This window comes from Parathielavia appendiculata, assembly GCF_033297405.1.
Source record: "Parathielavia appendiculata strain CBS 731.68 unplaced genomic scaffold N657scaffold_30, whole genome shotgun sequence".
In the NCBI taxonomy this organism is placed as follows: domain Eukaryota; kingdom Fungi; phylum Ascomycota; class Sordariomycetes; order Sordariales; family Chaetomiaceae; genus Parathielavia; species Parathielavia appendiculata.
Window position 1 is genome coordinate 1 of NW_026944249.1, and position 128471 is coordinate 128471.

At 55.2% G+C, this 128471-nt stretch overlaps 44 protein-coding genes and 1 non-coding gene across 45 annotated transcripts; 21 read left to right on the forward strand and 24 right to left on the reverse strand.

The window, feature by feature from the left end:
* Nucleotides 1-852: 852 nt before the first annotated feature.
* On the forward strand, nt 853-1391 carry N657DRAFT_684613 (ribonuclease-domain-containing protein; the record flags this gene model as incomplete). The annotated part of the gene is made up of 3 exons (XM_062796696.1): nt 853-861; nt 929-1115; nt 1177-1391. 3 exons carry the CDS (start codon nt 853-855, stop codon nt 1389-1391), a joined length of 411 nt encoding a protein of 136 aa, XP_062642930.1.
* A 1678-nt stretch (nt 1392-3069) lies between these two features.
* On the forward strand, nt 3070-3809 carry N657DRAFT_650420 (uncharacterized protein). The gene has a single exon (XM_062793937.1). It carries the CDS (start codon nt 3106-3108, stop codon nt 3355-3357), a length of 252 nt encoding a protein of 83 aa, XP_062642931.1. The 5' UTR covers nt 3070-3105; the 3' UTR covers nt 3358-3809.
* On the reverse strand, nt 3554-5304 carry N657DRAFT_582133 (PH domain-like protein; the record flags this gene model as incomplete). The annotated part of the gene is made up of 5 exons (XM_062789588.1): nt 3554-3719; nt 3777-3862; nt 3917-3946; nt 4017-4461; nt 4574-5304. 5 exons carry the CDS (start codon nt 5302-5304, stop codon nt 3554-3556), a joined length of 1458 nt encoding a protein of 485 aa, XP_062642932.1.
* A 2817-nt stretch (nt 5305-8121) lies between these two features.
* N657DRAFT_582263 (uncharacterized protein) lies at nt 8122-8484 on the reverse strand (the record flags this gene model as incomplete). Its single annotated transcript, XM_062789599.1, has 1 exon — nt 8122-8484. A coding segment is annotated over one exon (363 nt), but the record flags the coding sequence as incomplete, so codon positions are not given.
* Nucleotides 8485-13084: 4600 nt separating this feature from the next.
* Nucleotides 13085-13843, forward strand: N657DRAFT_637460 (uncharacterized protein; the record flags this gene model as incomplete). The annotated part of the gene is made up of 3 exons (XM_062791509.1): nt 13085-13329; nt 13539-13620; nt 13685-13843. 3 exons carry the CDS (start codon nt 13085-13087, stop codon nt 13841-13843), a joined length of 486 nt encoding a protein of 161 aa, XP_062642934.1.
* A 763-nt stretch (nt 13844-14606) lies between these two features.
* N657DRAFT_547000 (uncharacterized protein) lies at nt 14607-15298 on the forward strand (the record flags this gene model as incomplete). Its single annotated transcript, XM_062787861.1, has 3 exons — nt 14607-14672; nt 14728-14976; nt 15050-15298. Coding segments are annotated over 3 exons (564 nt in total), but the record flags the coding sequence as incomplete, so codon positions are not given.
* A 2749-nt stretch (nt 15299-18047) lies between these two features.
* Nucleotides 18048-20088, reverse strand: N657DRAFT_684620 (MFS general substrate transporter; the record flags this gene model as incomplete). The annotated part of the gene is made up of 3 exons (XM_062796697.1): nt 18048-18947; nt 19002-19952; nt 20014-20088. The coding sequence occupies 3 exons, from the start codon at nt 20086-20088 to the stop codon at nt 18048-18050; spliced, it is 1926 nt and encodes a 641-aa protein (XP_062642936.1).
* A 686-nt stretch (nt 20089-20774) lies between these two features.
* Nucleotides 20775-22600, forward strand: N657DRAFT_637463 (uncharacterized protein; the record flags this gene model as incomplete). Its single annotated transcript, XM_062791510.1, has 6 exons — nt 20775-21133; nt 21206-21381; nt 21464-21521; nt 21587-21732; nt 21786-22247; nt 22302-22600. The coding sequence occupies 6 exons, from the start codon at nt 20775-20777 to the stop codon at nt 22598-22600; spliced, it is 1500 nt and encodes a 499-aa protein (XP_062642937.1).
* Nucleotides 22601-25080: 2480 nt separating this feature from the next.
* Nucleotides 25081-27917, reverse strand: N657DRAFT_693882 (pyridine nucleotide-disulfide oxidoreductase-like protein). The gene is made up of 3 exons (XM_062797251.1): nt 26500-27917; nt 26123-26437; nt 25081-26058 (listed from the first exon to the last, which is right to left on the reverse strand). The coding sequence occupies exons 1-3, from the start codon at nt 27459-27461 to the stop codon at nt 25353-25355; spliced, it is 1983 nt and encodes a 660-aa protein (XP_062642938.1). The 5' UTR covers nt 27462-27917; the 3' UTR covers nt 25081-25352.
* Nucleotides 27918-28114: 197 nt separating this feature from the next.
* N657DRAFT_604898 (uncharacterized protein) lies at nt 28115-29748 on the forward strand. The gene is made up of 3 exons (XM_062790178.1): nt 28115-28669; nt 28736-29382; nt 29441-29748. Exons 1-3 carry the CDS (start codon nt 28482-28484, stop codon nt 29614-29616), a joined length of 1011 nt encoding a protein of 336 aa, XP_062642939.1. The 5' UTR covers nt 28115-28481; the 3' UTR covers nt 29617-29748.
* A 645-nt stretch (nt 29749-30393) lies between these two features.
* On the forward strand, nt 30394-31297 carry N657DRAFT_316321 (uncharacterized protein). Its single transcript, XM_062786768.1, has one exon. The coding sequence runs from the start codon at nt 30620-30622 to the stop codon at nt 30938-30940; it is 321 nt and encodes a 106-aa protein (XP_062642940.1). The 5' UTR covers nt 30394-30619; the 3' UTR covers nt 30941-31297.
* An 846-nt stretch (nt 31298-32143) lies between these two features.
* N657DRAFT_582260 (RNI-like protein) lies at nt 32144-34655 on the reverse strand (the record flags this gene model as incomplete). Its single annotated transcript, XM_062789598.1, has 4 exons — nt 32144-32859; nt 32917-33028; nt 33092-33820; nt 33882-34655. The coding sequence occupies 4 exons, from the start codon at nt 34653-34655 to the stop codon at nt 32144-32146; spliced, it is 2331 nt and encodes a 776-aa protein (XP_062642941.1).
* Nucleotides 34656-36759: 2104 nt separating this feature from the next.
* On the forward strand, nt 36760-38819 carry N657DRAFT_650432 (chalcone isomerase). The gene has a single exon (XM_062793938.1). The coding sequence runs from the start codon at nt 37154-37156 to the stop codon at nt 38360-38362; it is 1209 nt and encodes a 402-aa protein (XP_062642942.1). The 5' UTR covers nt 36760-37153; the 3' UTR covers nt 38363-38819.
* On the reverse strand, nt 38575-38968 carry N657DRAFT_684628 (glutaredoxin; the record flags this gene model as incomplete). Its single annotated transcript, XM_062796698.1, has 2 exons — nt 38575-38849; nt 38917-38968. The coding sequence occupies 2 exons, from the start codon at nt 38966-38968 to the stop codon at nt 38575-38577; spliced, it is 327 nt and encodes a 108-aa protein (XP_062642943.1).
* Nucleotides 38969-40844: 1876 nt separating this feature from the next.
* N657DRAFT_684629 (uncharacterized protein) lies at nt 40845-41888 on the forward strand (the record flags this gene model as incomplete). Its single annotated transcript, XM_062796699.1, has 1 exon — nt 40845-41888. One exon carries the CDS (start codon nt 40845-40847, stop codon nt 41886-41888), a length of 1044 nt encoding a protein of 347 aa, XP_062642944.1.
* A 771-nt stretch (nt 41889-42659) lies between these two features.
* On the forward strand, nt 42660-43732 carry N657DRAFT_637470 (ribosomal protein L13; the record flags this gene model as incomplete). The annotated part of the gene is made up of 5 exons (XM_062791511.1): nt 42660-42680; nt 42862-42997; nt 43143-43196; nt 43255-43513; nt 43594-43732. The coding sequence occupies 5 exons, from the start codon at nt 42660-42662 to the stop codon at nt 43730-43732; spliced, it is 609 nt and encodes a 202-aa protein (XP_062642945.1).
* A 2842-nt stretch (nt 43733-46574) lies between these two features.
* On the forward strand, nt 46575-46678 carry N657DRAFT_t156. Its single transcript has one exon. It is a non-coding gene; the product is annotated as a tRNA-Met (tRNA).
* A 233-nt stretch (nt 46679-46911) lies between these two features.
* N657DRAFT_650439 (26S proteasome subunit P45) lies at nt 46912-48923 on the reverse strand. Its single transcript, XM_062793939.1, has 4 exons — nt 48561-48923; nt 48446-48505; nt 47535-48344; nt 46912-47484 (listed from the first exon to the last, which is right to left on the reverse strand). Exons 1-4 carry the CDS (start codon nt 48561-48563, stop codon nt 46978-46980), a joined length of 1380 nt encoding a protein of 459 aa, XP_062642946.1. The 5' UTR covers nt 48564-48923; the 3' UTR covers nt 46912-46977.
* A 568-nt stretch (nt 48924-49491) lies between these two features.
* Nucleotides 49492-50389, forward strand: N657DRAFT_659150 (uncharacterized protein; the record flags this gene model as incomplete). The annotated part of the gene is made up of 3 exons (XM_062794960.1): nt 49492-49752; nt 49852-50123; nt 50215-50389. The coding sequence occupies 3 exons, from the start codon at nt 49492-49494 to the stop codon at nt 50387-50389; spliced, it is 708 nt and encodes a 235-aa protein (XP_062642947.1).
* Nucleotides 50390-50717: 328 nt separating this feature from the next.
* N657DRAFT_650441 (alpha subunit of succinyl-CoA ligase) lies at nt 50718-52669 on the reverse strand. The gene is made up of 5 exons (XM_062793940.1): nt 52362-52669; nt 52201-52229; nt 51995-52121; nt 51845-51933; nt 50718-51779 (listed from the first exon to the last, which is right to left on the reverse strand). The coding sequence occupies exons 1-5, from the start codon at nt 52529-52531 to the stop codon at nt 51190-51192; spliced, it is 1005 nt and encodes a 334-aa protein (XP_062642948.1). The 5' UTR covers nt 52532-52669; the 3' UTR covers nt 50718-51189.
* A 299-nt stretch (nt 52670-52968) lies between these two features.
* Nucleotides 52969-55090, forward strand: N657DRAFT_627196 (histone acetyltransferase ELP3-like protein). Its single transcript, XM_062790809.1, has 2 exons — nt 52969-53390; nt 53444-55090. The coding sequence occupies exons 1-2, from the start codon at nt 53099-53101 to the stop codon at nt 54868-54870; spliced, it is 1719 nt and encodes a 572-aa protein (XP_062642949.1). The 5' UTR covers nt 52969-53098; the 3' UTR covers nt 54871-55090.
* Nucleotides 55091-58242: 3152 nt separating this feature from the next.
* On the reverse strand, nt 58243-59061 carry N657DRAFT_650447 (uncharacterized protein). The gene has a single exon (XM_062793941.1). The coding sequence runs from the start codon at nt 58622-58624 to the stop codon at nt 58391-58393; it is 234 nt and encodes a 77-aa protein (XP_062642950.1). The 5' UTR covers nt 58625-59061; the 3' UTR covers nt 58243-58390.
* Nucleotides 59062-61969: 2908 nt separating this feature from the next.
* On the reverse strand, nt 61970-62853 carry N657DRAFT_650450 (uncharacterized protein; the record flags this gene model as incomplete). Its single annotated transcript, XM_062793942.1, has 2 exons — nt 61970-62210; nt 62306-62853. A coding segment is annotated over one exon (412 nt), but the record flags the coding sequence as incomplete, so codon positions are not given.
* A 970-nt stretch (nt 62854-63823) lies between these two features.
* On the reverse strand, nt 63824-64733 carry N657DRAFT_316760 (uncharacterized protein). The gene has a single exon (XM_062786769.1). The coding sequence runs from the start codon at nt 64497-64499 to the stop codon at nt 64008-64010; it is 492 nt and encodes a 163-aa protein (XP_062642952.1). The 5' UTR covers nt 64500-64733; the 3' UTR covers nt 63824-64007.
* A 3695-nt stretch (nt 64734-68428) lies between these two features.
* Nucleotides 68429-69759, reverse strand: N657DRAFT_582243 (uncharacterized protein; the record flags this gene model as incomplete). The annotated part of the gene is made up of 2 exons (XM_062789596.1): nt 68429-69382; nt 69433-69759. The coding sequence occupies 2 exons, from the start codon at nt 69757-69759 to the stop codon at nt 68429-68431; spliced, it is 1281 nt and encodes a 426-aa protein (XP_062642953.1).
* Nucleotides 69760-70436: 677 nt separating this feature from the next.
* On the forward strand, nt 70437-71016 carry N657DRAFT_650455 (uncharacterized protein). Its single transcript, XM_062793943.1, has one exon. It carries the CDS (start codon nt 70602-70604, stop codon nt 70932-70934), a length of 333 nt encoding a protein of 110 aa, XP_062642954.1. The 5' UTR covers nt 70437-70601; the 3' UTR covers nt 70935-71016.
* N657DRAFT_316835 (uncharacterized protein) lies at nt 70848-71746 on the forward strand. Its single transcript, XM_062786770.1, has 3 exons — nt 70848-70884; nt 70975-71352; nt 71426-71746. Exons 2-3 carry the CDS (start codon nt 71058-71060, stop codon nt 71662-71664), a joined length of 534 nt encoding a protein of 177 aa, XP_062642955.1. The 5' UTR covers nt 70848-70884; nt 70975-71057; the 3' UTR covers nt 71665-71746.
* N657DRAFT_650456 (carbohydrate-binding module family 43 protein) lies at nt 71628-73675 on the reverse strand. Its single transcript, XM_062793944.1, has 2 exons — nt 73381-73675; nt 71628-73327 (listed from the first exon to the last, which is right to left on the reverse strand). Exons 1-2 carry the CDS (start codon nt 73462-73464, stop codon nt 71828-71830), a joined length of 1584 nt encoding a protein of 527 aa, XP_062642956.1. The 5' UTR covers nt 73465-73675; the 3' UTR covers nt 71628-71827.
* Nucleotides 73676-79265: 5590 nt separating this feature from the next.
* On the reverse strand, nt 79266-80111 carry N657DRAFT_637480 (uncharacterized protein; the record flags this gene model as incomplete). Its single annotated transcript, XM_062791512.1, has 5 exons — nt 79266-79380; nt 79424-79503; nt 79546-79617; nt 79667-79821; nt 79988-80111. The coding sequence occupies 5 exons, from the start codon at nt 80109-80111 to the stop codon at nt 79266-79268; spliced, it is 546 nt and encodes a 181-aa protein (XP_062642957.1).
* Nucleotides 80112-81815: 1704 nt separating this feature from the next.
* On the forward strand, nt 81816-83566 carry N657DRAFT_627205 (NAD(P)-binding protein). The gene is made up of 2 exons (XM_062790810.1): nt 81816-82215; nt 82273-83566. Exons 1-2 carry the CDS (start codon nt 82172-82174, stop codon nt 83342-83344), a joined length of 1116 nt encoding a protein of 371 aa, XP_062642958.1. The 5' UTR covers nt 81816-82171; the 3' UTR covers nt 83345-83566.
* Nucleotides 83567-87833: 4267 nt separating this feature from the next.
* On the forward strand, nt 87834-88504 carry N657DRAFT_582174 (uncharacterized protein; the record flags this gene model as incomplete). Its single annotated transcript, XM_062789592.1, has 2 exons — nt 87834-87968; nt 88040-88504. 2 exons carry the CDS (start codon nt 87834-87836, stop codon nt 88502-88504), a joined length of 600 nt encoding a protein of 199 aa, XP_062642959.1.
* A 1242-nt stretch (nt 88505-89746) lies between these two features.
* N657DRAFT_684641 (INO80-like protein) lies at nt 89747-95600 on the reverse strand (the record flags this gene model as incomplete). The annotated part of the gene is made up of 4 exons (XM_062796700.1): nt 89747-89901; nt 90022-94375; nt 94430-94714; nt 95019-95600. The coding sequence occupies 4 exons, from the start codon at nt 95598-95600 to the stop codon at nt 89747-89749; spliced, it is 5376 nt and encodes a 1791-aa protein (XP_062642960.1).
* A 1390-nt stretch (nt 95601-96990) lies between these two features.
* Nucleotides 96991-99821, reverse strand: N657DRAFT_650461 (uncharacterized protein). Its single transcript, XM_062793945.1, has 3 exons — nt 98804-99821; nt 97598-98739; nt 96991-97550 (listed from the first exon to the last, which is right to left on the reverse strand). The coding sequence occupies exons 1-3, from the start codon at nt 99434-99436 to the stop codon at nt 97424-97426; spliced, it is 1902 nt and encodes a 633-aa protein (XP_062642961.1). The 5' UTR covers nt 99437-99821; the 3' UTR covers nt 96991-97423.
* A 1597-nt stretch (nt 99822-101418) lies between these two features.
* N657DRAFT_582198 (uncharacterized protein) lies at nt 101419-102705 on the forward strand (the record flags this gene model as incomplete). The annotated part of the gene is made up of 3 exons (XM_062789595.1): nt 101419-101718; nt 101782-102014; nt 102075-102705. 3 exons carry the CDS (start codon nt 101419-101421, stop codon nt 102703-102705), a joined length of 1164 nt encoding a protein of 387 aa, XP_062642962.1.
* A 690-nt stretch (nt 102706-103395) lies between these two features.
* On the reverse strand, nt 103396-104875 carry N657DRAFT_666784 (uncharacterized protein; the record flags this gene model as incomplete). The annotated part of the gene is made up of 3 exons (XM_062795354.1): nt 103839-104875; nt 103541-103769; nt 103396-103460 (listed from the first exon to the last, which is right to left on the reverse strand). Exons 1-3 carry the CDS (start codon nt 104670-104672, stop codon nt 103396-103398), a joined length of 1128 nt encoding a protein of 375 aa, XP_062642963.1. The 5' UTR covers nt 104673-104875.
* A 1318-nt stretch (nt 104876-106193) lies between these two features.
* On the forward strand, nt 106194-107359 carry N657DRAFT_650464 (CNVH-domain-containing protein). Its single transcript, XM_062793946.1, has 3 exons — nt 106194-106862; nt 106940-107091; nt 107151-107359. The coding sequence occupies exons 1-3, from the start codon at nt 106639-106641 to the stop codon at nt 107213-107215; spliced, it is 441 nt and encodes a 146-aa protein (XP_062642964.1). The 5' UTR covers nt 106194-106638; the 3' UTR covers nt 107216-107359.
* On the reverse strand, nt 107220-108497 carry N657DRAFT_650465 (uncharacterized protein). Its single transcript, XM_062793947.1, has one exon. The coding sequence runs from the start codon at nt 108282-108284 to the stop codon at nt 107334-107336; it is 951 nt and encodes a 316-aa protein (XP_062642965.1). The 5' UTR covers nt 108285-108497; the 3' UTR covers nt 107220-107333.
* A 903-nt stretch (nt 108498-109400) lies between these two features.
* Nucleotides 109401-110310, reverse strand: N657DRAFT_317225 (uncharacterized protein). The gene has a single exon (XM_062786771.1). The coding sequence runs from the start codon at nt 110253-110255 to the stop codon at nt 109554-109556; it is 702 nt and encodes a 233-aa protein (XP_062642966.1). The 5' UTR covers nt 110256-110310; the 3' UTR covers nt 109401-109553.
* Nucleotides 110311-111509: 1199 nt separating this feature from the next.
* On the reverse strand, nt 111510-112460 carry N657DRAFT_650466 (manganese and iron superoxide dismutase). Its single transcript, XM_062793948.1, has 2 exons — nt 111765-112460; nt 111510-111706 (listed from the first exon to the last, which is right to left on the reverse strand). The coding sequence occupies exons 1-2, from the start codon at nt 112386-112388 to the stop codon at nt 111599-111601; spliced, it is 732 nt and encodes a 243-aa protein (XP_062642967.1). The 5' UTR covers nt 112389-112460; the 3' UTR covers nt 111510-111598.
* Nucleotides 112461-112756: 296 nt separating this feature from the next.
* Nucleotides 112757-113673, forward strand: N657DRAFT_650467 (uncharacterized protein). The gene is made up of 2 exons (XM_062793949.1): nt 112757-113123; nt 113197-113673. The coding sequence occupies exons 1-2, from the start codon at nt 112921-112923 to the stop codon at nt 113432-113434; spliced, it is 441 nt and encodes a 146-aa protein (XP_062642968.1). The 5' UTR covers nt 112757-112920; the 3' UTR covers nt 113435-113673.
* On the reverse strand, nt 113528-115415 carry N657DRAFT_650469 (DUF1766-domain-containing protein). The gene is made up of 2 exons (XM_062793950.1): nt 113653-115415; nt 113528-113579 (listed from the first exon to the last, which is right to left on the reverse strand). Exon 1 carries the CDS (start codon nt 115200-115202, stop codon nt 113844-113846), a length of 1359 nt encoding a protein of 452 aa, XP_062642969.1. The 5' UTR covers nt 115203-115415; the 3' UTR covers nt 113528-113579; nt 113653-113843.
* Nucleotides 115416-116881: 1466 nt separating this feature from the next.
* Nucleotides 116882-119391, forward strand: N657DRAFT_317263 (alpha/beta-hydrolase). Its single transcript, XM_062786772.1, has 3 exons — nt 116882-117458; nt 117539-118461; nt 118529-119391. Exons 1-3 carry the CDS (start codon nt 117057-117059, stop codon nt 118974-118976), a joined length of 1773 nt encoding a protein of 590 aa, XP_062642970.1. The 5' UTR covers nt 116882-117056; the 3' UTR covers nt 118977-119391.
* N657DRAFT_582267 (uncharacterized protein) lies at nt 119323-119740 on the reverse strand (the record flags this gene model as incomplete). The annotated part of the gene is made up of 2 exons (XM_062789600.1): nt 119323-119369; nt 119470-119740. 2 exons carry the CDS (start codon nt 119738-119740, stop codon nt 119323-119325), a joined length of 318 nt encoding a protein of 105 aa, XP_062642971.1.
* An 840-nt stretch (nt 119741-120580) lies between these two features.
* N657DRAFT_582150 (uncharacterized protein) lies at nt 120581-121731 on the reverse strand (the record flags this gene model as incomplete). The annotated part of the gene is made up of 2 exons (XM_062789590.1): nt 120581-121109; nt 121160-121731. 2 exons carry the CDS (start codon nt 121729-121731, stop codon nt 120581-120583), a joined length of 1101 nt encoding a protein of 366 aa, XP_062642972.1.
* A 1733-nt stretch (nt 121732-123464) lies between these two features.
* N657DRAFT_693912 (uncharacterized protein) lies at nt 123465-125180 on the reverse strand. Its single transcript, XM_062797252.1, has one exon. It carries the CDS (start codon nt 124853-124855, stop codon nt 123605-123607), a length of 1251 nt encoding a protein of 416 aa, XP_062642973.1. The 5' UTR covers nt 124856-125180; the 3' UTR covers nt 123465-123604.
* Between the last annotated feature and the right edge of the window lie 3291 nt (nt 125181-128471).

Below are 128471 nucleotides of genomic sequence, written 5' to 3' on the forward strand. Positions count from 1 at the left end.
AAGAAGGGGAGGAGGGGGGTATTGTAACGGGCTGGGCCCGGTGCGAGCCTCGGCGACTCTCGGCCAATACCAAGACCCCTGATGAGGCTATTCCCACTCGCCCCACAGCACACCGAACCTTCTAGCAACGCGCTCAGACCAGCGCGCCGACGAGGATAAGTATGCTTGCGAGCTACCAGAGTCTGTCGTCTCTCCTTTTCTTCTCCAAGTTCAGTGTACTCGTAGAGTCGTCATCAGCTAGTTGCAAGATACTACCTGAGACCGTTACATTCGGAACCCAACTTTAGCTTCCCGGTTGGGAAAGCGGCTCCGTAAGGGGCAGCTCTCGGCCCCCACCAGCTTGTCGGCGGTGATTCGCCGACTGAGCGACACTCTTTTACCGATCGGCAAGTACTCCGCTGGGGAGAGCGTCACGTCTTGGCCCAATCAATGCCAGAGAACTCACTCGTGGTAGAAGGCGCTTCGATGATTGAAATGGCTTTTTGTGTTTCGAACCTCAAGGGCAGGCACAGCTCACTCGGCGCGACCGGTCAGAGGACGCTAGCGGAGCTCACGGTAAGATGAAGGAGAAAAAGATGTCCGACCTTGCGAGGAACGTTCGGCATGAAAGTTCGCACGGATAAGCTTCCTACAAGGCCACCGAGGTATCATCGGTGATAGAGCGCTCGATGACACTCACCGGAGCGTGGGAGATCGGCGTCCCAAGAACCTTCCATTCTTGGACAGTCTCCAGCAACCACATCCTTCCGTTCCAATTCAAAGTCATGGTCATATAAACGGGGAGCACCTCACAAGTTGTAGCAGCCTCAAACCTGTGCTCCCTTTTTCTACCGGTCTACCCTGTCAACCAAAATGGTCAAGGTGAGACTGCCTCCTTCATGTTTCCACGCCCAAGCAAACATCGGAAATCCGCACTAACAACTCCCAGCTCATTCCAGCTCTGTTCGCCCTGCTCTCGGTATCGGCTGCACCTCTGCCCGCCGAACCCGAAGCTGAAGGCCAAGTCGAAGCCCGCGCCTGCGCCTGGACATGCGGCAGCGTCTGCTACCAAACCACTCACGTCCAAGCAGCCTTGAGCAAGGGTTATTCGCTGCAGCAGAGCGGCGACGACATCAGTTAGCCTTCTTTCTGCTCCTCACCCATGCTTACCGCATGAATGTTGACCAACTAGAGCAGACAACTACCCCCATCGCTACAATAACTACGAGGGCTTCGACTTCCCCACCTCCGGGCTGTGGTATGAGTTCCCCATCATGTCGAGTTACAGGGTCTATACCGGGGGCTCGCCGGGACCAGACCGTATCATTTTCGATTCGCGCGGGGCGTTGGATGCCCTCATCACGCACACCGGGACGAGCTCGGGTGACTTCGTTGCCTGCAGGACGGGTTAGACAAGCAGAGTGGATCTGCTTGTCGAGTTAGAGGGTAGGGCGAGGTTATGATGAACGCGCAATGACCTAGGTATGGACTGGAGGGCCTTGAGGTTGGTAATGGATGTGTTGCTGTGTGTCTTTACGTCACGAATACGTTGCACAGGGTCAGGCCATGCAGCCCTCGGACGTTCATTACAAGTTAGCAAAGTTGTCCGCTTCTCAGCACCAGGTCCTTTTCGGTTCATTGCAGCTGCCCCTTGACTCATTCAAGCTGGTCGTTCGTGCGCCGCTCCACTCCGCAAATGAATCCGACCCAGACCGACTGGTCCCCAACGTCTGAACAAAAGTCAGCATTTGATTGGCCGAACTCATGTCTCCCGCTTCCTTCCATGGCTTACAAGACGACGTCACAAAGAAGAGGCCTGTATCTTGGCACAACTCCGAACAGGAATGGCGAGGCTGAACGGCTTTCTAAGCCGAATCGGAGCGGTCGAGTCAGACCTTTGTCCTTGCAACCGAGCGAGGGAAACCGTGGAACATTTTCTATTGCGATGCGTGAGATGGGAAGCTCTGAGGGAGGACATGTTGCAATGCACAGTGGCAAGACGAGGGAGCCTCTCATTCTACCTGGGAGGGAAAGCACCATCGGATCCAAAGATGTGGTCGCCAGACATGAAAGCAGTCCGGGCAACGATCAAGTACGCAATGGCGACAGGGAGATTGGATCTTGACGAGGAACGACGAAGATTGGGACAATCACAGTAGCGGAGCTCCACTAACACTACACAGCCTCAGCCAGCAGATCCCGCTTTAGCTGCTGAAGATAGGACGCTGAACACTTGGAGAACGCAGCCTCCAAGTCGATCTGCTAAACTAAGTCAAGAGGCAACAGGTGGCGTGAGAAAAGGGGAGAGAGTAGAGGGCTTGTACGAGTTGATGGTTGAACGTCAACGAATCGGATGTAGTTAGCGTGCCAAGGCCCTTTAGGCTTCGCGCCTCCGGGCGAAATAAATTCCATCCATCCATCCATCACAACGAAGCCAGGCCATCGCCCTTCGGGCGCACTACCACTTGACATCCTCCTCGACCTCTGTGAAAGCCACTTACAGCCGGTCTCAGCCGTGGCGCTCTACCTGACATGCAAAAGCCTGCACAACCTCGTGTTACCCATCGCGGTAGTGAGGCTTGACAAGACAGGACGCATGGCTTTGCAGCTTCTCCTGGAGAAAGATCTGGGGTACCCACGGTGGTATCGTTAGGTCTGCTCCATCCTGCACCGCTTGGAGTTCCTGCCGAGAGGTGCCAGCCACGACCGCTGCCCCAGCCAGGTGGATTTGCACGGACGCTGGGTGTCGGTGAGCTACTCGCACCTCCATCTCGCCATGAACCGCCACTTTCACGGTCCGTGGCACGGCCTGTCCCTGGACAAATTCCAGTTCAAGACGACCTCAGCAGACCCCGTCCGCTGGAAGGAGCAGTGGTCGGCACGGATACTCGGCGACGAGCTGTATCTCTCCGTCAGGCGCACTCTCACCGACTGGGCCATGAGGAAGGCCGTCGACACGTACCGCTACGGGCTCTGGCCCCATGTCGGGACGGGAGGCTTTAGAGCGACCTCTGGGCCCCTGCCGCAGCCCTCCGCCGCGGCCGAGCTCCTCCATCGAAGGAAGCCTTCGTGCCATGCCGAGACACGGTTGAGTCGTGCACGCACTGCCTCACCGACTAGGTCACCATGGTGGAGCGGAAATGCTTATCAAGAGTAACGAAACGGCTCATCGACACTCGGAGGGAGATTTCATACTGTGTCATCACTATCGTCTCGCATTACCGGCTCGGGAGCGGCCGCACCTCGTTCAAGCCTCAGTGGCGAGCGTTTGTGCGCCCCTATGTGTTCCCTCCATGGATCGTTTCGCGGGACTTGAAGACATGCCCCAGTGGGGCGATGAAGGCTGCCTGGGAGGAGGGAGATCTAAGGGAGCGCTAAAGGAAATGGTATAGTACCGACCTAAGGTAGCTCGCATGCACAAGCGAGGCGTGTCGGCTCATAAGCAATGCCCCAAAATACACCCAACCTGGGCTTTGCCCGAGACTGGTTCGGTCTTCCCAGCAGTTGTGCACCTTGCTCGATGAGGTAATGAAGCCAACACCTTTCAGATACTGCACTGGTATCAAGACCCCTCCTACCTCGGCATACCAACGCCGTATTCCCCGTTCTCGTACAGCGTCCGTACAGGAATCCCTCGATTTTCAGCGACGAGGCCGATGAGCTGTTCACCGATATCCTTGATATCGTTGTATTTTTGGAGACGGCGGATGTATGTATTGACTGTAACCTCAGGTGGTTGGCTTGTTCAGATTATTAGCCAACAAACTTGCAATACTGCTGGACGGGAGGCTTCGTACCTGAGCAGCAATCTTTCCTGCTCCACCTCGTTTGCCGTCCGAAGCAGCGATTGCATGGTGCCTTGGGCTTTGGCAAATGCGTGGCACTGGGTTGAGCGAGTTAGTTCACTGCTGCGCGGAATCTAATAATGGCTGCGTACGATCTTGATCATGTAGCCCAGGAAACCGTCCTGTTTGAAAAGCACAACTGATCAGCGGGTGTAACAAGCATGCTTCTCATTGTCAAAAGTCGCTACGTACATTAATGAGATACTCAAGCTCTTTCTCGTCCTTGGGCGCCACCTCAATTGGCTCATCGGCGCCTGGTCCGGTGACGACGATGACTGGCGCACCATCGCTCTCACGCCGGACGCGCGCATTCATGGCCCAGAGGTCGGTATTCTCTGACACATTCTCTTGTGCCTTCTGAGCTTCAAGAAGCCACCGTTTGTAGCTGTTCAGCCGTTCTTGCACCTTGGCAATAATGCTGTTGTGCTTAGCATTGGCTTCCGTTCTCTGGGCTAGCCATTTTTCGAATGACGACACGAGAGAGATTTGGTTCTCCAAAGCCGGGCCAACAACGTTGTCGCTGGCGGTCGAGTGATTTGCGTCTCGTGTGGCGTCGCCTCCTGTAGCCATAGCGGGAGTCATCTTCGAGCATGAAAAGGGCGAGGATCTGAGACGGTTGATGAGTGACCAAAGCAAGCTTGAATCGCGAGCACAGTGCAAACGTCGAACAACGGACACTGTGGCGGGCAGAGGAAGACTCGGTTTGCTGCCCCCAAATCTCGGTCACTGTTCTTCCCGCCGCCCATCACGCGCCGTTCTTCTTCCCAAACAGCTCCGTCATGCTGAGTCGCTTCCCTGCCGCGGAATCGGCCCCGGCCTCCTCGGGCGCAAACGCGCCGCTGTCCAATTGCCCTGCCGTCGCCGCCTGAGCACACACCTCCAAGGTCTGCCGACTCTGCTGCCAGGCACCCAGAATCAAGCTGGCGTGGACTTCCCGCGTGTTGCTCTCGTCCGCATGGATCCAAAGGCCCAAAACCTTTTTCCCAGCTCCCGCCTCCTCGCCCTGGTGATTATTCCCGGCGACGTCATCCTCTAGTCGAAAGACAATAAGCTCCCCGACCACCTCACAATCCGTGACGCGCAGCAGATCCACTTCGAGGTTCTCCATGCTCCGGCGGTTGAGCACAAACACGCACACGCGCGGTAGCACCTGGCCAGTGGGCGCGACGATGGGCTCCTGCTCGCAGACGAACAGGGTACCCTCTGCGCCGTGCTTTTCCCACCCTTGTGTTGACTCGAGAAAGGTGTAGGCGACAGCGTTGGCGGCGATGGCCAGGATGGAGCGGATGCTGGGCTGGTAGCGGCGAAGCACGCGCAGGCTGAGCTCGGTGTTATCGCGCGCAGGCTGCGGGTTCGTCGCCTCGCGACTCTCGAGGTGCTGGGCGGCGTCGGAGTCGTAGTCGGAGGCGGCCGCCTGGCGCGCTCCGCTGTTGCTAGCCTGGTGCCGGTGTCGCGACCGGCGAGGGGTTACTCGGCTCATTGTGGGTGGAGGAACTGTCGACTGCTGGGATTGATTGCCCTGATTTAGAAAGCTGGGGTTCGCCCAATGAAGTGTCAGTGCACTATTCAATGCAGCTAAAAAAGGATGAATGCTGTGATTTCTTGGGTTAATGAGCAGCGATTGCAGAAATGTTTCCAGCTCACACCTCTCAGATAGCTCCCTCGTTGAGGTGGCCCAAGCTCCAACGCTGCGGGTGCTTTCCAGGACAGCCCCGCTTCTACCTTTGGACGCCCCTCGGCAGGCATTTTGACATCCGCCAGGCGATCCTACAGATGGAACTCCAGTGTTGCACTCTAGGAGCGCTACGAATGCCTCGAGTGAATTACAGTAGTTCCACGCCGCCTAGCCTAGGAGAAATACACATTGCCCCGGTTATCGGCCAGAAGACCTTGGGGCTGAGCGATAATACGTCGCGCGACAGTTTGTCGCTCTTGACTGTCAACGAGCCACTTGGCCAACCGATTGCCTCGAATTCACAATGTCGGCCTCGAGCTGCTCCAAGTGTAACACCTTCTGCCTCACAAATGCCTCCACTTCCTTCACATCAACGACCTACAGCTTCTTTCAATGACCAACTTCGACATTCCGACGGCGCCGAGGCATCTGGAACGTTGGCGTCATCATCTTGCGGCTCTTGACAAGGCCACGTGCAACCCAAGATCTTGGGATACCTGACAGGTTGGGAAGACCCAGAATATCAAAATTTGAGCCCTTCGGATCATCGTACACTAAATTCAGACAAGTTTAGACCCTCGCCTCACCGCCCCGCAAGTCGCCAGGGACGGCTCGCAGATCTATCAAACCCATCCGAGTCTCTTGGAACAAGTGGATATCCCACATCGCAGCGACCGACGCGCACAGCATCTTTTCCCTTGGGCTTGCAGTTCCAAGTCTCAAACATTCTTCTAGCCAATCGTCATTACAGTTCCCGTCGGCTGCCCGGGGAATGCGCCTCATTCCTAGTCCAAAGCTTCTCCCAGACGCGGATCATGGTCCAGCCAGCTGTCGATATTCAGTCGCTGGCCACCATTGGGGCGGTAGGCGATTAGATCTGTGGCTTGGGATGCCATTTGACTTGGATTTCGATGCCGTCTCCAAACCCGACGATTCTTTTTAGCATGTCTCTCTCATGCACCTTCACGATTGACAATGTGAATATAAGCGCGAGATCTGGGACACCATTTTCGGGTGTATCCTCTGGCGTTGGTATCCAGGCCTAGTCGACACGCAAAGAACTACTGCGGTTGAGCGGATCTAAGTAAGAGGCTCGCCAGGTGCGGCGGGAATCTCCTTCCAAGCGGCGGCATGGGTTAGAAACGTAACGAGGCTCGCTGCGGCAGCGAGTCAGGAACTGGGCTGTGCTCCGAGTGCCTAAATCGGATGTTCGAGGGTCAGAAACAATCCATATTCATCTGGAGAAGTCGTAAGGCGAGACCGTGGAAGTCGACTTCGCGAGGGCCTATTCCAAAGTCGATGATCGTCTCCCTGCGTGGCCAGAAATATTATTATTATTCCTACACCGCTGTGCCCTTGGGCTTGCCGGACCTTCAACAACTTACTATACAGGAAAACCGCGCCCTCGTGGGCCGGGTGAAAAACCCATATCGACAATCAAGGAAACGATCAGTGTGCGATCCTGCAAATACAAAGTGGGAAGGCCTCTTGGCCTTCGAAGGAAAGGGTATTAGACTGCGAGCTCCAGCTCCAGCCTCCTGGCCAGACTGTACATCGGCAGTTTCCCCGAGTCCATCAGCCAGTCCAGGATCCTCCCCGTTAGCCGTGCAGCTTTGGGACTGATTCCCTGTAGGACAGAATAAAAGTCCCTTCGCGTTCTGATCTCGGCTCTCTCCCATCTTCGAGTCAACGGTGGGGCCAAGCACCACATCACAAGGTGTTCGACAGTCTCTCGCCCCTCTCCACACTCGCATATAGGCGTCAGTACCTCTGGGACTCTCCTTTCGAATAAGAAAGCCCGAAGGCCTATGGCCCCGGTTCGAATCTGAATCAACAGTGAACTCTTCGCTCTGTTGAGGCCGTCGTGTCTCCTTAGGGTTTTGTCTTGGAACAGAGTCTCGTGCTGGTGGTCAAGGTCGTCTGCGGGCCTCGTTGCTGTCCGGCCGTCTGGCCAGAAATAAATCAGCCGCTTTCAGTGTCGGAAGATTGGTACAGAATCGAAAATGCATGGTTCGAGATGCATATTGGGGTAACGTCCACTCCGTGCTGGATCCCCCAGCGTGATAGCGAGGGAATTGCAATATGAGCCCCGGGCTAATCCAAACCTCGCGTCCAGAATAACAATGAGTTGTCTAGCGGTTCAGCGTGTTGGTGAAACGAATAGAGAGCCCAAGAACTAGCGACGGAGTAGGGAGACGGTCTCTCCAAACCATGTACATGGAGGCGGGAGACAGTTCCCATCCGAAGCCTTGACGAACAGGCCAAGCACACAGTAGGCCATATGCTCGATACGCGTGGTTTGCCGGCGGGGCATCCACGACATGCGCTAGGCAACACTTCGATTCAATACCGTGATTCTGTTTGTCTGGACGGACTGGGATGTGAAAATGTAGGCTAGGATACCTGTTGAACTTAAGATGGCCTCGGCGTAATCAAGTTTCGTGCCGGGGCGTCGTTATTGTCGATCGTAAATGTCGGAACGAAGCCGCCTTGATGGCTGCATTCAACGGACCTCGGTGGTTGATTGGTGCCAGCACCGCAACCCCTCTTCCTTACATACTTAGTCCTCTCCCATGCCCATCAACAGCATGGTCAATCAATCACTTTTATCACCTTAGAGATTCAATCCACTGCTTTGACTGGGAATAGCTTCTTCCAGCGCATATCACAGCGGTCGTCGCCCTGCAGGTTCCAACAGTAAAATGTCAGGTTGATGGGTGCCAAAAGCTCTTGCAGAGTCCAGCCGCGCGTGAACCAGCGCGAGCCAGTAATTTCAGGCCGTCCTGGGCACAGAGTCTCTTCGTCGACCAGGTGCTCGACACCAGAGAGATAGACCAGACACTCGACAGAATCACGGCACCAGGCGTGCATGGAGTTGATGGCCTCGGAGTGCTCAGCCGAGCTCGTCTTGTCGATGCATGCCGTGTCGGCCCAGAGCCACTCGTGGCCCAGGGCTGGAGCGATTGCGCAAGCATTCCGCACTTTGATGTAGCCGGCCTTGATGGCAGGTGGTATTCACGGCCCCGCTGAGTGCCAGTCAGCGGCTCGCTGATGCGTGCGCTGCGCCGAACCCTAACCCCCACACCCCTCTGCCGCCGAGATGCACGGATATCTACGCAATGCCGATACCTGGCTCCGTAGTTGTTTTGGAATATCTACGGATTTGTACGTTTTTCGCTGACTCCCCCGCTGATTCGCGGCAAGCCCCCCGTAATACCCATCGGCTTACAGGGCATTACGGCACTATTACCGCTAGCCATGCGGCATCTTCAGCGCCTTGCGCGCGCCCAGCCTTTTCCGCCACAGCGGCCAACCAACCTTCTTCCGCGACCTTTCATTCTTCCCGGCACGGTAGCGAAGAAAGGCTGCTGGCACTCTCCTCCTTTGTCCCCGTCATGGCTCCCCGAAAGCGACGAGCGCCGGCGCCGGTGCCGGCTACGGCCGACGACCGCTTGATCACCGTGGCCTTGCCTCCCGTTGTGGAACAACTCTTGGCCAGCCAAAAGGAGCCGCTCACGGCGCCGGCGCCGCCCTCAGCCGCTGCACGCAGCCAACACGTGGACCGCGCCATTGTCAACAACGCTGAGCTACGCGCCAACTCGCAGAATGTCCTCTCAATGATCCGGGCGGCCCGCCCGAAGAATACAACGTCCGCTTACGAGCCGAAGCAGAGAGAATTCCGACGGTTTTGCCAGCGGAAGCAGTACCAAGACGGCGAGACGGTAACAGAGGATAAGCTCCTTCTTTTCCTTGTCGAGGAAGTCGTCGATCGGCCGCTGCGGTTGCGAAGCCGGAAGGCCGCTGAAGACGCCCCCCTTTCGGAGACTCGGCTTTCGTGGCGATCAGTCCGGTCGTATATAACGGCGGTTACCGACCTGTACCGCTCACAGAAGGCTCTCGGTAAGAACAGCCACCCCTCGTCGCGGGAGGACAACGCGCGGGAGTACATCAAATCCTTGCAGCGCCGGGATGCGGAACGGCAGAAAGCCCTCTACGCCGACAAGGGCCGAGACACGCTTCTTGACGGGTATTCCGAGGAGGATTTGAAGCGGATTGCCGGCGAACTATGGGGCCACACGGCACAATCGGCTGAGTGCCACCTTCGGACCTTGGTCGACTTGCTTCTGGGCCACTATATGCTTACCCGCGGAGGCGACCGCCGAGCCCTTGAGATCTCAGACCTTTTCACATTCGAGTTCGCCGGGGAGGGTCCCAGTCGGTGCATGCCGCTTATCATAACCACGCGGGCCGGGAAGCAAACCCAGCATGGCCGCTTGGAAACTGCCGGCGCACTTCGGAACCGTGACCCGCTTATTTGCTTACTCGGTGCCGTGGCCTTTTACCTGCTTCTTCGCTGGGACCTCGGCGACGAGCCGTTCCCGGACTTCCAGAACCGGGCCCAATGGTACGACATTCGGCTGTTGAAGAGCACCGACGCTAGTCCCACTTCGGAGTTCGCATACAACAGCCAACGGGACTGGGTTATCAAGGCATTCACGTACGCCGGCATCCAGTCGAACAAGAAGACCCACGTCGGCCGAAGCTCCGGAGCCAAGACAGCCGAGTTGAAGGGCATAAGCGAAGCACAGATTCGGCGCGCAGGCCGGTGGAACCAGGAGCAAATGATCGGCTGTTACCTGAATTCGCTGCCCCGGAAATTCATGCGGACCATGGCCGGTCACCCGGCGCAGATGGGTTGCTTTGAGATACGCCGGGCGCGGATATCACCTCCGGATTCACTGTTGCAGCTGATCTGGCCGGACCTGAACAAGTGGGCCGGCAAGTTCGGTCCAGAACCGGGGCAGGTAAACGATTTAGCGGCGGCCGGCTTCACAGCCTTGTTGTTCTACCTCCGGGAGGTTATCCTACAGGACTCGGTATTCCTGATGCGCCGATTCCCGGAATGTGTGGTATGGAGTCACCCGGTATTTCAGCATGAAGATTACACGCCGTATGCAAGCCGGGTGATGGCGTTGATGGAGGAAGACGAACAGCCCAGTCAGTTGGCCATCTTGACGCAAGCTTTGCCGGTCCTCACGGACTACCTCAAAACAGCCGATGCCCGGCGCGAGGCGCAGATAACTGAGCTTTCGGCGGCTCTGACGGCCGAGATCCGTACGGCAAAAGAACAGCTCGCCGGTGCTTATCAGTCTTCCTTCCAGACCTTCCTTGCCGAGAGCGTCTTTCAGCTCAAACCGGCCTCGACACCGACGCCAGCGCCAGCTCCGGTCCCGGCCTATACCCCTCTCATTCCGTTGCCCCGAAGGCTCGGCGAGTTAGTTGTGGAGGGGAGTCTTCGTCGTTCAGCACCGTTGTCAGCAAGCCGCTCCGTAAGCCCGGGGATAGCCGGTTCGGCGGAGGACCACGGCCTTGAGGCAGAGGCAGAAGCAGAGGCAGGGGCAGATCCGCCAAGACATCGCATGAGCCGGGACGTCAAGACCGTGAGGGACCTATGGCGTGAGTGGACCGTTGGCCTCCGGGGCGGACCTTCGATCATGGCACTAGACCGCCGGTGGGGGTGTCGGTGGCGGGCCGGCCGCCAGGCCGAAGTGCAGTGGTATTCCTTACGGCTCGAAGTTATCCGGGAGATCCGGCGAGTTGCCCGGGCACGGCGGATAAGCGAGGAATCCGCGATGCACTTTGTCGGCGCCGAACAACGGCAGTCTAACTGCTCTTTGGACCTTTATTGCAAGCGGCTCCGAGCCAACAGGAAGACTCGGGAAGCTCTCAGAGCCGATAGTTAGGAGGGACGGCATGCGGCGCGGTGGCCGATAATCACGAGCTCCTGGCACAGACAGATAGATAGATAGACAGATAGCCAAGGCCGCATCACAGCTCACTTTTTATTCATTTAGATCGCTAGATTGCCCGTGTGCAAGTGCCTACTGTCGGCCTGCAGTCACAATGCCCTGACGATACGATACGTGGATAGGGGTGCATATTTCCGGTCGCTGAGGGCACGGCCCTGTTTTTATCGCTCACCCCAATGGGCATGCGAACACTGGGACAGAATCACCTCATCATTCTCATGTCACACGACGGTGGCAAATGCGGACCAATGTCCCTTATAAGTTACCTACCTAAGATCCCTTATCCAGCAGCCTGTTTGGCCACACTAGGGGTGCGAGGCGGAAGGAAAGTTGCAGTAGGACACTGCATGATTCAGGGCCTCAGCCTCAGTCTGGGTATCCAGATCCCCTGATACAGTCACGTCCGTACGAACTTGATTGATTAAGACTTCCAATTCGCTCGTGGCACTGCGCATTCTGTAACACGGACCAAAAGCAACAGGTTTGTATGTTCCTTGCAAGGCTTCCACCCTTAAACTTCGTTCATAGTTCCTCACCTGAAATCGACTCGACTTGGGTGTACAGCCTCCCACCTTCCATGTCGTCCAGGTGCATTACAAGGGACATTGTTGGGAACACTCAAGGAGGGCATTAATTACTGTCTTGGTTCTTGGCGACGACGTTGAGGGAGCTTCCAGTAATCGAAAGAAAGTCTAAACGTCACAGTACCGGTAACTTCTAGCCTCTAGCACTGACCAACAATCTCAACAAGTAGGTGGTCGCGGACTAAACCGGTGAAGACTGCTGGTTCAGATCTGTGTTCAGACGCCGACCTTTTCAAATTTCTAGCCCTCAGGTACCTTCACTTTAGTCAATTGGGCCCTGCCTTGTCCGCTCCTCGTGCCTCCCGTGGCCGATTCACTCTCTCCCGTCCAACCATCGGGACGCGAAGCGCAACACTATCACATCCCTCAAAACTTTCTACACCCGGGTCCCAGGCCCCATCCACATCTTCGAAACCAAGGAAACTTGGAAACCTGGAAACCTGGCCGACTTCCTCACCACCAAACCCGGCTCCGCGTTGCTTTGGGCTCTCTGCTCCCATTGCTTAGTCGCAGAAAACTGGAAAGGCGGAAATCCTCCGACGGCCTGCCCGCTTGTCAATCTTCGTAGTTTGTACCACCCCACCGGCAAAAAGGGGCGCCTGTGTTCACGCTAACTGATGCTCGCCATGACCGTATGCTTGGAAGCCATCGCGGGAGCGCCCGCAGCGGCGGCGACCGTGGTGGAGTAGGAGTTGCATTTTGGTCGTACAATCATTCTGATGTCTGAAAGAACGGACCTCCGAGCTCGCCATCAGTCAACGATTGTGGATAGGTTGTGTACCTGGGTGGTTCAGCGAGCGTTTACTCAGTTCAGCAACCCTCAATTTTTCACCTCCTCCATGCCTTGGTGTCGTTGTTCACAACTTCTCAATCAGTGCGATGGGTTTGACGGAAGGGGAGTTGGCTAATCATGACAACGACGTCTCTAAGCGAGAACTGAGAGCTTTACACTTTACAGTGGATCAGGTATCAAGGTGTATAAGTAGATGTGGATTCGTCTCTCTGGTCCCATGAGGCTGGTGGATGGCTGTTGGGAACTTGAAAGTTGAAACTTGAATCTCAGAATCTTTGCGTATAAATATCATCAAGGCCGCCGAGCTTTCCTGGGCTGGTCTTCATCCGCATCAATTACACCAACAATCCCCTTAGTCATATTCCCTCTCGGACCAATTTTGCATCACTCCGGCCAAAATGCGCATTCTCGCTTCCATCCCCACCCTCCTTGCCCTCGGCAGCACCGTGGCCGCTGCGCCCGCGCCCGTGAATGCAAGCGAGGCCCAGAACTGGAACCAGACGGAGCCGATTCCCGCCTCGGCGATCCTCGCGCCGGGCGTCGACGACCTCGTCTTCACCCGGACGTCGCCCTGTGACGGCAACAGCCCGCTGCTGGCCAAGCGCGACTCCGACGAGGGCGGCTACTTCGATTGGAATTACTGGTCACCGCCAACGAGCGCCAGGGCTACTACAACGACTTCGCCTACGCCCAGAGCATCTTCCAGGGCTACGACCGCTTGGGATTGAACTGGATCGGCTGCGAGTTCTCTCCTTCGCTCCGTCCCTACGTCTGTGCCTAAAGGAATGTGGATCTCCGGGGACACTATAATTACATGTACAGAAGTAGCTGACGCTTGCTTTTCCACAATAGCCATGCAGCAGGTCAACTGGTCGTGGTACTCGTTCCGGCTCACGATCCGCAACCAGGACACGTGCTCCCGGGGTTTCTGACCGTGGGACGACATCCTCGACATGATGGATTACATGGTGAAGTGGGACTGCGCGGCCACCAAGCAGGGCTGGGGATATGTGGGCTACGCCCCCACGATCGTGGCCATGGTCTACTACGACGGGTTCGGCATGCCCGGCTTCCAGTCCGGATGCAATCACACCGGTTCGAAGAAGCTGCTCAAGGCTAAGAGCGAGGCGCCGGACGCCAGAGAGGCGGCGAAGTAGAGTTTTGCTCTCAGAATAACAGTACCGGACCAGTACCAAGTGAGCAGTGGCAGAGTGAAATGGAGGGCAGTTGAAGTGGCTGGACCGAACGCGTCATTGAGGGATCGAGCAGTCACTGTCGAGACGGAAATAGAATTTGGGCGTCGTTGAGCAGGGACCGTTAAAATCATGGTACATGTCGTGCTTTCGAGGAATCTATCAAGTTCCCGTCGGTATGATGCCATCAGTTTTTTGTGCGAGCGCGATCTTCAGCCCCAGTGAATGTTTGCGCCGCGTCTTTGAGCTCCTGACTTGCTTGTCGTGTCAGCCAGTAGTATTTTGGTGCTATCAGACAGGTTTTGTTCTGCAGGTTTCTTTGATAGTCGGCAGATGGGCAAACAAATTCCAAATTTACCTGTTCTGCTTTCTTTCCAACTTTTTTGCGCGATACACACTTACAAGCCCTGTCACTGTGCAGAAACATCTGATATTTTCCTTCAAGATGATGGAGCAACTCCGCTGGAAGTCAGCGCTGTCTGTGTCCAGTCGAGTTCGATTCTCCGGGCAACCGCTCTTCTCGTCAGTGGCCTCTTTTCTTGATCAATTCATCGTTCTCGGATTCGAATTATTAGGATGGCCTTCAGCCCTTTTGTAGCTCGGCTACTTGCCGCTGCTGCGACGCTCCGAGTGAGACCCTTCTCTGCATCTTCCGTCACAAACCTCAGGTACCTAACTCGGTCAGGCTGCATCTGCCGCAGCGGTCGCCACACGGGATGGTTCCCTACTTCGCTGGAAGGGTCCGGTATGGTCTGATAAGCCGGACGTGATCATTGATGTCAAGGATGTTGATGTAGGTCCCAGGTTTTCTCAGTATTGTCGACGTATCATTGACTTCTTAACTGCAGGAGCTCTGGGATAGAGTTCTGGCCATGAATCCGGGATGGGTCATGCAAATTGCCAACCTCGGACAGGGGACGAGCCTTGACAATGGCTTCAGACTGTGCGGAGCCGACAGCGGTATTGCCACTGGCAACTCGGACGAGGTCAGCAGAATCCTGACCAGGCTCGGCGCTCTCAAAGGCACCTGGAGAATTGAGGGTGGGCGGTGTCACCGGATCGGCTGCGGCGAGAACACGGGCGTGTATTGGTGCAATGTGAGAAACTCCCTTTCCAATCCCGATGGAGAACTCGAGGAGGTGACATGCTGATGCAGTTTGTCTGCAACAGGACAATGCTTGGTCCATCCGCACATCAGCCAGGGCTCTGTACATCAGAGGCTGCCATATCCGGGACGGCTGTTGCCACCGCCCAGATGGCAGCCTGGATGGAGGCGACCCCCTGTCCGGAGTTGAGGCCTTCACGGACAACCACCCCGATGCTGCCAACTCCCGAGTTGCGGTGGGATATGGCAGCTGCTCCGACAACATCAATACCGTCCCTCTGATCTACGGATTTCCGGGCGAGCTGGGAATCTGCCGTACGCACAATGCTTTGGAAAGGGACAGCGGCAGCGACAGCGGCAATAGCGAGGCACTTTCTCTTCGTGGGCGGAGCACTGAGTCCCTGGTTGTGGTGCCGATTTCCAGTACGTCTACACGCGCCTCGCTGGTTGTCATACCCATCACCGGCACCTCGGTGAGTACCTCGGCAACGACCTCCTCCACTCCGTCGTCTGATGTTCGCTACGTAGATATCCCCTATCCCGAACACCACATCGGGCGCCGGCTCCGGCCTCGGTCCGTCCGGCAGCCAGCCCTGCTCGCCCGACGGCGCCGTCGTCTGCTTCAGCCCAACCTCCTTCGGCCTTTGCAATCACGGTGCGGCAATCCCGCAACCTGTAGGCCCCGGCACAACCTGCAACAATGGCAAGATTATCCGCCGGAGTGCCAAGTTCGCTGCGTTCTAATGTGCAGATGTCAGTAGAGGCGACATAGTTTGAGACGAAAGTGTGGGATTAGACTGCGCGAACACACTGAGTTACTCAGGTACTGGTATGAGGTATCTCTGGAGCCGTGTGAGACTGCACAATGATCCAGGGGTTGTCATCTTCAAGTTGTCTTTGGATAATGTTCTCTGTGTGTTCTTTTCCTATCCAAATATATCTGGAATTCAGCGGTGACGAAGTCAGCTGCGAGCAAGAGCCAAGTAATATACCTGGTCTCCAACTGCCATACTCCAGAGCCTGAGTGCTGTCAGCCCGCGTATTCAACACAGCTTGGACCACACTGGCTGCCTTTTCACTGGCGGCATGAACGACTGTGCCTGCTGCCCTGCCGACAGTCTTGAGGGTGCCTTGGGGTATGTCGTCCGCTCCTCCCACTATCTCAAGAGAGACAGCTTCACGTGCCGGGTATCCTATGACAAGATGCCTTGTGCCCCTTCCAGTCCTCAATCTGGATGTTCTTTCCCGCAATATTCTGCAGTTTCACACCTGCCACACTTCAGAAAGCTTTTCCTTTTTCCCACACACTCTACAACCTGCCGGCAATCCTGGTTGCAAAGGTAGTTTGATTGAGCATTTATCATCTTTCTATTCAGAAGGTAAGTCTTCATGAAGGAGAGCCAAAGATTTTATAGACGGTATATTACTGTAGAAAGCTTACCCAAGTAGGGAAAAATGTGAAAGTGTAAAGCTTTCGGTTGAAAATCAACTTCCCCTCATAACTGTGGAGCCTCACGAGGTCACTGACGGTATACACCAAGTAATCTCTTGCTGTAGGGTAACACGTCATTTTATCTATTATGTGTCTTAGGCCATGGACGTCGAGCAACTGTTTCAAAAGAACCAGAAGCTCTAGCTAGGAGGTGAGGAACTCCTGATGTACAACCAGAGACAGCAGAAGATGGGGATCATCAATGGAGGTTATTTCATACCGTGGTGTTGCTGGATGTGTGATGGCTCTGGTGGGCAGGGCTGAAACCCCTGCTCCAGACGTGGGGCAATCCGGTCTGCCAAGGATGTGGGGCACCACCCACAACTCCTTGTCACGGGCCGTACGAGCATCAATATCCGTACTTATCGAGCGTTTGGCCCACCCCGTCCTGGCACATCTCGTCAACGTGCCCCGCAAACGTCCTGATATCTTCGGTTCGCAGGAACGGGCTGCCGGAGCAGGTAAGGCTGTATTCTGCGATCTCGTACAAGATCTACAGGCGTGGTTCAAACGGCGGATGATACTAGATGAATCCGCAGTTCCGAATGACGGCTGGAGTGGTTGGTAGCCCGCGTAGGAAGTATGCCTCTTCGGTCTCAGTTCCGCGGAAGCTGGGGTAGGCATGTTCAATCGACCCGAATGTATGACCATTCTTGTGGCTCGAGCTCTCTCCGGAAACGGCGAAGATACTCGCCCCCCGGATCCGGTTCCTCCTGGGTGCGCCAGAAGCGTGGCTGACGAAGAAGCATTTGCTCCTTGTGACGAATCCCGAAAGAGCCGGCAACAGGATGTAACCGTCCAGATGACGCGGGTTCCACTTGGCCATGGTCCTCTGTCTCAGAAATGCCTCCCTTCGCTGGAAAAACCAAAACATGAGTGTCTCTGATGCTCGGCGCAGAAAGTCATCCAGATATCTGCAGGTCTCTAGGAAGGACTTTGCCCGCTCGTACGTTCTTAGATTACCGGGCCAGGCCTCCAAGATCCGATGTAGAAGCGAGCTCCAGCCTGAGCCATCGTGGCTTGCAACATTGCTCTAAGAGGTCTCAGTAGGTCCGCGGAGAGGCCATCGTGTAAGTCTAGTTCCTCTCTCTGCTTCGAGAGGAACCAGGAAATTGGTATTTTGCCCTTGAAAGATGAGAGGGACGTTGGTCATATCCCTTCAAATTTCCAAACAGCGCCTAGCCCGAGGCAGTGCAGAGTCTGCATGATGATTTGGAGGCAATTCAAACCAATTCGCAGGCAGCATCGGGAGTGTTGGTACGGCATATACCCAACCTTGGCCCCGCACACATAGCCGCGGCATGTGTGTTGGCCCTGCCTCATTCAAGGCTGTAAGACCCATGGAAGAAATTCTGGATCCTGTTCGGTATACCGTAACAGATCGAGGTCCATGTCCGCCCCCTGACAGATATATGTAAACCTACCTTAGGTACATATCATGTATGCCGGAGGGTCTCGCCTCGCATAATAATCATTCACCGTCTGCTATCATTGACGCAGGTGAGGTATGAAACGATGCAGACAATAATGAAGTAGTTACCCGAACTGACAAATACGGTAAACAGCCACCACTAACGAATCTCGTTCTCGCTGCCCCAAGACGGCTCAGGCAGCCGGAAAACAGGCGCCGAATCCCCATTCCCGAGTGTCCCCGCCGACACGCCCGCGCCGCCCTTTTCCAGGCCGCCATTGACGTGCTGTTGGCCATCCCCCTCATGTCCAATGTGATCACTCTCCGAGTCGTCCATCAAAGGCCAAGGCGCCGCCTCTTCCAAGCTGAGATTGGCCAACCGCGCAGGGAACGGGCCTGCCGCCGCGGCCTTGTCCCTCTCCTCCTGCACACGCGGGAAGCCGATGCCGCACGGCTCAAGCCAGGCGAGCAGGGTCATCAGGGCCAGGACGGCCGAGAAGGCTGACAGCATGCCGACGAGGCCTTCCTGGCTCTTGCCGACCCTCTCGGTGATGGGGCGCACAATGATGGCGCCGACCTTGCCGGCCGCGGCGGCGATGCCGTAGCACGTGCCGCGGAACTCGGTCGGGAAAGACTCGGCCGCCAGGATGAAGGTCAGCGTGTTGGGGCCGAGGTTGAACATGAACTGGCCCAGCGCGTAAAAGACCATGCTGGTGAGGTGGGCGCTGGTTCCGTACGTCTGCGAGACGGACACGGCCGTCACGGCGAAGAGGATGGTCAGCGCCGCCGTGGTCCACACGTAGTGCGTCTTGCGGCTGACGTAGTTGACAAGGAAGATGACGGCGATGCTGCCGACGACGGCGGCGATAGACGAGAGCTGCAGGGTCCGGACCAGGTTGTTCTCGAGCGTCTCGACGATGGTAGCGTTTGGGTAGCGGTAGTCCTCCTTCCAGACATGAAACCCCTCGATGGTGTCGTAGGCCTTGTTGGGCGCTTCGTTCAGCCACAGGGCGGCCAGCGTGCCGGGGCTGTCGAGACCAGTGCCGTAGAAAACGATATCCTACCCGTCAATGTCAGCCGAGTATTGCATTAACAAGAGAAATCGTTGGCTTACGAGCAACAGCCATTGCAGCGAGACGGCCAGGAGCGGCTTCCACCCCTGTGTCTTGCCGAAGAAGTAGGCGTAGGCCCTGCGCCGCCACGGCTCCTGTTCGCTTGCCTCGCCCCCGTCCATATCGGAACTCAGCGACTCCATGTCCGGTGCCGCCAGACTCGGCGACCGCGACCCGACCTTGAGTACTGCCTCCTTAGCCTTGACCAGGTCCCGCTGAACAGCCGAGTAGAAACGGGGCGTCTCGGGGATGAAGAGGCGGAGGACGATGGCGAAGATGGCCGGGATTCCGGCAAGGCCGAGCACGAGACGCCAGAACTTATCCATGATGAGCATGTAATTCTGGTCTGAGTGTTCCGGGACGATGACGGCGTCCTGCATCCCGTGAAGGATGCCGAGCCCCAGGCCGTAGGCGAGCAGGCGGCCGATGGGCTGTGCCAGAAACACGGCGGCCAGGAGAGATCCGCGCCCGGCCGTCGACGAGAACTCGGCCGCGATGACTGCAGACATGGGGTACTCGGCGCCGATGCCAAAGCCAAGAGTAAACCGCCACCAGGTCAGGGATGCATATATGTCCATGGAGCTGTGGTAGCTCGGGTCCTTGACCATGTAACCCTCGGAGGAAAAGGCAGCACCGCCGATGGCGGCCAAGACGATCAGCAGCTCAAAGCCGTAGAGGGCTTTGCGGCCAAAGAGGTCGGCGAGCTGGCCAAACATGATCATGCCCAAGACGGTGGCCGTGAGGGTGACAAGGTCGAGGACTTGCACAACGTCTGTCGATCCCATGCGGCCCGTGGGTGGGTAGACGAAGTAGAGGGCGGGCGAGACAATTCCGGTGGCGATCAAGCTCCAGCTGGACGCAAGGAATCCCAGGAAGGCAACCGAGTAGACGCGCCAACTGAAGCCAATGCGGTCGAGCAGGCGGAGAACCCTCTGCTCTCGCCGTTGTCGGCCCTGTATGCCATTCTATCAGAAAGAGCTCATGAGGTGGAGGCCGAGAGACGACTGAACTCACCCGAACATGCTGAATATCGCGCCCAATGTCAACGGGGGCCCAGAAATTTCGAATCTTCCGGACAAAGGTGTCCATGATGATGGAGCGAAAGCTTGGTGTTGAGCGGCTCGGAGTGACAGCCCCTGACTTGGAGGCCTGGAGGAGCCATGACTTTTTTAGCTTTCCATTGCATCGGCAAGGCTACGCGACACGGGTCGCGGACGATGACTGCAGCGGCGGCTTCGCCCTTATGGTTTTCCCAGGCACAGCCATCCATGGGGTGTGAATGCGCCCTCCCCCCTGTGCCCGAGCTGAACAAGGTGGTAGTCGGCTAGGGTGGCAGGGGTAGCCACGGGCTCAAAGGGGCCTCCATCATTGGCTCAATACCTCCACAAGCTAAATATGCCCGGTCTTCCTCCGCAAGAGGCTCAACTCCAAAACGGGGCAATATTGGGGCCGTGCTGCGCATCTTTGGTCCTGGCCCTCCTGGAACCACCCCCACGGTGTCCTTCCGAAATGATCAGCGAGCGTGGCCATGCTGGATCCACGTGGCATGCCAATCTGGAATCAAGGCAGGGTGTCAGGCTGACTTGGGAGAGACACACGAGTCACTGTTCTGCGGCTCTGCGCTCTGCTTTTCCCCCAGATCGTCCTCCCTGGGCGTTGCCCATCCCATCCCCAGTTCCCCACACCCTGCCGTCGTGATCTGCTTCCATCTGTTCAACCGCCCGAGACACGGCCCGGCGGCCATCGCCCACCCCTAAGGGGCACCAGCGTTCAACATGTCGGGCTTTGAAATCGTTGGCGTCATTGTGAGCGCCGTCCCCATCGTGGCCAAGGTCATCAAGCATTTTGGGTCACAGCGAAATGCGCCCCGCCAGGTCGAACGCCTGTCGCGGATCCTCGCCGAGCTCCAAGATGAGCGGCTTCAGAGGTTTGCGAAACCTGAAGAGCAGAAGAACATTCACGACATGGTGAACCGGTGCACCGACATTCTTGAGAGGGAGACAACGAGCCAGAAGGGCCGCGTCTGGAAGTTCTTCTGGTCGGCCGACGCAGAGAAGCAGCTCAAGGAGCACAACGACGAGCTCGAGAACGAGCTGGACCGAATCCTGCGCCGCGTGCACTTGTGGGCAGGCCTGTAAGTGACAAACCCAGCGGCCATTTACCTTCATTCACATCAGGCGTGTTTCTCATTTCGGTAACGTGAAAGTCCAACAACGCCGCCTGCGACAGGCTCGTCTTCTGCCGGCGCTCCTGAAATACGAACACCGCCACCGTATTCGTCGCCGGTGTTGGAAGCACAAGCGTTTGTACCACCGCCGTCCTCGTCGCCGTATCTAGAAGCAAAAGCGGTCGTACGGCCGCCTAGTACCCTGTCTGCCCCAGGTAGGCATGGCTGTCCGGCCTTTATGCCGTTCAACGTTTAGAGGTTGATGGATTACAGGCTCTCCCCCTATTCCTTTCCTAGGTTCCCGACGAAATTCCAGAAGAGGATCCGTCGAAGCACTGGAGCTCCCTACCACACTGTAAGACAGCACGCGGGTTCACCCCCCGGCCCCTCGTTCTCGCGTCACTCGGCTGACGGATCCAGGTGCCTGCAAAACCCTTACGGACAACGCATCGGCGAGAGACTCAAGCTCAAGACACTTACCATCCTCGAGCGGGACGATACCTGGCGGAGGATCCAGTACGTCGGCCACGGACTAGGGGGTGTCGAAATCCGCATCACGCATAGAAGTAGGTTCCGTCGTCCCTTACATGAAGAGCGGTGCTGAGACGGCACCCGGCAGTTCCCCGCGGCAACATCTGGTTCGAAGATGAAGACATGGAAGACCGGTCCGTTTCGTTCCTCGAACCCCACGACATCACGGTGCAAAACGCCGAGGGATACAAGGTCTACCGGGCCTACTCGCTCTACGAATTCGGCACTGTCGAGCACCGCGAGCTGTTTCTGGTCAACGTGCGCGAGCGCGAGCTCCTGGGCCGCTACTTCGCCGAGAAGATCTGGGAAAGGGGCGAACTGATTGCCCAGCAAAAGGTTGTGCGGCTATGGAAAAAGAAGGTATCGGACATTTTCCAGAAGACAACCCTCTCCTTCATCGGACGGGACCAGAAGCCATATGAACGGCCACTCACCGACTTCCACCGGAGCCCGACGCTGCAAGGGGACCGAGTCGAGTTGGTGGACGGGGCGCGTGGCGTGAAAACCACCCTTGAGTTCCGTCCACAGCCAAGGGTGAAGCCTGCGAGAGGTAAGTGGAAGTTTGGATCAAAGTCTAAGGTCCCGACACCACCCGCGACTCCAGACGCCGGCGCCATCGAATCGGACGCAGCACGCTTCAAGGCAGCCTTTGAAGCCAGCCATCCCTCCACGTCCACGTGGAACCCCCAGGCCTTGCCCCTGAGCCCAATCGGCTTCGAGCCATTGGACACCAAGGAATTTACCCCAAGGGCCTCCACGCCTTCTCCCTGCTTACCAGAGTTGGTCCTGAGTACCTCGCGCGCCCCGACTTTATCCACCATTAGCGTCCCATCTGCCTACCTTTCTATTTTCCCAGACGAGACAGACCGGCCTGCTTCCCCCACGGAAAAGGACATCAGATGAGACCTCTACCTTGCGCCATCATCCTCCACCCGTCACGGTTTCCGTGGTCAACACCAGTCTAGCCTTCCTAACCCTGGGTTATCATACCTATCGGTAGCCTTAGACGCCCAATGACAGAAGTCATTGATTCGACGTCATGAAAGAAGACGCCGGTGATTTCGGCCCCCTATACCGGGACAAGCGCAGCCCGACTACAACTCATATTCACCGAACCTTCGAACTTTGGAAGAGACCAGTTAGTCCCCTTCTTGGCCGTGATGTTCCGTCGACCTTGAGAAGCGGTAGCTGACATTGGCCTATGAATTTACCAGCTGTACTCCCATGTATACTACCTGTACTATCCCGCGGCCAGCATACCTCCTTGTCCTGATTCGCTGCTCGGCCGGAGCCATACTTCTGGTTTAGAGCGGCACTCCTAATCCTAAATTCGAACCAAAGTGGAAAAAGCAGAGAGCTGGGAGGAAATAGAGAGCCCTTTAGAGTTGCCAGGGTGAATTCATGTAAGGTATCCCGTCAAATCCGGCAGTCAGATGTACGAATATCGAACATGGGAGAGCAGAAGGATTTACCGATACATAAATTGCAGCCACACCCGTTCTTGGGGAGCCACGTGCAGGCTACGACGGCGATACGGTCTGCCGTGCTCCGGCAGTCCCTATTGTTGTTACCAACGGTGTTTTGATCCCTCATGCAAGATTCTCTCGTATGGGGTGCAACCTGGTCGCGGGAGTGTTAGCCGTCCATGATCGTATCGATTGTCCGTGTAGCGTTGTAAGGGGCACACTCGGCATAAGTATGAAGATTATACTGATACCTATTGTTATCCGTGAGTCGTCTCCAATTCAGCAACCCACAAGCCCTACATACCTAAGTAGCTAAGGTAGTATGACCTCGTAGTCGCAGCTTATGCAAACCACCCCAATCCCCCCCTCTGTTCCATCTCAACATGCGTCCCATCAAACCCACTTCTATTTGATGAGGTTTTGCCCAACCAGCTAGCACATAATAGCTTACCATGATCATCGCTATTACTACAACTACTGAATCATACCCATCCCCGAGAGGGCGACCACCCCCGACCGCAGCCCTCTCCTCGCCCAAAGGCGCGACATCCTCCTCTCCCTCTTCATCGCCCCCGACTAGTTCCAATACAGCCACGAACCTCGCGACACTCGCCTGCTCCCAGTCCATGCCGGGCTTTCTGGAAGTGGAAAAGGACATGAGCTAGTACGGGGTGAGACGGACTTGTAACGCATTACAGAACAAGTGGCTGAGTTCGCTTGCTGAAACACATCGTTCCCCAGTAATTTCTGGGTGACGGAATCCTTCTGTGATGTTGTATGCACACACACACACAATGTTTGGAGTATAGCCGAGTAGTACTAAAAGACGCAGAACAGCCAGAATCCTTAGTTACCTTAGTTCGTCCCCTCATGAGAGCTCGTATCGTTCGCTACCTGCACAAGGCGCCTCAAAAGCCGGCTACTTGGCATTAAGATGGGGCGCAGCGGGTCATCCGCTGTAGTAGTATGTCTCCGGCAGCTCGGCTGGTGGCGTCGCGTTCTCAACGATATCCGAATCCATGGACTGCCGCCTCTTGCCCCGGCAGCGAGCGTAGTACCATCCCACACCGACGAGGAGTACCACGCCGAAGGCGGCTCCGATGCCCACACCGGCGGCCGCCCCCGTTGACAGGCCTACGGCAGCAGTCTGACTGACGTCAGAAGCTGGAGCGGTGATCGTGGTGCTTGGCGCGGTGGATGACAGTGGCGACGCGGATGTGGATGTCGATGCGGACGAGGATGAGGTGGCTGATGATGCGGCCGCCGATGTAGAGGTAGACGTCGTCTCGGCCACGGCCCGCGCGATGTTCAAGACGTTGGTTGCTGAGTCAGTCACCGCCGCGCCCTCCTCCCAGGCGGCGATCGATGGCAAACATGGACGAAGCGCCGAGGTCTTTGGTCGTCCCCGCAATCCAGGAGAAGTCCGTGGCGCCTACTGGATCATCTGCGGAGAGAGAGATCCATCAGCCGCGCTACGCTCTCCTCTTCCCTCCCAGATGGTCTCTCTCTTACGGTGCTGAACTCAAAGGGGCCCTCGGTGAAGTGAGATTGGCCTTCAAAGTGCGCGGCCCTGGTAGCATTGGGCTGGTAGAGAACCACCGACAGCTTCTTGCCGTCCTGTGCGGGCGCCCACTCAAAGTCGACCGTCATGCCGATGAGGAGGACGGCGTTTCCTGCTGGCATCTACCGAGCCAGAGAATGCTGGAGGCTTGAGAAACTCCATGAACGAGAGAGCCGTCGGGAGGCAACAAGGGCCGCGGCGGCGGCGTAGAACAGGCGCATTGCAAACGCGGTCGCTAGATCAACACCTCAGTCACCTCCAAGTTGTCGTCTGGTTGTAAAGTTTTTGTTTAGGGAAAAGAACCAATTCGAGCGGCACAGCCATGTTCAGATCGTGTATTTGGGCCCCATCTGACAGACAAGGATGTACAAGCTAACAGGCTAGCATGTTAGCAGCTCAGCCCGCACCGGCTCACCCCTGTTGGCAGTGTGAGGGAAGCGGTCGCCCCGGGTACCACGTTTCAGGACCTCATCCACGGATACGGAGTATGGAGTAGACTGGCGAGTACCTCAAACTGCCAAGCTGAGCTTCGCGGTTGCATCAAGGTTCGGTGAATAACAAGTCGGTTGCTCACTTTCCAATAGAGTGTTGGCATCGAGAAGAACCTAACTCAAGCCCAGTAATACATCTAAGCAGCCCTCGACGTCACTTCAATCCCCCGAAGCGACCCGTCAGCCCGATAGTCCTGGAGGACCTTCAAGAACGCCGCCATCCCTTTACTCCAGTTGCCGCTTCGTGCCTTCTTAGCCATCTCCATCGGGTCCTGAGACTGCCTCAACGCCTCGCCCTCCGACGTGATGTAGCCCGGGGTGCAGCCCATGACGCTCGCGAACCAGCCGGCGTGCTGCATGATCTGAAGCGACCAGCCCTCCTCGGCCTCGCTCGACACCTCGATGACGGCGCCGCTCGGCTCCGCCCGGGCTTCGGCCTGCGCGATGATGTGCGCAATGTGCTCGGCGCCGATGTCGAGCGTAAAGACGTTGTTGGCGGCCTGCGCCGACTGCGACAGCGGCGCGAAGAAGAGGTTGGGGAACCCGTTGGTACATACCCCGTGGAGAGTCGCCGCGCCCTGGTTCTGCCATTTGTCGTCCAGCGACTGGCCTCCCCGACCGTAAATGGAGATGCCGGTGCGTACCGCCGGGCTGCCACCGCCAATAGCCGGGGTCACGTACCCCGTGCTGAGAATGAGGACGTCGAGGGGGTACTCCTTGCCGGCGACGACTAGGCCGGCTGATGTTGCCGAGTCGACGCCCTTGCCATCCGTGTCGACGAGGTGCACGTTCGGCAGGTTGAAGGCTTGAAGGTACTCGTCGCTGAAGGTGGGACGCTTGCACCTGATCACTCCAGTCAGACATGATTCTCAAGCCCCAGCGCTGAACGAGCTCGAATAACACATACCAGGTCGGGTACCACGCCTTCAGCTTTTCCGCTGTCTCGCGGTCTTTAACGATGCTCTCGGTCCGCGCGCGGACCTGCTCGCTATGGGGAACATCGAGTTTGTGCAACCTCGCGACGTGCTGGGCAATCTTCTCGGGAGTCGGCTCAACGATGCCGTACCTGGGAGAGCCGAGGACAGCAGAGAAAGCGGGCATCTCGGTCCATCCGTCGGCGACCAGGTCCTCTTGGCCCTCCTCAACGGCGTCGGTCAGGTACGAGTCAAGGTTCAACATGCGCTCGCGCTGCCAACCCTTCTTGTTGGCAATCTTTGATTTCCTGTGTCTTGACGTCAGGAGACGCGCGACACAAAGTTAGGACTTGCGAGTACGAAGACTCACCATTCCTCAGAGTCCGTCGGACGCTGGCCGCGCCACGACACGGCCGACGGTGTCCGCTGGAACACAAACAGCTCCTTTGCATACTTGGCGACCTTGGGCACCACCTGAATGGCGGTCGCGCCGGTGCCGAGAATGCCTACCCGTTTACCCTCAAGCCCCGTAAGCGTGGCATCTTCGGGACTACCGCCCGTGACCTTATAGTCCCAGCGAGCTGTGTGAAACAGCGGTCCGGCGAAGGTCTCGAGCCCAAGGATCTTGGGAATATGGGGGTTGGTAAGGATGCCGGATGCGATCAAGACATATTGAGCCCGCAACTTGAGCTCGCGGCGGGGCTCCCCGGGACCTCGACCCTCGGCAAGCTCGACATTCCACAATTGCGCGCCGTCGTCCCAGCTGGTTCTCTTCACATTCGCCCGGAAGAGAGCTCTGTCCTGCAGTTTCCACTGCGACGCAATGCGCTCGGCATGCTCCAGCAGTTCGGGCCCCGGGGCATACTTGCTCTTGGGCATGTAGCCGGTCTCCTCGAGCAGGGGCATGTACGTGTAGCTCTCGATGTCGCAGTGTAAGCCCGGGTACCGGTTCCACCACCAGGTGCCGCCGAACCCGCCCGCGGCGTCGACGAGCAGAATGTCATCGGATCCGCTAGCGAGGCCGGCCTCAAGCAGGCGGACGGCAAAGAGGAGGCCGCCGTATCCGGCGCCGAGAATCAGGAACTTGTGCTTGGCTCCGTCTTTGACTGGTTCTTTGGCGTTTAGTGCAGCATGGTCCGCCCACGGGTCCTCGGCGAGAGACCGGAATCGCTCGCTGCCGGCCTCCTTGAGTCGGACAAACTGGCCCAGTCCGTCGGCACGTAGACGTTTGGCTGCTTCGGTGCTGTACTTGTGGGAGAGCTCAAACAGCTTGAGGTTCTCTTCACTGGGAGCGGCGCTGTTGCCGTTGGTGGCTTCAGTCGATCCGGTCATTTTGGTCGGAATGGTTGAGGGGGAAAGGGTGAGATTGTTTCAGCGCCGTATGGAACATGACAATGAGACGACTTATATCATATCGGGCTCGACTCTGGTTGCGGCTGGATTTGGCTCTTGACTTGCTGAATTCGCATGAGGATCCCGGCCGGGAAAGAAGATCGACACGGAATGGGTCCAGGCTTCAAAAGCGAAAGCGATTCATCTTGTCGTATTCGTTCCCGCATCGCCAGAGCACCGGCGTAGAATTGCATTAACACTGGATCCCAATAGGCGGGACGAGCTGTGGCACTACACAATCCTGCACCGCAAAGTATGCAGGAGGCAAGCGGGGGACAAGGAGTTCGGTTTGAATGTAACCGAGGGGCAAACGGCGGCCGATCGATGGCAACTGTGTTCCCGGCTCCCCCCAAGCCGTACCAAGTTAATTGAGCTCACTGGGGACATGCCGACGACTCCATTGTTGTTGAAGCTTGTTGATGTCAGAAGGGATTCTCTTAGGAAGCCGGTACCCTTTGCAAGTGTCAACGGGAGCTGCCTTGAGTGCTTGCGGGTGATCAATCGACATCGTAAGGATCCACTTCGGCTCCACCCCATCCGACCAATCTCCGCACACTAGGTCAGATCGGGAACCTGACGAAGTTCCCTGCATGCGCACTCCTCTGTTGTAAACTTTCTGGGACTTTAATCGCGGCAGTACGGATGTATGACTGCCACGCATTCGGCATTACCGACACGTCTCCGCTCTATCGGCACCGGTATCCTTGTTGCACGAGCGGATGATGGTAGCATCCGACTATCATGCCACAAACAGCAGTTCATCGAAGAACTACTCCCCACCCGCAATGCAGCTGGCATTGAAATACAGCTGGACTCGGATGTCTGCCCCGGGATGTTTCCATGTCTTTGACTTAGGCTTCTCTATCTGAACATGAGTGGGACAACCTAAAGGCTCAACTTACTTTTTCAAGATCACGCTCTTGATCGACATTAAGGCTCTCAAGCACCCACCCACCAACGATGGATCCCAGTTCAGTCCCAGACTTTGACGACTTGCCTAAGGTCGATGGGCAGCCTCAAGGTTGTGCCTGGGGCGTCTTTGATAAAGACGGCAAGAAGGATGTCTTTGGCACCTTGAACTTCCTCACACCCCAGATCGTCGCCGCAGCTGCTGCGGAGGTCAAGGACGGCGTTTCCATTTCTCTCAAGTAGGTAGTTCCAAGAGAGTGCCCACGTGGTAAATAAGGACAACAATAGCTCACGCGCAAACCCAGCTGGCCGCTGAATGGCATCAAATTTCCCCTGCCGGGCCGCAAGCCTCCGGTCCACCGGCCCCAGCCGCTGAGGGACATGGGCATGGACTGCGAAGGCTGGGATGACGAGCTCGACTTCAACACGCAGTTCAGCAGCCAGTGGGACAGCCTCTGCCACTTCACCACTGACGGTACCACCTACAACGGCCTGAGGCCGACCAAGGAGGGTCTCTCGGTGCAGTCGACGGCCGAGAACGAGCTGCCGACCATCGAGCACTGGCACTCACGGGGCGCCCTAGTCGGCCGGGGTGTCCTGATCGACTGGAAGCGGTACCACGAGGAGACGACGGGCACGCCGTACCACCCGCTCGACGGGTATCGGATCATGCCCGAAGAAATTGAGAAAGTGGCCAAGCACCAGGGCGTCGAGTTCAAGCACGGCGACATTCTGATCATCCGCACGGGCTACACCGAGATGCTCGAGGCCCCGACACCCGAGGACTTTGCCAAGCTTCAGGCTCTCACGCTGTCCGGTGTGCACGGAAGCGTGGACACAGCGCGGTGGGTGTGGAACCATCGGTTTGCCGCCGTGGCCGGCGACGCTCATGGTTTTGAGGCGCTCCCCGCGCACAAGCCTGATGGCACTCCCGGTGCAATTTCAGATCTGGGTGAGCCCTTGAATCGATAGAACAAATACTCAGCGGGGTGGACTACTAACAATTACAGTCCTGCACCCCTGGTTTCTCAACCAGTTCGGCATGCCCATCGGCGAGCTCTGGGATCTCAAAGCCCTCAGCGAGTACTCCAAGAAGACTGGCAGATACAGTTTCCTTCTTACGTCGGTGCCCCTGAACCACCCTGGCCTTGTGGCCTCGCCGCCCAACGCTGTGGCCCTGTTCTAATTAAACAGAAGCAACCATTCATACCGTTGAGTATAATATCAAAATCACTACAGTATATCTTCGAGCACAAGTTGTCTATGTTGACCAGCTGCGCTCTGCAAGATTCGTCGGCTTGGCCGTAGGGCATGCCCTTCCGAGTTCCAGCCCTTCAATCCGTAGCAGGGCGTGATGTGCCCTACCCTTGATCTCATCCATCCCATGATGGAAAAAAAAGGAAGACCGTGAGTGATTCAATAGAGGCAGGAAGAGGACAAGCAACGGGACAAACACCGTATCTCTGGTATAAACAGCCACGAAGTGAAAAGAGACCGGGCACCAAGTCGTCGGGAGATTGGCTTTTTGCTGCCCTAAGCACGCGTTGCACAAGAATAAGAAGCTTGAAAAGGGAATGCGCAGCTGAGGTACGGCCAACATGAGGTTCCACGTCACACGAGGGCTCTTTTCTTATCTTCAGCCTCCCGAAGATAGAAGACGACAAGGGACGTCCAAAACCAGGGAGCAAGTCCGAGCCAATGGGTCTGAGGACCACTTGCCAAAAGCAGCAACACATTACAGTACATATCCGGGGTAATTGGACACCGCCAGATGACTGAGGTGCAAAATCAGTCCTACGGAGTACTGTGGGTGGTTACGAGCCGGTTGAGATGCCTACAGGATATTAACGTATCCAAAGTGCGTGCCGTACTTACGACCGTCTGAATCACACTTGCGATTGAAACTGGAAGGACGAAACCGAACCAGGACGAGATGCCTCAGGTAGATTCCTTCTTACTCTAGCCAGTAGGCCTCTCACCTTCTGGTCCTTCTTCCCAATCCAGTCAATCGAGTCTCAGAAGGTCTACCGTGCCAGACATTGCCCAACACACCGGTCCCCCCTAGTAACTCTCGACATTCGATCTTCACCTGCATCACTTATCCGGCCTTGAACCCACACGCAATAACAAGTAACAATACCGGCGGACACACAAGCCCACCATGGGCGGCCGCAGGCTACCCCCTGCCCATGCCATCAGTATCTTCCGCGGCTTCCCTGTTGAGGCAAGCTACACCCCTTCGCCCTTTGTCAACAAGCTTGAACTCCGTCTCCGCATCGGCAGCGTTCACTACCACGTCGAGGAAGGGCATGTTCTCAAAGGATCGAGAAAGAAGATACCCTACGTCAAGCTTGAGATCACCGACGGCCGGGCTGGCAATGCCACCTCGCAGGCACGCTTTTACTGGCCGACTCAACGCTGATCACTCGCAAGTTCATCGAGTACAGTTTCCTGGAGGATCTGAACGCGGACTTTGTCGCCGACAGATTGGGCATAGGATCTGGTTGTGAGGGCCCTGTTGGAGGAAAAGCTGTACTTCTACATCGTGGGCATTTGTCATGGATCCACGCATGGCAGACGTCACTAACCGCCGGTTCCAAGTTCGCGAGCTATGAATCAACAACTACACCGCGACTCGTGACACGATGTTTAGAATTCCATTCCCCATCCGCTGGTTCCTGGGCAAGTACCTCTATCGCGACACTAGGAGCAGGTCAACGGCCAGGGCACGCTCCGCTTCAAGGACGACGAAGTCGCCGCGTTTCGGTTGGACGTCTTGGAGGCCATCAACGAGATGCTCGTCGACTCGCGATATGGATGACAGGAGCCTGGTGGGAGCGGCCCCTTTTGGATTCTCGGGGAAACCAGTACTTTCCTGAGCACAACCGCTGGCACGATTCAGAGGCGGCGATGATATAAGGCTCTGGTGGGCTCTTGTTGAATGTATCTGCTAGGGGGTATCGTAGAATCAAGGGACCGTTGGCGAGGATGTTCTATCTGATCAACAGTGAGGTCATTAACTGTCCCAACAGGTGCGTTCCAGCTGAATTGATCTCTCAACCATGAACTAAATATCTTGGGCATCATGATACGGTGGATGAAAATAAGGGAGGCATGCCAACAAAACTGTTCCATTCCCAATCCCAAGGCATCCATGTCATCCTACCACGAGCCTTCAACCGGTGCGCCCCTATTGCCCCTTCACATGCACCAGTGGCAGCGATCATGATTCCTTTCCCAGCGAAATGCGAATCCATGTCACATACATCAAGGCAACATGGAGCGCACTGTGCGGGTGGCAGATATTACCAGCAATTCTCGGGACACCAGACCCCAATAATAAAAGAGATAAGGTTTTAAGAGACAACGGAATAATGCATCTTATGATCCCAGCCTTAACATCTTCCAGACAGAGCCAGGCGGTGTGAACCGCAACCGAGAACTCCGACCCATATCGAACTTGTCCGCAAAAAACCGGGGCCATCACCATCATCATCTTGGAAAACACTGCAGCTCTAAACCATGGTATAATCAAGCCGGATTAGGAAATAGCAGGCAATTACAGCCTCCATCCACTTTGTGCCAATGAAGCGTGGCTTGATGCCGGGGTATCCATATTCCTTGTCCAGTTCCCATTCCCGATTTGCCTTCCCTAGACGGCAAAATAGAAAGCCATGCCGACAAACTCGTCGTGCAGTAAGGTGATATTCCCCTCAAACCCCGCCAGAACCGCCAGCAGCAGGCGGCTCGTGTGCCTGATCATGCTGAAGCTCGCCATTCGGGGCAACTTGGCCCATACCGCCCATCAGAGAGTGAGCGATCGACGGATCGTTCTGGTTGTTTGGAATATCAACCCGCGCCGTTGTGTTTGACGAGGTCCCGCTCGAAATGGTGGCGTTAGCGGGTGGCTGACTGGCGCTCCCATTACCGACGCTTCCTACTTGGCCTGTCGGCGGAATGTAAAGCGGTACGGGCGTGATGTGCGTTCCAGGTATAGTGCGGGGTAAGAAGGTTACTGGGGCATATGGTGAATGACCAGCCACATAGGCAAACGGGCTGTTTGGGCTCGCGGGTCGGCCAGGGTGCTGTGGTAGATTTGCCAGTGTTGCCGGGTCAAAGGGAAGTCCTGTGTTCGGGTGGTTGAGCAGCGGTTGCGTGTCAATAACCATCTCGGAGCCATCGTCGAGAATGTCTTCGTCATCTATTGCGTCGGGCTCTCCATCGTCGAACCCGGCGTCAATGGTTTGCAGGGCTGGCAACGGCTGAGATGGTCCAGCTGTCGCAGCGAAAATCGGGGTCTCCGACACGGGGATAGGAGCCCGGCGCCGCGCTTCCTCTGCCGCGATGAGGCGGTTGAAGTGCTTTCGCAAGTTGACAACCCCTTGACCAGAAAAGACGCAGAAGACCGACCGTTGGTGTTCCGTGAATTCTGCAAAGCCATGGTTAGTGGACTCTACTCTTGGAGTAGCAGGGGAGCAATCCTTACCGTTGGGCGCGGGTCGGGAGAAACTCTCCAGATCGTCTCTCAGAAAGGCTTGGACTCCAGTTAAGCTAAGGTGTGTCAGGCGAGGGCAGCAGTTGAGAAGCCGAATGATGCTCTTGGCCAAGGGGTCAGTAAGGGACGAGAGACTGGAATTCGATAAAGCTACGATGGTTCATACCGTCTGGGTGAGATTGGTGCAGTAACTCAGGTGCACTCTCTCCAAGCAGCTCTGGCTGGTGCTATATTCACCCGGTATCAGATTGCCATGGGCATCCCTGCGCATCCTAGGCCGGCGGTTCGCGTTTGCCAGGGCGATGACACTAGCATCTGTAATGCTTGCACACTTCACAAGCCCAATTCTCTTGAGCTTGGGAAGGTTGGCAAGCTTCGTCACTGAGTCGTCCGTCAGGTTTACGCAGCAGCCAAGGTCAATGTAGCGGATGCGGTTGCACATCGAGACGAGGCGCTTGACGCCATCATCCGTGATGTGGTTGCAGTGGCCCAGGTGAAGATAGTGCAAATTCTTTCCGAGACGGGAGATGGCGTAGACAGCCGCGTCTGTCAGGTTGCGGCATTTTTGCAGCACGAGGTTCCGAAGCCGTGGCGCGACGTCAATAATCTTCTCGATAGCGCGGTCTGTGATGCCCGGGCAACAGCTGAGGTCGAGAATGCGCAAATGCTCATACACCCTGTGAGGCGGAAGCGAAAGGAAAGCGGAGTCGTCAATCATTTCGCAGTTAGTAAGGCGAAGTTCACGCAACGCGTGGCCTTGTGTGAAGAGCGCAGTAACCGGTTCATTGCCGATGAGCCGACACTGCTGCAGGTCGATCTCGAGAATATTCGGGCAATGTTCGGCGAAAGCGAGAACAGCACTGTCCTGAAGCTGGACACAGTCATTCAACTTGAGCTGTATCAAAGCGTTAGCATCTCTTCCTCCACACCAGGTAAGCTGAGAAACGGCAACCTACCCTCTTGATGTACCTGCATCGTTGGGCAAGCCGAACCAGGCTCTCGTTGGAGATGCGCTGGCAACCGGAGATGTTCAGTCCTTGCAGTCGCGGACAATTGTCTGTGATGGCGTTGATGGACGCGTCGGTAATGTGGTCAACAGCCGGGTTTTCGGTTGATGGCGGGGGTAGAGAAACGTCGAGCGAATACAGATGGCTGTTGTTAGAGACGAGGGCGATAAGTCCGGAATCCGTCAGATTGGTGCACCCAGTGAGGGTCAGTCGCTCGATCCGTTTGCATTCAGCCAAGGGCATGACGCTTCCATCGTTGACCTTAGCAGCGAGGGCAGCCAAGTTCAAGCGTCTGACGAAGTCTCGGTAGGAGAAGTAGGGATTCTCGAGGGCGAGGGTTTTGCAGATAGATTGATGTTTTTCCCATGTTGAGCACGAAGGGCGGTGCCACATGATATCAACCGCATTGCGTGCCCACCGCTTGCACGTCAACATAACATGTAGGAGATCTGATGAGCTGCTGAGCTTGGCGAAGACGGCGATCAAGATCTCGTTCGGCAGGCGCTGTATAGGAGGCAGGCACTCGTCGTCGTTGACTTGCATGTCTTGAATATTCGGTACCCCCAGCGAAGTCTGTGAGTCGTTGGCGGCGAGGAAGAAGTCGGACTCTTCGTTGTCGGGTGGGACGGGTGAGCTCGACGATGATGTTGAGCGAGAGTCTTCGACAACCGGTCGGGCGAGCGGCAGGCTCTCGAACTGGGCATCATCGATCACACCGGCCATGATACCGATAGAATGTGCTTGCCTCGCCATCTTTGCTGTGTCAGTCCCGCAGCGCAGCACGCGGGCTGTTGGAGTGTTGTGGGAACGGTGTTGATGAGGGCAGATCGAAAGGATGGTGGTTTGAGGTGGGATGTGGAGCGTTCGTTGGTGCGACAAGGGGCCGTCGATTGTGAGTCTGACCAAGCGGCAGGTGAGCAGAGTGGGTTGCCCTGGCCCAGAATAGTCTGGCTGCTGACAGCGGCTGGCTCGGCTGGCAGGAGGCACAGGACAGCGTCCAGAACCGGCAAGTCACAAGGGGAGCTTCGGTGCACGTTCAGGGTGATCGGAATTATCTCAAGCGCGGTCATGAAACAGACGCCAGCTCAATGCAAGGAGAGCAAGGGGAAACAAGTAGCACTTCGGGGAAGGTATGTGCGTCGCTGCAAGCGCCCAACTTGTATGAACTAACGAAGCCAAGGTGTGCTAGGTAGGGTGCGCTGGTAGGTTTATTGTGGTAGGGAAACACAGCTTGGCAAAACGACGGGAGAGGAATTGGCTGGCTGCGCAAGGCGTGCACTGGGGACGAGGCGAGCGGGGCGCTGTTGAGCAGCCCTCCTGCCGGTCACTGCACCCTCTGCAATCATGAAGCGATCCAATGGAACCTTCACAGCTCGCTGTTCCTCGAATTGAAGGCTGATGCGCAGTGCTGTATTCCCCTTTCCAAGTGGTTGTCTATGCCTTAGGTTGCCATGATGTGGCAAACTGTTAAAGGAATAAATCTCAATTACTGAGGAACCTAAAGTATAAGCAAGTACCCCACGAGGGACTAGGGTTTCTGAGAGAAGCTACTGGCAAGCGTTACAGGTGTGGAACAGGCTGTCAGTGGGAACAGGTTTGCCCCAACCACTTGAGCGTAACGTTGAGTAGATACGCAAGATGAAAATGTTATAACAGAGTGTCTTCGCAACATAGTATACAACGCTGTTCTAAAAATAAGCTGTTCGCCTGAAAAAATATTGTTGGTAAGGCTGTATTTTGAGGGCAGAAATCAGGGCTAGGGTTATGTCCTACAATTCCTAGGAGGTATTTGTTACCCCCTCTTTTCTTTCCTTACGTTTTAGAATTGTAAAGAGAAGAACAATTAGGAATTAAACTAGACACCTCACGAAAGTCAACAAAAGAAGCGCATTACGCTAGAATCACGGAAGACGATGCGTGAAGGTGAGGTTGGAAGTCGCTGTCTATATACCTACCTACGCTCAGGGTGTAGCAGTTGTTGAGGCCCAGATACTCTATCATTTACGAAATAGATTGTTAGCCTTGGCAAGTCTGAACCTGCCGAAAAACACCTGTTCTCGTATTAAAGTACTATCAGTTGAACAGTCTGGGAACGCAGTTTTGGAATGTTGGTAAAACATCTTGTTTTCAGTCTGTTAGGCCCATGTTCAATCACTTCCCGCTACCAGCAGTCAATTCCAACCAAAACAGTCTTGCAACAGCCCGTTCTCAGAAACCCCCTTCCCTGAAGGACGTCTGGTTTCCGAGCTCGGTTTCTGCCTTGTTGAGCACTGTTGGGGCGTGCTAAACCCGCTGGTGCTCCTATGAATCACTACCTTACTAGTACTCTGAGTGGTTTACGGATTACCAAACACAAATAGGCGGCGAAGCCGGGAGTTGCGTTCCTTCATCCACACCACGGGATACGCATATCTGACCGCCGCGCGGTGCATGTAAAGGTTGTCTGTCTCAAGAAACGTGAGCGACAAAATCTCATGGACGGACGTCGGGCGTTTGATTCTCCGATCGCTGTGTACAGCCGCTTCGGTTCAACTCGCACAAAGCTACTGAGTAGCTGCTTTGCATTCCCCCGGATGCGCTCAACTTGCTTGTTTAAAGTTGCCACAGAAGATGGTTCCAGGTTGCCAGCAAGGCAAAAGGCTGACATAAAGGAAACTTGGCCGGGCTCTGCGGTAAATAAGTGGTATTAGGATGAGACTCAAGGCCGAACCAAGGCTCGTGACCGGAGCAGCGGTAGGGCCGAGAATTTAGAAGATGACAAAAGCGGCATTGCTAGCAATGACGGCAAACTAACCGGGTTGGCCGTTCCTGCACGGAGGATCGATTTGTGTCCCCGCTACCTTACCATAGGCAACCGCCCGTACAACTTTCAAGGGGCGCGAATACAAAACCAGAACCAAGGCTAGGAAATGAAAATGGCGAATGAAGAACCGGGATCTCCAAATGGAAATGTCCATCGAACCTCGACGGCTGTTCCTTGGGCACGTGCGCTAAGTGCGCCTAAGGATGACGAACCAAAGGCTTGGCAGCAGATGTCAGTTTTGGCGGCGGCATCAACCGGAATCTGAAATCGAAGCACGAAACCTCTACAACGCCGACTGACATCCCGCGCCGCTAGCGGGCGATTCAGCAACACTACGACTAATAACATGAAGAACGGATTAAGTTGAAATAGAGAAGGACAGACGAAAAGAAGAGAGTACAGAAGAGACGAAAACACCATGTTCCGACACTCGACAGTTCGCCAGCTCGCCCGGCCTCCAACAGCGGCCAACTCCTTGCGAGTTCAAGTCCCCCGTCGGACGTTATTCTCCCGTCGGAGCGAAAGGAGCTCAGGACGGGCCGTTGAAAACCTGAATCTCCGGCGTCTGTCACAACAGTCGGAGGAGTATCACCGCAACCGGCGCATTTTCCTTTGGTCCGGGGTCGTGGCCGGCGTCATCTCCTCCATCTACACGGCCTGGAAACTTAAAGTCGCATTGTCCAACCCCGCAAAGCTCGACACCAGCCTCCCCTCTTCAGACCCGCTTCTTGCGCCTAGCGCAGCAGACCGCAAAGTAATTGTCCACGACGAGGAAGGCCGCGAGATTGTGCCGACGGGCAACAGCACAGTCCCAACCTTTCCTCGCACCCTCAACCTACCGTCCTACACGAGCCCGATAACCACCCCCTCCCCGACCTCGCCCCATGCCCTCACCACAACACAAACGATAACCACCCCATCGGGCACGACCGAATACACCCTCGTCGGCCTCGGCCTGCGCACAGTCACATTCCTCAACCTCCAAGTTTACGTCGTAGGCTACTACGTCGCGACATCGGACATCGCCGCGCTCCAGAACGCCCTCACCAAGAAGGTCAACCCGATCGCCACGACCCTCGTGCCGAGCGAGCGCGAGCAGCTGAGCGCCGCGCTGCTCGACCCGGCCGAGGGGGAGCGCACCTGGGACGAGCTGCTGGCGGCGGGCGTTCCCGCGCGGTCCGCGTTCCGCGTCGTTCCCGTGCGCGACACCGATTTCCACCACCTGCGCGACGGCTTCGTGCGCGCCGTGCAGGCGCGGGCCGGCGCCGAGACCATGGCGGACGATGCCTTTGGCGAGGCCATGCGGCAGTTCAGGGCCGTGTTCAGCCGCGGCAGCGTGCCCAAGCGGAAGGAGCTGCTGCTGGTGAGGGATGAAACGGGGCGGTTAAGTATTACATATAATGGCGGGTCGTATAAAAACGATGGCCGGTTTGGGGGCAGGCAATTGATTGGGATTGTGGAGGACGAGAGGCTGTCTAGGGCGCTGTGGCTGAACTACCTGGCCGGAAAGAAGGTCGCCAGCGAGCCGGCGAGGAAGAGTATCGTCGAAGGCATCATGGAGTTTGTGGAGCGGCCTGTCGGCACCGTTGCTTCGCAGGTCGTGCCTGTTGTGGATGCGAAAGCATAGGTCGTGGCGCCATCGATGTGCCCAGCGCCGCGTGTATTCTGGTTGTACGAATGAACATGTCAACAAACGGTAGCAGGCCGCGCATTTGGTGAAGTTGCTACGATTGACCTCTGCTCTACTGTACACACAACTGTACACCTAACCAGGCCTCGCTGCGTCTATTGCCGTCTATGATACTTCTTGGGTACCCTACTCCAAGCACGGCCCCCTGCTTAGAGGGCGCCAGCCTCCTTCAGCAGCTCCTCGATCTTCTTGCCGTTCTTGCCGTTCTTAACGACCGCTTCGAGGTCCGAGTTGCCGCCGATGTGGACGCGGTTGATGAAGATGTTGGGGACGGTGCGCTGGCCCGTCATCTTGTGCAGCGCATTCTGAATGTCGTCGCCGTCGTCCTCCTCGTTAAGCTCGACGGCTTTGTACTTGGCGTTCAGCCCGTCAAGGATGCGCTTCGTGTTGTTACAGTAAGGGCAGTATGACTTGCTGAAAACCACTGGCGGAGGAGAGCATTAGCCATGGGCCTAGCGTGCCGTCGACTGAGAGCGCAAAATTTGACTTACTGACAGCATTGTCGTCGATCAGCTGCTGGGTTTTCTTCTGGGCTGCTTCCATGGTGACTGATGGGGCTGAACCGAACAGTCTGCGAAAGATGACGGACATGGGTTTGTTGCGGGGTGGCGGCGTTCTAGAAAGAGGGCGAGATGAGGGGCAAGTGGGTTCTTATCGCCTTATTTCTCTACACTGTAACTCGTACTGCACGTCGAGACGGGTTGGTAACGACACTGCAGACGGAATGTCGACTTGCAGCGGATTTGTCAAGCGGGAATAGCCGATAACCGATCGCTCCACAAGCTACGGAGAGTTTGAGGTTTAGCAAATGCGGCAGAGTTTTGCTAGCTCCTTTTTAACACGAAGATACAGTAGGTCAACCCCCTCGGAAGCCGCTCCGAAATTTCATTACTAAACTTTCAGTCTTGACTTTTGAAGAGTCATGAAACTTGATAACCTGCCAAGCCGATGGATTTGTGATCCGCCTGGGCTTTCCCTTTGTGAGACCATGAACCCCGATGACGCAAGTGGTCCGTGCGACCAGAGGCTGATAAGTTACTATGTTCCACCGGGATCTCAAGGTGAGGCATGGCAATGGTGGACTGTGTCATGTGTGGACCTTGGGTAACCCGGAAAAGGGAGGCTATTCAGAGCTCGGTATCCCTCTCAGACTGGGTTGGCCATGTGTTGAGAAGGAGAGAGGCATGACCTCATAGGCACGTTGCTTTGATCGTCGGATGCGCCGACGCGAAGCTGAGGCGTGGAATGTCCAGAGGCAAACCCGATCGACCAGAGACTAGAGATGATTGTCCACCCCTGGCCTCGTTGGCGGGATTCCAGTCAGTCAGCCAAGATGATCAACGTCCAAGAAGACCCTGCAGTTGCGCTGAGACGAGGGCTGAACGAGCAGCACTTCAGGGCATAAACCGGCAGGTGGTCCAAAGCTCATGCAAGGTAACTTCTATGACAAGGTATTGCGAGCTAGCCGGTAGCGAGTTCACGTCCGTCGATGAGTTCGAGTCGACAAACTTCACCCCTTGAAAGCATCACGATACACTCTCCCTTATGACAGCTAGGAATACACTTATTCCAGGCCGGTCCCGTAACTGAGAAAACAATGGCACTTTGAAGACTCGACTCCAAATCCTCAAATAAGACGAAATGGCGGCTGAGCGGGGCTCTGGATGCATCAAAGCGGGGTCTTGGACCAAGGTTCGCTGAGTCGCAGCTTAGAAATTTTGGTAACTGCCCTGCAGCCCTGAATGGAACCTCTTGTCAGACCGCCACCCAACCAAACCTTATCAGCCTCTCAAGACACATCTCGGCACCTCAGCGTGACCTGCTGTTTCCAGGGCAAGCCGACGATCGTCACGAAGGCGTCTTTTCGTTGCCAATTCCGGAGCTCTGGAGTGAGCACAGCATAGCGATATCTGCCGGGCGATCTGCCCTCCAGTCAACGTGGTCTTTGGCTTGCCAGTCGTCCTCCCTCCAACTGATGCATCCGCCCAGCAAGCTTGACGATCCCGTACGCCGCCGTGTTCACCGTACCAGGCGACGAGCAGGTTGATATAATCCTGTTCTCTGGGTTCACCTTCTCCCTTCTATCTTTCTTCAGCAGGTCAACGGCATCCTGTCGTAAGACCACACACAAACCGTCAAGGTGGCTTCCGGTTCGGGGGTTTGGGCATCACCAGGTGCCTCGCTCGCAAGTCTTGTCGGCAACCTTACTTCACCACTGGCCCATTTTTCGGCATCGTTGCAGCCGTACCTGGAGATTGCCGCTGACCAGCTGACTGGTGCAACCGACTACCTCCAATCAAAGACCGGGTTCTCGCCGATCGTGCTCTACACCACCGCCGGTGCGGCATTGTTGCTTGGTGCCATTCCGGCCGTCGTAGCGCGCAACGGACAAAAACCCAACAACACGAAAGCAAGGAGTATGGGTGGCCGCTATGGTTTCTCAAATCGCTGGGCCATCTCGCCCTTCAGCTCCCAGGACGGTGTCCCGGATGTGACGGAGCAGGATTACAGCTACATTACCTCTGCCGAGCTGGAAGACCACGGCTACAACGTCCCTTCTCGGTCATACCAGAGCCATCCTCATATCAGCGGCTCCTACTCCTACTCCACTTCCGCACCTTCACCGGTGTATGGCCGACATCTGCCCGAAGATGACGTCTTGCTTATCAAGCACCAGGGCGTTACGTATCCGGAGCACTTTCCAGCATACTCCATCGGCGACGCCAAACTCCTGGTCAGCGACGTGCGCGAGCGTGTCGCCATGATCATGGATCTCTCGGACCGCCGGGCGAGGCGAATCAAGCTCTACTACAAGGGCCGCCGTCTAAAGAAGTCCGATGTGCCAATCCGCGAGTACGGGGTCAAAAACAACAGCGAGCTCCTCATGGTCCTTGGAGACCCCAATCAGGGAAGCAGTGGCGAGAGCAGCGAGGAGATTTCAGTTGTTGGAGTTGACGGGAGAGACAGGCACGAGAGGCATGAAGACTCGCCCAGTTATTCGCCCAGGGTTGGCAGGTCGGGGAGGTGGGACGATCGGAGTCCCCGGGACAGCAGCTCGCAAGTTGGCCAGGAGTCTTCGGGTGGCGACACCGTGAGAAGAACCGCATCGAGAGTCCGCCGTACACAGTCACCCGGGTCTGCCGTTTCTGCAGCCAGCGCGCCCGCCGCGGCACCTGTCGGCATTCCCGGTGGCCCCATCGAAAAGGTGAACGCCATTGCCGCCGACTTCAGGAGAGACTGGCTACCCCGGTGCCTGGAGTTCGCAGCCAACCCACCCAAGGACGCCAAGACACGGGGCGACGAGCATCGCAAGCTCTCCGAATCCGTCATGCAAAAGACATTGCTGAAGCTCGACGCGATCGAGACATCTGCAGAAGAAGGCGCACGAGCAAGAAGGAAAGAGCTGGTGGTGGAAGTTCAAAGCGTCTTGAACAAGATCGATGCAGCCATGAAGATCAAGTAGTTGGCACCAACACAATTCTACAACTTCCCATCATCCTCGGGTTCCAGCCCCTTTCTTTGTCTAGGGGGAACTTGCTTTTTCAGCTCTTCGGCCTATTATGTCATTTTTCAGCCATCGTGGACTGGGTTTGTTCTGTTTATTTCATCACTAGATGGCCAAAGTAGGTTCGGGATTTTTCACATATGGAGGCATTAGCATCAACAGGCATGTTGAGCGTGGAAAACGGGGTTCTTGGTAAATGTCTGGTATCCCATGTGGTATTCCGATGGAATCTCGTGGTGGTCGCTCATAATCTTCTCACATAACCAACACGACATGGAAACCTTATTCTTTCGCCGAGCTCATGACAAGGCGACCGAGCCGTTAACGCGACCGCACTCCATGGTGGACAACTTAAGCGGTCAACGTGCATGCAATGAGGTCGACAATAAGGTAGTGTCGTAAGGATGAAGTTGCCGGCTATTTGCCTGCCGCAAGAAGACAGCTGATGGGTCTGGGGAAGTGGAGGCTTGGGCAAGATAGGTCTAACCCTATTTTATCTGCCTCAGGCAGCAATTCAGCGCTCGGCTGAAGACTCCACCAGCTCTGAATCCGGCCTAGCGCATTTTCGCCGGACTGACTGCACAAGGCCAATTTTCAGCACACACAAAAAAGTCGAGGACCGACATCAACCATCACAAGGGTAAGGAAGCAGCCAGCTGCTACTCGATCAGCCGGAGTTGACTGATCAACCTTTTCTTTCTTTCTTTTAGCCCACGTCACCACGGCAAAATGTCTTCGTTCGAGTCTGTGGTATGTTGACAACCCCGCCCTGCGCAATTGGCGCACCTTCACAAGCTCCCTCAACGCCGGCCGCGCCCAGATCGCGTAGCTACACGAAACGAGTCACGGCGCCGGAGGCGACTGGGCGATGGAATTCTGGGAGGAGCTGTGGGGATCGGAAATGCAGTAGGCTGACAGGGCTCTGCAACAGGTCGTGATCGATGGCAAGGGCCACCTGCTTGGCCGCCTGGCCAGCATCGTCGCCAAGCAGCTGCTCAACGGTCAGAAGATCGTGGTCGTGCGTTGCGAGGCTTTGAACATCTCCGGCGAGTTCTTCCGTGCGAAGCGTATGTACCGCCTTTTCATCGCTCGGTATCGGAGAGGATATGGCAGTCACAGTTGGGGAGGCCCTGGAGCGACATACTGGAGGACTGGGATATCTGAACAACAATACTGAGGAAACGGTGACAAGATGCTGACAGTCGACCGCAGTCAAGTACCACGCCTACCTTCGCAAGATGACCCGGTACAACCCCACCCGCGGCGGTGAGTCGAACATCCGCGACGGACGGTTTCATAGACCCGCGACCCTGACAGCTTACAGGTCCCTTCCACTTCCGCGCTCCCTCCCGGATCTTCTACAAGGCCGTCCGCGGCATGATCCCCCACAAGACCGCCCGCGGTGCCGCCGCCCTTGAACGCCTCAAGGTCTTCGAGGGCGTCCCTCCCCCGTACGACAAGAAGAAGAAGATGGTTGTCCCCCAGGCTCTCCGTGTCCTCCGCCTGCAGCCCGGCCGCAAGTACTGCACTGTCGGCCGTCTCAGCCACGAGGTGGGCTGGAAGTACCAGGATGTTGTTGAGAGGTGCGTGCAACAACAAGGAATTTTCGAGGCCGCGCTACGCGTGCGGTCGCAAACGTGCCGCAATGCTGACTGGGTGACAGGCTCGAGGAGAGGCGCAAGGCGAAGGGCGCTGCCTACTACGAGCGCAAGAAGCTGGCCGCGAGGCAGCTCTCCGAGGCGAAGAAGACGGCGAAGGTCGACACGAAGACGACCGAGGCTCTCAAGGCCTACGGCTACTAGAGATAGTGGCCAACTCGCACACCTCCTTGTCCTTTATGCGATTTTACTCTAGATTGGCGCGGCGGTTCAGGGCATCGACTTCATTTGCGTGGACGGTGGGGATAGGCAAGGGCTATCTGACTCACTGTGCGTCCCAGGCATGGGACCTCATAAATACATGAGTTCAACCAATGGAGACCGAGGTTGCATGGGATGACGAAAGCACAAACCAACAAACAATACCCGGCTCTGGCGGATACGGCTTCGTGATGTTGTTGGGCAGGGGCGATGTTGAGTCACGCCTCTCGAGATGACCGCTGAGTGCCTCGGCCAGTGCCCCGCTCATGCTGAATAAATGACCAATAATCTGTACTTGCGCCAGCTAGCTGTGAATGGAAAGGATGAGCCCGGGTGGGCTGGTGAAGCCATGTCGGGTGCCTCGTGGCTGTCTTGGCCCTGGGAAGCGACGATAATCTTGACCGGGGCATTTTCTTGAGCGGCGCGGACCGGACATGAGGTACGGGTTTTGGGTCTGATCTGGCGCGTTAGTTCAGACCTGCCCGGAGACGCGTCAAGCTCAGCGTTAACAGATCGTCACATAGCCGGGAGGTGGATACGATGACGTACTGTGTCTCTTAAGACGTTGTACACGTAAGGAACTGGCCAACCGAGCAGCTTCGACGTGGACTCTCGTTCGAGAAGCGAGGTCGACAACAAACTCAATCTTGATGCGAGATCCAAAGCGCGCCATATTAGCCGCTTGGCTGATGGCTACGTGACATGTTTCACGAACTTCATTTGTTTCGTGATCCGAATTGTTGCGAGGGCTTCACGACTGGAACTCACGGGATAACCGGGTACTACTCGGACCTTCGCTACCTTGGTCGGTCGGTCCTAGTTCGTTCACTAGGGCGTACATTATGTTTGTAGGAACTCAGATGATTAGACTGCGCCCGTGAGACATAGGTTATTGGGTTTGCATTGATTGGCTCGGATCTTGGGGGCGCGGTGTTAAAGAGTCCCGTTGTCCTAAACGGTACGGAGTGAATAGCTCCCATCATCCGCGCGCACGCGAGCAGCCCCCTCTTGGCTGCCTCTTTGAGAGCTTTGCTGTACCAATCTGGGTCGTCGCCACCCTTGGAAGAATCGTCACGCTAGGTTATATCAGTGGGCTGACGTCTCGAGTGGCATGTCGAGGGATCAGGGAAACCGTACCTGCGTCTGCGTGTTGGGATTCGTACTGCCAGTTGTGGAACCGCCACTGGCGGCCTGACCGCCCTGGGACTCGAAGGGTTATAACGGACTGCGTCGTTGAGACTGGCGGAGGGGCTGCTAGCAAAATCTGTTTAGTGATAGCCAGAGACCAGTGACACGTGCCGATCAATAATGTTGGGGAGGTTGGAGTTCTGAGTGTCGGACATGACGATGGTTGTTTGATGGTGAGAATATGGTCAAAAACGGAGTCTAGCTTGTAAGCGATGGATGGCTTTTAGTAGAGGTTTAACGGTTCAGCTTGGCTAAACTAGTCTGCTTCGGTTCAAAGTTCTCAGGAGACCAAGCTTTTCTACTTGTTGTGGCTTCGAGACCGCCAAACCATTTTGCGAACGAATGGCTGTTAGGCGAGACGATTTACCTAACTACATACATGCCTTGGTTGTGTCGCTGTGATCTCCAAGCCAGAACAAGTAATGATTCAATAGGTCTTCATCACGCGATGATGCAGATCAGATCTACAACTTTTCCTCCGACGTCGACTAGGATCAACGAAAATAATGGAAACCTAGTACCTTTCTAGACGCGGACCTCTTGTGCCTTCCGAGTCCCTTACGTATATGCCCGAGATTCGGGACTGGCGTTACAAATGGCAATGCAGCCTGTCTTCCTAGTTCCAATTACTCATGTAACGTATAGTACCTAATGTAACCTGACGTGGTTGAATATCGGCTTCAACCTTCGAGCGGTGACGCCAGTGGCTGCTTCGGTGGCCAGGTGGTCTCTTCGTATCTTATAGCGCAGAATCACAAGTCAACTGTCCGGACTTGACCATACCTTATTAAGTACAGGCAGAGCGAAACGAGCCCGAATGCGACACGGAGCTGAATCTTGAGTAGAACGAAAAAATGACAGTAACTTGCAGAGACTTGCTAATTCAGAAAGCTTGCTCCATTCAGTGCTCAAAATATATCATGGCCTGGTCATCTAGACAACTTCAAGTGGCAGCCTTGCGGAGAAGGCATAGTCAGGTTCAGATTGGATTGGGAAAGACAGTTCAACCGCATCTGAAGCTGGTGGGACCTTCCTACATTCAGACAGCGACGCCTTGATAATCGCACTTCCACTCCCATCATGGCGATTGTTGGATGTGTGATAGATAGAGCTAGCAATCGTAGCGTCCATGTATATTTGTAATGACTCTTAAACCATACGGACAACTTCCAATTCACAGTCTGTTCTCGAAATCGACGCCTTGCTCAAGGGAACGGTTTTCGAGTTTTGCCCTATGTAGATTGGTCCTTCAATCCAAGAAATCATACTTGAAGGCTTTTGACTCGAATGAAGTGAATGTTGGCTGACAAGACAGCACTTAGGACCTTCTTGAGATTATGAATGATTAGTTAACGTTAGTTAGAGTTTTGCAAAAAATATATGCCCGGTCGAGCACGATATCTTTCCTTAGCTCCCCCTGAAAGCTGGCCCCCCCTTACTATTAAGGGGAAACTCCGAAATCCACCAACCATTAAGATTTGATGGAAAAATTACACCGACCTTCCTCAAGTCGGGGACTCTAACCCAATCGGCTGGCGTTGTACTCTATGTCAATCAGTTACGACAACCGGATTCGCCAGACGAATTCTACTATTACGGGAGCTTGGCTCAGTTGGAAGAGCGCAGGTCTCATACAAATTGTGTGACCCGATCAAAGATCGGGATATCCTGAGGTCGTGAGTTCGAGCCTCACAGTTCCCATTTCCTTTTATCATCCTTCGCTTCTGGAAGCGTTACAAGAATTTCGGACTTGCTTTTGCCACCTGTCAATTGTCATCTGTCAATAATTTGCGTGTATGCTTTTTGTACGGATTCTCAACACTACATGCTCTCTCTCCATTGTAGTTAGGGTGGCTGAGATGCGATCGACATGGTTCACGGCTAGGCACTGTGACAAGGCATAGATGCAACATGTCCCGATATCTTGCAATGGCCCCGCCTGCAGGCTGGTCTATTTCCATTCTGCTGGTCGCCAAGCTACTTCTCGACATACAAAGATGTTACAAGTAGAGACCCTCTGGCTCGCCCTCCTGCTTCGTACGCAGCACCCGCTCCCTGGCAGCGCGGAAATCAGCCATCTGCACACGCATGCGGCGCTCCCGGAGAGCCATGAGACCTGCCTCGGAGCAGATGGCTTTGATGTCGGCGCCGGACAGGTCATCCTTTTGAGCAATGAACTCTTCCAGATCAACATCCTCATTGAGCGACATCTTGCTGGTGTGCAGCGCGAATATCTTGCGCTTAGTATTCTGGTCCGGATTCTCAAAGAGAATTTTGCGGTCGATGCGGCCTGGTCGGATGAGGGCCGGATCCAGCGTTTCGATCTTGTTGGTGGCCATGATAACCTTGACATCACCGCGGTCGTCAAACCCGTCCAGTTGGTTGAGGAGTTCCAGCATGGTCCGCTGCACTTCACGCTCGCCGCCCGAGGTGGAATCATAGCGCTTCGTGCCAATGGCATCAATCTCGTCAATAAACACGATGGAGGGGGCGTTCTCAGCGGCGACCTGCGGAGAATTCAGTACCAGTTGACAGCGAATATTGCCGTGAAGCTTACCTGGAACAACTGTCGGACCAAGCGCGGACCGTCACCCAGATACTTCTGGATCAGCTCACTGCCGACAATGCGCAAGAAGGTTGCAGAAGTCTGGTTGGCCACGGCCTTGGCCAGCAGGGTCTTGCCGGTACCTGGTGCACCATAGAGGATAACACCCTTGGGCGGTTTGATACCCATCTCTTCGTATAGCTCGGGATGCAGCAGGGGCAGCTCGACCGACTCGCGAACCTCCTGGATTTGCTGCTCCAGACCACCGATATCCGCATACGATTCTGTAGGCGCCTTGTCGAGCTTCATGACGCTGACAAGCGGATCCGTATCGTCCGTGAGCACGCCGACAATGCTGACGGTCTTGTGGTGGAGCAGCACGCTGGCACCAGGTTCCAGCAGATCCTTGTCGACAAAACTCATGATGCTGACGTAGTACTCTGGGCCGGTAGTGCTGGAGACGATGGCATGGTCGTCATCAATCATCTCCTCGAGGGTGCCGACGCCCATGGGGCTGCCTCGCATGTCGTCGACACGGCTGCGCTCGTCGGCCATCCGGTCGGCGGCATCCAGTTCCGAGGTTGGGGCTGCGTTGTCCTTCGCAGCTTTTGCCTTCCGAAGCCGCTCCTGATTCTCGACGTACTCCTCCTCGAGCAGCAAGTGATCGTGGATGCGCTGCATGCGCAATAATCGGAGTTTGCATCGGCTCGTCGGGTAGACGGGAGGCAGCTTCGCGGCAGCGCTAGAGCCGCCGGCCTTCTTCTTCTTGCGGCCGATGCGAGTCGTAGGTCTCGGGGGCGGTTCATACTTTGGCTTCTCCTTCTGTCGCGGTGATGATGCTCGGTCAGCATTGGCTTCGGTGGCAACTCAATTCGCAATAGCGGAGTCCATCCATGGCATTCCTATTGACCGGGGAGCCAAACCTTCTTGTCCTTGTCATCCTTCCCTTCCCTTCCCCCACCCATTCCCGATTGATTCTGACCCTGCGAGGTTCATTAGGAGGAATTCGGGGTCTAAACTTTGTAGGGCAAACAGTACCATGGTGTCGGTGCCACGGCCCGGCCGATGAATTTAGGTATTGACTGCTCTGGTGTGCGAAAGTGTATCTCACACGAGAATCTTGCTGTTGAGAAGACCCGTACGAAAAACGACGGCGCGGACGATAGGCTGCGCCAGGAACTGTTTGAAGTTGTTGGCTCGATGTGATGTGATATGATGACAAGGCTTCCGAAGCTTGGGGCGAGCTTGGTCGGCAGGGAAGCCAGGCGGCAAGACGACGCGCCAACGAAGCACAGACCACAAGCAGGTGGGTCTTCGATGCTGCAAAATGTCCGGCGGTGCAAACCGTACCGTTCCCCAAAAATTCGCCCGGAGTTCTACACAGCAAACGGGCAACCGGCGTCTCCATCCAACGGCAGCAGGAGCTGTAAGCTTGCCTCCACTAATCGCCCGAGAGACGATGGTGCGCCGGCAGGCTGCATGACAAGTGTCCGTTCCAAGCTTTCTTCTTGGAACATCAGCCCGAGGAGCTGGAGACCGAAGCGCCCAGCCTGCACAAGCCGGGCTCAAGCGGCCGGCAAGGTGCGCTCCATGCCTACCCGGCACTCTCGTCGAGCAACGCGGGTCAAAGACGGAGCGAACTCAAGACAAACAGCCGCCATCCCCCCTAATTCTCAATACGGTTTCTCACTATCAACATTGTGTTTCATTTACGTAGAGTCCTACGCCCATTCGAGGCCTGCATCTTCGCAATCAAGCTCACCTTACCTAGACTTAGACTCTGCTCGCGGACACAAGTGGTGCCATTTCTGCCCCTTCTGTTCCATCCCACTTCATACCCCTCCAAGCGTTTCTGGGCCCATTCAGGCTGCACCCACCCTCCAACCCATCTTGCCTCGAACCGATAAAACACTACCACGCGCAGATAAACCACACTTCATCAGCGGCCCGACTCTTGCCTGCCTTTACCATGGCCAGCACGCGCGAGCGCCGCATTGCAAAAGAATTGGCCGACATTCACAATGACAAAGATAACTCGGGCGTGCAGGCGAACCCCGTCAACCCCGCCGACCTGACACACCTCAAGGGCACCTTTCCAGGGCCGCCCGACACGCCGTATGCGGGGGGCACTTTCCAGATCGACATTGTCATTCCAGACATGTACCCGTTCAAGTCGCCCATCATGAAGTTCGACACCAAAATCTGGCACCCAAACGTCAGCAGTGTGACGGTGAGTTGGGGTGGTGCCGCGGGGCAGACCAGGCCGGCCCTGGAACTTCCTACTACATGACCACAGTAATTCTTGAAACTAACGCTGGACTATCGGCAGGGAGCGATCTGCCTCGACACGCTCGGGTCTGGGTGGTCCCCCGTGGGCACCATCAAGATGGCGCTCCTCTCGCTGCGCATGCTCCTCGAGTCGCCGAACCCCAAGGACCCGCAAGACGCCGAGGTGGCTAAGATGATGATGGAGCGGCCCGACGAGTTTGCCCAGACAGCCCACGACTGGGCCGTGAAGTACGCCGGCGCCCCGCGGAAGGAGATGCCCACACATAACTACCAAAAGACACCCGCCCCAGTGGCTAAGAATGACCCGTCTAGGTACGATGGCTTTTGCCGGTTCCTTCATGATTGGGGAATGGGAATGAAGAGCCGAGTTGGAACGCTGACCACTGCTTTATTTTGCCTGCAGGTACAAGGGGTACAACAAGGACCTGGTGGACCGGTTCGTCAACATGGGCTTCGACGTCGACGCCGTGGTCGACGCGTTCATTTTCGTGGGCATCGACCGCAACGGGGGCGAGGACTACGAGCTCGAAGAAGCATATATGGGTGACATCACGGCTCGGCTCCTCGGCGAGCAGTAACGATGCAGGCTTTTGCTGCGCTGTTAAGGTGTCTCGAATTATAATCGGGCACGGCGCACTTTATCACTCACACATTCCCCTCCGGAGATACCATGTCGTCTGGACATGAAAATAGGAAAGCAGCGCGGTGGAGGGAGACTAGATGGGGAGAACCCACGATCCCGTGTCTCTATAAGCATCAGTACGGGAGTTTACGGTTTAGGGCTCTGGACCTGGGCGAACACTTACATGGGATTTGGCATTTGCTTTCTTTTCTTTTCTCTGAGATTCTAGACCAATCACAGAATGCGAAGCACTGGTTCGAGCATGTGACGACTAGGTGACGCAAGTGGAAAGAGCATTTTCAGCCTATCTCGTGATCTGCTGCCTCAATCTGAATTCAGTTGATGTCAAGCGGGAGGGTGCAGGCAACCTGTGCAACTGACTCGATGCCGCCCATCCATATTGGCACCCTCCCAGCCCAGGGCTGGTTGTCGATGCCAGCCCTGGCAACCCGCAACCCAGAACCACCAATGGCTCATAAGCGCTCCACGAAGAGGTCACAGTGTTTGATCAGCGAAAATTATACCTTAGCAAAATAGGGGCTCATATTGCACAACATATTAAGCCGACCACCAAGTCCCCCAGTCTATAAGCTCAAAATGCCTCGGGCTAATCCGCCCCTGAGCGGTCTGCTACGCTCACAACCTGCCCCATTCTCTACTCCCCATCCGCACCACTCGCAATAACAAATGAAAACAATCACATGTACAAGGCTAGCAGCGCCGGAAGAGTAATATTTCGCTACAGACGCCAGAAACTTAGAGCAGGTCCCTCCTGACGAACTCGTCGCGGAGGGCCTTGCCCAGGCCGGCAGGCGACCGCTCGACAATGACACCGGCCGACTCGAGTGCCTTGATCTTGGAGTCTGCCCCGCCCTTGCCGCCGGACACGATGGCGCCGGCGTGGCCCATGCGGCGGCCGGGGGGCGCCGAGATGCCGGCGATGAAGGACACGACGGGCTTGCCGCCGTTGATGGTGTTGTTCTCGCGCAAAAAGTCGGCGGCGTCCTCCTCGGCGGAGCCGCCAATCTCGCCAATCATGATGATGCCGTCCGTCTCCTCGTCCTCGAGGAAGACCTTGAGGCAGTCGATGAAGTTGGTGCCGCTGAAGGGGTCGCCGCCAATGCCGACGACGAGCGACTGGCCCAGGCCCGCGTGCGTCGTCTGGTTGACGGCCTCGTACGTCAGCGTGCCGGACCGGCTGACGATGCCGATGCGCCCGCGCTTGTGGATGAAGCCGGGCATGATGCCGATCTTGCACTGGCCGGGCGCGATGATGCCCGGGCAGTTGGGGCCCACCAGGCGAGTCTTGCTCTGCGCCTTGAGCATCGATGTGATGCGCACCATGTCTGCAACGGCCGTGTTAATGATCAATATATTGTGGCGTGCTTCACTCGGCCGGCCATGGACTCACCATGCTGGGGGATACCCTCGGTGATACACACAACGAGGGGAATCTCGGCCGCAATGGCCTCCTCGATACCGGCGGCGGCGAGTGGGGGGCTGTTTAATTCCCGGCTTGTTAGCGCGGCTTGCCTCAGTGAGATCTTCGGCGATGGCTTACGGCACGAAGATGGCAGTGGCATTCGCGCCCGTCTCCTTTACAGCCTCGCTGACGTTGGAGAAGACCGGGAGGCCGAGATGCGTTTGGCCTGCCTTCTTGGGGTTTGTGCCGCCAACAACCTTTGTGCCTGCGCAAATACCGCGTGTCAGATCCGATGCTCCCTCGGTTCCGTCCAAAACGTTGCCGCTCGCGGAAATTGGGTTTACCATAATCGATCGCCTGTTGCGCGTGGAAACTGTCATAAAACTCGCTGTTAATCCCAATACTGCCCTGGTGCTCTCGCTGAACGAGAGGAGTGTGACGGGAATCGCGATGCGCGATAAGCCGCATGGTGGAGTAGGAAGAGGGCGGGTGATCTGCCACTTACGTTCCCTGCTTGCCTGTGAAGCCCTGGAAGAGAACCTTGGTGTCGCCGTTGATGCGGAGGTTCTTGATGGTTGCGGCGTAGGGGGAGGTAGAGGACGAGCTGTAGCTCCTCTGGGCGAGCTGTCGCAGGAGAGCGCCCGCAGGCCGTGATTGCCTTGAGAACGCCTGCATCGTGCTGTGTCTGGAAGTGCCAGGAAACAATCGATCAAAAGAGTTTCCGAACAAGCCTGAGAGCAACGGAGAGGGAAGCTAATGCAAGGCGGCGATGCAGGATTGTGTGTTGTCGTTGGAAGCCGTGGCCTTCGTCATTTCTCCAAACAGCGACCTTGCCCAAATTTGTCGCTAGCTTCCACCAACGGGATCCATCTCTGACACGCAGGTGCTAGCCTGCTGCGATTGGCCAAGCTTGAGCGCCTCGGCAATGGCGGCGGTAGTGTTTTTCCGACCTGCGAGCTGGGCTTGGCATGCGGCATTCGGTGCCGGCGACTCGGCCCCACACGGGCATCGACAATCAGTTGTAGTGGGGCAATTAATACAGGCACGCCAGCCGTGCACCGGTTATCTTGAAGATGGCCCCACCAAGACTTCAGATCTTGAACCCTTGACAACTCCAGTCCAGTAACACTCGAGGGGCAAGACCGGGAAAGGAAAACAGAGGGCACGTCAGACGCCTCACGGCAGGGAACAATTGACAGACATCATCTCCCGACGTCATTCAGGCCCTTATAGTTTACCACGATGGCCACGACTACGGTAACGGCGACGATCCGGAAGAAGGACGCAAACCTGCCCCCAGAGAACGAGCGCTTCCTCCGATGCTGCGCAGACATCGCCAGCGCTTTGATTGAGGACCATGAGGCGGCCAAGGACTCTAGCCGTCCCCGCAAGGACATCAACCTCAATGCGCTGCGATCCAAGTTCGCAAAGAAGCACAGGATCAACAATGTCCCCCCATTGACGGCCATCATCGCTGCTGTGCCCGAACACTACAAGAAGTACATTCTTCCAAGGCTAATCGCCAAGCCAATTCGTTAGTTTCTCCGGTTGCTGAGACGGAGTTGGGTAGCTATTGACACTTGCTAGGCACTTCCTCTGGCATCGCGGTCGTGGCGGTCATGTGCAAGCCGCACCGATGTCCGCATATCGCATACACCGGCAACATCTGCGTCTACTGTCCCGGCGGCCCGGATTCTGACTTTGAGTATAGCACACAGTCCTACACTGGATATGAACCGACGTCCATGCGCGCCATCCGCGCGCGGTACGACCCCTTCGAGCAGGCTCGCGGGCGGGTCGACCAGCTCAAGGCGCTCGGCCACTCGGTCGACAAGGTTGAGTACATCATCATGGGCGGGACATTCATGTCGCTGCCGGAATCTTATCGGGACGAGTTTATCTCCCAGCTCCACAACGCGCTGAGCGGCTACGGGACGCTGAACGTGGATGAGGCCGTCCGGGCAGGCGAGCAGAGCAGCATCAAATGCGTGGGCATCACCATCGAGACACGACCCGACTACTGCCTCCAGCCCCACCTCTCCAGCATGCTCCGGTACGGCTGCACGCGCCTTGAAATTGGCGTCCAGTCTTTGTACGAAGACGTCGCGCGAGACACCAACCGCGGGCACACGGTGGCCGCCGTTGCCGAGACCTTCTGCCTCGCCAAGGACGCCGGCTTCAAGGTGGTCAGCCACATGATGCCCGACCTGCCCAACGTCGGCATGGAGCGCGACTTGGACCAGTTTAAGGAGTACTTCGAGAACCCGGCCTTCCGCACCGACGGCCTCAAGATCTACCCCACCCTCGTCATCCGCGGCACGGGGCTGTACGAGCTCTGGCGCACGGGGCGCTATCAAAACTATACACCCAACGGGCTGATCGACCTGGTGGCGCGCATCCTGGCGCTCGTCCCCCCCTGGACGCGCATATACCGCGTGCAGCGTGACATCCCCATGCCGCTGGTGACGTCGGGCGTCGAGAACGGCAACCTGCGCGAGCTGGCGCTGGCGCGGATGAAGGACTTTGGCACGACCTGCCGCGACGTGCGCACGAGGGAGGTCGGCGTCAACGAGGTCAAGCACAAGATTCGGCCGAACCAGATCGAGCTGGTCAGGAGGGACTACACCGCCAACGGCGGGTGGGAGACGTTCTTGGCGTATGAGGATCCGAAGCAGGATATCCTGGTTGCGCTGCTCAGGCTGAGGAAGTGCACTGAGAAGTACACGTTCCGGGAGGAGCTGGTCGGCCAGCCGACGAGTCTTGTGCGCGAGCTGCATGTGTACGGCATGGCGGTGCCGGTGCATGCGCGCGATCCCAGGAAGTTTCAGCACCAGGGTTTCGGCACGTTGCTGATGGAGGAGGCGGAGCGGATTGCCCGCGAGGAGCACGGTAGTGAGAAGATCAGTGTTATCTCAGGGGTTGGGGTGAGGAGCTACTATGCCAAATTGGGGTACTGGTTGGACGGACCGTACATGAGTAAATGGTTGGATGGAAGACCCCGGGAGGAGGAGTGAAGGGATTACTCGTGGTGGTGAGGTCTCAGGTTGCATTGTAGGGTTGTGTGGGGTGGATACTGGCATTGAGTGACACAGGCGTCAATGGGTTTGAAGGCGTTGCCGGCATTATGTCTGCGGATCTGTTACGACTGGATATGGAAATGGAAAGGTATGCCTCGATCTGACTTGCGCTCTTCTCATATTCTGTCTGAGCGGGTATCTGGCTACCAAGGATGTCGAGCTCTAGTAGTTTCCTTGCCCCGTATTTCGTATGCCATCAGGCCGGTAATTGCAGCACTCAAGGGGAAGGCCTGACCTGATGGATGGGCGGCTCGGTTCCCTGGCACCATGGGCATCACCAGGTGAGCTCCTCGTCTCATCACGGTATCGGATGACTGGCATCGTTCTGATGTACAACGATCCCCGCGGACCTATCGGCAGGTTGGTATATCTTACACTGGTGTGCAGCTGGATTTGTCGGCTTTCTGTGGTTTGCCCTTTTTTGACCCTTTGTTCTGAACCGAGAGGAGCAGAGTTCTCGGCCAGAAGGGGGTCAAGTGGAGGCTGTCTCTGAGCTGTTGTCCCTGATCATTTCGCGGGTATATTATCGAGTGACTCTGCGAGGTGGGAAGAGAATTCTCCGGCAACGGTAACGGTTCACGGTCGGTGGTCGAATATCATCCTGGGGTGACGGGATGTCGGCCGCCTCTGTTTCTTCGTTAGTTACCGACGCTCAGTGAATCGATGGGCCCATAGTGACACGGAACGCAAGAAGAGGGTTTGATGCGATCGATTATCTGGGAAAAGTTGCTGAACTCATCATGGAAGAACCACGAGTCTCACCGTAAAGGTAGTAGCTTCCTAATCAGAGGCTAGATAGGGAAGAAATAACGTCGAACGGGAGTCCAGGTGGTCCGAGACATCGCGTCAGTCGTCGTGGCACATTGTCGCGACTGTCTCATGTTGGGAAGGCAGCGCTTCATGGGCCGTGAAAGGTGGTGATGTCGAGCGTGCCAGCTACATGGGTGGGCTTTTCTCGTCAAGGCGCCTCTTCGGTCATGGTGGATCAGAGAGCAGATCGTAGATCGTTTTCTCCCAGTCTCGCCCTGTCGAGTTCGCTACGGAACGTAAGACTTGGGATTCGGGGAGCCTAGATTGCGCATGGAACGGGCAATGTCCTAGGCAACAGCACTGCTGCGGGTTGAAGCTCGGCGCTCAGGTGGTCGATGCTTTGGAGGCTGAAGCATCAAAACGGAAACTGGAATTTGCAGAGCAAGACACCCGACCCCCGTCTCCGAGCAACAGCGCTCACCTCGCGAACTCTCTCGGAAGGCGTCGGCCCTTCCTGTCCCGTCGCATCCGCTCAATCGCGGTGTGGCCCCCCGCCTAAACTCACACCAGCCCATCACACCTCTCTCAAAACAGTGCTTGGTTTTTCCAAATGTCTATGCTTGACCGATTCGGGCCACTACAGCGCTATTTGTCAAGGAGAATTCCAGGGCTCGGAGAGCATCGGTGTGCATCACGGTCATAAGGTTACTCGTCCTGGACTCTTGGCTTATCACGGCCGACCAATTTCTGACTTCCCCCTTTTTCTAAACGGGGTGAACCGCAAAGGTTCAGCCTCCAAACTGCGTTTACCGTGTCGATCGCTCGCCCGCCACACCGGCGGTGAGTCGATAACTCGGCGGCAAATGCCACGTCTGGGTTTTCACCTGGGACACATGCCGCACTCGGAAGCATGCATCTGAGGACGAGGGCCTCGACCTTGACGCGCGACGGGGCCCGGACGCAACCAAAGCATCCGGCATCCACTCCCGAAGGGCAAAAACGCCCTGGCATGACGTGTCGTCTGCCTTAACGGCACACAAATGGGAGTGGCAAGGGATTTGTTGTGGCCGGGAAGTGTATCGAAAATATACCAGGGCTGATGCTGTCATGCTGAATCCGACAGAGCGGTAGCAACGTGGTACCAGGGCAATGCAGTGCCTCGAGGCTTACACTCATGTGCTTGTACACAGTACAGATGGCCCGGTACACAGTACCAGTCAACAGTCGCTTGCGCCTCATCTTGCATCGTCTGTGTTTATCGAGAGCTTAACCGGACACCACCGCCAAGAATCGTATTGCAGAACGGTGCGTGCTTTGTAGCAGAAACGGAGAAAGGTCTACGAATCCAACAGTACTTTAAATAACGTGCTCGTGACGGGAAGGCAGACACACTGAAGACTGGCAGTACTGTGGTCCGCAAGATTGTAATTATACCTTGTCCATCTAGCTAGTTACCTGACATATCCTGTATTGCGACCTGTGCTGTAATTAGCTGGGACCTGGGCGACGTCCAGCAAGGCTTGTCAGGCCCGCTCTTCCCTGCTCTGCTAAGTAGCCCGGGTCCAGCCCCCGGCAGTCAAGCGAGCGCCAGTTTCATTCAACTTTGGACTGCTTCCATGCAAGACATGGACACTGCCCCGCCTCCCGTGTCCTCATCTCCCGCTACATCCATGTATTTCAAGCTCCAGCACGAGTCCGGCTCCTCGAACCCGTCTCCAATGCCTCCGCTGTGACGGCGCTCCAGCCCGGCCTCAATCTTACACCACTGATCAGGCCAGCCGTTCTCAAGCTGGTAAGCGCCCCGTAGTGGTGTCCAGGGTGCAGAGTATATCGAAGATTGACTGCTGGCGCTGTCATCCTTCAATTCTACCCAAGTAGGTAATAGTTAGAACATGAAGTGAAGTTGTACCTCATGGGATTAACGTCGCCCGCAAGCTTACCTGATAGCAACACGGCGTGAATCCAACTGCTTATTCCAAATATCTCGGCCGAAACCGAGTCGACCCACGCGCCAATGTCTTGAAGCAGGTCATCAACGAATCTCTCGTCACCTCCGGAAGCTGTAAACACGACAACAAAACGATCTCGTTAGCTCTGGCGTCAGCCGTAGGACTCAGCGCGGCCCAAAGCGGAACCATTGAACTTGCCCATGCTTGGTCACGCGAAGAAGGATCGGCAGTGACCAGTTCTTTCGCAGCAGCTGGTGATACTTCGTTGCGACGATCAAATAATGATGGAGAAGCAGCTTGGAGTTGAAGCTGGGAGAGAACTGATTCTGACGGCAATGTCCCATTTATAGTGGTGGATGGACAACGACCGGCCCCAAGGGCAAATCCTCGTCTGTTAACCATAGACTTGTTGGCTTCTTACCTCTCTATTGCGGCTTGAAACTCGAATTTTAACGAACGTGACCAGACGGAATTCACACCTGTACAGGCGAACCATCCAACAGGCCAATGATCTGTGTCATCTTTTGTCCACTAACCACCTGGGCCGGGATCTTCAGACTAAGCACCGGTGAGCTACAAGTACGGCGGTTCCCATTGTGTCACACCCCTCGTCCTTTGTTACCTATCTATACTCAAAACTGCTTTCAAATAAAACATCGAAATAAGTTGTACCCACTATTGATTTTATAAAGTAAAGGAAAAAAAGGTACTATGTTGCTTTCTTTTTTTATTCTATTTATATATTGGGTATGGAAGACTTAGGGTTTAATCCTCCGGTAACCTTGGCCGACTCCATTCCGCTGGAAGATTGAGCGGCGTGAAGCGAGCTGAACGACCTGCGAGTTGGGAGGGGGTGACACAGCGGGGATGTGACCGGGACTCGAGGGACTTGATGCGGGTGCGGACAGCGAAGCTCGATTTTCTGTTGCTGGCAAACCGGGTAACGGTACCGGATTTGTCTCGGAGCAGTCCACGTTACCATCGCCTCTCATTGTCATCCGGCAGAGGATTGACAGTTTGGTAAACGAGGGCGCTCACCTTAAGCGTGCTAGCCTGATGTCTCACAGCATCAGTGACAAGGCCGGCCATGGCACTGACACTTCAAGAGATCCCTGGACGCCAGGGTACGCTGCGCGTCTACCAGTAGACCGGTAGCAATGCCGCTCTACCTGCACGCCTCCTGGCCATCGGCTGCGTGCGAACGACAAAGCCCGGGAGGACCCCACGGGCCTTTCGACGTCAGGCCCGCTTGAGCGACAAGGGCCAGGAGACTTGCCCACGGCAATCTTTCGGCGGCTGCAAGAAAAGGAAGCAGGGCGGGGATTCATGAAGAAGCGACAGCAGATTCTATGACTGAAGGCGATTCCCCGACCGTCGGTCGATCACTGACCGGGAGCCTGCTCAGAGCAAGCCAAGCCAAGCCCCAGGTCGGAGCCACAGCGCAGCACAAGTAGGGAACGTTCCAGAAACAAGCCTCCCATCAAGGGTCAAGAACTCGTAACAATCGAGCTGCAGAAAACCGCCGTCGAGGCATTTCCCGACGCGTGTAACGCACCCGCCCGGCTGGCAGACGTGAATCTAAACGTGATGCGGGAAGGAGATGGATGAATTGATTGGTTAGAGCCAGGACTCGGAGTGACCGACGCAGAAGACATGAAATGAGCCACCCAGTCACTTCAGTCTTGAAACAGGGCAAACGAAACGTCTCAATCTCAATCTCTCCGAGGTGACGGCGGGCTGGAAGGAGCCGCGAAAATGACAAGGTATGGAAGTGACGTGAGCAGAGACGGGGATCGACCCCGGTTCGGCTGTCACTCAGATGACGATGTGCGTTTCGGTCCCAAGGTTTCGCGTCTGGGTTCATTTCCGTCTCTTTTCGGGAGAGGCTGGCTCGGCCCGTGCAGGCTCCTTGCATCCACGATCCGCTTGCATTTTCCGGTTCAGGTAAGCAATCCACTTGTGAGCAGAGCGGACTACGGAAAATGGCAGCTTGTACCAGCAGCCGTCTCTGTGGGCGTCAGGCCCTCGACCTTGGTCGGAAGCACGCGTGGGATTGCACATGGCAGTACATCCGTAGTGTTGAGAAACTTGAGCTTATTTTTGTCTCAGTGCTCAGACCAGCGTATGCGGCTATACTGCAATACCAGGACCCACTGAAGCTCAGTCCAACCAATCAAATATTTTCCATACACGGTCTAAGTCCTTTTTTCGGGACTTGGCCGGATTGACCCAAGCATCTGTTGGAAAGCCAACAGCCACGATTCAACGGTGACACGCTTTATGGGAGCCGTTAAAACAGTGAACTTTTCGAGTACCCGGGACCAGCCCAGAATCTGTCCATTGAGTTCTCTTCCCTTCCTCTAGTTACCTGGGTATCCGCCAGACCTTATATAACAGCCGTGTATTACCCCTGACCAGGGTACGACCCCGGCATTATTACATAGATAAGTACCTGGAGTTGAAGAACTAGCTGGACTGCATGCCTGCCCTGCCTACCTACGCCTGAACAGGCTCTTGCACCCCCAGGCTCCTAGGCTACAATCTACTAGCCGCACCACTCCAAAAATGAGTAAGGAGGACGGTGTCAACGAGGGTAAGCTCCCTGCGAATTGTCTTGTAGTTCGGAGCAAGTGGGTGGGCGTTGGAGGGGTGTCACTAAAGGATCGGAGTGCGGGGGTCATCCTATTCTCTCCGTCGGCTACTACGACGAAGCAATGTAATACAAATATCAACAAATCGGTACTATTAGATGCACCTGTTTACAAGTATCCGAATTATATATTAATCTTCTCATTATGCGATGTTGTGGTTTTGAGAAAATGAGGAATGATTCAAGTAGATCATGTCAGTTTATATGGGCATGCGCGGATTATTCACCCCCAATCTCAAAAAATGGGGTCCAGACTCTTCCAGGGCGATCTCTGTTAATATGGGTCTATCTCAATAGGGTTAGCGGGGCGGTAATGTATAGAAGCTAGTAAGGTAACACGTCCATGGCACCTTTGTATGGATGAGAACGCCAGCCGAAGGCTGGCACTACGCCTTGAAAATGGAGGTCTGAGTACCGAGATAAGGCTTACCGCGCTGGCGGCGTGAAGATTTGGGATTCGAGTCGAGATCTGCGATATGGAAGCCACAAAAAAGTCTTCGAGAAAGATGGAAGGCTCCGTTCTCTGCGTTGTGCATCTCCCGCCGGAGCAGCGACCTGGGAACGGGCTTTGCGGGAAGCGATTTGACAGCAGTCGTGGTGCTTGCGTATCATCTCGAAGAGACTTGACGACATCCTTGGCGGAAAAGCCGTTTGACGACATCCTTGGCGGAAAAGCCGTTTGACGACATCCTTGGCGGAAAAGCCGTTTGACGACACTTTCGCCGAATAATCGACCAGACGACCTGGCGACGTTTGTGCCGTCGCCTCATTGCAAACCTTGGAAACCATCCAATGGGGCCTTTGTCGGCATCATGAGTGGACCCGGGCTGTCAAGCTCTCCACGTGCGCACGGTGGAGTTACGACAAAACCAGCATACTTGGGCCCGGTTATTGGGAGACCTCCCCTACAGTCCTTGACTGTAGACTGCTTTATCCATTGGCCACAATCCTCGACTTCCCAATCTAATATCATTGCATCATAGACTTGTCTGGAAGACTTTGTGATAGAAGCAATCGCTTGATATCGACTGAGCATCTCACTACAAACCGGTCCATTGAAGTTGCCCTGTCTCGTGTAGTGTTGCCGTTAGTGTAGTTAGTTCGCCTTCGAGAAAGACCCTCTGAGATAGTTCTGAAGAAAGGTTGATCCCACAGATTACCGGGGTCTACGCAACAGGCGAGGTCTGCCAATAACCGGGCCCAGCATACTTGTTCCCAAACCGGAAGCTGTTTACATACCGTAAGGTAGGGTGGGCATACGAATCACAGGCTTAACAGCAGGATATCAATGTCAGCTTGCGGAAAGCTTTCAGCCCAAGGCATCTTGATAACGATTCACTGCGCTCAGCCATACTGATATTGGTTGGAAATTTGGGCTCAGAAGAACACGACCCGAGGACCTGAACAGCTGAACTCGTCGTCTTATCGGAGAACTCTGACCTAACGTTACACAAACGAGCCACCACCAGGGTTTTCTTCCTCTAACTGATACGCCACCAAGTCTCCGTCTACCTGCTAACCACCTTTCATTCTTCGTCAACCCCAGTTCAGATCTCCCATTTCCTCTCCGTCAACAAAACGGTACCCGTCCATTTCGACCCAGTACCATTGGTCACCGTAACCGTAACCAAGCCGGTAGTACGCACGCAGCGGTGCTCCCAGGGGTGAGTACCCCAAGAGTCGGGCCATGAGGCTCTCGCATGTGAGCGTTGCCCAGGCTGAGACCAGTCAGGATGACGGAGATATTTGAGGTTGTTCACAATTTATAGGTGTTTTAAAGTACGCTGTTTTGGTGTACTTACAGGTCGAGGGGGAAATGATAATGATCAAAACGGGACCGACCGAAAAGCCGTGACGCGTTTCCACCCAGATACTGATTCCCCGTAAGAGGTCAATGACTGGCATGTTGCCCGTCTTGTAGCCAGCAGCTACACCGTTTGCCCCAGGGTTCTATCAGCCAGATTGCACACTTCGCAGATGAATCATGAATGATCCACGTCCGATGAGCAATGAGACGACTTACACATAGTGACTTGCTGCAGCGGCGCAAAGTGCCCCCTTGGGTAATTGGGTCGGCGCTCCGTTAGTTGTTGCTTGGAGGAGGCAAGTTGATGTCGATGTTAGACCGAATCAACCCATCGCCAGGTTGCTCCAGGCCTTTATATGTCGACGAAGTGAGCATCATGCGGCTCGAAGTGGAAAACCAGTCCCGAAAACGCAGGGCAGACAGGAGAAACCCCATAGCCAAGCCGCGGGTCCGGGCGACTGATCGAAGTTCTGGGTCCATGTCCAGGAAGCGGTGTTGAGATCCACAGGTCGATGTGCAACCCTTCCCCCCTGCTTCCCTGACTCAATCCATCCCCAATAAAAGTTTCATGTGCATTTAGGGCTACTCCCTCCGGCCCTTGAGTTACGGTGTGTTTCTTCCACGTCATGGTGCCGTGGGGGGCAGCGGTCCAAGATGTGCCAAGCAGTGACGCTGGGACGACAATTCTCATCAGCCAACCGGATCGGGGACCGGTGCCGGACCCGGGGGCTCGGGGCAATGCAAATTGACTCGGGACGGGCATGGTGCCGGTGCATATGCATAGCGGAGGCTGCTTTTGCTATAATAAACGCCATATGAAGGAGTGGGGTAGGTGCATGAGGCTCTGAGCCGGGTGGGATATCAATCCTGAGCAAGCTGAGCCACAATCCAGTCAACCTCGCCGTTTCGCTTTCCCTTCTTTGGCCGCATACCCGCCACGTGCAGGGAGGCACCAGCGGCTTCCGGTTGGAAGCAGCAAGACTGAGCCACCACTGTAAGCTGCCAAACCCCCTCGTTTCCCTCAGCCGTTTCTGCTTAACCAGTTGCCCACAGTTGCTTTACCCTGCTTCTAACGACACCGGCGCAGCCGTTATCTTGCGCCCGAAACGTGCCAGGGTGTTGGGAACTTGGGATTAGTACAAAATCTCTCAGAAGAATTCCGGAAGGGTCCCGGGACGCCAACAGCCAGTGCCGGAGATCTCGCCCTGCAGCCGAGGGCCTGTTTATGCAGCCTTGTCTGCCTGTGGAGTGTAGTATGTCCCGAGCGCGAACGCTTCATGTCGGTCTGGAAGCTTTCCTCGCATCCCTTCGGCTTGCTTCGCCAAACTCCTCCAACTTGCCCCTCCATGACTGAGATCATCGGGGTTAGGCAGAGCCGCAAACCATACAAAGCCGAGCAGGGACGCCTTGGGCGAACGGAGAAGGATGGACGAATCACTTCCAAACTTTCCGTCTGGTCTCATGAGGTTCGGCCAGTTCTCATGAGCTGAACTCCCTGCAGGACTGGAGGGCCTGGGTTGGTTCCCTTTGCTTCCGCTTCCAAGCAACATACAATCCCGTGTCGCTCATCGGACACATCATGGAGGGCTTGAGGGGTTACACGCTTTTCCCGGTCTCAGATGGTGTCGAGAGACTTCGTGTCGGCAAATTATGGTCGCGGGTGAGGACCGGGAGCGAAAGAGGAGCGAAAGTTGCGCGAATTCACTTGGGGCCCTCACCGTTTGTTGCGTTCCGAATCTGGATTTTGAAATATGCCTCCAGAAACCAACCACATGGCACATGGCACAGGCCTTTGTTTTTACCCAGGGTCAGAATCGGATCACGTAACCGGATACGGACGTGGATTCAGGTACGGACACGGAGATATGGTCGGTTGACGTGTCCCACTGCATAAAAGAATACCAGGCAAATACCGTACCTAGAACCAACGCCGCGGCGCGGTTTGCCTGGGAGCTTCCGCGAAGCTACCACGCGTATTACGCCTTAGACCCCTGCAGCTCCCCAGCCACAAATCTCGTTTATTGTGCAGAATTGATTGGCACTCACTTGCTTTAATATTTCTTGACAGCCTGCCGGGCTTAAGCATGATCAGGAGATCCCAGATTTTCAATCCTTTCCTGGCGTTGGCTGAGACATTCTTGACGCGAATGAAATTGTCTTGCAGCTGTTGTGGATCATTCCTGCAGGGCACTGTCGAATAACAGCCATGATCAAGTGGCTTGGTCAAGGTCATGTGCCCAGGAGATCCTGTTTTGCAGATACCTTGTGCCAGCTCCAACTGAGAACGGCAACTCCAGCTGAAAATGGCAACTTGGTGCGACTGATCCTTCGCCCTCGAAATGAGAACCGACGACATGCCTTGAGACTGTAGACTAGTCTGCGACTCGGAGGCGACGTTTTCATCTCTCATGCTTAATATCCTGGCCCACGTTCGTGAAGAAATTCGAGGGCATCACTTTGACACACTTGTTTTTCCGCGCCGGTGATTCTTACTGCAAACTGGGGGTTACCTCCGTTAGGTGCAATACGGGTACTGCAGCCACTCGATGTAACCGCCGTTGTATGGTAGCCTCCTGCAGTGGTACTTATTGGTGTCTCTTTGACCACGCCATGCTGCCAACGGGAGAAATTGATCTTGCCGCGGTCCGAATCTTGTCATCTGCCAACCAAACCAAATCCATGCCAAGGCGCAGCGGCTGACTGCCAGCCCATCCACCGCACTAGCATTGCTTTGATCAGCAAAGCGTTTATTAGCAAGATACGTCTTTTCCTTTGAGCGAATGCTGACGGCGAAATACCTATCTTCCATTACCTTGGATAAGTCGCAACGTTACAGGGACTAACCGTGACTGACAAGGGTGAGATTCAGACTCCCACCTCAACACTCAGACCTGGAGGTCGTATAGTAGTTCAAGCTCAGTTCAGGTGGACCTGAGTCGGGCTCCTTCGGCCTATGTTGTGTTGTATGGACGATGTCATCTTGGATGCGGATTTCTTTGGCGGGGAGCGGAAATGAGAATGGCCGTAATACGGGCGTCGTCTTCATGACGGGGCGACAAGCTGCCTTACAGTTAGTTGCTAGTTAGTATTGTTATTTTGCGATTAAGGATGGCGTTTATAGAGTAGTAGAGAGTAGCCCACTCAATGATATAGCTCACTCACTGATAATGTACGTTACTATAACAAGTTATTGGCGCTTTCTTCTAAAGTGTCTAACTTCATTTCACGCCGACTTTCCGGGGGCCTTGCAGCTGCTATACGTTTGATGCCTAATATGCCATTCCTTTGTGAGTAACTTTCCTCAATCTTTTCTCCTTGTTATCTCCCGACAGTATCAACTTCTTGCGTGGCCATTCTCTTCCAACAATGGATGAACCATGCGAGCCATTAATCCTTTCTTCTCAATCTCTCCGAGTTCTGGCCTCATTCACATGCTGGTCGACTGCTGCGTGGTATGAAGTGTCATTGGAACTTACAATCTTGTTCCTCTGTGTCACTACTCGTGCCCTTCACTTTCAAGTTACGGCTTTCTCCGGCGCATTCACCTTACATCCAGCACGACTATTGGACATTGCTAGCAGATACACTTGGCTGCCGACAAACTCACCAATCACATTCTGCCTGGACAGATGCTGGTTCAGCAAATGTCCCTCGCAGCTTTATATTTGCAGTTAGCCAGGAACCTACAACAAAGCTCGAGAGGCTCTCGATGACTCTATCCGGGAAGCAAGCACAATCGGTATTTCTCTCTATCCGAAGTATTTAGATATAATCTGGAGCTAACAAGTACTATAAAGGCTTTTCGAAAGCCCCGTTGTGTTCGGAGCGCGGTGACTTGTGGCTCATGCTATGCTTCTGGGATTTGTAAGTAGACTTGCTGAGCTATTAGGATAATGAGCAAATATCTGGAAGTGGCATGAGTTGGCATCTTGCTCTCCGTTGTATTGTCGATCACCGCAAAGTCGCGAAGATGCCAATGTTCCAGGATCAGCCGCAGCTATTCGACCATTAGTCTTGGCCGTAGACTCTTCATTGACCTCGAAAGAGCAACGGCAGGTAGTGCCCACAAGGAGCATCTTTTCAGCCGTAAAATCAGAGTCAAGAAAAAGGTGGCGTGTAGAGAGTCCAGCGGATCTCGACTGGGACAATTCGGATACGCGCCGGAAGAACAAATGGATCGTACACCAACGTTCCTGGCTCCGCAAGCTTTACCTTTGCAAGAAGCACACGTTTCTCGCGATTGTTATGGATGGTCTTGGCCAGCTAGCAACCTCACGGATGGAAAACCCAAGATGCCGATTCTTTGAGAATCTGTATCAAGAATATATGCCATAAAGGCATTGGGATGGCTTGGGTTGTCAAACATACCTGCGGCCTCACACCTAGGAATGTAGCGGATTATGAAGAGGACATCTGGCCTGGGACACTGCAAGATGACATGAGGCTTATGGAGAAACTAGACAGTGGAGAGCCTTGCAGCAGTGGCATCCCGGACAGTTGTACCGAGACTACCTAGGATACCTACAACTCAGGGAGTTTCCCGCCAGCCTATACGTCTACGAGACGCCTTCGAGTTGTGGACGGTCTATTTAGAGTCGCCTGACATCTTCTCTCCTAGACACTGCGTTTGTACGGCTACATATCAACGAGGCCATTGAGAGCGAATCACACAAGTTGGAACTTCGAAAACACCCATCGCTCTTGAATCGCACCAGCAACACATCATAAGGAGGTTAGGTGACGCTGGAATCAGGACGTCGACGCCAATGGGGTCAACAACAAAGCCGCACCCTACAGCCCTAGACCACCGGTGACCAGACATGGAAGTCTCTCGGCCCCTGGCAGCAGCGACGATATGGCGGCATCGATGGTCGTGTCTCTCGGCTCGTCACCTTCTCCTTCCAAGTAGATATCGTTCCCAGCCCAGCTAATGGCGATGCCACTGACACTTGCCTTCTTCAAAGGTCCGGACACACACCCACCGAAAACGGAAAGAACTCGAAGAATAAAAGAGAAAGAACAAAAAAGCAAGACAGAAGGGGAATCATGAGGAAGAGCCTGCTCTCTTGCCCTGGAGAGCTCATCTAGGGAACATGCATTGGGGTCATGGTGGAAGGATAAGCGGAAATCTCACGGACGGTTTCAACGATTGCTTCGGTCTGGTCGGCTCCGCTCCAGGCCAAGCTGCCCCTTCGCCGTATCCGACTAGGCTTGCCGATGACGATGTCAACGGGCTGGGCGACACTGTCGGCCCAAACCACCAAGACAATCAGTATCATCAATATTAGCAAGGAGAAGAGGAGAGGGATATGTGCGACGATGGAAAGGGCTAGGAATTTTCGAACAGCTTGTAAGGAAACGAAACAGTCAAGAGAGAAATTCCACAGGAAAAGGGAAACAGATGGCATAGGGAGGGGTGGTCGGTGTGAACATCTTCGTTCTTCTTCCGTCGCCACTCAAACAGTTGTTCGGCAAGCTGGACTTGGCCATTTGGCCACCCCCTTCTGAGTAGTAGTTGCGGTCTGACATCTTCACATCTTGTAGCTTATGTATTATTGATGCAATCTTAGTACCTGGTAGCTGTCAGCTCTTCATCTGTCACTTCGACAGAGTCCAATACCCTCTGATTCTGCTTGAGTCTTTCATCAGTACCGTAGATAAGAAAAGAATGCGCAACAGCTGGCAGCATGGCAAGATAAGCCGATGCGCTCATATGTTTACGTTCGCAATTAGTTACCCATCTCTTACTGCATTTGGATTTGGGAAGTGCGGCACTCCCAATCTTGATCCAATACGCGCTTGAAGTTTTGGATCGGTCGCAGGTGGCATGAGATTTCGAAATATGGCTCTCCGCCGTCGGCCACAACATGTCAAACATGCACTTCTAACTTTACAAGCTCGCCTTCACTTAGGTCTGCACCCATTACTTGTAATTTGTCTCGGGTTGAAACCTGCCTTGGGGCTGCTCCTTGTGGTTACCGCCAAAGCCTTTCAGACGCAACGCAAAGTTACCTTAAGTATTGTGTGAATAGGTACGTCTCACAGTGACACCACAATGTTGACTAAAGCTGAGAATATCTTGGTGCTAGACTCAGTGAGACCTGTGTAACTGAAGAGCACTTTCCTAGGTTGTCTGCGGAGTCCACTCGTCGACGTCCACACATCACCAGAAAGGTTCCAACCCTACAGAGCTGCAATGTCCGAATCTGTTTCTGGACATCCTTGAAGACTTGTAGCGCGGTAACCGGCCTCAAAGACAGGCTGCCAACCTTGAAAAATATGGTAGGTACCTTACTGGGACGTTAACATGGAACGTGTTCCAGTGTTCTCTTTGCGTTATCAAAGATCAACTTTGATGGCAACGATGCCCTTTGATAGAAAACCTGTCGCAAAGAGCCATGCCTTTCTCGTGTCGGCAGCAACACTTTCCGAGTTTGCAGTCGGCTTGAGGGCCACCAACACGGCTGCACTGGCACTTCTGAGCCTGGTCCCGTCGTCCTCAAAGAGAATCCGCTTCTCCCAACGGCCGGCAATCGGCCTGACGTATGTGACCAATACAGGGTCCTTGGCGGCCGGATCTCGATGAGTACTGCTGAGATCGACAGCGCGGGCCAGACCGGCTTCCAGAAAACCGCTTCGGTCGTCACCCGGCTTGGCGTAGGGATCGGCAAAGTAGCTGGGATTGTCGGCGATGTGGTCAATCTCGACAGACTCCCTTATCGTGATGTTGCCGCTGAAGTTGGCCGGGATTTGACCAATGTGGAGCACCCCGCTAGTGCAGCTCGAGATGAGAATCTCCCGCTCGGAGCGGCCATGACCGAGACCGTTAGCGTTGTGCATACCGGACAAGGCAACACGGGCAGTTACGGCTGCAGAGGGATCCGATGCCGCCAACGAGGCTAGTTGGACATGCACCACTTCGGTCCACTTGGCACCGGAGCAGAGATCCTCGAAGGTGCGCATCAACCCATGGTAGCGGTGGCGGTGGTCGTTTGTCACGTAGATCGAGGTCGGGCTCTCGGCGAAGACGTCGTTTGGCGCCTTGATGAGCGGATGCCAGACAGATCGAAGATGCTTGACGGAGGAGGATCCGAGGACGTGGTGGAAGACCTCGAGCTGCGAGCGGGCATGCGGTCCCTTTGCCCCGGACGGTTGTGTCTCGGGAATGTGGTTAACGGCGAAGACGTAGACGGCTTCTCCGTCAGCGCTGTCCTTGTCGGGAACCACATCGATGCCGTGAGTAACGAAGGGGCCGTCAAAGTTCTCAAACTTGAGCCTCCGTGACTGCATAGTCTGGCCATGGGTTAGCAAACTGCACAGAGCGCTTTCTTGGGCACACACACATTTGGGTCGACCACATGGATGGAGCCTCGGCTTTTACCGGCCAGCTCGGGATCGTCAAAATTGGCCAGCGGAGGGAACCACTTGAACCTCGTTTCGGCGTTGTCCTCACAGGCCGTAAAGAGGGAGCCGCTGGGGGCATGGTAATGAATGTCCTCGCAATGCACTGTGTCTGGGATGGCAATCACCTCCGCACCGTTGGTGGTCGCGGCGCCAGGGTATCTGCGGAGGGCCCCGAGCACGGTCAATCTGCGATGGAGAGAGGGCCCTACAGCGTAAAGCAGATAGGCGAGGACGGCCCCAAGGACGGAGAGAGGATACGATCGCATGGCCGCTTATTCCAGCGTCAATGGGTCGGGTTAGGGGGCGCGTCCTCGTTGACTCTCCAGCAAAGGCATATTTGAATCGCGGTGGGACGTCATCGAGAGGGGTCCGGGCAAATCGAACCTCGGTCGACCCCAAGATCTGGCGGGGTATCTGGTCCTAGTCCGGGACGGTATGGGGTTTGTCTGGAAGTAGTCTGGGGTATCTCTGGATCATCTGGGGCTAGAATGACGCTAGCGTGCAAACATCAACCTTCGATGTCAAATGAACGGTTTGGTGGCCTTGATGAGGTCCATCGCATGGCGGTCTCGATTGTTCATCCCGCCGCGATCGGTGTTTTGATGATCTTTGTGTTGGCTCTGAGGCCCTTGTAGCCAAGGCACGATCTGCAGAGACATCGTCGGCAATCGGATAAAGTGCTGACAGAGCGATGGAGACTTCAAGATGCCGCCAACTTTTGCCCCTTGAAATCTCGGACTGAGAACCAGGGGCGAGGTGGTTACTCAAGTCAGGACCAACATTGGGAGTTGACTGTGCCATGTGAATGATGAAGTGTGAGCTGCAGCTCGGCCCACGGCATGCTGCGGCGTCGGGTGTTCACAGCAGGCCCACTTCCTCGCTTAGGTAAAACTCCCGTCATCCACAGTTCCACCCTCCCTAACCTCTTATCGCCGGCCCCACTAGAACTTACCACCGGACACCACCGAGACAACGCAACTTCACCAGCCAAGGAGAAAACCCAACAATATCCGTACCAGAGAATCGGACTGCTTTAATCCGCGGCCTTGAACCACAAATTTCACCATCCGCTTACTGAAGCCGATCAATCAAGAAAAGGGTCCTAACAATGCCCTCGGTAAAGAACCCCAACGCCCCATCCAGAAACCGCCTCGCCGCCCGCGCAGCCAAGCAGCGCAAAACGAGGCAAAAGGCCGCCGCCCTGGGCCAACTGGCGCGACAAGGCGGCGCCATAGCAAAAGCCGACGCCCGTCGCGGCGCGAAACCCGGCCTGCTCCCGACCAGCGGACCTCGCGCGGCAGTCAGCAAAAAGAAGCAGAGAAAGCTGGAGAAACAGCTGAGGCACGCGCTGAGGAGGAAGATGGAAGCCGAAGGGGAGGTTGAGATGAAGGGTAAGTTTTGCCAGCGCATATTTTGGGGAAGCTCTTTGCGAACTTGTTAAGATGGGAAGACCACGTTGCTGACGTTGCTGTGCTGTGCAGATGCGCCGGCGGAGAAAGGGAAGAAGCAGGATAAGAAGAAGGAGGGCGGGGAGGCTGAGATGGAGATGGATGTTGAGTGAGCGATGCACACGACTCAAGAGGAGGTCAACCAGACGGCGGTCGGCAAGGTCGGCCGGGCCAATCAAGCTGCGGGCGTGAGGGAGGAAGGAGACAGGGCAAGCGGGGTCATCACAACAACATGTCTAGCCGACATCCCTTTTGGGTCTGATGCCGTCCGCAGATCTCCACGCCAGCGGCATGTCCTGGAAAGCCCAAGTTTCGCCATCGATACAATGGTACCCAGGACAAGGGATATTGCTGCCGGACTTGTGGTACAATCCACTGCCACAGTCAGAGGCTCCTGCAGAGTCACTACCGGTAGGACACAGCAACAGGTGTGGCAAAAGGAGTTGATATCAACACTCTAACTTAAGTCATGCCCGTGACGCAGCACAAAATAGCGTCCTACCCAACCACGCCTTGTCCCCCTTATGCCCCTTCAACAGCCTGGACACAGAATGTGAAGGAAGCCGTTGCGGCGACTACGCCGACAGCCATTTCGGTAAGCAGCCGCCATGCATGAAGCTGTGCCTAAACACGTCCTTGCATGGCTGGACAATAGCGGGAAGATATAGCGAGAGGTTACTTTTCGCGGAGGACACCAGACGCCAGAAAGTCCACATGATATAACTCAACGACCTGGGAATATCCTACGACCTCGAATTACTCTAAGTACAATGTAATATAACTAACCCAAACAGATAGTGCCAATAAAGCCAGTTTAACCACACGGAAAACCCACCCAGCCTCCGCCTCCGCCTATCCATGCACCAACACCGCTTACTCACGTCGCTTACAAAAGCACCATACCCGCGCCCACGCCCATGGCCATGAGCACATACAAGCCAACCGCCGCATCGGCCAGCCCAAACAAGGCCTTGACCGGCCCGCGCGCAACGGCCGCATTGGAGCTGGTCTGAGAATCCGCCCCGCTCGTCGACGTAGCCCCGGCGCTCGCACTGCTCAGCGCCGCGCTGCACGTGCTGTCCGCCGCGCCTTGCTGGATGGTCGCCTTGCCTTCAAAATCGCATGCCCCGGCGGCGTTGTTCTGCGACTTGTAGTACTGGTCGAGCACGTAGCCGAGCTGCTGGGTCGCGTTACACATGGAGAAGGCGCCGTAGACGCCCGAGGTGGTGTTGCCGCTGATGCCGGCGCAGGCGTCGGGGGTCTCGGAGCACACGTAGTTGAAGATGTCACCGTAGTCCTTGGGTGAGGTGCTCGAGGCGGGGACGCACGAGAGGGAGGCGAACATGCACTCGCAGAGGCTGGAGTTTGGGGTCGGAGGCAGCGATTCGCCCTTGACCTGCCAGGACTTGCTCAGGTCCGGGCAGGCGGCGGGCGAGTTGGTGGGCGTGTAGGCGTCCATCGATGTGGCGGAGGGTGCGACGGACGACATGACGGTCTTGAGAGCGTCGTAGTTGGCCATGGTGGAGGCTGAGTCGCCTGATACGCTGACCAGGCCGTAGTCGTTGGTCTCCTGGAAATACATGTAGACGATGCCGCCCGAGATAACGTCGGTCATCTCCTTCGAGTAAAGGGCCTCCGTCTCCTGCCAGATGCGTCCGTCGGCGCCGTTGGGCAGGTTGCAGCCGTACTCGGCGAAGAAGACGGGGACTGAGTAGTTGCGGAAGAACTCGACTTGGGTGTCGTAGCCCGACTTGGACATGGAGCTTTCACCGCACCACGAGTAGATGTTGTAGCCCCAGTAGTCAATGGCGTCTTCCTCATCGCCGCAGTTGAAGTAGTGGGCAATCTGAACGCGGATGTCGGCGTCGTCGTTGGCAGCGTACCCAACGCCCATCCAGCGCTTCACGTTGTTCTTAATGTAGGCCTTGGTGTCGCGCACGGCAGCCTTGACGTAGGCTGAGGCAGGCGTGTTGGTGTTGTTGTTGGTCACCTCGTTGCCGGCGAAGAAGCCGATGACATTGCTGTACTTGGAGAGGTTGTCGACCACGCCCGTGTAGCGCTTGTACAGGTCGACGTCCCACTTGGGGTCGTCGCGGTTGATGGACAGCGCGGGCTCGCTCAGGTCACTAATGACGTAGATGCCGGCGGCATCAAGCAGCGCCATGCACTCATCGTGGTTTGCCGTCGGGTCAATCGCATACGTCCGGATGGTGTTGGTCTTGAGAGCCTGCATAAGGGGAATATCGCGTTTGCAAGCCTCGACATTCGCAAGCGGGTCTGCGTACTTGGTGCTGTTCGTGGTGGCACCCCTGGCGGCACTGTCCTGCTGGTACGCAATACCCTTCATGAAGAATTGCGTGCCGTTCTCGTAGAAGAACTTACTGCCCTAGTAAAAAGTCAGCGCGCGCTACTTGGCAGGCCTCGGGCAGCCGCTCCGACCTTCATGATGATGGGCGGAAGAGCGGCTGATGCCTGCCCCAAAAGGAGCGAGGCAGAGATCAAAGATGCGGTTGAGGCGCGCATCTTGTAGCGATAGACCTGCTGGCCTGGAATGACAGTTTTAAGCAGGGTATGGTACGTGGTAGACTCGATGCTCCGTTCGATGTATTTGGTTTCTGGTTCCGATGCGGCCTAAGGAGAGTGCAAATAAGAGGCAGGCAACAAAAAAGAGTCAAGGTCTGTCAACGAGTGTCAGAAGTCGAAAGATATGTAGCGAAAGGCAAGAATGGCAACCTCCTCCGCGAATAATAACGAAAGGGACTCGAAGAGCGTCAGATTTTCGAAAGAGGGAGAGAAACAGGAGGTGTGAACCAGGAGCGCGGAAACGCTAAAAAGCAGGCACGGTCGCCCGCCCCCACCCACACCGAACGGTCCCTGAGGCTGGATCCAGGGCGAAACTGATTGTGGAACGGCTTGCAAGGTTTCTCATCGTCGATTTCCTCCTGCTGGAAGGCCACTGGTCGGAAGCGCAGGGGGCTGACGCGGTCTTTGGATGGATATGCAGGTACCTACAGCTTGCAGCCGCCACGCTGCACTGCGCAGTAGAGCGCTAGCAAGGGCAACGTTCCCTCTTCATCTCGTTTCTGTCCGGAATCGAGCGTCGCACTTGTGCAACACTTTTGCAGGTCTCAGCAGCGCACAGAAAGCCGGGAAGAACTTGACCACGACAGAAAGCACAGCAGCAACTCTGTTTCCAACTTTGCATGCCCATCAAACACTACGACTGTCAATCCCTGATTCTCGCCGCCAGTCCTGGGCACGGTTTCCGATGCCGCTACACAATATCCCGTGAAGCGCCCGACAGCCATTTCACGACTCCCATGTGACCAGGGTCTCCACGCCGAGGCGAGATTTGGCTGGGATGACCGCCATTTCCGGCACAGACACTCTCATTCAATCACCTCCTCCCGCCTGCCCAACTGTGAATGAGTTACGGAGTGACATGACGTGGTCACAACCCCGCGCTGGTGGGTATGATGCCAGAGATCGCCAGCGGCCGGCTTGGAAGTCTTGGAAAATGCTTGGTTCTTTCAAACAAGACTTTGCCCAGGTGCCACAGCAGTCTCGGCGATGATCTGGCGACTTGGCCTGCACAGCCCCCTGACGCGCTCCACCATGCTCCCGGCGGCCAACAACATCGAGCGTGGATGAAGTTGAGGAGATGATGAAATGCAGAGCATCGGATCTTCGGATGGCAGTCCAAACAATGGATCCGCCGTCAGGACACTCGTTCCACAAAGAAACCCAACGAGCTCCCTTCAATGAGGGGTTGCCAGTGCTGATTACTGCGCAGTACAGTTGCACGACTCTCTCCCTTTTGCATCATTGTTCCTCGTGTTCCCGCTTCTTTAGGTCTTGGCGCCGAGGCGGGTATGCCGCATTCACGCTCCTTGGCGATCTGCAGGGGTCACCATCTGCATAACGCGAATCTAATGGTCGTCTCAAATTGGGGAATGGCACGCTCAATTTGGAGTCAGCATCCAACGAGCCTCGCCGCCAAAGTTGTAACTTGACTGGAATGGAAACCCATCGTCCTTTATCGGTATCGTTCTTGTCTCACAGAGGCCCGAGCTCCTGTACTAACAATTTAAGGCTATGCCGTCGTCGAATAGCTTGTGAGCAGGAGATACCTTAGCGAAACACCTGCAGCGTTCCCTTGCTTGGAAAGATCTTGTTAGCCCTTCACTTAATGACGCCGTATGTGTATAGGACAGAGGAGAGTTAGGCCAGGTCAGATCACTGACAAGGTATCTCGTCATGTGGATAGTTCTGAGAAAGCTTTTCTTCTGCATCACGGATGCTTCACGGGGGGTTAGCGGGGAGGTCACTTGCCTCTCGTACCCAACGATTGGCGCGATGGCATGAGCGGGCCTCGCCCGGTGTAGGGGGGAATTGGCGAGGACAGAAGTTTCGGATCCTAGACCTAAATCTACATGTGCCGTAGGAATCAATTGTCAGCATATCCGTTCTCGGGTTGACGATCGTTTGGTGTTAACAGCTAATCTTGTATCTGCTCAGACCGATCCGGTAATAGATTCATTGTGCAACAAATTGCTCCGCCCTCTCCTGAGATAATCTTCATCTTTGCAGGTGCAAGCCGTCCAGTTCCTGGTGTATGGATCGCGCGGCTCACTTACTAGGCACGCAAGGATTCCAAAAGGCCCGGCTTCTAGCATTGTAATTTACTCCGTGGCAACTCGTGTGTCCTTGGCAGACGTGTCAGCACACAAGAGGCAAACGTCTGTGTTGTTGATGCGGACCAGAGGGAGGCTGTGTCGCTCGAGGATAAATCTGAAGAACATGAACGATTCGTTAGCTGGTGCTGCCCTAGGAAGGGATAGTAAATGCGGCAAGGTGCATATGGCAGTCCGAAAGAGAGAGAAGCTCTACATCCAAAGGGTCGGATGACAGAATCCGTAGCCAAGTACTCATCATGACCAAGGGAGTAATGCCTGGGACTCGCTAGTTGTGACTTGCCTGTCAATACGACCCCAACGACTCGTGCGTAATCCAGGCTGTGTCACGCAGGGCACGAGGGAAGCCCAAGCTAAGACTACAGAATGCCGGAACTGCTGGAACTGCTGGTTCGAGTCTGTGCCTCAAACGAAATCTGGCCCTTGATGGCGTATCGGTGCCGAAGTATGTGGTCATTGGGACGACATCGCCTGTTCACGCCTTGCCCTTTACAACTGAAGCCGGAATTAGAATGTCGTAAAGGGGAAATTAGCCAGCGTCCAAGATGTCAAGTGGTAAAGGTGGACACCAAAAAAGGGGAACAAGCTGAGCTCAAAGGGCATGATGTCTTCATTTGGATTTCTTAGATCGACGCTGAAGAGGCGGCGGGAGATAGACACTTGCGTTGTGAACGAACCAGTCGAGTGCCTCTGACAGACGGGGGTGTATCACCTCAACGAAGGGTTGAACAAGACATTGCGCTCAAAGGGGTTAGGTACGATGACCATCTCGTCTGCCGCTCATGACCAAGCCGCTGGACTCACCTCCGGTGACCGCAACGCTCGAGACCCCGGACCCATGATGAACAACTGTTAACAGGTATTTACAAGCTCGGGGGAAAGAGGGGTGGGCCGCCGGTGCGTGTAAGGGGCTCAGATCGCAGAGGATGTGTTCATCAAACGCAGTTCAGATGACAGATTACAAATTAAGGATCATCCTCGCCCTTGATACGTGGCAGGTCTGAGCTTACTTGTATCATCACGGCCCCGAGAGCTCAAATGGAGTGATTGGATGTTTGGTCATCATAAGAGTCTAATTTTTGGGTTCAGGTTGTGAGGGAAACTTACCTGGTCTTCGCAGTGTCTCTGCCAGTTTCTTTTAAGGAGCGTGCGCTGCGTACGGGTCTTGGAAGTATGACCGGATCGACTCTGTTTGCTTCTTCGTGACTCGGGACAAACACGTACCCTGGCGTTCCTGCGGCAAGACTCGGTCAGCAAACCGTCCGGTGGAAGAGAAGATGGGTCGGCAGGTGGGGCTCAAGCGGCTCAGTACAGGAAACGTTCTCATTGTTGAGCCTCAACACAAGGCTAAAGAAGTGTTCGTATCATCATCGCTCTGGTCGGGGTACTGGAAATGGAACTTGCCTGCTGGACTTGCCTGTTCTTGGACATTCCCGTGACTCTTCTCCAACTCGAGGCAGCAATACGGGTACCATAGGCATGGCGAGCTTCAAGGATTCGTCTCGCTTGGCACAACACAGCCGTCTGGTTTCTGCGTCGAGTTCTGCGGCCCAAACAATGTCAGCAGTTTCCAGGCGAGCGGCCTTTGAAGAGTGAGTATGGAGTGGCTCCGCTGAGACACGTGAAATCTCGTCAGGGGCGAAGCCTGAGATCTTTGAGCAACAAAAATATTTTAGCAATCCAACATTGCGAAGCCGAATGTGCCTTGTAGAACTCGAGGGGACTCGACTTAGGATGGACATCAGGGCCTGCTTGAGTATAGAGGACTTAGCGGTAGCATCAGGAGTGGTTGAGTTTGAAGTGTGTGAACCCATGGTTCAACAGCCACCATCGACGTTAGCAAACATCGTAACAAGAAATTTTTGACTGGAAGAGGACGGGTGTTTTAGCGTCTAGATGGAGGCTTGCATTTGATGGCATCACTTGGACTCAGCGCAAGAAGATCATGATAGAAGTTGTGTCATCATCGCCGGTTGGGGGTCGGGTTCGTCGTGGACTTGCCTAAACGGTGTCAGAGATGTGCTCTGTGCTCAGAAAGGATGAGCCGAAGGCAAAAATCCAATCAATTATCCGGATGGAAAACTCAATTGGCGGCCGGTGTGTTGTTGCCAGCTATGGCCGTGCAGTACTGATAATGTTGCCTTCGTCGTGGTACCTGGGCAGTCCTCGATCCTGGCGAGACACTCGGCCAGCAGGCATATTCGGGTAAACGAGACTGTCGAAAGGGAGTTGATCATCTCCGTGGTTCAGACCCACTACTTTTGTCCTCATTGATCGACGTTCGGAACAAGGAACTCGGAGATCCATCACCCTCTGGAGAGAAACGGGTTGTGAGGACAGCAGACTCACGTTTACAGTAGCGCCCAAGTCCTGCTGTTGAGAGCAACATAATATAGGGGCGAGCCTGGTCGAGACGCTGGGCATGTCAGTAACACAAAAAATAATGGAGCTGGAGGTATACTTACATCTGATGCACTTTCGTCAGCTGGAGAGATAGAGCAGCCGAGGTTCAAGATCTGTGCCAGACGGCCTAGCCGGCCGGTCAGCCTTCACCGCGTGCACTGGCTCGGCTGGGTCTTTCCTTCTGGAGAACCGCATGCCCTTCACTGGGTGTGCCGGGGAACCAGGACTTTTACTCTGAACAGATTAGATCGCTTAAAGAAGGCCTGTCAGCACGCTGATGAACCGGAGACAGGGGGTTGAGCGATGTAGGGGTTGTGGCAGCTCAGACCAAAACGATGAAGCTCGTCACATTGTCTTTTCAGAAGAACGATTACGCCTTGTTGTCACGCCAACAGGGGTGGACATTGTCCTTCAGACATAAAAACGGGGAACCCGCCTGCCTGGAGTGAAGGCTGGAGCCGCAAATTGAAATATTACTCAATGGAGCGCAGCGGTGAATTCTGTAAGAGGAGTAGAAGCTTGAGAATCGTCCTGGAAGACATGGCTGAAGATTGGACCTACTGAGCGATGAGTTAGTAAAGACCGATGACATGAGCGAAGGAGAACTAAAGGTCGCGGTAGTAATGGCTGTTCAGAGCACCTTAATATTCTTCATCGAAACCGTCAGAAGCACCAAACAGTTGGTCATCATGTCAATAACAAGGAAAACTCAATGTTCAGTGATGTGAAGAAAGAGACGAGGAACTTGCCTGGAACGACAATTGAAGCGGATAATGATATTCAAGGTACCTTAGTCAGGGGAACCTTAGTCAGGGGAACCCTTGGTGGTGGAAGGAGTCCGGACCTTCATTCGAAGATTGTCAGAAATCGCTCAATCTCCAGAAAAATAAACGTTGAACATGGCCTTGGGAGGCATGTATCTCAGACGAACGAGAGGCCTTGTGGTCATCAGAGTTTGATCAGATCCAGAATACAGTGTTGCAATGTCATCATGCGTTGACGGATGAGGCCCTGAATATGATAAGGCAAGACTTGCCTGGAGTCGCCAATTGACTGATCGGCTCAGTTTGGAAGGATGATGTGTTCCGAGGCAGTGAGCATGGGAATCCGTACTGGTATGGCGTGGGTGAGCAATCTGAGGCCGCTTGGGGCCAGGATCGGTGGCAACACACCCCGTTCGCCGGGTTCTATTCCCAATGTGTGCTCTGTGACAGATAGTAAAGTCAGTCAAATGGGCCGGAAGCAGGTGTTGCGGATGGTGCAGGTTTGTGCTCTGGGCCTCAGAAGGAGTAAGTTCTCATCGGTCTTCAGATCGGCTGGTTCAGATTTTCGGTCATCATGCCTGAGCAACTGTAAGGTATAGTGTCTGGCAAAATGGTACTTACTTGTGTCTAAGGCCAGGGGTCAGAAACTCGATTGTGGAGAGGAGGATGAGTAACCCAGCATCATCTGGATGGGGAAGGTCCTGGAGCAGAAGCAAGTTAGCATCTTGTCATGGGATCGTTACCACGCCCAGGATCAGGAGCTCAACGCTGGAGACGTGGAAGCGGCCCCTGGTATCAGATTTCTCGTTAGTCGACTGGAATCGAGGAGAGAAGTGGACGCGGCATTGCACTGGGCCAGCATACGATTGCGCTCAGACCAGGTATTGCAAAGTCGATGCTCATTGCCCGTTCCGGCTGAAGCAATGATCTGTCTCTCATCATATGCGCTGGTTTGTGGGCCAGGAAGAAAAGGGACAACATGCCTGGTTTGTCTCTCTGAAGATCTCGTGGGATTTCAACTGTGACAAGTAAACTTTGTCAGCAGCAATCTACCCAAGCATGCGGGAGATATTAAGGGAGGCGTTGTGTGAGAGCCTCAGAACAAATACCAAAGTTGCGGTGATCACGAAATCATGCTTCAGAAGTCGCCGTTCTATCATCAGAAAGAACAGAGAGAGAACTTACCCAGGTCTTCGACTCGGGCTTTGAGCTCGCCCATGTGCTGGTGGCTTTCAAACAGGCCAATTCCAAGTTGGGTCGTGAGCAGTATTAACGACACAGGGTCAGCGAGTGTCACCTCGCCGCCCATATCCAGTGCGCGGAGGATCAGATTGGCGATGCCGTTGCAGGAAGAAAACAGAGAAGAACACGGGGTTTACGGTTTGTCACCACACCGCTGTTCCCTGAGCAGCTCAGTGGAAGTCCATGGTTTTGAAGGTCGGGAATAACATCCAGCTGACACGATCTTCTTGCCAACGCGAATCTGGAACATGGAGGGCGGAGTAGAAATACCTTTGAGATAGAGGACGCCGAGTCGATATCCATACCTCGTTCCTGAGGTGGGCATGATTGTCCATGAGGATAATGATGACGGAGGGGAGTGGAAAAAGAGAATGGAGAAGAAAAGGAAAAGGAACGCTAGTGCTGCATTGTCTGGAAATAGAGAGGAAATTAAAACAGAGAGCAGGCTGCAAGTGATAAAAGTGGCCGCCTTTGTGACCATAGACCCGCCCATCCAGCATCGGCCAATAGCTCGCCTCGATCATATTCGTGTTCTCCGAGATATGGGTGCGTGCCAAGAATGTGCGAGAAGATGGATGAGGGCGTCAAAGTACTCTCAGCGGTGAAGCAGGATGAAGGAAGAGACTTGGAGCTGAGGTGTGAACGTGAGGCCATACCCCTGGATCTCAGGTACCAACGTGTCTCACGGGCCAGTGATGAGCAGGTAGGCTTAAAAGTCAACAAGAGGTTGTAGAAGACACCAGAATTGAGTAGTTTGAAATGATAGACAGTGGGAGGAAGCTGGAAGCGTGGAAGAGCTGGAAAGAGTCAATGAGAAAAGGAAGGAAAAGCACACTGAGCTGCGAGACCGGCCCTTGACACCTCTGGAACTGACTGGAATGACACATACATAGCTGAGATATCAATATCAAGGGTCGAATCTTTGCCCTTCTAAAACATGAGATGTGAGTTGATACTCGTCCAAGGTGTTAAAGAAGTAAGGTATCCTTTGACTTAAGATGGGGGTAAGATTGATGAATGAGTGAGGGAGGCCAATAGTGCAGTGTTATACTGTTTGATGAACACACCCCGTGTGAAAGCGAGCATTAAGCATAGGACTGGCCCACGGTAACCAGGTATAGGCCTGTTGCTCACGGAAGTTCGGCTGGTGCCGACTGTCGACGATTAAGGGGGGTTAAGACTGACGGAGATGCGGCTCATACAGAGATCCGGCTAATCTGAGCTAAATGCATCGAGCTCAAATGATTTTGACTTGAAAACAAGCGGCTGAGAAGTTATTTGAGTGAGCAGCTCGCTTGGAGTGCAGGCAATCACCGAGTTTTCATGTTGTATCCCAGTGTTAAGATGTTGTTATTCAGGCACGAGTACCAAATCGCCAGAGCACACATCGTGAAGTCATTCCACAGGTTGCTGGTCAGGGCAGTTCTCAGAGCTGCATTTTGTTTATCTCAAGAGACTAACCTTAAATGTGTTCAGAGGTCGTCAGTACGTATTGTGGACTCATTGTCATCGATGAGAGATCATGGCTGACAAGATAAGTACCGAAGAACAGTTACTTGCTACTCATTGTAGCATACTACTCAAAGACTCGCTGACGCACAGCTGGAACATAGAGTATTGACCTTGGTCTTTGGGTCTGATTCAGGGGCTACTCGGGAACGAATTCGCATTTCAATGCTAACCCGAACCCTGAGCGTCCCCCAACCGCTTTGCTGTGGATGGTACTAGTTGCATTCCCAAAACACCTATCATCTTATCCTGCGTCCGGATTGGTTGGGGTCCGGGTTTGGGCACAGAATCTGTAGCAACTCCAGGATCTAAATATATCGATGAACTCAAACACTACTGTCGCCAAGGCTTCGCTGACATCGAGCTTCGCGGAGCCCCTTAACCCCTAAATCTCGTCGAAGATGAGACGTCATCTGAAGCGGGGCATTTGTGGAAAATATGGCCCACCAAACACGAGATGCTCCTCTCTTACCCCGCAGGACCAAGAGAAACCTGACTCGGTCATCTCAAGCTTCATCTTATTAATACCCTGGGTGATATCCCTCGAGTGTACAGGAAACCAATCTCAGCAACGGCAGCCGACAACGCACCCGGTATTCGCCATCAACCACCTCAAACATGGCCTCCCGAAAGCAATTCAATGTCGGCATCGTAGGCTACGGGCAAGTCTCCTGTTCTCCCATACCTCTCGCCTCACAGCCATGCTAACCTGACACCAGCCTCTCCGCCAAAGTCTTCCACATCCCCTTCATCGCCCTCACACCCTCCCTCAACCTGCACTCTATCCTGCAACGCAACCCCTCCCAAGGCAACTCGGCCCCGGCAGACCACCCCAACGTGACGCACCACACCGCCCTTGAGCCCTTCCTCGCCGACCCGGCCCTCGACATCGTCGTCCTCTGCACCCCGCCCAACACGCACTACCCTTTCGCGCGCGCCGCCCTCGAGGCGGGCAAGCACGTGCTCGTCGAGAAGCCGTTCGTCCCCACCTCGGCCGAGGCCGACGCCCTTGCCGAGTTGGCGCGCGCCAAAGGGCGCGTGTTGTGTGTGTACCAGAACCGGAGGTGGGATTCGGATTTCCTGACGGTGCGCAAACTGATTGCCGACGGCACGCTCGGGAGGGTCGTCGAGTTGGAGACGCACTTTGATCGGCTGCGGATTCAGCCTCCGGTTGGCAGCTGGAAGGCTGGGATGGGCATGAAGGAGGGTGGCGGGGCGTTGTTTGATTTGGGAACGCACCTGTTGGATCAGGTATTTGTTTTGTTTGGCATGCCGAGTGGTGTGTATGCGAAGTTTGTGAGGCAGCGCGAGGGGAGGTTGGTTAAGGGACAAGGGGAGGCGCTGGATGAGCCGGACAGTGTTACCCTGGTGTTAAGTTATGAGGAGACTGGCGTGGTGGTGTATGTGAGGATTGGCGTCGTGAGTGTGGAGTCGAAGCAGGTGAGGTTCTGGGTCAGGGGAAGCAAGGGGAGCTATCACAAGACGGGGCTGGATCCGCAGGAGGATCAGCTTAGGGTCGGTGGCAAAGCGACGGATGCGCAGTTTGGGAGGGAGGATGAGTCGAGGTTTGGGCGCTTGTCACTTCTGGGGGAAAACGGGTCGGTTGAGGACCACGTCTGCCCAACTGTCGAACCAGAGACGTACCTCAAGTTCTACGAGCTGTTTGCCAAGGCGGTCGAGAACGGAAAGGAGGAGGACATCCCTGTGCCGGCGACGCAGGCCGCCCAGGTACTGAGGATTATTGAGGCCGCCAGAGAGAGTGCAAAGACAGGGAGGGAGGTGGCGCCCTGATTAATGGGAGCAACTGAAGTCTAATATGAATACTGATACCAAGGTATATTCAAGTCTGGCAACCAGCTGTAGGGAGCAACATTACTTCGTTGTTGAGTAATAAGCCAGGATAATCATACCTACCCGGGTCTGAGCCATCCAGACGCTCGGCGTCTTGCAACCCGGTGCCCGCGTCTAGCTTTCTGGCTTTTTAGTAGGTGCATGATATACTGACACTCGCTCTTCCAAGCCTCAAGTTTCGCAACTTAACTAGGATATCCGTCCCAACTCCCAATTTCAAGCTGAAGGAGCCTCACGCTGTATAGCACCATTCATGTCAGAGTAGTAAATGTGCCTGTTACCTGGATGCTATGGTTGTAAGACCCCCCTCCCTGGATGCCCCCAGAAGCCCAGCTTCATGTCTTACCTGGCAGCTTTCCAGTGGCATGCCCGTCCACGTCTGCCCTCTTGAGTCGGCGATACCAGCTCACCCACCTGAAGCCTCGATAACCAGAGCGTCGGCAGCACTCTCACCACTCAGCACTTCACTTGTGCTTGCTGCCGGGGCTGCTCCCCTTGCCGGGGGACCTGCTTCTCTTTCTTTGAGAGCTGCCGCTGTTGTGGGAACTTGACTCAACCTGTCCCTGTAGCCAGCTGGCATCTTCCGTGTACTGAGCGGCCGTGGTGGTTTAGGCTGGTGGGTGTCCACCTTAGAAGGCCTCTGGCGTGCCATTCTGTTGCGAGCAGGCAATCTGCTTCTTGCCAGTGCTTGTCGAATTCTTGCTGGTAAAGCTCATAGATTTTGTGTGATTCCAGCTCCATTACCGCGCGCTCTGCCAAGCACGCTTCTCTCACCCCCTTCAGCGAGGCGTCGACGCCCTTTTTCCAGGACTCCACTTCTTGAATGAGATCTGCATCGCAATGCTGGGCTGCGTCATCCCAATAGAATTTCCACTTCTATTCCCATACTGGCCAGGAACTCTTGATGAATTTTTCGTGTGGCACTCAGATCTGGCTATGGTGCACTCCATGGCGCTCTCGCTCCGTTCGTCGGGGTTGTAGTAGGTAGATTACGGAGCAGAGCCAGCTACCATTTCCTCGGCGTCTCAGCGCCATTCTGCATATGTCTCTATACCCGGTGGTACAACCGCATTGAAACTGGACGTCATAATCTCTGCACATGTCGGCGGCCGAAACTTCCAGGCTCGGGGGTGCCGAAGTCAAGATGGTGATGATGATGGATGTCGAGAGTCACATGTAACTCAGTACTGTACGTTGTTCTGAACTGCTAGAGCTTGGCGCGCTGCTGAATGGGGAATATATAGGTTGGCACGGTCCACATGTGAGTAGTGTTGAACAGTATCTTGGGAGAGAACGAGCACGGGTCTTATATCTGGTGGTAGATCGCAGATATAAGCTGGACGCTTGGTACCGGGAGCATGCGTCGCTGCCTTATATGTCATCATGCCGTTGGAAGACCCGACTCGCTATAACACTTCTTTCACAAAGCAAGCAACATGGCAGTCACGATGTTCGCACTTTGAGAGATGTCATTCCAGCGCAGAGACTCTGACAAGTCATAGTTCAAAGCTGCATCTTAGTAGGTTTGTTCTATGGAGTACTCCGTACTGCTTGGTGACTTCAAAGCATATCACGCAAGCAAAGTAGACTGTGTGACCAGTATGCATGACGAAAATGGTGTAGGTTGCAGTGAAATGTATGATAAGGTTGGAGGTTTGTCGAGCGGCGACCGGTTCTCAGACAAACAAGTAGGTGGGCGGTATCTCCGCACCACAGCCATATTTTCACTTTATTGTCTTTGTCTTTTTTTCATGGGCTCGTTGACTTTCAAGGCCCACTATGGACTGCCGGGTACATAGGTACCTACAGGTAATCATGAGGTTAATCAGATACGTTACGAGAGCATGTAATTATGGAAAACTGGACATTTTTGGGCCTTCTCTAAACAGCCAGCGTTTAACATGTGGACTGCAACCCAGGGACGAACTCTACGTCTAGCCCCCTCGAATCGACGGTAATCCCAGCCTCGTTGATTTCATGCGCCGCCAAATCAACTCGTCCAACCCATCTCTCCGCACTTCTGTAGTAACCGGAATTGTAGTAGTTGTAGTTAGAAGAACCCTCAGTCTTCCGTGCAATTTGCCGCTCTTTTTACGCTTGAAAGTGCCGCTATTCCCCTTACCCCCTTGCGCATGACCTTCTGAACTGCCGCTTCTAGATCCGGGTCGGATATTTGACTGCCAGAATCTTGCTACTGCCGCTGCCACCCTGGCATTATGAGCAGGACCCAAAGCAAGAGCGCGAGTATGAACAAGGAACAACTACCTCAACTACTTGCGTTGCTGGCTTGGGTGCTTTGTCCGGGCCGGGTGTTTTGGAGAGGGCGCTGAAGGCTCGATAGCTCGTTCCGCCGGTTGAGATTCTCTGCTATGCTGCTAATGGTCTCTTGAATGTAGTCGGAACACGGCTTGTAAATGTCGATGTTGGTCTTGGAAACTTGGTGCCACTGACTAAGCCGCCTTTCGATATATGCCTTCTCCAAGTCTTTCTTCTCCATAAGCCAGAGTTGGAGGCTTGGGTATGGTTTTGCCATGCGAATGAGAACGGTGTCCCAGGCATCGTCCATGTGTTTGAACCACTTTTGCACTCACTCATCGTGATGTTTTCGCATTCCATCCTGGTGTGCTGATCTGTGTCCCAGTGGGTCATGCAACCTCCTGGCGCAGACGCCTGCCTCTGTTCATTCTGTTTTCGGCTCGCTTGTGATGGATAACAACCATCTCAGAGCATTTAACGCCAGGGAAAGAATACCTGTTCTAGTATTGCCTGCACATTTTCAGAGAGTGAGAGACAGAAGCCGCAGGGATTGGCAGAGGGGAGCTCAGGAGAGGTCGTTCAGTTGCTAAGCCGGACAGAGCGATGTAAGGCCGGAGACACGTGAGAGGGATCGGATTGTTTCTCTGTACGAGGCTTCTCTAAGCTGTGAATAGGCGGAAAAGACTGCGTTATTTGGGAATGACGTTGTGATGGCTCCCAGAATTGAGGAAGTTAGACAAGTTATTTAAGTGCTTCACAGCTCCTTTAACGGCCTAGTGTAAGAGACGCTCCTCCAAGGTCACACGCAAGCACGCAAAGTGAGTGGGCAATTGTGAAAGCCTTCATCAGGACGACAGACACTTCAACATTGTTTGAAAATGAAGATGGCGGTCTCATTGGGTCAGGGCGCAGCTCAAACTTCGAAGCACAGGACATCAGATGGGGGCTATGGAAGCCAGTGGACACCAACCGTGCAGATGATCTTTGAGGTCACAGGAGGCAGGCTTCAATAAGTTTCAAATCTGGAAGTTCTTATTGTGTCAAGGGAGCAGACATAACAAACCCATCCTGGACGACAAGGATATCAGATTCTCGGGCATCCAAGGAAGCGCACTAGAGCTCCTGAGCTCTGACGAGGACGGGTACGGAACGGTCAGGTGTCACGGTATGTGCCGAATTATGAAGAAAAATTGAAAAGGCATAGTTATAACAAGGAGATCAAGTGATTCCTGCATCAAGTGCAGTGTGTGCAGCTTCAAACATCATCGCATGGGCAATGAACGATACCTCATACCCAGATGTATACCTTCGCCCTTGTAGTAAAGGGCATCCTCCCCAAGAACTAGGCTGCTTCCAATCGTTGTGTGTATCAACTCAATTGCTTTGGCAAGCCCAGGTACCGTTGTTTTATGAGTCTCAGTGACCCCTGAGCCGTGGTCATCAGCTGTGTCGCACTCGCGGTCAAAACTATTGCAAAATCCCACCAGCACGCCTCCGGCATGAGATTGGCAATTGCCTTTTAAGAATATAGGGTAATATTAACCTATGTATCGAGATAAACCTGACTTGGAATCAAGGACATGTCATAAAAAATTGGAAGGGAAGGTGCTCTTGTATCTGGCAGTTTCCAGTTTTCCGCAAGGCAGCCTGTTGGGGGTAGTACTGTCGACTTTGCTGGTTGCCCGGACATTCAGAGATGGAATATGTTTCCATGGGGAAAAAAATCCCTGCATGAAACCTTGTTTCTTGGCCTCAAGAGATTAAGAATCTGGCCAAGTGAAGGAGTGAGGTATCTTATCGGTCAGCGGCTCTGTGTCGAATCTGGCTGGAGTTTGGGTTTGAAGTTTGCAGCCTCAGATCTCTGCTCCACTCTCCTTGTTCGACACATGCGAGTCATGCAGCAGGGCGGAAATGCGGGGCATTTCGCGGCACGCCAAGCCCTTGGCACAAGGGCTCCTGCGACTGCACGATCCTCCCTTCCACGTCATACCTAGTAGTCCACAGTTCATTGCTTCCGTGTGAGCAGTCGCGATGCGATCGGGAGACACACTCCCTTCCCCTCGTCTCCTTGTCGCCCAGCTTTCTGCTTCTGAAATCCAACGCATTGACATCAGACCTTCAAACCAATTGCACTTGACGTCGAAACACTTAACACAGCATTTTCACCGCAGCCATGTCCCTCCTCACAGCTGCGACCAGTCTGGTCAACTTTGGACAACGCCAGCTCGACCGTCTTGTCCCTCCCGAGTCCCGGCAGAAGGTCTACGCGAGAGTTCAAGACTTTGCAGCGGAACGCCCACTCCTTTTTGTAAGTGCCTGCCAACCCCTCGATTAAGGTGCTGCGAGACGTGGACTTGTTCATTGACCCCAGATGCACAGAGCTTCATCGTGGTTCAAGCAGTCGTCTCCGTCATGCCCGTCTTTCTTTTTTTAAGCTTCCTCTGCTTCCTCATCTTCTTGGCCGCCACGGCCGCTCTGCTCTTCAGCGTCTTCTGGACCATGATTGCCATCTTCATCCTCGTTCCTGCGCTCGGCATCACAACCAGCATCGGCCTCTTTCTCTGGAGCATGGGCCTCGCCGCATTTTTCACCGCGCGTACGGGCTTCACCGGCCTGCGCAGAATTGCTGCCGCGCCGGAGCCCCAGAAGCGTGGCCGGGACTTGGACGAAGTTGATGGAGCGTCTCCTCCCGTCGAGCCCACCGATTCCTCGTCCTCGTCGTTCCCATTATCGTGGACCAACGTCGATGGTCAAGATATCAAACAGGAAAACGGTGCAGAGAACAAGCAGACGGTACTGGCACACCCCGACGCAGGCTCCGACCTGGACGCTCTGGAGACATAGGCAAGGTCCAGCAGCACGTCGGGCTGCGGAGGACATACCGACGCGGTTCACGGATCCGGAACAGCGCAGGGGTGAAGTTGAACGAAGCCGCTTCTATCACGGAACACCGATCATCAGCCGACCAACCAAATGACGCCAGACCAACCACAGCCAGCTCATCCGGCACCGATACTGCATCCTTCCACATCACAAAAAAGGTTCTATCCGAAACATACTCGCTCGCCTCGCCGCCTGTGCCAGCCACTTCTGGTAACAATTTGGATCTAAGTGAGACTGGACTGCCAGGCGATGGCTCTGCCTCATCCTCTAACCGCAGACGATCGTCAAGCTCCATCGTAACGCTCCTTGGCCCAGAACTGTCGGACTCTTCCGTCAGCACTTGATCCCACACTCGATGACATCTTTTACATCGGCATGCTTGGCAGGGCACAGGAACCAGAGGTTACTTTCGGAAGGACACTGCTGCGTATGGTCTTTTCAGCTGATGGAAATACACCTTACATCGCTTAGAGGGTCTGGTCCAGTGTACCGGACATTACAATGGATGGAGTCACATTTGAGTTACTGCTACAATGGTCCTTGGCTGAAGTGGAGAAACCTTGTGGGTGACTCAGAGACCTGACGCACCCACTAGAGCCTTACGGCTTTACATTCCAGCCTTCGTTACTATCTTGGACTGCCTGGGAGAGGGAAGTGTGGAAAGGCAGCTGGTGGAGAGAGTCAGCATTCATCATCCATCGAGCACCATTCCGGCACAATTCCACCATGACACACATCACGGGGGCTACAAGCAGGCTAAGTCCAACGTGAGGTCTATTCAGCGTCCATTAAGCGCAGGTAGAGAAGCTAAAGACACAAAGAAATTAGGCGCTCGCAGCCGATCCGCCAGTCGCCGTCGCCGTCGCCGTGCTGTATGTATCCCGTTCCCGTCCCTTTCTTGCCCTGTCTTTCTCAGCCCAAACACGCGCCATAAAGCCCCAAACGATTTGTCCATACCCGTCCTTAGCAAAGGAAGAGAGCGTGCGCACCGCTTTTCGGCCTCCCCCGTGCCTGATCCCTGGTGAAGAGTCGTTGTATGCCAAACAGTACCGGAATACTAACAACCTCGCCCCCTCGGCCGCATTCGTCGTCGTCCTAAAAATACACGCACTAGGAAATTATCCAGGCATCTGACATGCTTTCGACAAAAAAGCGACAGTAATATACCCTCTTCATTACTAAATCCATCCGCTCAGGACAGGTTTAGATATCGATCTCGCCGTCAGCGATCGCCAGCCGTTGCTTCGTCGTCTTGGCCTTCTTGCTGCCACCCGTCTTCTTGCGCTTGCCGGCGCGGGCATCCTCGGCAGTGGGAGTCGCAGTGCCCGAACCCTTGTTATCGTCGAAATGACCCTCGCCTGTACAAAATGCAAGATTGCTGCAATTAGCCATTGTCCTTTTTTGATCGCTTTCCTCGAGAGCTAACAGAAAAAGGGGAAGAGGGTGGAAAAAGTCGCAAAAGGAAAGAGCTGGCTCACCCTCATGGTACATCTCATCCAGACTGACGGCCGCGGCAGTGGCCCCTTCGCCTGCGCGCTTGCGCTTGCCGCTCCGCTTCTTCTGAATCTTATCGTACTCGCCGCTCTCGAGCAGCTCCTTCTCGCGCCGCTCAATCATCTCGGCCTGCTCGTCGTCGGCGAGCCACATGGCGATGTCGCGGTTGCGGTTCTCGGGCGCCCTACGGCCCGAGAAGTCGACGCCGCCGCCCGCCGCCGAGGACCCGCCCGTGATGACGACGCGCTGCACCTCCTCCTTTTGCATCGCGCGCTTGCGGATGCGCTCCTCAATAGTGCCGCGCGTGATGAGGCGGTAGACTGTTACTTGTTTGGTCTGGCCGAGGCGGTGCGCACGGTCCATGGCCTGCGAGTCGATGGTCGGGTTCCAGTCCGAGTCGTAGAAGATGACGGTGTCGGCCGATGTGAGGTTGATGCCGAGACCACCGGCGCGAGTGGAGAGGAGGAAGATAAAAATTTCGGGCCGGGTCTGGAAGTCGGCGACCGTGTCGCGTCTGTCTTCGAGCTTGGTGGAACCATCTAGACGGCAGTACTTGTAGTTGCGGTAGGTGAGATACTCTTCCATGAGATCGATCATGCGAGTCATCTGGAAGTACAGGAGCACACGGTGGCCACCTTCCTTTAGCTCCCGCAGAAGCTCGTCGAGTTTGGCAAGCTTGCCAGAGTCGGTGACGAAGCGACGCATCGATGGCACCGTGATGTTCGTGAACCGCTGTTTCTCGTTGTCCGGGGCCGGCAGCAGGGGAGGAGCGGGGTAGAATTCGGGCGGGACGTTTTGCGTGACGAAGGCCTTCGCCTCTACCGGTGTAGGACCGTACAGCGCCTTGCGCATAGGGGCGTTGAACAGCACATTTTCACGTTCAATGACGGAGCCACGACTGTCACAAAGAACCTCAATCGGGGGAGCTGTCGCACGAGCGCGAGCAGCCTGCTCAAGCCGTCCAAGGCCCAGATCATAGAACGTAGAACGGGCAACGTTCATCAGGCTTCCAAGGACACCATCGACGGTAACCTCGGCGAGAGGCTTGCGGTCCTCTCGCTTCGCAATCTGGAAAAGGGCGTGTGCAGGAGTCCAGTTCTGGTCCTCGGGCTCGCTGTACACGACCTTGATATCTCCCAGTCGGTTCTTCTGTGCTACCATGTCCACTGCACGAGCAAAGACGTCCTTGTGGCTGGCGCGGTAGACCTCCTGCGCGCTAACGTCGGCAAAGCGGAGCCACGTGAAGTTGTCGGAGCCCCCAAGGCTGTCGCGAATGTTGTCGGGCGTCCAAATATTCATCATGTGATCCAGGTACTTGTTTCGGAACCCGGCGGTCAGGTTGTCGGGCCCGGCATTGTACAAACGTCCTCCCTCGCGCCAGACGAGCCTAGGCAGCTCGTAGTCGATCATGCTGCGCGTCGAGTAACCAACAATTACATTGTTCCCTTCCCGAACGAATGAAGCGGTCTCGGCAAAGTAGCCGCAGGAGAAGGGGGAAGAAGTATCAGCGCGTTCAAACAAGTCTGGGTGGTTGCAGACCTTCCGGAACTGCATGACGAGGTTCATAAGACTGGCCGAGTCATCGTCGCCGAGCGTCGCCTTCTCGATCAAATCCATAATGCTGATCTGGTTGCGCAGATTCGCGTACATGGCCCGCTGTCGGTACGTGAGGTCGCAGAACACGTCCAACTCGATCTTGTCGCCAAGTTCCTTCTGCACGTGCTTCTTGACGCGGCGAAGCATGAAAGGCTTCAGAATCATGTGGAGACGCTTGAGTTGGTCCTCGTTAAGCTTCGTGTTGCTCTGCGCGTGCGACTCAATGTCCTTGGAAAACCATTCGCTGAACTCGTCGTGGGAGTCGAACAGGGACGGCATGATGAAGTGCAGAAGCGCCCACAGCTCTTGCATGTTGTTCTGGATCGGCGTACCCGTGAGCAGCAACCTGTTCCGGCAATGGAAGCCCAAAAGGCATTTCCAGCGCGAGCTCTGGGAGCTCTTGATGGCCTGGGCTTCGTCGAGGATCATGTACTGCCACTTCATCTTCTGGAAGTAAGCAACATCGGAGACGACAAGTTGATAAGACGTAATCATGACATGGAAGGGTGCGTCCTTCTTGTATGTCGTATGCTTGCGGTCCCAGAACTTCCGAAGTACTTTGCGGTCCGTCGCGGTACCCCAATAAGGCAGGACCTTGAACTCGGGTACGAATTTCGTGATCTCCTGCTGCCAGTTGTGCAACGTCGATGCGGGAGCCACGACGAGGAAGGGGCCCCAGATATCGTACCGCTCAGCCAGGTAGGCCATGACGGAGATGGACTGCACAGTCTTGCCGAGACCCATTTCGTCGGCGAGAATGCCGTTGATGCCCTGCTCGTAAAGGTTGGCCAGCCAGTTGAGGCCCTTAAGCTGATATTCCTTGAGCTGACAATTGAGAAGCTTTGGCTGCTCAATCTCGACATCGCCCATGCCAGTGGGGTTCTGAAAATTCATCTCGCCGTCCTCATCGAGGTTAGTATCCTTGTTGAATTCGCGGGCCTTCTTTTGCGCCTCAGCGATGGCGTTCTGCGCATTGGCCATGGCAGCGGCCTGAAGGACCGAGTCATCAGCCGCATCAAAGTCAAGACTCTCAAAGTTGGTGACCTTGGCCCCGACAGGTCCTGAGGGCTCCACGATGTTCAGAGTGTGCTCGGGGATGGCATCCTTATCTTCGGTGGCCTCATCGGGATGATCGGTGCTACGCTCGACTTCGTTCGTCTTGATCTTCTTGCCGATGAAGTGAGAGTACAGCTCGGTCTGAGAGATGAGGAAGTTGAGCTTTCGCTTCTGCCGGGCAGCTTCGCGGTCCGCCTCTTCCTTGCGCGCGTTCTCGAGCTCCTGCTTCTCAGCGGCCTTGCGGAGGTCACGCTCTTCACGCTCGTTGCGCTTCCAGAAGCCCATCATGTCGCGCATGACGCGTTTGGCACGGGCCTGCAAATCCTTGGTGCCTTTGTTCGTCCGCAGCTGCCATCGCTTCGCTTCCTTGGACGCGAGGATGGCCGTTTTCTTGAGATTGGATGCTTTTGTCGAGTAAGAGTCGGTTGCCAGCCTAAAGACCTTGTTGACATCCTTCCTGGCGAGGTCGCGCCAGATCTGGTCATAGATCTGGATGAATCCCTTGGACTGGAACTTGGTCTCGAGCGCGTCTTTGGGCTCCTCAACGGCCCTTTCCTTGTCCTTGGCCTCCTTGGGTTCTTTGTTCTCCTTGTCTGTATCCTCCCTGGCGGCCTTGGATTTACTGAACTTGATGCGTATCTTGGCAGTCTCTTCCCTGCTAGGAAGCTCCTCGCCGGCATCCAGAGCTGCTTGGGCTGCTTCGGCAGCCTCCTTCTCCGCTTGTTTCTGCTCCTTTGACTTCTTGAGCCTGGAACCTGAACGGGCCTTGCCTTTGGCCTTTCCGGGTTCCATATTCTCGGCGGAGAAGGTCGCCATGGTGCCGCCCTCGAGATTCGGTTCGATGGGACCAATGTTGCGAGCAGGTCCCTTGAGGCCCTTTTGCAAGATGTACTTGGTCTGCTGTACTTTCTTGTTTGCACGCTCAGCCTCACGCATGTACTTCTGGCGCTCGGCCTCGTCCTGGGCAGCAGAAGCTCGAGCGAGCGCAGCGGCTCTCTGGTCCATAGTCGTAGCCATCGACTTCTCGCGTCGCCTCTTACGCTGCATATCTTTCTTGCGCTCCTTCTCGGCGAACACCTCCTGTTCTCGGACCTCCTGCAACGCTTCCTCGTAGTGTATCTCGTAATACCGCGCCTTGCCATAGTCGGCTTGCGCTTGGAGCTTCTCAGCTTCCATGTGAGCAAAATCGGCCCGCCGGGCCTGCCGGTGGGTCACATCTCGGCGATTCATTTCCTCTCGGCGACGCTGGGCGCGCTCCTTCCAGGCATAGAGCTCGTCCTCGAAGTCGGTTTCGTCAACGTCCTCGAAGTCGACTTGTTCCATCAGCTCTCGGATCTTTTTCTCCTTCTCGGCGGAGAAGACCTTGTGCTTTGGAAGACCATTAGGCAACCGCTTGGGAGGAATCCGCACCGAAGAAGGGGTTTCAAGCTTGGGCAACGCTGGGCGACGGGGTATCTTGGGGGTTGATTCGGTGCTCCTGATATCGGAAATGCGTGGTGGCTTGATGCCCTTGCGCGCCACTCTCCTCTCCTTCTCTGTCTTGTCCGCCCTATCGGGTTTCTCCGGCTTGACTGAGAGGCTTAGCCCGTCGCCGGCGACGGGAGATATCGGTCGAGGTTTAGAGAGAGGCTCGGAGCTTGAGAGAATGTTCGAGAAAGACATCACACCAGCTGCACGGCTGGGGGTCTGGACGAAATGTTAGGCGGCCAAGCAAACTTGAGGGTTTGATGGAGAACTCACACTAGCTGTCGGAGCTTTAGAGGAAGGTGCAGGGGATTCGGTCCGTGCTAGTGCCGGCAGGACAGCTGATGCCCCGCCGTTAGTGGCCGCGCTGGGCATGGCGAGATGCCTCATGCTTGGTGACGGGATCGCGGGCGGTCTTGCAGACGGGCTGGTGGACCCCCCAAGCGAGGAAGGCTGATGCATCACAGGACTCCGCGGTCGGTAGGGTACCGTCGGGGATGCGTGATTACCGGTGCTGTAGTATTCGGAGGATGGTTGCGAGTAACTGTAGGGCTCGCGGGCCTAACGTGGAGTGGGGAAGTATTTCGCGTTAGTGAAGGCGACTTTATAAGCCAAAAGGAATGGCTGCAGCCAAAAAGCTCGGAGTGTCGCGCCTCGCAGCGTGTGGAAGAGGGAAAAATAGGGTCGGTATTGATTGTGCCGGCTGATTGGAAATGGGCAATAAGGAGGTGGAGGGAGTAATCTGATGATCAATACGGAGGTAGATGGAGCTAGGGATGGACTGGGAAACAAAGCAAGATCGAAATGACTTGGTGCCTGGCAATGGCGTTGGAGCGTTGCCCTAAAACTGAAATTGCTTGCTTACCTTTGGCGGAGAGTTTTGCGTAGCGGAACGCCAGGAGCCAGTCTCCGAAACCCTGCGTTCACGCCCGCGATTGGTGTCGGTAGTCGGATCGTAGAAACCGCTTGATGTCGGTTGCTCGCGTATCGGCTCGCGATCTCGGGTTTCTGATGAATAGTAGATCGGCGGCGCGTGTACTGGTGATCGAGATGGGTGCTGCAGGCCAGACGGTGTTGTCGAGGCAATGCTCGGCGGAGGTTGCAAGGACGGCGGCAGTGAGGGCGCTGTTGCAGCCCCGTACGGGTTGTTGAGAATGGAGCGGGAGACGGGTGCCTGGCTTCCCACTGTTGATGGCGAGGCAGCGTAGGATCCAGGGTGGTGATAGTCAGCTTGTTGGGTTGGAGACCGCAAACTGAATGACGAATGTGGTCGAGGCGGCGCAGGCGCCCTGGATGTTCCTGGCCCCGGAATCTGTGTCGTCGAGCTCACGGGGTTCAGGATGTCGCGCAGGCCCCCGCGTGGGCCTCGATCCTCGCTGACGGCGCCATTGCTGCCGTCTTCGTCGAATTGACGCGGTCGCTGCAGCACTGTCGAAAAGTGGTCCATTGTAAGCTGGTGAGGTGTCCACTTAAGATCAGCCAGTGATGCTGCGGGTTACTCCGTTGATTTTACAGTCTATGCGAGCCCATCGAGAGCTCCGCCGGCGCGGATCTCGGCGGAATCAGGGCACCTAATCTAGTTGCACCGCGGTGTGGTCGAGTTAACGCGGGACAATTGCGCTCGTTGTGCACTCTTGAAGGGGCTCCGCGGCGCTGGGAGAGGAGATGCCGCCGTCCAGATACAGAGAGGACCCCTGAGTCTCTACGGTGATCGAGGGAAAATCGCGGTTGTCGGGATTCTGCGGAGAAGCCACACGGATGGCGAGGTCGGCCGGCAAACACGGAATCGACGCGATATGTATTTTCGTGGTGTTGGCCGCGCAAGAGACGCAGCTGCACTGGCACGATACAGGTGAATCACCGAATAACGTCAATCAAGGAAAGCGGGCTTGGGCCCCTGAAAGTTGGACGCTGGCACTGTCGGCGATGGTTGGGTGGGATGGAACGATGGAAGTGGTGATGATGGAGATGCGAGGAGGAGAGAGCGAAGGGGACAGGTTTTGGTGGTTGGATTCCATGAGCCGAGCGTGGGCTTGTCAGGCTGGAGTCTGGGCCACGCTTCTTGTTTTTGGCCACATCTGCTTTGCTGCGCTGCGGTGGTGTGCCGTGCAAAGTCTTTCCCAAAATGCCCATTTGACACCCGCTTCCTCGCACCTCGCGAAGAGGTGATCCATCAGCGATCCACAGGCTCCCCGATTGAGCAAAGCGGGTGCCACCCAGCCAGAGTGTAGCTCCTTCCTACGTCAACCCCTGCCTAGAGTTAGTGTCTAGCCAGACCTGAGGAATTGGCAACGCCATTTTGCCCACGCTTTAGTGTTCTGAACGAAAAATTATTATGTTTGGGAGTTTTTTAAATCACATCAAGCCCTAACACTGAGCACAGTAAAATCTGAATCTTAAGTTGCCTGAACGTGTGACAATATGGCAGTCAAAATGCGACTGGATGCACTAACATAGAGTCAATTGGACACACCCTCCCCTGCCGGTCCGGAACGGCTCATGCCAATTACCCGCCGGGGCTTGGGGCTCGCTGGGGCTGGAAGCTGGAAGGTGCATCAAAAGCATGGACGGTTCTGTCCCGTTTGTCCCGCTGTCGGTAAAACGGTGAAACCACAACTCGAAGACCTCCGAGAAGAGTCACAGTGGCTGCCACTGGGGTCTCCGGCGTTTGGGTGCGATGATATTTAGAAACCGACTGCAGGTAGGAATTCCTCGCACTCAAAGCGAGGAAGTCGTGTGTGCTATACGGATACTCTGTGTGGGGTCAAAGAACAATGGAATCACTTCGTTGCGAATGCCCTCGGGCCTGGGATCCACACCGGTTTGGAGAGGTTTCTAGGTTGCGTGGTTTCTAACAGTTCACACTCCACGCTGCCCAAACTCGAGCAGGGCTTAGTCGTTAAACGTTACCACATGAAAGACTGGATGACTGAAACAACATGCTCCATTTCCCGTTCCGTCATTCTCAGTCTCTATCATCAACCAAGATACATACGTCTAATGAGTGGCGGAAGCGCGTAACACAAGGCGGAGGGTCACAGTCTATCCCGTGCCAAAACACACCATGGCTGCGCAAACGCCATCCCAATACCCATCCAATCTCCCTTTTTCCCTAATGCCCTAGGGCGCTATCTGCACGAAGTGCGGCGCCACCTGAAGTAAATTGGTCCTTCTTGTCCGCAGCACCGCGCACACGGAGCTCGGCGGCCTCGATTCAACCCTGCCGTCGTTATACGCCTCTGTGTATGTAAATCGTCCTTTTCAATCACTTCAAACCGCGCCTGCCGAAATCATTTTCTTCCGAAGGTAGTTTTTGTAGTCGGCAATCGAACCGTCCCATTGCCTGATCGTCCGGTTCTCGCAGACCAGAATCTGCTTGGCAATCTTGTCCAGCAACCTGGAAAAAGGTCAGTATTATCCGAAGAACAGCCAGCGGAAGCTTACCGGAAATCGTGGCTGACAACAATGACACCACCGCTAAAGGCGTTGATGGCGTCCGCCAAACTGTCGATGGTGGGAATGTCCAGACCGTTTGTAGGCTCGTCTAGGAGCAGCATGTTGGGCCCTTCGATAGCCAGCAGGGCAAAGACGATACGGCTCCTTTGGCCGTCGGACAAGGTACCAATCAGCGACGTCTGGGCTTCGCCAGTCAGGCCATAGCGGCCAAGCTGCTGTCTCCAGTACTGGTAGTCCTGCGACTTGTGAGCGTACTTTTCCCGGACAAAGTCGAGCGCCGACTTGGTGAGGTCTAGCTGCTCGGCCGAGTGCTGCGAGTAGAGGCCCAACTTCAAATGCGTGTGCCTCGTCACGGTACCGGCCGTAGGGGACAGCTTGCCCGTCATCAAACGCAGAAGCGTAGACTTGCCCACACCGTTGGGCCCGACAAGGGCGGTACGCGAGTCCATGTCAAAACCGAGGTCAATGTTGCGGTACAGGTCATCCTTGGGGTCTCCCGAGTAGGAGAAGGTCACGCCGTCGAAAGATAGGACCGGGGGCGGCAGCTTCTCGACGTCGGCAAAGCGGAAAGTGAAGACCCTGTCAGGAACAACTGGCTGAATGAAGCCGTCGGCCTCCATCTTGTCGAGGATCTTTTGGCGGGACTTGGCCTGCCGGACCAGGTTGGCGTAAGTACCCGCGCTGGCGATGAACTTCTTGATGTGGGCAATTTCGTCTTGCTGCTTCTGGTAGGCCTTCATCTGGTTCGTCTCCTGCTCGGCTCTGGTCTTGACGTACGAGTCGTAGTTACCACCATAGTACAACAGCTTCTTCATCCGCATGTCAATCATGTTTGTGCAGACACCGTTGAGGAAATCTTGCGAGTGAGACACCAGGACAAGGGTGCGTTCCCACTTCTTGAGGTATTCCTCAAGCCACACGCAGGCCTCAAGGTCCAAATGGGCGGTCGGGTCGTCGAGGAGCAGGAGGGTCGGCTTGACAAAGAGGGCCTTGCCAAGGGCAACGCGCATTCTCCAGCCACCGGACATGTCCTTCGTCTTCTTGTGGATGGTGTGCTTATTGAAACCCAGACCCGTCAATATCAGGGACGCTCGAGTAGCAAACGTCGAGGGGTCCATCTTCTCCATGTGCTGGGATTTTCCGTTAGCGCCGGCCGTCACAAAAGTGGCAATTCAGGAAGCAGTATCTGCCTACATCGTAGAGATCCATGAGGACCGGAGACTCGGGCCCTTCCTCCTCAAGCAGTTTCTCGGCCAACTTGTCTAAGCGCTCCATTTCCAGCTCGGCTTCCCTGACGACCCATTCCAAAGCGCCCAGGTCGGTGGGAGGGGCACCCTCGTTCAGGAGATAGATGTCGACGTGCTCGGGGATCGGGTACTCGCGAGCGGCGATAGCCTTCAGCAACGTACTCTTGCCACAGCCGTTCTCGCCCAACAAGCCGTACCGCCGGCCCAAAGTGAGTTCGAGAATGGAATCCGTGATGAGCACCCGGCCGTGGAATGTCAGATTTACGCTGGTAACCTTGACGTCCTTGCTGGTTGGGGTCGATGCGAGGACACCGGTGGTGACGCGATCCGAGAGGCCGTGCTTGTCCATCTGCTCGGCTAAACGCTTGACCTCGTCCATCTTTTCAGCCTTGGTGGCGGGCTCGTCGGCCTCGATCGGGTTTCCATTGGCATCGAGCTGGATCGGGGGAGTCTCGTCGCCATCGGACGCGGCAGCGCTAGCGTTCTTGGAGTTGGCCTTGGACCGTGAGGCGACAGTCTTCTTCTCTTTCCCCTCAGCGGCGCGTTTCGCAAGGCGCTTTTCCTTGGATGCGGACGGCATGGTGGCGGATTATGGGTGCTAGCTAAGAGTAAAAAGATCCGGCGACAAAAAGGCGTCAGGATGAATGGCCAAAGCTGCGAATCGCACAATCCCTTCGTTGTCCTTGTCCCAGGCCGAGGATGAGATGTGGAAGGCGAAAGCAGCGGCGCCTTTGGTGGGTTGGTATCAGAGCCTTGGAAAGTGGGGGAGGTGCGAGTTGGTGGGGCGATATTTTTTTAATTTGATTTCGATAACCGATAGCGGCCTGACGACCTTCAGGCAGTAAGGCAGAAAGCCGGGGTTGTAATATTGCCAAACGAGCAGCACAGTCCTACCTCGCTACCCGGATGCTAGACTAAAGAAGGACCTGGTTAAGTGTAATGGAATAGGTTATTGGGTATTGTTGCATTTGACCTCGGTCTAGTCGACACTGTGACTTTCTCAATCACTGAGTACAGACCTAATTAATGCTCACAATTGGTCCAGTGATTGACGTCACTGCCCCTCCAGGCATCCGGCAAGACACACGTGACTGGCTCATAATTCCACTTTTGGTGTGTTTGTTAGCGCGGAAGTTCGATACCTTACCGTACACCAGATCTGGTGCGGAAACAACCAAAACCTCATTTTCGATTACTTACGGATCCGTACACATACTCGTCCTTGGTCGGGTGGCGATTTTGGAAACCCCGACGAGTAACACCGCTAGGCAATTTTGGTCGTCAGCAAGGTCAAGACGCAATCGATCATGAGATATCCGTAGCGCCAACATCTTCGACAGGATCGACTCAGTATTGCACAGCGGCTATTGTAGTCCGTACTCTCTCGTCCACATTGTACCTCAATGCGCCCAGCCAGGACAGTCTTAAGCCTACAACAGACAGGCTCAACGTAAAGGATGACATTTCTGGATTGACCATACAAGATAAATCTTTGAAGATTTGTCGCCAGTACGGTGGCAACGACTACGGTATCTGGGCCGATCTGTTGACCTGTGGGCCTTGCCTGGACCACGCGGCTCAAATAACAGCATGCAGCCTCTGGAGCCTCACACAACGGGCCGGATCGAGAAGATCACACAGCGCAACATCGCGTGGTCATCGGGCCAAAGCGGAACCCACTAGGGTTCGGTCCGATAAAGGATTCGGGACCGACAATGCTGACCGCCCCGGCTTCGAAAACATGGCAATCGACAGATATGGCATGGAAGAGCCGAAAGGTAGGGCCGGGTTGCTGCAGTTATCGCTCTTTTCCTTCATCGAGCAGACGAAGAGAAGTTCTGGGTTGAAAAGGGAGCCTGGTGGGATTCCGGAAAAGAGCAAGATGGTCGGTTTTGTTGAACTTTTGTCGGAGCCATATTTGTGGCTCGTAGGCTAGGTTTTCACAATTCTGGGGAGCTGTTTCCATGCCATTGAAGGGAAGTGGGAGCGTTTAATAAACGCACGTTTCGGATTGTGGCAGTTCTGACAACGACAGGGGCCGTTATACGGGTGCCTAAAGCTACGGACGGTCGCGGCCAGTCCAAAACTGAAAGCCTCAACACCCCCGGCATATCCCCGGGATCCGGGTTGCTTGAGGAGCTTCAAGTCCCGTTCAAAAAAGACGTGGAAAACATCGCCTGGCGATTCTGGGTTTCCATCATGTTTTGACAACGTCAGCCGACCAGCGGTGTTCACGAGCGACAGTGTCCTGGAATATGATGCGGTGATGAGCGGATGCCGCATTCCTTGCAGTTGACGCGGCTGGTCCACTGTATAGGCTCATTCCCATTCCACCGATCGGTCAGTTCTCTCTCTCGGCCCAACCAGTGTCTGCAGCTGGACACCAGTTTCCCAGCCTGGCGAGGGGTTTTTTCCCGAGGCCGATCCTTCCGCCGTCATTGCCTTTCAACCATCGTCCTTGAGGCCTGCCTTGGGAAGGACTCGACATGCTGGCCATCAGCAATCGCCAACGAGTCGTCCCAGCTCTCCCCGCTCCCTCCTAGGCGCGGTCCGTCCCACTCGATGTTGGGGATCAATCTGCGATCGCCGCCGTCCCGGCCGCCTCCTCCTTACGATCCCCTCGTCGAAGCATGGCTAGATTCCCTGCCACTGCCGGCAGCAAGACCCTCTCTGAAGGAGCTACGGCAGTGGAGACTGACCAACTATCACGGCCTCGGCAGGAGTGTTTTTGTCACTTGCCTCATCCTCAGAGGTATTTCCTTGGCGGTCGCGCTCTCGGTCACGGCCATCATCGCGGGCGTCGCCGCCGGGCGACCAGGTCCATTGTACGCCCGCGACCGGCTTGTGCCTGTCCTTGTGGTGGTCTGTTCTGTTTCCCTCCGCATGCCTTCTGGATCCCAGCTTGGCTGACGCTACGCTTGACAGTGTCCCGTAATCACGCTCTGGACCTCGGCCGAGCTCGTTGCCGCGTGGCTCCTCCGAGATGGCGGAATCCCAACTAACATCCACCTGCTCGTTGACGGCGTGATCTTCCTTGGGGTGGCCACCGCGACGGGCATGCTACTGGTGGATCTCATCTGCGGCCTGGTCGACTATCCCTCGACCTTCGGCTCGGCATCTGACGAGATAGCCAGTGTATGCCTCATGGTAGTCCTAATGTAAGGCGAACCAAGGTTGCCCGCCACTGTAGGAACGGGAAGCTAACCCAGGAATTGCAGGGTCATCCAGTCATTTCTTCTGTTCTTCTTCATTTGCAACTACGTGGACGGCGCACGGAAGAGATCAAGAGCGGTGGCAGGTGGCTTGAGGACTCCACCATACGCGAACATTACCGCTCCACGGCCCGACATCAGGGAATCAGCAGCCGCGGCAGGACCGCCATTAGCATTCCCCGAGCGCTTAAAGCTTGGAAAAATCACCACGACCATAACATTAGAAGAGTTTGATCCGGAACCGTCCCAGAGGAGGCCCGCTTCTGGGTCTTCATTGCATCACAAGTCGCCGGCCGCTGCCTTGGAGTGCTCGACGCTGGCGTTGGCCATGTCCGGGTTGTGGGATGAGCGGCCATTTCATCAAGCAAGTCCCCTACAAAGACACGGCGAAGCCGACAGCGCGAAAGCAGATCAAATCCCGCAGTCGGGACACCTATTGGGGGCGAGCGGCATGGATCAAGGATGGACGCCTCAGCGGCATTACAGGACAGCTACGGGGAGGACTAGGGTCGGAGACGAGGAAGCCAGGCAAGCGGGCGATGTCGATGGCACCTCAGGGCCGCAGCGACCCCTCTCCAACACACAGCTGGATGGGTTGCGTTACTTAGGGGGTGAAGGCTCACGGCGTTTTCGATAGGATACCCCAACTGCGATTGATTGCTATTTCTTCATCCTCACGGGGCAATTAACAACGCTGCACTTCGCCGAAAGTCCTCGAGCTTACCTCTTGGGTACTTCCCAGTTGTGAGGACCAGCATTTTCCTGAAGTCGAGACCTGAGGCTTGAAGTTGTGTCGTCTGGTGGATCATTCTTGACCAATCTCGCGACAGAGAATTCAGGTGCCTAAATTTGGTGCAACCGGCAACCGCCCTCCCGGGCTTGGGCTCGCTCCACCAGCCACGCAATTGGGTCGATCGTAAACTCTCTCTGAGATGTTGCGCTGTCTGCAGGCCCAGAGCGCTCGGCAGACACGCTTGAAGCGGGTGAAATGTCAAGGGTTCTGGGGAGTACATATCGAATACTCCTGCTCTGCGCAGCTGAGCCGGCCTACCTGGCTACGGCGTCTCCTTTCATGAGCTTCCATAAGAGAGTTGAATTGGGAATCAGCCAGGTCAACCCAGGACCATCGGTAATCAACCCCGTCCGGGGACATCGGCAGCTGTACGGTTCCCACAACAAGCCCAGGACGGAACATTTCCGCGCAGGGCCTTGGACACGGCGAGATGAGTGAAGGAACGGCTGCTGTGGGAGGTCGGGTACCGATGCCGTGACCCTTCCCATCGGATTCGATGGGCCGTGGTGGCATGGAGATGCTGGTGCACTCGCCTTATTCAAGGCCGGCAATATCTTCAATCCAGACCTTCACCTTCTCCGCCACCGACTCGCTGTGGTCTACATTCATTTTCAGTCAGCGGACCAGCCACCACACGACACAATTGTAGCCCTCAATCGAAAACAGGACGCACACTTACGGATGCAAAAAGCATGCGGAATCCCCGTTTCATCCACCACGACTCTCGTGCCGCCCCTTCCCTCCCTCCTTCTCCTCTCAATAAACTCGTCCCTACATTCGTCCGCAACCCAATGATCCTTCTCTGCAAAATAAATGAAAAACCTCGCCCTCCTCTTCGCCTTATCCCAATTCAAGTTCCCATCTCCCTCAACCTCCTCCTCTGCGTTCGATTCCCCCTTCCTTCTTCCCTCATTACCACCAGCAACTCGAGCCGTCTTTTCCAACAATTCCCCGATCTCCTCCTCCACCTCCCTCACCTCCTCCCACATCCCCTGCCCCCACCTCCCCTCCGAGTCCCCAATCGTGGCCATCTCGTCCTTGCCCATGTGCAGCGCCTGCCAAATACCGTCGCCGCTCGCCAGGAACCGCACCGTGGCGGCCGCCGCATGGGGCGGGAAGCCTAGCAGGCGGCGAACAATGGCGCTCAGTAGCCACTGCGGCAGCAGGTCCACGAAGAACTTGGCGAGGTGGTGGGCGGATTGGTCGAGGAAGCGGGTGCGTCGGATCAGGTCGAGTTTTTGGCCGCTGCGGGACCGGGCGATGTGAGAAATTGTGGGGAAGAGGAGGATGGCGGAGTGGAGGGGGTTTTTTCTTGGGGTAGGATTGGCAGTGTTGAATAGAGCGGTGGCGGCGCGGTGGAAGAGTTCGAGGGTGATGTAGGCCCCGACGGAGTGGCCGATGAGGATCACCGAGGAGAAGGATCTGCCGTGAGATAAAGTGGAGGTGCTGATTTGTTGGACCTGGTCGTAGCAGCTGCGGATCTGGTCTTCGAGCGTGAAGGGTTCAGTCTTGATGCTTGACGACGTCGTCGTCCCAAACGCCGGTTTGTGGTCCCCGTCGTCGAAACCTAGTAGATTCCGCCCGTATATATGGAAGGCGTGGCAGCAGCCGTGTTTCTCTTCAGTCTCGTCAAGGAGTTGCCTGAGCATTTTCATGAAGGGCTCGTAGTAAGCGATGAGTCCGGGGTTGCCCGGGATCAGGTAGATCAGACATTGCCGGCGCTTGATATCATCTCTGTTCCGGGACGGGTAGTCCAAGAAAGGTACTTGATCTTGTCGGACCGTGGTTCTGTTTGTCAAGGCACTTTCCATGGTTGTGAAACTTGGGGATGCTTTTGTCCTGTCTGAACGGTAACTAGCTTAGGTGGTGAACTGAAATGGCGTTGACAATCAACAAAAGACGCCAGCTGCGAACGGGCCGACGTTATGGAGACACATGGACTCCACTCAACCAACTGAGTCTCATTTCGAAAATCACTTCAACTTGGGCACACGACCGCACATAGCCATGTGATGAGCAAGTATGGTAATTCGTGTTGCCCCTTCAAACTGACTGGTAAGATTCGGGGTACCCAATGTCAGAAAACAAAGCCAGCCGGTGGTAGCCATCAGTTGCCGCTTCTATTAAAGCGCTGTAATTGTCAACCCTGAATCGTTCGTCCGTTCTCTTAGGCCAGTTCAACGGTCCAAGCTGGCAAACTCGGAAAGGACCAGCCGTTGAATTCCCGATTTCTGAGTTCACACTGCTGCGAGTTTCTGCCTTTGGTGGACTCAAAGTCGACTATGTCACATGTGCCTCATCCACGTGCATGAGTCGAATCCTGAGTGACGATTATGGCCGAGGCCGCCCGGCTATCTCCCGGCTGTGGCTCAGGAATCGGGACCAGCCACCAATGCACGCTCAAGCGGCTTCGTACCTCACGGGCACCATACCAAGTTTTGGGGTTGAACACACGCGGTTTCTTGAGTCACGGCATCCCCCTGTTGCTTCGGACACAGTTGCTCCGCGACTCCTGTCCATGAGCTTGGTAGAGCAAACGGTGCACCTGCGCGTCACGGTTCCTTTTCCCCTCTACCGGAACTCACGCAGGAGGGTCCCTAAATGAGATTCCTAGACTCGCTGCTCCTTCGCGGCGGCAGAAGACACCAGGACTCGATGAGCTCGACGCTGAAACGGATGACCTGATCAAGAATCCCGCAAGAGACGAAGCCGTCAGCTGGAGCACATGGGCTTTGAAACTGGGTCGCCTTGAACTCGGACTAAAGAGGCCGGCTCTGGTATTATGAAGCCAGCACTCCGCGGAACAACAGCTTCACGGCGGATACTAAGCCGAAGAGGTAGTCCTTTCGGTGGGTGCAGTTAAGGTTGTCTCTCATACTGGGTCGATGGTACCAGCAAGCTGGCACAGTGACACCATTGTCTTTGGATCCCCTGGATCGACTCACTGGGTTGGTCCATATCTTCGCATCGTGTCCATTCTAGGCAATCTCTAGGCTCATCGGGACACTTCCGCTCAAGGCGAGACCACTGAAGTTCCGCGGCTGAACTGGCAGGAAGACCGTGAGGTACCTTTTCTGTCACTGTAGGTTGAGTTCCCCAAATCACTGGGCCTACAATTCTCGCTCCAAAAAGCGCGGCTCATGTGGCAGCAACAGTGCGGTGCGGTCGAAAAGCTCGTTGTTTTCCCAAAAGGTTTGATCGTGCCGTGTCCCGGATCTCCAAGATATCGGCAGCCAATCGACTCAGATCTGCAAATTGATTACCCGGACGCCGTTTATTAACTTGTCAAAACTTAAGATAAAAACACCTATATTTAGGTCCAATATCGGAAGTTATTGCTCGGTCACGGCTGGGCGGATAGGGCGGATATCATGACAGTTCCGGCTGCACGCTGCCTTCAAGTCTGCCACCAAGCTTCTGTCCCTGAACCTTCCACAGAGCCGGAACCTGGTTGACTCGCGCAAGCCAAGCTGACATTCGACAGTTCTAATGTCGATTTAATAACATTGGCCCTTCCTGGCACATGATTGCAACCTTGCGTTACGTTCCCTCTGTCTGAGGCGCGATTCCATCTTTCATCATCAGGTTCGACTCCAGACACACGTGGTCTGCGGACGAGAGCAGAGGGCCGACCGCTCTGTGGCCGTGCTTATAACAATCCCTTGAGCACCGGCTTTCCCGGATTGGGACCTGGTCACCGGAGGTTCTTGTAACTTTCTACAACAAAACGGCCGACTGCAAGCAATTCCGGTTCTCAGCTTCAAAGTCGCCCTCACGATGAAGCCCATCCTCTCCGTTCTGGTTCTTGGACTCGGTGCAACTGGAGCACTCAGCGCCAACTTCATTGCTTCCTGCGATGAGAAGTCGGTTAAGGTCAGCGGCAGGACGCTGACCGCCAACTGCAAGAACATCTTCGGGCAGCTGAAGTGCTCCAAGCTTGATCTGAACAACTGTCTCAGGAACAACTACGGCAGGTTGCAGGAGGATCCAACGGGCGCTGGGTAGGGACGCCTGGGTTTATGATTCTGACCAGGTACCTTGGCCAGAAGAGCAGATATAGCTGACTGAGATCGACTAGACCGCACCTTGGCGACCAGTGCATCAACTGCACTAACGGCAAGCCCGACAATGGACTGATTGTCGACGCTCCGCCGTCGCTCATGTACTGTCAATGCAATCCTGGAACGGGTGCGGCTCAAGCCAACTGGCCGACGGCCATTTTTGATCTCAGTCGGTGCTACCTAAAGTCCTCATCCCTTGTACCTTAACTGACGCTTCGCCTTACACAGACACTCTCGTCGACAACAACAACGGCGTGCTAGAGTGCTACAAAAGTAGGGCTACTGCTTGCTAAGGCATCAAGTCGCCTCTGTCTAGGTAGTGTATTTACGCCTATCTCTCGGCCAGCTTTGTCATTGAGTTGTTGTATGGCATCTGTCCGTACGAACCAGCCTATCCATTCAACTACATGATTAGGCACCATTTGCCGCTCTCAACGCACTTGCTGCAGCGCCAATGGATGCCGGTCCATCTGTGAAAGTGTGATACCCCGCCGTGTTGAAGAAGGTCGCCCCGATCTTCCTCTGCACCACTCCGCGAATCAACTGGCCCAGAACGCCCACCGTAGCACTCATGTTGGCCGCCGGCCCATTGAAGTCGTGAAACCCATGCACCAGCACCGCCGTCCTGGCAGCATTCGCTCTCCCCACGGACGGGAACACGACGTTATCCAGCGAGCTGCCCACCCCGTCGTGATCGTACCGCTCGTACCCGCCCGCGGGCGAGCACTGGTCGTCATACGTCCCGCCGCCGCCGGCCCGGGCCGGCACGACGAAGCACGTCTCGAGCGCGACGATCAGGTCCGGCTGCAGGTCGTAGTACGGCTGCAGCGCGCCGACGCCGCCCGGGTTGAAGACGATGATGGGTTTGTTCGTGCCGAACGCGCGCACCACGTCAGGGTCGGTGCGGAGAAAGGTAGTCAGGTTGCGCATGTAGGCCACGCAGTCGTTAGCCGTGTTGACGGGCGCCTCGTCGATGAAGATGCCTTTGATGGCGACGCCGCGAGCCGGCCACGTAGCCCAGCGCTTGATGTCGGCAGTGATAGATGGCCACGGGACGTTGCACCGCGTGGCGCCCCAGTCAGTCGACGTGTGCACGTAGCCGATCAGCTGGGCGTTGGGGTGCGAGGCGAGCGCCTTGGTGCCTGCGGCGTATTGCGGGTCGTCGATGCCTTGGCCGGGACCGCCGGGCCCGTTGTTCGGGTTGATGATGACCTTGAAGGTCAGGGAGGGGTTGGCGGTCATGGCTTGCTCGATGGGCGACCAGGCACCGCCATTGTTAGCCGGGTACTGGTAGAGAGGGAGAAGGAGATCGGTTGCTGCCGCTGTAGCGGCGAGGATGGGGAGGAGGATGGGCTTCATCATCGATTATGATAGTTCAGGATTTGTTGATCTGGTAGTTGGCCGAGGTGTCTGGGGTGAGATGATGTGTGGTGGACATCCTGAGATGACTCTCTACGTCCCTTTATAGCTACTAGTAGCCAAACCTCTGGCGGTACGTGTGTGGGTGTGTAACCGTTCTGACGTCTCAGCTGTGGCTGAGGGAGACAGCCGAGGTAGCTGGAGCTGAGAGATGCGGGATCCCGGGATCTGGGTATGCGGAGCTCTGCCATTAGTCGGATCACTGCTCATTTATCGTTCAGCTCCCAATTTACACGCCACATGAGGGGAAATAGGGCCGAGGAGCTCGCATCCCCCGGCTCTCCTCCGAGACGGTAACCAATGAATCAAGTGTCTGACTCAATATGGAGACCAAATGCGTGACCCGGACGGGTTTATGTTGTCAGAAGGATGTTTAGGCACCTTACTCTTCAAATTTCACTGGGATCTAGCTACAAGACGTCTACTAACTACACACAAGAATTGTGTTGCAAGTGATCCCCCTCTCACACCGTCGTCCCTCCACCTCTCCTCCTTTTACCCGAGCCCTGAAGCATTTCCTTTTGACCACAGTCTTGTATGTGATTCGCCCATGCCTCAAAGCCACGCCACTTGAATGCCATTTCTTAGTAGTAGCCCCCGTAGTAACCATAACCCCCATCAGCCTGCGAAGCCGTGGCCACACCAGCAGTGCCGGTAATGCTCGCGCCAATGGTGTGAGTTGAGAAGGTGCTCAGCTGAGTGATATTTGAAACAGTGTGGCTGACGCTAGCTTTAGTGCTGGTCCCACTGATGGGATCGACGCTGCTGACGCCAGTCTCGCTGCTCGAGGCAGAAGTGGACAATGGAGGGCCGTAGGTGTATCCTCCGTATTGGTCTCCGCTGACGCCCACGGTTGTTGACGAGGGGGATGCGAAGGTGGCGGTGTCGGTCCTGGTGTTGTTCCATCCGTTGGAGGCGGACGATGGGGTTGCGTTGGACACTGGGTGGGTGGAAGAGCCGAGATGGGACGTTGTCGTGAATATGGCATCGTTCGTCTCTGTGGTGATCTCGATTGAGGAGAGGGTGATTGGGGTGGAGGACGAAGGGATGGGGTTGCGAGTAGAGGGGTTGCTTGACACAAGGAACGTGGACGTCTTAGTCTTCGATCGTGTGCTGGGGATGATCGACGAGCGCTTCGTGGTATGAGTTGCAGTCCGAGTGGTGTGGTGAGTAGTCGAGGTTGAATGGTCTGACGGAACGGATTAGCTCCCGTCAACCCGGTTCAGTCTGTGTCAACATACCTGAAGCCGTCGTCTGGTAGGTTAGACTGGGCTTGTAGGCCGTCGACATGGAGGCACTCGTGGAAGCATTCCCAAGGTGGCCAGTTCCTGTACCGTAAACGGAGTTTGGGGCGGTGGGGCCTGGAGACAGAGTCGAGTTCACAGTGACCACAATGGAGGACGTCAGTGTGAGCGTGAGAGTGCTTGTTGAGACTTGGTCGGTAGTCGAGCTTCGGCTTGAGTTGCTCCAGAAGAAAGAAGAGGTGCCGATGGGATCAGCTGTCTGGACGGTTGTCCCAGCTGTCCCACTTAGTGTGGGACGAGAGGTGAGCGCGGTTTGGTTCCAGCCGAGTGACGCCGACATGCTCTCAGGGGTTGTCAAAGCAGTCGAAGTCGGGAGGCCGTGCGTGCACGGAGAGTTCGTTACAGTGGCATTCAACCAAGGACCGAGGCCGCTCTGATTGGTATTCGGGAAACCGGACACGCTCGAGACACCCGAAGCGGGCGAGCACCCTGTGTAAACCGTGACTGTAGTGGGGACATAAACCACGTCGCAGGAACTCTTGCCGGCATGGACGGTGGATACTCGGGTCACGGTGACAGTCCTGGTAGTGCCGGGCTGAACATACAAGGAATCAGCAGAACCTTGAATGTCATGACCCGAAGCACGAACGATGGCCGTGCTGGGTTCCATTAGCCTCAACTTTCATGTCCCAGCATGCAGTGGTCATACCTCAGGCTCAGGAGAGCCAGCGGATGAAAGAGCTTTGGCATGACGACGGTGAGTTTTTCTCAAGGTGCAATACGAGTGTGACCAACCCAGAAAACAGCACTTAAATGCACAACCAGTGGAGGAACAACGAAGGACTGAAGATACCCAAAGACTCCCTCTTATACCTCTCTGGCTTCTCGTATACTCTTGCATCGGAGGCCTTTTGCAATATGGCTGTCACCCCTGGGTTTCAGCAGCCGTGAGCTCCACAGAGAATCTGTTTGCACTCGCCCACCCGGACATCCTCATTCCTTCAATGACCGGTTGATCCGCTGCTGCCGAGGCAATCCCGGTTGGTGCTCCCGTAGGTGTCATGGTGCCCCAACATCGACTCCTGGCAGACCGTGGCAGTGGACCCGGATTGGGAGGGAGAAGCACTTGAACTGCAAACGAAGTAGAAACGGATGCTTGCTTGTTGGAGATGGCATCCTTCAGCAACCTTGACCATGCTACATCTGTCTGCAGCTGCGTCGATCTGCTTTCTTACACAACCGCGTGCTGCCACTGATAGATGGAGTTTGGAGGGTTCTGGCAATTCCGAACCAGGTTGACCAAAAAATCCCGTGCCGAAGGGGTGTCATGACAGATTGCAGTTGCCTCTGATGGGAGCGTTATATGAGCTGTGTCACCCAGTTGCGGGTGGGAACGGATCCAAACGGAGTCGTGTACACGGAGGAATTTGCCCGGCCGCTTGCCTAAGCACATTGCGATCCTAGCCGCAGCAAGATGTCTGCTTTCTCCGTGGGCTTGGCTAGTCACAGAGATGAACGAGCTACTTCGATGCTCTGATCTAGACTATGCTAGACTCGCTAATCAACTTGGATGGCCATGCCGCAGGTCAACCATAAAGAACGATAAGTACTTCAACGGCTGGTGATCGTGGCTGAATATGAAACCTCGATGGGAATTCGTTTCTAGCTGGGGCTTGACCAGACACCTCCTGCTGAGAGTTTCGGTGGTAAGGAGATGTTTGCTGGTTCCTGCAACGGCTGGTATATGCAGGCTACCGTGCCGGTGGCGAGCCGGTGTAAACGCACCCGTCCCGTTACACGGAGAAGCTACAGGAGGTTTCTGATGCTGCTGTCAGCTGGCAAACGAGATACCTCGTGGCTGTGAGACAGATCTGGCATGTTGGCTGCTGCTGTATGCGTGAGATAATTAATCAAATGCATTGCCCAGGGCTGGAATTCAGGCGTGAGCAGACATCGCGCACATGAAACAGTCGTATTCAGGTATCCAGGACATCGAAGTGTGCCAACGCTTGATTACAGCTCGTTCTTTTCCTCGGACCTCCCTAAAAACCGGTCTTCGGCCGTTTTCCAGTTGATGACGTTCCAGATATTCTCGACATAAGCAGCCTTCCCGTTCATGTACTGAGGTCGACATGTTAGCCGATGCTCGATTCAAAAAACTCAGAAAACGGCTACCAACCTGAAGGTAATAAGCATGCTCCCACATATCCACCCCAAAGATGACAACATCACCCCCAACGACGGGGTCTTGGTCCTTGGTCGTTACGATGCGTAGCCCCCCCCCACTGCCAGCTTCCCGGGTGAGCCAACCCCAACCACTTCCCTGAATTTCCAGCAACGCCGTCGAGAAGGCATTCTTGAACGTATCAAAACCCCCCCACGTCCTCTCAATCGCCGCCACCAATTCCTTGGCCTGCTCCAGCTTCGTCTCGTCGCTCCCCGCTGGCGCGAGGTTCTGCCAGAACAGCGAGTGATTGATATGCCCGCCGCCGTTGAACTTGATGACCTGCTGCAGGGCAATCTGGGCGGCAACATCGCCAGCCGCGACGGCAGCGATGTGGGATTCGAGGGCCTTGTTGAGATTGGTCACGTAGGTTTGGTGGTGTTTGCCGTGGTGCAGCTCCATAATTTGGGCCGAGATGTGCGGCTCGAGCGCGTCGTAGGCGTATGGCAGGGCGGGGAGGGCGAAGGTTGTGACGCCCATTTTTATGAGATTGAAGCTGTCGCCTGACATCATGGTGGAGTGCAATTGCAATGGCGACTGCAGGGCCAGGTATTGCCAAACAGTGTTGAGGCTGACCATTTTGACAGCCAGTCACGGAAGCAAGTTTAAGGGCTTTAGATGCGATAGAATCTGCGAAACGTGCTCGTCAAGGTTCCTGCGAGCAAGTTGTCTCGGGCTGCATTCGACGTCTTGACACGCGTCATGTGTTCCGTCGAGGTGCCTGCACTTTACCCGCGCAAACCTGCTCAAAGGGGCCTAACATGGGCCCACTGGCCCGTGCTCACGCGGCGCCAAGGTGCCTGAAATGACCGAAAGCGGCAAATTCTGGCCCGTTTCAGCGCCCCGATTGGCTGCTTCTTGTGGTTGACGACTGGCTGCTGGTCAGGTACCTTGACGATCCTCCTTCTAATCATGGCCATCGCGTGGTCTGGACGAGGAGGATATCCCTGAGACTGCCTCAACGAGTGATATAAATGTCCAATCTCCAAACTGAGAGCCATCTTGTCCCCAGTGGTCCCTCTGCAGGCCGATCTCAAATCGGTTTTGACACGTTTTACCCGTCAACCGAATCAAGCAACACAGAGAACCACGCGCAGGGATAACCAGCAACATGTGCGGCGAACAAACTCCCTCAGTGGCTCCTCGCATCGGCGCCCGCGTCGACTTCTTCTCTCCCTCACCACAAGGCCACCTCCCGCTCGGCAACCTGCTCTTTCTCAACCCTACCTCCCCATCCAGCTGCCATGCCACGCACGTCCGCTTTCAGCACGCCAACCACCCAGCACTTGACGAACCAATATTGGTGTCAATCCAGTAAGGCCATCGAAACGAAATCCTCCCTCCCCGCACACACTCAGGCTCTATCTAACATGGCTATTCCGCAAAGCACAACAGGCGATCTCACGGAGCCCCTCGGCGACGCAGGCGTGATGAAGCAGTTCACGCTGCGCCACACCCCATACAATATCACCCAAGGCGTCGATATGCCCCTCGGAGCAGCCTTATCCCTCAACGTGGGCAACAACGGCATCATTGGGCGGCGGGTGTCGATGCGGAGGGGCGAGGAAGTGTTGGCTGATGGCATTGTGGGGTTTAACTTCGCCCCGGCGGTGTCTGCTCCTTGATAGATGTGGTCTTGTCTGCCATTTCTATACTTTACAAACGGGGATCATGGGCGGTGTATGGCGTTTCTGAGTTGCTTTATGTGTTGGGCGTACCACTCTTTGTGGTTGGGTAGTTCCGCTGCGAAGGTTCTGGCGGCCAAAGTCTCTGTATATCCATGAATTGTTACTTCGGGTTCACAAGGGACGGACAGTCATCACACAAGAGGTTCCGCACTCACGTTTGACGAAGCCCAAGAGACAATTAAGACTGAATTGAGGTGATGTGTCAAGACCTGCCGATTCCCGCAACAGCACCAATCAGCAAACGCCAATGCCATGCTCAAACTCCTTTTACAGCCAACCACAACGCGTACCGTAGTTACCACCCAACGCATCGATTTCATGTTCCCACGAGCTAAACATCAGCCCATTACCAAACAAACCCTTCATCCCACTCCACCCACCTCCTCACAACCTCGTCCACCGCCTTCACCGCCTCCCGCGACGCCTTCACCTCGAACCACTCGCGATGCTCCCGCCCGCAGGCCTCACATCTCTCCCGGTCAGCCACCCTCAGTCCGCGGCCGGCCAATTCGATATGCACCAGTCTCTCGACCTTGTGCGAGTGCGGCATCTTTCGCGGCATTACCTCCCCGTCGTCACCATCACCCCGTCTAGGGCTTGGAGTCGGGCTGGGGATACGCGAGGACGGGGAGGAGGGAATATAGGGGTAGTAGCGGATTAGCGAGAGGTTGTACCCGCACTGGCGCTGCCATTCGTTGAGGCGGCGCTGGACGTTTGTGGCGCGGCCTATTTTGAGAAGGATCTTCCTTTTCTTCTTCATGCCCCTGGCCTTGCTGTGACCACTGTCGGACGGCAAAGAGCCATCCTCGTCGTCGGCGATTGTGGCGAACGAGGCGAGCACGTCGCTGGGTCGCCTGCCTCCTGCTCTGCTGCGGGTAGCTGGTGTGGAGGGCGGCGCGAGCAACGAGCGGGCTGCTTCGGCCGGCGGGGTAGCTGGTTGGGCCTCGGATGTGAGCCAGAAGATGTAGATGTAGCCGGGCTCGTCTTGCTGCGAGACTGGTTTGGCGAACTCGGCGAGGAGCTGGGAGGCGGTCTGCGGGGAAGTGTCTGGTGGGATCAAGGACATGAAGTGTGCGGTTTGGGAGGCTTCCGAGGTTCGGAGGGCCCGGCGGCCAGGGGACGGGGAGGGCGACAGATATTGGCCGGAGGGTTTCTTTTCGCTAGGTCTGGACGGAGTGGACACAGAGGTGGGCTGAATTGGGTGTGGCCTTGGACGCGGAGGGGGACCGATCTCGTCGACGGGGATGCGGAAGCAGAAGCAGAATGTGGCCTCCTTTCTCGGCTTCGGGCGTGCCATCTTGGCTGAACGCTTCCCATTTCCATTGCCATTAGACCGTCCGGATCCCTTCGGGGGCGGTTGGAGCTTGTCAGACCAAGTGCGGATGAGGCCCAAGCGGTCGGCTAGCGTGTCCAAACTCGTTCGTTCCTCGAGAACTGGCGTGTGGGACATCCTAGGGCCCGGGCTCGACTTCGCCGAGGCACTCGCCTGGTCCTTGTGCTGCCAGCAGTACAGATTCTCGTCGGTCGGGTCATCGGTGCGGACGCTCGACGGCTTTAGGCGCGAGCTGTTCGAAGGGGGGCCCGGTGTGGCGATCGGGCGCCGGCATGGACGTCCGCTCGAGGTGATGCCTCTGCATGTTGTCGACGGGTTCTTGGAGTCGGAGCGGCCCAGCCGGGACTCGGGCGTGTTGGCGTAGAAGGGCATTCCGGCCTGCTTGGAGCCGAAACTGTTGGGTTGGGAAACACGAGAAAGCGAGCGGCGGACATCAACCAAACTCGGAAGTGTCCATCTGGGAAAGAAAAGCGGCCAGGTTCTCCTCAGCGGGAGAAATGGCGCTGTGGAAGCGTGACGAGCAGCTGTGGGCCGCCATATGATGGGTTGCCTGTTTCGAGGTGCGGATGACTTTGAACTTGGCCTTGGTCGAAAGTCAGGGGGCTGGGTCATTCGTTCAGCAGCGTGCAGTGGCTGAACGTGGGGCCTTCCCCTGCACAGCCACGATTTCGAGAAAATCGGCCCCCCTTTCCAACACCAATCAGCCACCAAAGTCACTCCCGAATCGTTCATCTCTTGCTTCCGTCCAAAGGCTCACCACATATACCGGCGACGCGGTCTGCCACCGTGCTTCCACACGCGGATTGCTGTTGGCCGGTCAAGCCGCGGCAATCAACCCACATCACTGTTGCCTAGTAACCAAGTAGATCGACAGGCTGACACCAGAATTCAAAACCGCCTCGTCAAGTAATTTTATGTCCGCTCAATAAGGCCAACACGTCAATTCCGAACCAGAATTCGGACTGGTGTAACACCGCCATAAGGTCAGCCGCGACGGAGACCCGGCAAGGACTCGCGAATCAGCCCGTCTCTGGACCTCAAGTGGTCATTTCGATGAAGGCCCCCTCCACATCCGGCTCGGCTTGCTCCTTTTTTAATTCGACTTTATTTCGACATTCAGAATCCCGCAAATCGGTGTAGTGTTGAGCATCGAGCAGATTCTGCGCCCGGACTTGGTCTTTGTGATACGGGATCTCGTCGGGACAGCGCTCGCACTTCAATGAGTCGCAGTCAATCAGCTCGACGGCGACGTGGCGGCGCGCTTCAATATGAACAACAGATGAGCGACGTGACTCAGAGCCCCTTGCGCAACCCTGCCACCGCTAGAGACACCAATTCCCTTGTGCCTATGACACAGCTTGGGATGTCTTATCGGTCCGAACGTGGTTGACGTTGATTGTTCTCAGAACGCGGAGTCAGCCATCATCATCATATTCACTTGGGCCGGCGAACTACATGGTGCCATGGTAGTGTGCGATCCCGCTTCAAGACTCCACACAGCAAATGACATGCCCGCTCCGACCTCATTTACACGGTAAGAATCATACCGAATCCAAACGACCAACCGTTCAGGGCCAAAAGTTTATCCTCAGGCTCTTCTTGAATTCGTTTTCGGCGATTCAAGGTCACGTAGGTACCTTAGCTACGCCGCTACGGTACCCAGCTGCCCGGGTGCCCCCATCTCCACCCCCGGACTTGCTGCACCCCGCAGACGACAAGCGGATGCGATCCATAACTTGCTACCACAAGGTTCGAAGGCTCCATTCACATTGGGCGCGCCTCGGTATTAACCGTCGTTGATCCGGGCAACGTTTTCCCTACCGCTCCTGTTGCCCGCCCCGGCCCACCTCGCCGGTCAAGGGCCCCATGAACTGGACGATCCGGCAGTGTGCCACGGCCCAGCCCGAAGCCGCAAACTTGCCAAAACATGGTATTAGCGTCCCGGCAAACGCTACAAACTGCCGTGGCCGGACTGATCCATGGTTACTTCGTGCCATTGTCGAAGACCCGCTACCAAGGAGACTGACCGACGTAGGGCCGATTGAGGGCAATGGCCGTGTCATTTTATAGATCAAGGCCGCTGTCCCCGTCACTGCCTTGATAGGGTATGAGTTGCCGTGACCGCAAGCGGGAACGGAGTTGTAATCGTCGCCTCGACGTACAAGGAGCCCAGACATCTGGCCGAGGTGCAGACAACCGCCGTCTTCTTCTATCGTGGTCGACGCCATGGCGCGCTGGCTTAGTTCTTTACTGCTGTCCGTCGGCCTTTGCTGGTATGCCTCCATTGCCGACGCTTTGCCGTCACAACAGCAGGGTTCCGCTCCGGTCGCCAAGGTCAGGAACGGGTCCTACGCTGGCATCCATTCGACAGAGTACAACCAGGACTTTTTCCTGGGCATGCCCTATGCCCAAACACCACCCCGGTTCGCCGTCTCGCAGCCTCTCAACTCGTCCTGGGATGGCGTGCGGAATGCCACCGCATATCCGCCGCACTGCATCGGCTACGGCGGCGACAATGTCGGCTATGAAATGTCGGAGGACTGCCTGTACCTCAACGTCGTCCGGCCAGCCGGTATTGCCGACACTGATGGGCTTCCAGTGGTCGTCTGGATTCACGGTGGTGGTTTGGTGAGTTTCTGTCCGCCTTCCTCCCGTGGAATGGGAATTGGCCCAAAGCTCATCTGACATGAGATCCATCTTCTCTTCAGTTCATGGGCGGCTCGGCAGACAGGCGATACAACCTCTCCTTCATCGTGCAGAACAGCGTCGAGCAAGGGACGCCTATGCTTGGCGTGTCCCTCAACTACCGCCTGAGTGCCTTCGGGTTCCCCCAGGGCAAGGAAGCACTGGCGGCAGGAGTAACCAACCTGGGCTTCAAGGACCAGCGGCTCGCTCTGCGCTGGGTGTACGAGAACATCGCGGCATTCGGGGGTGCGCCTGATAAGGTGACCATCTGGGGCGAGAGCTCGGGCGCCGAAAGCATGAGCGCGCAAACACTGGCTTATGGCGGGCGCGACGATGGTCTCTTCCGCGGCGTCATTGCCCAGTCCGGATATGGCGGCTTCATCGGGCGATATGCCGGCGGTCTCAACGCCACCGATGCCATGCAGGAAACGTACGACACTCTCGTGCGCAACACCACCTGCGCCCGCAAGCTCGGAACTCGGGCGTCGCTCGACTGCCTGCGAACACTCCCATTGGAGGACCTGCATCGGGCCTTGAACGGCACAGCTGCCAACCCCTGGCCACCCGTGCTGGACGGCGATTTCATCGCCGACTACCCGTCCAAGCAGCTGGCCGAGGGTCGCTTCCCAAAGGTGCGCGTGCTGATAGGCGCCAACACGGATGAAGGGTCGGCCTTCAACACCGGAAACGGCATCAACGGCGGCGGTCCTATCAACACTGACGAAGAGATGCAAGCCGCAATAGCGTCTATCGTGGGGCCCAAGGTCAAGAAGACCGCTGGCAAGACGGTCGAGGAGATAGTGGACGAATTGATGTCCTTGTATCCCAACATCCAGGCCGTCGGTGTCCCGAGTCTGGACAAGTGGCTCATAATTCAGGCCGGCGACGCTGTAGCCAAGACCATGGGCGCGCAGTACCGCCGTGCAGCCGCCCTGTTTGGTGACTTGTGAGTACCTTACTTATGTCCCACGCTGTCCAAGCAACAAGACACACTCACACCCAGCCCCGTACAGCAAGATGCAGTATCAGCGACGGCGGGCGAGCCTTGCGTTTGCAACGCAGGGCATTCCCTCCTGGAGCTTCCGCTTCGATGTGGTGCTGCCCGGTCTCCCCGGCTACATCGGCGCCACTCACTTTCAGGAAGTGGCCTTCGTCTTCGACAATACACGCGGCGACGGCTACGGGGAGAACCCGTTTGCCAAAAACACTGAGAGGCTGGTCGCGCTGGCCAAGACCATGTCGACCGCCTGGGTCAACTTCATCACGAGCCAGGATCCTAACGGAAACGGCCTTGACCTGCAGGGTGGAGCGGTCTGGCCTGTGTACAATGCCAGCATCGGCGGCGGAGTGGGCCAGAACCTCGTGTGGTCGGACAGGGGCAGCTATGTCGAGATGGACAGCTGGCGGGCCGAGGGGATCAACTATTTTATAGAGAACAGCTTGGCCGCATTTGGGTTCTAGACGAGTCTGAATTGGACAAGTCAGAACTCGAAGGGTCAGACGACTCAAACCCAAGGTTATCGCACAAAGGTTGTCAATGGCGACCATTAACAAAAGCCATTGCGTAAGGGAACATAACTTTCGGTCTGGTCAAAGGCAGAATTGCAAAGCACGAGATTCGGGGACGAGCGCTTCATTTTCATCATGATATCCGTCTATGAGGACCAAGGACCAATCACTCACACAAACTGAGGAGACCAATTCCTGAAAACATGGATGGTAGAAACGTTGAGTCCTCGGCATGTCTCTCTCTGCTCGGACGGCCGACATACATGAACGGTCTTCCCAAACCACTCATAAAGGTGATTTAGGGAAAATCACAGCATTTATAGTTGCTTCCTCCCGGGCAGTATCCTATTTGGAAGAGTCGATCAGCACCTGTCCTAGGTATTGGAGCTTGAAACGTCGCTTGAGCGCTGAAACACCGTCTAAAGACTGGCCTAGATGAGCTCACCTGATCGAAACGGCCCATCGCAGAAAGTGTTTGTCCATTGGCACATCGACTCGTCGCCGTAACACTCGTACATCACGCAGCATTTGACGTCGGCCGGGTCGTTGGGACATCCGCCGTTGATGGTCGACCCGCCATACGACGAGCAAGTTGACGTCTTGACGCAGATGCCTTGTGTCTTGTATACGCCCGTTGCGGTGCCGGAGCAGTGGCCATTGAGAACAGCGAGAGCTGTAGGCAGGAGCGAAAGAAGAAGGCAGTGGATTGATTGCATGGTCAACACCGAGATACAATGACAGATGAAAGATTGAGACGTCTGGGGTGAGGATTAATGATACGGATGTCATCGTATAATATATACATCAAGAGAGCGTGGAGCAGTGCCTGTCCCGTCTGAAGTGTCTCACGATGGTAGCACACCGAGCCGGGGCATTTGCATTCCGTACTTTCGTCAACGTGCCACTCGAAAGGCTTCGATTCCACACGTGCCAACGCAACATCTCGATCTCAGGATAAGCATGCGGGGTGTGGCGTTTGGCCACGGAACATAAAGTAGGCTTCTGTTACTGTAGTTACCCATCTTCTGTCTCGGTGTCCTATTTTGCAGCCCCAAGGTAACCTTCATGCAGTTGTGGGTCGCAAGGCAGCGTTGGGCTCCGGGCCCCGTAGTCTATTAGCCAATCCCTCACCGAGCATGCCTACCATCGCAATATATAATTGGCTTGACGATTGGCTAGGTAGCAGAGCTTCCCTCGGCTGGAAAAGCGATCATATTGGATGTTGGATAGGTAGCTGAGCTCGCCATGGCCTATCGGTCGCCGATCTCTTGCAGCACAGTACGCATCGTGGCTTGAGAAAGAGCTTGTACGAGGTGAGTATCACCGAGAGGAAACAATGCAAAATAACCAGCTCGAAGCCGCGAAGATAGAAAGGCAACAGAAGTCAGAGCCAAGAGGCCTGTGTATAAGCCCGTGAAAGACAAATATAAAGACTGCCAGTGGGTATCTCGGTCTGCGAACACCGGGCAATTCCAGAACCAAACAGAAAGGCGCCAACCTTCCGGCAGAAATCTGTGGTCAGGGTCTCCGTGAGACATGCTCGGGACGCTTGCAGCTCACGGCCAGGAAGCATCATCATTCTGCCCAAATAGCGCCGGACTCGAGCTCTTGCCCCGTCTCTCCTTCTTTCCCACCACGATCTCCTCCACCGGAGGAGCAGCCGACGACCCCTTGGGGACCACCGTGGTGCTACCAGATTGTTCCCCGAACGGCCCGTCCGGATCGTCACTGTAACGGTCGTGCTCGTTCTGTTGCTCATCAACAAACAATCTGGCGTACTCTTGATTCTGTCCCCGCATCCAGTTGGGCCCCTTCCACACGCGGCACTTCAGCGCGGAGAACTTGGGCATCTTAAAGGCTGGGAGCGCTGGCCGAGGAATTGACGGTGCCTTGATCTGGGGAAGCGAGACTTTGGGCCTGGAGACGGTCTCGTACCATGGAATAGGCGGCAACGAATCCGGCCGGAGTCGGCTGCCGCAGTGCGGGCAGTCCGAAGGCACAGCCCGCCATGCTGTGTACTCGATTAGGCCGGAGATGGCCATACCGGTGGCAAATTCGCGAGCAGCGAGGTACAGGTGAATAAGGCTGTCGAATGTCAGCTACACTTTAGCCTACCTGATGCAGAGTCGACTCACAAGTTGACCAACAATGGCACGGTGCTGTACGCCGCAAGCATCGCCAACTGAGGCCGCCTGTCCCCCGCGCGTCCCGTCCGAATCCACGTGAACACCAGGACGACCATCAACGCAGACGCGAAGACAACATCAGCGACAAACACCACAATGCGATGTGTGAGCACCGAATGGCCAAGGCTCTCCTCCTCATCCTCGCCGTCAACGTCAGCCTCAATCCCACTCGGTTCTCGCTCCGCTCCTTCAACAACCTCACGCTCACTCACATCCCCACCACGACCGACAACCGACCCCTCGAGATCTTCATCAACACCGCCCGTTTGCCGTCCCTTCCCCTTCGCTTCAGGTAAAGCCCGACGCCGACGACGCCCGACCAGCAGCAGGAAGATCGACACGACCGCAGAAAAGAAAAGTGGGATCAGCCCCAGCGCGGGGACAACGTCGTGCGAGAGGACGCCGTGCACTATGCACAGCGGGAGGGCAGGGAGAAAAGAGATGACGGCGGCTTTGCGGAGGAAGGGACTGGGAAGGGTTGCGCGGGATATCCCGACGGTATTTGGTGGGTTGCGAGGCATTGTGGGCGGGAGAGCACAAGCAGACGTCGCGTAAACTTTGGTTGAGTTGGTCTGATGACGAAATCACTTGCGCGGCCGGCGCCAGGCTTGCGCGGTTCAGGATGAGAATCAGTGTGTTATTTCAAGAGGACGGTTTCAGAGCTTCAGGCGCGATTGTTTGGCTTGGTGGGGGTCGAGATTGACCGCTTGTCGCTCGCTGCTGACTGGGTTTCTCGGGTATTTTTTTTGACAGGAGGCAGTCGACTCCACTTGGGTAGTCGCCCGCCCACCACTGGAGTGGAGAATTATAGGCTAGGTTCAAGCTACATTATATTAGAAACAGCTGGATCAGATGCTTCTATAGCCATTTGATAGTGCGGGCATTATAGCTGATCTTACTATATACATAATAGTATCAAACTTTTGCGTAACTCCGATTATACTACTACTACTTAATTGCTCTTCTTATATTATTTTTTATTATTATTCCAATACCGCTATGCCCTAAGACTCGCCGGACCCTCTACCACTAATTACAAAGGAAAACCATGTCTGCAAGGCTGGACTAAAAACCTCTGTCTCCTATATACTAGTCTGAAGTCCTGAATCTACCTACTATAGCGAAAAAAAGGTGTAGATAGATAACTGAGCTATTAAACTAGCCTAGTTCTAGCCATACAGCTATCCTATACTCCAGGAGCCACCCAGGCTATAGTAGCTACCTAATTACTTTCCTTACAAGCCTTCTCTCTTTGTTTCCTCACTTGTCGAGAGCCTTATATAGGTCTCTCTATGAGCATATCTCTATAGCTGGCTAGGTCCTTAGCTTCAGTAGTTGGCGGCACTACACAGCCAAGTATTCCACTATTTCCCTGCTCTGGCCGCATTCGCAGTAGGGAGTAGGTATTCGAGAGACCCTGGCCTGGAAGAAGAAGTCCTTAAGGCCTATAGCCCCAGTCTGAGCCGGGGTTAGTAGAGAGCTCTCGGCCTTTGTCAGGCCCTCATGCCTTTCTAGTACCCTTTTGTCAAGTTTTGGCCGGTGGTCGGCCGGTTGTACGGTGAGTAGAGCCCAGTTCAGGGCCCTATACCTGTCACGGCGATTGCGCCGTGCCTGCTAGGACCCACGGGTGGAACCCGGCATGTGGAAAGCACGGGCCCCTGTGGGTTAAATATTCTGCACCTCGCTGCCGCGAGATCTGTTCGTAGCTCCTCGAGCTACGTCTTGACAATCAAGCCTGCCCGTACCTGACGGAATAGAGCTTAGACTGTAGTTTAGCCCGAATACAATTGTCATTGGATTGTGCGCCTGTCCCGCCGTGACAACTACTATGCCCTAAGGCTCGCCAGATCTACTACCACTAGTTTCAAAGGAAAACTATGCCTATAAGGCTGGACTAAAAACCTCTATCTCCTATATACTAGTCTAAAGTCCTGAATCTACCTACTATAGCGAAAAGAAAGGTATAGATAGCTAACTAAGCTGTTGTGACGGCACCACCCAAGGTCTGGTCAGCTCGCACATACAAGATCGATATTGCTACAACGAGAGCAAGAGCTAAATGACAGGAATGGGCGTGCAACCAGATCTTAAGTACTGGAGCAGAGGCCTATGCGTAAGCATGACCATAGACGTATGATCAAACCCCATGACGTGTGCATAACCGCAAGCATATGACATAACCATGACAACAGGAACGGGGAATCCGTGACAGCATGAGTCCAGAACGCGCTTTCTGTCACATTAGTCTATTGATTGAGTAGTAATTTGAATCTCAATAAAATGCTACTAGTTTAGCAATAGCTAGTCATGTTTCTGTAGTAAGCGAAGAAAATCATCTGGCAGGAGATAAGCTTCAACCCTAACCCTCATCCCTCTAACCCGTCTCCCCTTTTCTCACTTCATCCTCAACCTCATATCTTCACGGAGAGCTTCCTTGCCCTCAGCGGCCAACCCTATATCCTCCTCCCACTCCTTCTGCACTCGCTCCGCAAACTCATCGTCCGACAGGACTTTCCATGCCACCCGAGCCATGCCCATTCCACACTCCACCGCCCGCTCATATGCGTCCTGGGTCCCGGCGGCAGCAGTAAACCCCTTCGTGTGATTCGCCTCGCCCTCTTTCGTGCCAATACCAAACACGCCATGGAATCCGGGACATTCATAGCACACATCTCCCATATCCGTACTCCCCGCCAGGATGTCCGCAGGCTCATCCATCGCCACCGTCCCTTGTGGCATGGCGTCCACATACGCCTCACACAGCGCCCTGCTCGGCCGGACATCAGCGTACGAATTGAGTGGCTCGACCCGCATCTCGCACCCGGTCGCGACCGCAGCGCCCTCAAAACACCTCCTCACCCGCTGCCACAACGCCTCCGCCTCGGCCCGCGTCGCGCTCCGCACGTAGTACTCCACCGTGCAGTCCGCAGGCGTGACGTTGGGCCTGTCCCCGGCGGAGCGGAACACCCCATGAATGCGCTCGTACGGTCGGATCTGCTGGCGCAGCATGCTGATGGCATTATACGACAGGCACACGGCATCGAGCGCGTTGACGCCGTCCCAGGGCGCGATGGCGGCGTGCGCCTCGCGCCCGGTAAAGTGGACTTGCATCTTGACGTTGGCGAGCATGCGCACAAAGGACACGCCGCGGACGGATGGGGGTAGTTTGTGGCCCGGCCCCGGGTGCACCATGAGGCTGGCGGCGGCGCCGCGATACGCGCCTGCCGCGATGAGCTTGAGCTTGCCGCCGCCACCTTCTTCGGCGGGGGTGCCGAGTAGGCGGACGCGGCCTGGCTGGTTGGAGGCTTTGAGCGCTGCGGCGGCGCCGAGGAAGGCGGTGAATGAAGCTGAGGCGATCAGGTTGTGCCCGCAGGCGTGCCCGATTCCTGGTAAGGCATCATACTCTGCGTTGAAGACGACCAATCGACCGCCGCTGCCGAAGTCAGCAGAAAAGGCGGTGGGCAGGCCGTAGGCGTGCGGGGTGATGGCGAAACCGAGAGTATGGAGGGCTGAGACGAATGCGTCGTGGGCTTGGTGTTCTTCGTAGGCGAGCTCAGGGTTCGAGTGGATGCGTTGGTTGATGGACGAGATGTCGTCGGTGCGACGCGCGATCTCTTCGGCGATGACGTCTGCTATGTCTGGCATGACGAGGTGCGAGATGAGATTGAGTTTTGTTTGGGAGCTACTGTGATGACTCTCCACTTTCAGTGAAGCTGCTGCGAGCTAGCAGAGCCTGAAAAGTGTTCCTTGAGAAAGTTTCCCAGTTGTTACAGTAGTTCACAAGGGCCATCATGCACAGCGGGGAGTGCTGCCCCACAAAGTGCTAAGCTTTCAGCTACCTCCAAGTACTCTTATATCAGCACATGAATTAGCTTAGGAGGTTGTTATAAGGCTTCCAAACTAGCTTAGCGCATATAGTAGTTGGCGCTTATAGTAATGATTGAATTCAACCGATGTAAAATAAGTTAACTGTTCTAGGTAATTTGAGATGGAAACTAGATGCCTCTATAAATTGCAAATAAAAATTTATATGTCACGACGATTGCGCTGCGCCTGCCAGGACCTTTGGGTGTGGCCCGTGGAAAGCACGGGCCCTCGTGGGTTGAAGATCCTGCATCTCGCTGCCACAAGTTCTGTTCGTAGCTCCTTGAGCTACGTGTCCCAAATGAACCAACGAGAGCTAACAGCGGCGGCTTACTTGCAAAAGCCAGTGGAGAACGTAGGACGTTCCGAGCCAATCACTTAGGACCAATCGGAACGAGCCCTGGAGGTGCTCCAGAGAGCTCTCAGGAGCATGAGAGAGCACCAGTGCAAGGCCAATCAGAGGACGCTCTAAGAGGCTCTCGAGAGCACCGCAGAGAATTTGCTCTAGGTGGCTCTAGAAAGCATGAGAGAGCGACCAAAATGTATCTAGTATATAGTCACTCGTTCTGGAGGACTCTGGGAGTTCTCCAGTAAGCAATTCAAGTGCAGGATTGTCGGTACCCTTGGACATCGCTTGTTGTGAACCCTTTGGCTTCACCGAACCTCACCCTGTTGTCAAGTATAACCTTCAGGAGTCCCTTTCAGAAGTTGGTGCTTTGAGATTCGTCACATTACGTCTTGACATTCAAGCCTCCTCGTACCTGACGGAATAGCGCCTAAGGCAAGAACTCTACAGAGGCTCTCAATAAGGCCTAGAAGGCTAGCTGGGCCTAGGAAGTCACTAACTAACTACAATGGTATTGTCACGGCGGGACAGGCGGACAATCCAATGACAATTGTATTCGGGCTAAACTACAGTCTAAGCTCTATTCCGTCAGGTACGGGCAGGCTTGATTGTCAAGACGTAGCTCGAGGAGCTACGAACAGATCTCGCGGCAGCGAGGTGCAGAATATTTAACCCACAGGGGCCCGTGCTTTCCACATGCCGGGTTCCACCCGTGGGTCCTAGCAGGCACGGCGCAATCGCCGTGACAGTAGTATAGGAATAATAATGATAATGATTCTTGGCGAGTGGTGCCTAAATTAGTAGTTCACGCCGTGCTTGATTAATTCAAGTTGGAATGAATTGCTAAAATGTAACGGTCTCAGGTAGTATATTGCAACTAGCTGATGACGACTCTACGAGTACACTGAACTTGGAGAAGAAAAGGAGAGACGACAGACTCTGGTAGCTCGCAAGCATACTTATCCTCGTAGGCGCGCTGGTCTGAGCGCGTTGCTAGAAGGTTCGGTGTGCTGTGGGGCGAGTGGGAATAGCCTCATCAGGGGTCTTGGTATTTGCTGAGAGTCGCCGAGGCTCGCACCGGGCCCAGCCCGTTACATAAAAAGCTCTCTAAAGCTATAAAAAGTCGAATTGAGCATCGTAATGCGAAAAGGAGATGCGATTTCATTATTTTAAGTAGTAATAGATAATAGTTGGAGGTCTAGTAGTATTGCCAAGATCGTATAAGGAATTAGAACTTTATAGGCTATATGTAGCCATAGGAAAACCCTGCATGGCAAGGTAGAGCTATATACTGACTAAGAGGAGTAGTGCACCTGCTGCTACATAAGACCTACTTCAGTGGGCTTGCCTTATCTGATCTATATAGAATGTAACCCAAACCCCAGCACTAGCATAGCATTTTATGCCTAGAGATAGATATAGTAGTGTCATGGGTAGTAACTGTGTAAGATGTCACGGCACTGGACCGCCGATCCCTAGGTCACGTGGCACATTGCACTTAGCTTCAGGTTCATCCATCCATAGCTTCCTTTCCTCTTCATAGAGCAACGCAGTTATCTTCCCAGACCTACTATGGTTCCGTGACATAAGATTTATATACGCAACTTGTCACGATTAACTAATAACAGGCCGCATGCCAGAAGGCCGCATGCGGGGCGCAAGGAACGCCCGAGCCAATCACTTAAGGAAGCAAACCAGACCAGTTAGGATGAAGCTAGAGTGCTATAACGCCAAGACAGACGAGCAGATTGCAGCATGCAAGGTGCTCGGCGCGATCGAAGGCATAGCACCGCGAGCACTCTAAGAATCATGTCAGTGTATAGTCACTCGTTCTGGAGGACACGGGGAGTTCTCCAGTAAGCAACTCAAGTGCAAGATTCAGTACCCTTGGACATTGCTTCTTGTGAACCCTTTGGCTTCACCGAACCTCACCCTGTTGTCAAGTATAACCTTCAGGAGTCCCTTTCAGAAGTTGGGGCTTGAAATTCGTCACACATGGCGAGGTACGCGCGCACAGACCTTTGCAGCGAGGCTACTATACATGATGCCTTCCGGTATTACCCATAGGCCTAAAGATCGTAGACTATATACATCTTCCTCTCCATTATCTCTAGGAGCGCTAGGAGCAAAGATTGTTATTGAGCTAAACTGGCCCCTTGGCACCTAGATTCAGGGGCTGGGCACTGTTGCCTAATGCAGTAAGCGCGGAAGCTCGTTACCTACCTAAAAGCAGGGCCTGGCGAAGGTCTCGAAGTCCTCAGTTCTTTAAGCAACACACATATAAAAAATACGGTTCAGACAGCCAATTCAAGCTTCATCTTATGCCTCAACTAATGCAGTATCACCTAGTTAGTCTATGCCTATTCGAGCCTGTAGCTGTTGCTGTCCAATAACTGTTTCTGTCGCTCCTAGTGTGACGGGCACCACGGCAAGGTCTGGTCAGCCTGCACATACATATGATATCGCACGAAGAGAGCAAGACTACCTATCTAGCGTGTGGGCATGCGACCATGTCTTATGCAGATGCTAGCCCAGTGAAGGTTCGGTGCAGAGGTCCGGGACATGGCATATACATGACGTACGCATACGTGGCCTGCGTGGCCGCTCGGATCCGTGGCCCGGATACAGGAACAGGAATCCTGTGACACCTAGTCCGCTAGGAGCGTTCGACGTTCCCATCGCTCCTTTGCTGGAGCGCAGACAAGACTTCGCGCTCCCATCGTGACTGGCTATACCCATATCCTAAATAATTGGCTCGGGACGCTTCCTTCGCGGCCCACTAGGTCGCTGCATACAGCCATATCCGTGACGAAGCTGACTAGACCATAGGTAGTGATCATTACAATCTCTATTAAGCTCTTATAAGTAGAGGAACAAAAATAATAGCTTATAAAGAAGATAATTAAAGTAGCTATTAGGCTCTAGGAAACTCCTAAAGTATTGTTGAACTGAACTGGCTCCTTGGCACCTGGATTCAGGGCTGGGCACTGTTGCCCAATGCAGTAAGCGTGGAAGACTCGTCACCCACCCAAAAGCAGGGTCTGGCGAGGG

Coding starts and splice junctions, on each gene's coding strand:
- N657DRAFT_627196 (XM_062790809.1), top strand. CDS start 53,099: ATGGCCACGACTACGGTAACGGCGACGATCCGGAAGAAGGACGCAAAC. Junction 53,391..53,443: donor GCTAATCGCCAAGCCAATTC/GTTAGTTTCTCC, acceptor GACACTTGCTAG/GCACTTCCTCTGGCATCGCG.
- N657DRAFT_650420 (XM_062793937.1), top strand. CDS start 3,106: ATGGTGGAGCGGAAATGCTTATCAAGAGTAACGAAACGGCTCATCGAC.
- N657DRAFT_317225 (XM_062786771.1), bottom strand. CDS start 110,255: ATGGAACCCAGCACGGCCATCGTTCGTGCTTCGGGTCATGACATTCAA.
- N657DRAFT_604898 (XM_062790178.1), top strand. CDS start 28,482: ATGGATCCCAGTTCAGTCCCAGACTTTGACGACTTGCCTAAGGTCGAT. Junction 28,670..28,735: donor GGCGTTTCCATTTCTCTCAA/GTAGGTAGTTCC, acceptor GCGCAAACCCAG/CTGGCCGCTGAATGGCATCA. Junction 29,383..29,440: donor CGGTGCAATTTCAGATCTGG/GTGAGCCCTTGA, acceptor TAACAATTACAG/TCCTGCACCCCTGGTTTCTC.
- N657DRAFT_650447 (XM_062793941.1), bottom strand. CDS start 58,624: ATGAGAGGCGATGGTAACGTGGACTGCTCCGAGACAAATCCGGTACCG.
- N657DRAFT_316835 (XM_062786770.1), top strand. CDS start 71,058: ATGCACACGACTCAAGAGGAGGTCAACCAGACGGCGGTCGGCAAGGTC. Junction 71,353..71,425: donor CTCCTGCAGAGTCACTACCG/GTAGGACACAGC, acceptor CCCGTGACGCAG/CACAAAATAGCGTCCTACCC.
- N657DRAFT_650461 (XM_062793945.1), bottom strand. CDS start 99,436: ATGCCGTCCGCATCCAAGGAAAAGCGCCTTGCGAAACGCGCCGCTGAG. Junction 98,740..98,803: donor TCCTCATGGATCTCTACGAT/GTAGGCAGATAC, acceptor GGAAAATCCCAG/CACATGGAGAAGATGGACCC. Junction 97,551..97,597: donor GTTGTCAGCCACGATTTCCG/GTAAGCTTCCGC, acceptor ACCTTTTTCCAG/GTTGCTGGACAAGATTGCCA.
- N657DRAFT_650439 (XM_062793939.1), bottom strand. Junction 48,345..48,445: donor AGGATGACAAGGACAAGAAG/GTTTGGCTCCCC, acceptor TCACCGCGACAG/AAGGAGAAGCCAAAGTATGA. Junction 47,485..47,534: donor TGGTCCGACAGTTGTTCCAG/GTAAGCTTCACG, acceptor AATTCTCCGCAG/GTCGCCGCTGAGAACGCCCC.
- N657DRAFT_693882 (XM_062797251.1), bottom strand. CDS start 27,461: ATGACCGGATCGACTGAAGCCACCAACGGCAACAGCGCCGCTCCCAGT. Junction 26,438..26,499: donor CCGACGGACTCTGAGGAATG/GTGAGTCTTCGT, acceptor GTCAAGACACAG/GAAATCAAAGATTGCCAACA. Junction 26,059..26,122: donor AAGGCGTGGTACCCGACCTG/GTATGTGTTATT, acceptor TGGAGTGATCAG/GTGCAAGCGTCCCACCTTCA.
- N657DRAFT_316760 (XM_062786769.1), bottom strand. CDS start 64,499: ATGAGAGATGAAAACGTCGCCTCCGAGTCGCAGACTAGTCTACAGTCT.
- N657DRAFT_650441 (XM_062793940.1), bottom strand. CDS start 52,531: ATGCAGGCGTTCTCAAGGCAATCACGGCCTGCGGGCGCTCTCCTGCGA. Junction 52,230..52,361: donor TTCACAGGCAAGCAGGGAAC/GTAAGTGGCAGA, acceptor GTTTTATGACAG/TTTCCACGCGCAACAGGCGA. Junction 51,780..51,844: donor CGAGGGTATCCCCCAGCATG/GTGAGTCCATGG, acceptor CGGCCGTTGCAG/ACATGGTGCGCATCACATCG.
- N657DRAFT_316321 (XM_062786768.1), top strand. CDS start 30,620: ATGCCATCAGTATCTTCCGCGGCTTCCCTGTTGAGGCAAGCTACACCC.
- N657DRAFT_650456 (XM_062793944.1), bottom strand. CDS start 73,464: ATGCGCGCCTCAACCGCATCTTTGATCTCTGCCTCGCTCCTTTTGGGG. Junction 73,328..73,380: donor TTCCGCCCATCATCATGAAG/GTCGGAGCGGCT, acceptor ACTTTTTACTAG/GGCAGTAAGTTCTTCTACGA.
- N657DRAFT_693912 (XM_062797252.1), bottom strand. CDS start 124,855: ATGCCAGACATAGCAGACGTCATCGCCGAAGAGATCGCGCGTCGCACC.
- N657DRAFT_650464 (XM_062793946.1), top strand. CDS start 106,639: ATGAAGCCCATCCTCTCCGTTCTGGTTCTTGGACTCGGTGCAACTGGA. Junction 106,863..106,939: donor GAGGATCCAACGGGCGCTGG/GTAGGGACGCCT, acceptor GAGATCGACTAG/ACCGCACCTTGGCGACCAGT. Junction 107,092..107,150: donor GACGGCCATTTTTGATCTCA/GTCGGTGCTACC, acceptor CGCCTTACACAG/ACACTCTCGTCGACAACAAC.
- N657DRAFT_650466 (XM_062793948.1), bottom strand. CDS start 112,388: ATGGTCAGCCTCAACACTGTTTGGCAATACCTGGCCCTGCAGTCGCCA. Junction 111,707..111,764: donor AGCATGCTTATTACCTTCAG/GTTGGTAGCCGT, acceptor TGTCGACCTCAG/TACATGAACGGGAAGGCTGC.
- N657DRAFT_650469 (XM_062793950.1), bottom strand. CDS start 115,202: ATGCCCTTCTACGCCAACACGCCCGAGTCCCGGCTGGGCCGCTCCGAC.
- N657DRAFT_650432 (XM_062793938.1), top strand. CDS start 37,154: ATGTTCCGACACTCGACAGTTCGCCAGCTCGCCCGGCCTCCAACAGCG.
- N657DRAFT_627205 (XM_062790810.1), top strand. CDS start 82,172: ATGGCCTCCCGAAAGCAATTCAATGTCGGCATCGTAGGCTACGG. Junction 82,216..82,272: donor GTCGGCATCGTAGGCTACGG/GCAAGTCTCCTG, acceptor ACCTGACACCAG/CCTCTCCGCCAAAGTCTTCC.
- N657DRAFT_650455 (XM_062793943.1), top strand. CDS start 70,602: ATGCCCTCGGTAAAGAACCCCAACGCCCCATCCAGAAACCGCCTCGCC.
- N657DRAFT_650465 (XM_062793947.1), bottom strand. CDS start 108,284: ATGATGAAGCCCATCCTCCTCCCCATCCTCGCCGCTACAGCGGCAGCA.
- N657DRAFT_317263 (XM_062786772.1), top strand. CDS start 117,057: ATGGCGCGCTGGCTTAGTTCTTTACTGCTGTCCGTCGGCCTTTGCTGG. Junction 117,459..117,538: donor GGATTCACGGTGGTGGTTTG/GTGAGTTTCTGT, acceptor TCTTCTCTTCAG/TTCATGGGCGGCTCGGCAGA. Junction 118,462..118,528: donor GCCGCCCTGTTTGGTGACTT/GTGAGTACCTTA, acceptor AGCCCCGTACAG/CAAGATGCAGTATCAGCGAC.
- N657DRAFT_650467 (XM_062793949.1), top strand. CDS start 112,921: ATGTGCGGCGAACAAACTCCCTCAGTGGCTCCTCGCATCGGCGCCCGC. Junction 113,124..113,196: donor CCAATATTGGTGTCAATCCA/GTAAGGCCATCG, acceptor TATTCCGCAAAG/CACAACAGGCGATCTCACGG.